General features: G+C 54.8%; 2 protein-coding genes and 1 long non-coding RNA gene across 5 annotated transcripts; 2 read left to right on the top strand and 1 right to left on the bottom strand.

Moving 5' to 3' along the window:
• Positions 1–22,552: 22,552 nt before the first annotated feature.
• On the top strand, positions 22,553–24,814 carry LRRC10B (leucine rich repeat containing 10B). The gene has a single exon (XM_025358132.1). The coding sequence runs from the start codon at positions 22,797–22,799 to the stop codon at positions 23,673–23,675; it is 879 nt and encodes a 292-aa protein (XP_025213917.1). The 5' UTR covers positions 22,553–22,796; the 3' UTR covers positions 23,676–24,814.
• A 2,653-nt stretch (positions 24,815–27,467) lies between these two features.
• Positions 27,468–93,473, bottom strand: SYT7 (synaptotagmin 7). 3 transcript variants are annotated; one of them, XM_025358129.1, is made up of 10 exons: positions 93,218–93,473; positions 68,007–68,110; positions 63,334–63,413; positions 57,969–58,193; positions 45,041–45,176; positions 39,984–40,254; positions 36,443–36,612; positions 35,906–36,020; positions 35,153–35,352; positions 27,468–32,508 (listed from the first exon to the last, which is right to left on the bottom strand). In XM_025358129.1, the coding sequence occupies exons 1-10, from the start codon at positions 93,246–93,248 to the stop codon at positions 32,404–32,406; spliced, it is 1,437 nt and encodes a 478-aa protein (XP_025213914.1). In that variant the 5' UTR covers positions 93,249–93,473; the 3' UTR covers positions 27,468–32,403. The 3 variants fall into 3 exon arrangements, with proteins under 3 accessions (XP_025213914.1, XP_025213915.1, XP_025213916.1); XM_025358130.1 differs by lacking the exon at positions 57,969–58,193 and adding an exon at positions 59,112–59,243 and having other exon boundaries at positions 93,218–93,294; XM_025358131.1 differs by lacking the exon at positions 57,969–58,193 and having other exon boundaries at positions 93,218–93,294.
• Positions 93,474–100,839: 7,366 nt separating this feature from the next.
• LOC112607348 lies at positions 100,840–120,729 on the top strand. Its single transcript, XR_003115764.1, has 4 exons — positions 100,840–100,961; positions 109,761–109,847; positions 115,711–115,794; positions 118,685–120,729. It is a non-coding gene; the product is annotated as an uncharacterized LOC112607348 (long non-coding RNA).
• The last annotated feature ends 19,933 nt before the right edge of the window (positions 120,730–140,662 follow it).

Below are 140,662 nucleotides of genomic sequence, written 5' to 3'. Positions count from 1 at the left end.
AGCTCTCCACAACCCAAGGCAGCTCCCTGCCATCGGTCAGTCACCTAAGCCTTCTGTGACCTCCAGTTGTCACTTAACCATTCTGAGCTTCAGCTAATAGCAGCAGCTGCCTTCTGGATAAAATCCAACATGCACAGAGTGCACACAAATAGAAGCTGCCCTGATGCTGGAGCAGAGGAAACAGAGGCCAAGACAGAGGTGGAGACTTGGTCAAGGCCACACTGCAGGCCGGATGTGGTGGCTCATGACTGTAATCTCAGCACTTTGGGAGGCCAATGCATGTGGATCATGAGGTCAGGAGTTCAAGACCAGCCTGGTCAACATGGTGAAACCCTGTTTCTACTAAAAATACAAAAATTAGCCAGGCGTGGTGGCGGGCGCCTGTAGTCCCAGCTACTCAGGAGGCTGAGGCAGAGAATTGCTTGAACCCAGGAGGCAGAGGTTGCAGTGAGCAGAGATCGTGCCACTGCACTCCAGCCTGGGCGACAGAGTGAAACTTCGCCCACCACCCCCCCATCCCCCAAAAAAAGCCACAATGCAGATTGTCACAGAATCTGGCCTCTGTCTCCTGCGTGGCCCTGGGTGGGCCCCCTCAAAACCCTTGCCTGAGGCCAAGAGAGGTGGCTCATGCCTATAATCCCAGCACTTTGGGAGGCTGAGGCTGGCGGATCACTTAAGCTCAGAAGTTCGAGACTAGCCTGGGAAACAAAGTGAGACCATCTTTACAAAAAATTAAAGAATTAGCTGGGCTTGGTGACACATGCCTGTAGTCCCAGCTACTCGGGAGGCTGAAGTGGAAAGAGAACTTGAGACCAGCAAGTTGAAGCTGTAGTGAGCCATGTTCACACCACTGCACTCTAGCCTGGGTGACCTAGTAAGACCCTGTCTCAACAAAACAAAACCAAACAAGCCCTTCCCTGAGAGCAGGCCTCCTCTCTATCAAGGGTGGGTGATCACCTGCACAGCCTGACCTGGAAGACCTTGGCTGACCTTCCAGGGGGTTGCCCCCACTTAACCGCCCCGTCCCTAAGGCCCACTTCTGCCAGGCCCTCCTGGCAGCTGCCTGCTTCTCCCTTCACCTGGTAACCAGACTTCGGGTGTTCACAGAGTCAGTCCTTCCAGCGGGTGACAACGCTGCTGCTGCCGGAAGCTTCCTGCACACTCCCCAGTGGCTATTTTTAAAAACCTGCTGAGGTGTACGGGATGATGATTAACCTTCATTAAGCCCCCACAGCCTGCGGGTGCTGAGAATATTCGTGGGCCTTCACCTTTCCAGCAAGAACACAGAGGGGCCTCCCGCAGGGGGAAGTTTGGGGACGCAGGTGGGTGCGGCGCTGACGGCTTTGGTGTGGGGGTGTGTTGCCCAGAGGGCTGATGGGACAGCAGGTGGGGCGGGTGCTGGGTGCTGTGAGATCAGGCACGGCTTGTGACGCGTGTGAGGCCGCTGTTTGTTCGTCATGGCCTGGTGGTGGCTGATGTTGACAGGTGCCATCTGGCCTGGGTCACGTGGTGGCAGGCAGCAACACTGGCTCGTGGGCTTGACAGCTGTCCAGCTGGGAACACAGGGCTCCTGGGGGTGGGGGCGGTTAGAGGCATCTGTCTTTGGGAACTGGAGGCCTGGGGGTGGTGGGAGGCCCTGCGTGGGGAGGTTGAGGACGGGGGGTATGGTACACCCAGACAGATGGAGTGCGTGAGGCTCTGAATCGGTTCCCTAGGCTCCTCTCTGACCATCTGGAGGGCCACCCATTCCCGAGGAACTGTTCACTGAACAAGCAAGTATGCAAGGGCAGAGGATGAATCAGACCCAGCCGGCCCCACTGAGGGCCCCTGTTGAAGAGTCAGAGGGGTCTGGCAGGGCCTATGGGACATCCCACCACCCCTCGCTTCCTCCCCACGCTGCTGCAGACGGGCTCTGCCCAGGACCATTGTGATGGGCAGGTCAGCCTGACCAGAGGTGAGGCTGACCTGCCCAAAGCCATGTGGCGCTGGCCCGGTGAGCCCGCTTGCACTCCCTTCGGAATCCAAGCCTCTCCCCATCCCATCGCTTTCCTGGGGTCTCGGATGGGCAGGAATGGGGCCTGGGAACTTCCTGGGAGAGCCAGGCAGTGATAGGTAGGGGCTTTGATTTCTTTTGCTAAAGAGGTGAGTGCACTTGTGTGAGAGTGTGAGTGCGTGCTAGAGTGTGTGAATATGAGTGTGTGAGAGCATGTGTGTGAGAGCATTAGTGTAAGTGCATGAGTGTGAGTTTGGGACTGTATCGCCTGAGTGTGAGTATATGAGTGTGTGTGAATGTGAGTGTGAGAGTTGTATGTATAAGAGTGTATATGTAAGTGTGGTGTGTAAGTGTATATGTGTATGTGTATGTGTGGGTGTGTGTTGGAGTATATGTGAAAGTGTGAAGACTGTATTTGTGTCTGTGTGTGGGAGTCTGTTAGTGTGTTGGTATATGAGTGTGTGTATGCATGTGTCTATGTGTGTAAGTGTACATGTGTGGGTATGTTAGTGTATGGGATATGAGTGAGTGTGTGTGTGTATTTTGTGCGTCTGTGAGTGTGAGTATACGGGTGTTAGAGTGTGAGTATATGTGTGTATGAGTGTGAGAGTGTATGTGAGTGTATAAGTGTGAGTGTGTGTGGGAGTGTGAGTGTATGTGTGTATATATGAGTGTGTGTGGGTGTGAATGTGTTACAGTGTGCATATATGAGTGTATGTATGAGTGTGTTACAGTGTGCATATGAGTGTGTATGAATGTGTGTATGTATGAGTGTGTGTGTATATATGTGAGTGTGTGTATGTGGGAGTGTATGAGTGTGTGTATGTGTGTGAAGATGATTGTGTGTATTTGCATATGTGTGTGTCTGCATGTGTGGGTGTTAGTGTGGGTATATATGAGTGTGAGTGTGTGTGTATGTGAGTGTAAGTGTAGATGTGTGGGTGTGTGTTAGAGTATGTGGGTATGAGTGTATGAGTGCATGAGAGTGTATGAGTGTGTGAGAGTGTATATGTGTGTATGTGTGTGTCTGTGGGCGTGGGTGTGTGTGTTAGAGTGTGAGTATGACAGTGTGTATGAGTGTGAATATAAGTGTATGTGTGAGAGTGTGTGTGTATATGTGAGTGTATGTGTGTATGTATGTGGGTGTGTGAGTGTATGAGTGTATGTGTGTGAGAGAATGCGTTTGTGTGAGTATATGTGAGTGCATGAGTGTAAGAGTGTGAGAGTGGGCGAGCGTGTGAGTGTGTGTGTGTCTTTTTTTTTTTTTTTTTTGCTCTGTCGTCCCGGCTGGAGTGCAGTGGCATGATCTTGGCTCACTGGAAGCTCCGCCTCCGGGGTTCACGCCATTCTCCTGCCTCAGCCTCCCAAGTAGCTGGGACTACAGGCGCCCACCACCACACCTGGCTAATTTTTTGCATTTTTAGTAGGGACAGGGTTTCACCGTGTTAGCCAGGATGGTCTCGATCTCCTGACCTCATGATCTGCCCGCCTCGGGCTCCCAAAGCGCTGGGATTACAGGCGTGAGCCACCACGCTCGGCCAAGTGTGTGTGTGTGTCTTTAGAGTCCCCAGTTAAAAGGCCAGGGCAGGAAGGTATGTGTGTCGCTCACCGGGCCTAAGCTTGGGTGAGAAGCTGAAGGCGCTGTGCTCAGAAAAGGCAATATGAGCCCCTGGGCCAAGGAGCCTCGTATGGGGCCTGATGACAAGGTGTGGTCCCTATGGCCAGACGGCCTTGGCGCAGAGCCATGCTCTCCTGGTGGGCTCTCGCACTGGGGGCGGGTGGCTGGCGTTGAAGAACACGGGCAAAGCTTCTCCTGAGCACAGAACAGCATTTCACAGTGTGGGGTGCCTGGGAGGACAGTGGAAGCGGGGGTAGGGGGAGGGAGAATGATCACGCGACTCCCTGAGTGGTCACAGGCTGATGAGGTCTGACGGTGGAGGCTATCAGTCAGAGTTCATCACAAGCAACAAAAACCACAGCTGGCTAATTTAAGCAGAAAAGGAATTTCTTTTTTTTTTTTTTTTGAGACGGAGTCCCGCTCTGTGGCCCAGGCTGGAATGCGGTGAGGAGATCTCTGCTCACTGCAAGCTCCGCATCCCGGGTTCACACCATTCTCCTGCCTTAGCCTCCCGGGTAGCTGGGACTACAGGCGCCCGCCACCATGCCTGGCTAGTTTTTTGTATTTTTAGTAGAGATGGGGTTTTACTGTGTTAGCCAGGATGGTCTGATCTCCTGACCTCGTGATCCGCCCGTCTCGGCCTCCCAAAGTGCTGGGATTACAGGTGTGAGCCACCGCGCCCGGCCTAGAAAAGGAATTTCTTAAAAGGTCTTGGGCACTCACAGAATCTTCAGGTGGACCTGAGAATAAAACTTAGAACCCGGCCGGTCGTGGTGACTCACACCTGTAATCCCAGCACTTTAGGAGGCTGAGGTGGGTGAATCACTTGAGGTCAGGTGTTTGAGACCAGCCTGACCAACATGGAGAAACCGTCTCTACTAAAAATACAAAAATTACCCAGGTCTGTGGTAGCAGGCGCCTGTAATCCCAGCTACTCGGGAGGCTGAGGCAGGAGAATCACTTGAACCCAGCAGGTGGAGGTTGAGGTGAGCCGAGATGGCACCATTGCACTCCAGCCTGGGCAACAAGAGCAAAACTCCGTCTCAAAAAAAGAAAAAAAAACCTTAGAGCCCACTCAGCCAGGAAGCACAGAGAAAATCGCCCCATAGTCCTGCGACCACAAAGACCCCAGGCCTCCCCACCGCTGCTCCTCAGACACAGCCCCTGCTGCCGCTCCTCACACCGCCCTCAGGAGGGATCTGAGTGGTTTTTTTGCTCAGCAGTTCTCATTTCTCGTTCAGAATCTGACGTGGGTGTATCTGGGGGCGACTTCCGGGTCACAGGCTTCCACCCTGCTTGCAAGGCATGCTGGGAAAGTGAGCTCCCAGCGTTTTCAGCTGCCTTGGGAGGAGAGTGGGTTCTGTTTTGCAAGGCAGGTGGATTCTCCAACATAGCCAGGGACTTGAGATGCTGGGAGGCCCAAAGAATTCAAATGTCCGTCCCACGCAGGTTACCATCACTAATAAGGGCATTTGTGGGGTGTCTTCTGTGAGCGGGGTGCTCTGGGTGCTTCTACACACCTAGGGAGTTTGCTGTTGGCCTGTGAAGACCCTTTATGGGACATGGATCAAAGGTGCTGTTCCTCGAGATACTTACCTCCAGCGTAGGATCCTGCTGTCAAAAGGAACCGTTAGATATGGCTCCATTGTACATGGCATGACTTGTATAGCCAGACAGAGCAAGTATTGTGAGTATGGACTTCATAAGCCATACTCAAGACCTCAAAAGTGTATCTTGGGGCTGGGCACGGTGGCTCACGCCTGTAATCCCAGCACTTCAGATGGCCGAGGCGGGTGGATCACCTGATGTCAGAAGTTTGAGACAAACCTGGCCAACGTGGCAAAACCTGGTATTTACTAAAAACACAAAAATTAACCGGACATGGTGACGCACACCCGTAATCCCAGCTACTTGGGAGGCTGAGGCAGAAGAATCCTTGAAGCCAGGAGGCAGAGGTTGCAGTAAGCCGAGACTGCGCCATTGCACTGTAGCCTGGGTGACCAAAAAAAAAGTGTATCTTGGTCTATCAGTAACTGGATTTGGCAAAGACGTGGACTTCCCAAGTCTAATCTCTCGGGACACCCATGTCTGCCTTGCAGGCATGGAAACTTCTGGATGCCCGCCCTTGTGAGTTCACCTCTATGTCTACTCTACTGAGGCCTCTCCATACAGATAGAGTGACTTGTGGGAGGCCTGTTACATCCTCAGGCCACAGCTGGTAAGGGAAGTGCAGGTGGGTCCCATTTGCCCTGGTGGCCCCCAGTATACCTGGGGGTATATAGTTTTTCTCATGCCACCCCCAGGCTCTGCCCAGATGGGGCTGACGACTGGTTTTCGGGCCGGCATGTGTGTTTCTGGGCGCTGCTTGCCCCTTCTCTCCCACCTGCCGGTGGAACCTTAATCTCCTTTGGGGTGATATCTTCTGGGATGACGCATCCTTGCCCTCTCCAGGGCTTATGGCATCAGCTCTTTGCTGTCAAAGTTCAAAGCCAAGTTTTTTTGGACCTACACAAAAGATTTCTCTTTCAAAACCGGCTCTTGTAAGGGTATAGTCTCAGCTCTGGATTTCAAAGCTTCTTTTGCAACTCAAAGCCAAGGATTTCATTCTTTGTTCTGAGTTTCCCTGGAGAGCAGGCAATATGGGAAACCAACTTAGCATATGAATGCAAGTCAATGGATACAAGGAAATTGTCTACAGTGGAATAAGTAGCTCAAAATGACAGCACTCAGCTCCCATAGGCTCTCACTGCTGCTTTGTGATAATCCTTCGAGGAAGGGCGATTTTGCCCAATCCAGAGCTGAGACTAGGGTGAGGGGAGCAAGGCACTTGCTCTAGGCATCATATTTAAAGAAGTGCCAAAAACCACCACCTCCAATGATGCAATCATTGTAAAGTAAAAATTATTGCCAAAAATCCAGGATGAACAAAATATCAAAATTGTAAACGAAGATGAGATTCATGTTACTGATTTTTCTTTTGCCTGAAGCTTCCCATAATGGCTCCACACAGCATTGGCACTGATCTGGTCTTTTTTTTTTTTTTTTAGGCAGAGTCTCACTCTGTCACCCAGGCTGGAGTGCAATGGCATGATCTCAGCTCACTGCAACCTCCACCTCCCAGGTTCAAGCGATTCTCCTGCCTCAGCCTCCTGAGTAGCTGGGATTACAGGTGCACACTACCATGCCCGACTAATTTTTGTATTTTTAGTAGAGATGGGGTTTCACCATGTTAGCCAGGCTGGTCTTGAACTCCTGACCTTGTGATCCGCCCACCTCGGCCTCCCAAAGTGCTGGGATTACAGGCATGAGCCACCATGCCCGGCCCTCTTATCTGGTCTTTATGGAGCTCACATCCTAGTACATCGGAAACAGACTTCAAATAAATCATTCACAGTTATTATTTATTTAGTATGATTGGAATAATTACTTTGAAGGAGAAATGTGGGAGCTCAAGAATCTATAGCAGGGGCTGGACGTGCTCTGAAAGATCCTGGAAGGGAAGTGTGTTAGCCTGTTCTTGCGTTGCTATAAAGAAATACCTGAGGCTTTCCCTCCCTCCCTCTCTCTTTCCCTCCCTCCTTCCCTCCCTCCCTCCCTCCCTCCCTCTCTCTCTCTCTCTCTTTCTTTCTTTTTCTTTCTTTCTCTCTTTCTCTCGATGGAGTTTTGCTCTTGTTGCCCAGGCTGGATGGAGTGCAATGGGGTGATCTTGGCTCACTGCAACCTCAACCTCCCGGGTTCAAGCAATTCTCCTGCCTCAGTCTCCCAAATAGCTGGGATTACAAGCGTGCACCACCACACCTGGCTAATGTTTGTATTTTTAGTAGAGATGGGTTTTCACCACGTTGGCCGGGCTGGTCTCGAACTCTTGACTTCAGGTGATCCGCCCACCTTGGCCTCCCATAGTGCTGGGATTATAGGTGTGAACCACCGCACCCAGCCGGGGATTACATTTCAATATGAGATTTGAGGGGGACAAACATCCAAATCATATCAGGAGGTTTCAGCTGAGACCTTAAGGATGAGTAGTGTGAACTAAGCAGAGTGGGAAGAAGAGAATTCCAAACAGAGGGACTGGCATGTCCGAAGGTCCTGGGGTGGAAAGAAGCTCGTCAGGTTAGTTCATCTCCAAGTGGTGACTCTGGGATCCAGGATCCTTTCCATCTTGAACATCCCAGTAGATACACAGAGCGTGGATGATTGTGCATTGATGTGGTAAGTTTCACTTCTGCCCACATCTGTTAGCCCAACAGTCATCCCAGGGTCTTACCCTCTTGGCCAGGAAAAGTAGTTATACTGAGGGCTCAGGAAGAAGAGGGGGAAAAGCAGAAGTTGGTCACTCTCAGTAGCCTCTGCCACAGGGGAACCGGGCCAGGCAAGTCTTTGGTAGTCTTGGTTGGGACCTGGATCTGTATTCTTGGAACAGATTATCTGATTTGCATTTGGCCACAGATCCAAGAAGGTATTAACATAAAGAGCGGCTGCCACCCGTGACCCCAGCATTCCGCCCAGGAGGAAGGAGTTGTCATGAGGGAAGAGAGAGACCCTCTCATATTGTTTTATACTGGGTACCTGTTTTAAGAAGAAACGAGGAAGTGAAACCAAAGGCAGGCAGCCCAGTGCCAGGCACCAGACCCAAAACCAGACCTGAAACCAGGCCTGAGCCTGCCTGGCCTAAACCTAGCAGTTAAAAATCAACTCATGACTTAGCAAACAATGTTATTCATAGATTCCAGACATTGTATGAAGAACATTGTGAAACTCCCTGCTCTGTTCTGTTTCACTCTGACCACCGGTGCACGAAGCCCCTGTCACGTACCCCCTAGATTGCTCAATCAATCACGACCCTCTCATATGAAATCTTTAGTGTTGTGAGCCCTTAAAAGGGAGAGAAATTGTGCACTTGGGGATCTCGGATTTTAAGACGGTAGTTAAGAGGACAGGGAGCAGCAGTACTAGTAGCAAAGGGACAGTTAGTTAAGGAAGGTTCTCACTCCACCCGCCGAGGGAAGCCGGCACCTAAAGTTCTGTCTGACTCAGAGCTCGAGGACTCATGGCAGGAGATGGCACCAACAGTGCTCCCCCCGACCCTTATCAAGCGGAGAGCCCCCCTTCTCCTGAGCCCACAGCCCCTAGACTACCCAGAGTAGACCAGAAGGGAAGTGAAGCTGCAGGAGAAACTCCTCCCCTGGCGACCTGCTTACGGCCCAAGACTGGAATCCAAATGCCCCTGAGAGCAGCCATATACTGGGATAGATGAGGACGGACACAGGGTGGAAAGGCGTGCCTTTGTGTATCACCGTTTCACCTTGGCTGACCTCCTCAATTGGAAAAATAACGCTCCATCTTACACTGAAAAGCCTCAAGCTCTAATAGACTTGCTCCAAACAATTATCCAGACTGATAATCCTACTTGGGCTGATTGCCACCTACTCATGTACCTCTTTAACACAGATGAAAGGCGAAGGGTGCTGCGGGCGGCAACTAAATGGCTAGAGGAGCACATCCCAGCCAATTATCAAAATCCGCAGGAATACGTAAGAATTCAGCTGCCAGGAACGGACCCTCAATGGGACCCAAATGAGGGACCAGATATGGAGAGGCTAAGACGGTACCGAGAAGCATTAATTAAAGGTCTGAAAAAAGGGGCTCAAAAGGCCACCAATGTAAATAAAGTTTCTGAAGTCATCCAAGGAAAGGAGGAAAGCCCAGCCCACTTCTATAAAAGACTGTGTGAGGCCTATCGTATGTACATTCCTTTCGATCAGGGTAGTCCTGAAAATCAGCATATGATTAACATGGCCTTAGTTAGTCAAAGTGCGGAAGATACCCGGAGAACATTACAAAAACAGGCTGCGTTTGCAGGAATGAATACCTCGCAGTTGCTGGAGATAGCTAATCAAGTATTTGTAAATAGAGATGCAACAAGCCGCCAAGAAAGCCGTAAGGAGGGCGAACACCAGGCCAGGCGAAATGCTGATTTGCTGGCTGCGGCAGTTAGAGGAATCCCCCCGAAAGGGCAGGGAAAAGGGGGTTCTGGGAGGAACACCTCGTCCAATTGCTCACGTCTGCAGTGTAACCAATGTGCCTACTGTAAAGAAATAGGGCATTGGAAGGATAAATGTCCCCAACTAAAGGAGAAGCAGGGTGATGCAGAGCAAAAGACCTCAGACAAAGATGAAGGGACTTTGTTCAATCTGGCCAAAGGGCTACCAGACTGAAGGGGACCAGGCTCAAACGCCCCCAAGGAGCCCATGGTCAGGATGACAACAGGGGGCAAGGACATTAAGTTTTGGTCCATAACGGAGCCAAACACTCAGTGGTAACTACCCCAGTGGCCCCTTATCTAAAAAGACCATTGATATAATTGGAGCAACAGGAGTCTCCGCCAAGCAGGCTTTCTGCCTACCGCGGACCTGCCTGGTGGGAGGACATAAAGTGACTCATCAATTTCTGTATATGCCTGACTGCACCTTACCTTTGTTGGGAAGAGACTTGCTTAGCAAGCTGAGAGCCACCATTTCCTTTACAAAACAGCTGAAGTTACCAGAAACAGGAGTCATCATGGCCCTTACAGTCCCCCGGGAAGAAAAATGGAGACTTTCTCTAACAGAGCCAGTTCAGGAGATAAAACCATCTCTAGCTAAGCGATGGCCCCAAGTATGGGCGGAGGACAACCCCCCCGGGGCTGGCAATCAATCAAGCCCCCATACTCATAGAAGTTAAGCCTGTGGCCCAGCCAATCAGACAAAAGCAGTACCCAGTTCCCAGGGAAGCCCTTAAAGGAATACAGACTTATCTTAGACTCTTAAAAGCCTTTGGAATTATAGTTCATTGCCAGTCTCCATGGAACAGCCCCTTCCTACCTGTCCCCAAACCAGGTACCAAAGACTATTGACCCGTACAGGACTTACGCCTGGTAAACCAAGCTACAGTGACTCTGCACCCAGCAGTTCCTAACCCTTACACACTGTTAGGATTGCTGCCGGCTGACGACGGCTGGTTTACTTGCCTAGACTTGAAAGATGCCTTCTTTTTTTTTTTTGTTTTTGTTTTTGTTTTTTGTTTTTTGAGACAGTCTCACTGTTGCCCAGCCTGGAGTGCAGTGGCGCGATCTCAGCTCACTGCAAGCTCCACCTCCCGGGCTCATGCCATTCTCCTGCCTCAGCCTCCCGAGTAGCTGGGACTACAGGCACCCGCCACCACACCCGGCTAATTTTTTATATTTTTAGTGGAGACGGGGTTTCACCATGTTCGCCAGGATGGTCTCGATCTCCTGACCTCGTGATCCGCCCGCCTCGGCCTCCCAAAGTGCTGGGATTACAGGCGTGAGCCACCGCGCCCGGCCTGAAAGATGCCTTCTTTAGCATCAGGCCAGCTCCCGAGAATCAAAAACTGTTTGCCTTTCAGTGGGAAGATCCGGGGTCAGGTGTCACCACTCAGTACACTTGGACTCACTCGGCTTACCCAGGGGTTCAAAAATTCCCCCACCATCTTGGGGGAGGTGTTGGCTCGAGACCTCCAGAAGTTCCCTGCTAAAGACCTAGGCTGCATCCCGCTCCAGTACATGGACGACCTTTTGCTAGGACACTCCACGGCAGTCGGGTGTGCAGAAGGGACGGATGCCCTGCTTCGGCACCTGGAGGACTGTGGGTATAAGGTGTCCAAGAAGAAAGCTCAGATCTGCAGACAGCAGGTACGCTACCTGGGATTCACTATTCGAAGCGGGGAGTGCAGCCTAGGGTCAAAAAGAAAGCAGGTCATCTGGAGCCTACCAGAACCTAAAACCAGAAGGCAAGTAAGGGAATTTTTAGGAGCTGTGGGATTTTGCAGAATATGGAGTCCAAACTTTGCGGTGCTAGCCAAACCGTTGTACGGGGTTACAAAGGGGGGCGACCGAGAGCCCTTTGAATGGGGGCCTGTACAACAGCAAGCCTTTCGTAAGTTAAAAGAAAAACTTATGTCAGCCCCAGCTCTAGGACTATCAGATTTGACAAAGCCCTTCACACTCTATGTCTCAGAAAGAGAAAAAATGGCAGTAGGAGTTTTAACTGAAACTGTGGGGCCCCGGCCAAGACCAGTGGCCCACCTCTCAAAACAACTAGATGGGGTTTCTAAAGGCTGGCCTCCGTGTCTAAAAGCCTTGGCGGCAACGGCCCTATTAGCACAAGAAGTGGATAAGCTAACCCTTGGACAAAACCTAAATATAAAAGCCCCCCATGCAGTGGTAACTCTGATGAACCAAAGGACACCATTGGCTAACAAATGCTAGATTAACTAAGTACCAAGGCTTGTTATGTGAAACCCCCCACATAACCATTGAAGTCTAACACTTTAAATCCTGCCACCTTGCTCCCAGTGTCCCACAGCCCTGTTGAACATAACTGTGTAGAGGTGTTGGACTCAGTCTATTCTAGCAGACCCGATCTTTGAGACCAGCCATGGGCATCGATAGACTGGGAATTATACGTGGACGGGAGCGGCTTCATCAACTCGTGAGGAGAAAGGTGCGCCGGATATAAGGTAGTAACCTTGGATGATGTTGTTGAAGCTAAACCATTGCCTCAGGGCGCTTAGGCCCAAAAAGCAGAACCCATTGCTTTAACTCGGGCCCTGGAACTCCGTGAAGGTAAGACTGTAAACATCTATATTGATTCTCGATATGCCTTTCTAACCCTTCAAGTACATGGAGCATTATATAAAGAAAAAGGCCTACTAAATTCTGGGAGAAAGGACATAAAATATCAACAAGAAATTCTACAATTATTAGAAGCAGTGTGGAAACCCCAAAAGGTGGCAGTCACGCATTGCAGGGGACACCAGCGAGTTTCCACCTCGGTGAGCCAAGGAAACTCCCGAGCAGACACAGAGGCACGAAAAACAGCATTTATTCCTTACTGGGCATCAGTCACAGCCCCACTACTCCCTCAAACACTTGATCTGGTGCCTACTTATTCTAAAGAGGAAAAAGACTTTCTTGAGGCAGGGGGAGGACAAAAAATAAAGGAAGGATGGATAAAGTTACCAGATGGAAAAATAGCCATGCCACAGCTGCTAGGAGCTGCAGTCGTGCTGGCTGCACATGAAACTACCCATTTAAGCCAAGAATCACTTGAAAAGCTGTTAGGCTGGTATTTCTACATCTCACACTTGCCAGCGTTTGCTAAAACAGTAGCACAGCGATGCGTTACCTGTCGACAGAACGATGCAAAGCAAGGCCCCTCTGTGCCTCCTGGTATATAAGCCCATGGAGCGGCTCCTTTTGAAGATCTTCAGGTGGACTCCACAGAGATGCCTAAATGCGGAGGTAACAAGTATTTACTGGTTCTAGTGTGTACTTACTCTGGGTGGGTGGTGGCTTATCCAACACGAACTGAAAAAGCTCGTGCAGTAACCTGTGTGCTTCTTCGAGATCTCATCCCTAGGTTTGGACTGCCTCTACAAATCAGCTCAGATAATGGGCTGGCATCTGTGGCTGACTTGGTACAAAAGATGGCAAAGGTATTAGGAATCACATGGAAGTTACATGCTGCCTACTGACCTCAGAGTTTCGGAAAGGTGGAGGGAATGAATCGAACTATCAAACATAGTTTAGGGAAAGTATGTCAGGAGACAGGATTAAAATGAATACAAGCCCTCCCTATGGTATTGTTTAAAATTAGGTGTATCCCCTCTAAGAAAACAGGATTCTCCCCCTGTGAAATTCTGTATCATAGGCCTCCTGCTATACTGTGAGGATTTCCGGGTACTCCCCAAGAGTTAGGTGAAATTGAATTACAACGACAGCTACAGGCCTTGGGGAAAATTACCCAGACAATCTCAACTTGGGTAAATGAGAGGTGCCCAGTCAGCTTATTCTCCCCAGTTCAGCCTTTTTTTCCAGGTGACCATATGTGGATCAAGGACTGGAACGTGGCTCCTTTGCCGCCACGGTGGAGGGGACCCCAGACCGTTATCCTGACCACTCCCATAGCTGTAAAGGTGGAAGGAATCCCAGCCTGGATTCACCACAGCCACATGAAGCCTGCAGCCGCTGCGACCTGGGAGGCCAAACCAAGCCTGGACAATCCCTGCAAAGTGACCCTGAGGAAGACGACAAGCCCTGCTCCAGTCACACCCAGAAGCTGACTGGTCTACGCACAGCTGAAGCATGAGGAAAATCGTCGTGGGACTTATTTTCCTTACAACATGGACCTGTGTGGTAAAAGCTTCCACTGCTTCTTCCCACACAGAGGACTATTTTCAGTGCACACCTCAGGTCACTGAGGTAGGACAAGTTAAGACAATCTTTTTATTTTATAGTTATTATGAATGCCTAGGAACTCCAAAGGGAACCTGTTTGTATAATAACACTCAGTACAAAGTATGTAATCCAGGAAGTGACCAGCCCGATGTGTGCTATGACCCCTCTGAACCTTCCGTGATCACAGTCTTGGAAGTAAGACTAAGGACTGGTCCCTTCCTAAGGGACACAAGTAAAGTAATAGCTGGAACAGAAGAAAGAGGGATCCCCGGCCGGGCGCGGTGGCTCAAGCCTGTAATCCCAGCACTTTGGGAGGCCGAGGCGGGTGGATCACGAGGTCAGGAGATCGAGACTATCCTGGCTAACATGGTGAAACCCCGTCTCTACTAAAAATACAAAAAACTAGCCAGGCGTGGTGGCGGGCGCCTGTAGTCTCAGCTACTTGGGAGGCTGAGGCAGGAGAATGGCGTGAACCCGGGAGGCGGAGCTTGCAGTGAGCCGAGATCACGCCACTGCACTCCAGCCTGGGAGCACAGCGAGACTCCGTCTCAAAAAAAAAAAAAAAAAAAAGAGGGATCCCCCAAACATATAACCTTAAAATTTGACACTTGTGCTGCTATTAATAGTAATCAGCAAGGAATAGGATGCAGTCTCTAGATTGGGAAAAAAGTTACATAGCAGAATATAAGTATATCTGTCAAAAATCATATTTATGTGAGATGTGTCAATACTGGTCTTGTGTTATTTGGACTACTTGGAAAGAAGATAAAAAAGATCCTGTTTGGCTCTGGGAAGGAAAAGATAGCCCCTCCTGCATGAGTGGGAACTGCAACCTTTTAGAATTGGTCATCACAAACTCCTCAGACCCAAAATAAAATAAAGGAGAATACGTATCATTAGGCATTGATAGAAAAGGACTAGATCCTAGAGTAGGCATCCTAATAAAAGGGGAGGTTCGAAGATGCTCTCCAGAACCAGAATTTCAGACTTTCTATGATGAACTAAATGTGCCAGTACCTGAGATTCCTGGAAAAACTAGAAATTTGTTTTTGCAATTAGCTGAACATGTAGCCCAGTCTCTAAAAGTCACTTCATGTTATGTTTGTGGAGGAACTATAACAGGAGATCAATGGCCATGGGAAGCCCGAGAGTTAGTTCCTACAGACCCAGTTCCTGATGAATTCCTGGCCCAAAAGAACCACCCTGACACTTTTTGGGTTCTAAAAGCCTCAATTATTGGACAGTATTGCATAGCTAGAGAAGGAAAGGGATCCACTCATCCTGTAGGGTGGCTTAGTTGTCTTGGGCAAAAGCTGTATAATGGTACCACAAAAACAGTTACATGGTGGAGTTCCAATTACACAGAAAGAAATCCATTCAGTAAATTTCCAAAGTTGCAGACTGTTTGGGCCCACCCAGAATTCCACCAGGACTGGACGGCCCCACCGGGTTATACTGGATATGTGGACATAGAACCTATGCTAAGCTGCCTGATCAGTGGACAGGTAGCTGTGTAATTGGCACCATTAAGCCATCTTTCTTCTTACTGCCCATAAAAACAGGTGAACTTCTGGGCTTCCCTGACTATGCTTCCCGCGAAAAACGAAGCATAGCCATAGGTAATTGGAGAGATAATGAATAGCCACCTGAAAAAATTATACAATACTATGGACCCGCCACTTGGGCAGAAGATGGCTCGTGGGGATATTGGACCCCCATCTACATGCTCAACCGGATCATTAAGCTGTTTTAGAAATTATTACTAATAAAACCGGTCAAGCCTTGACCGTTCTTGCCCAGCAAGAGACTCTGATGAGAAATGCTATCTATCAAAATAGACTAGCTCTTGACTACTTGCTAGCAGCTGAAGGAGGAGTTTGTGGAAAATTCAACCTTACTAACTGTTGTCTACACGTAGATGATCAAGGGCAAGTAGTTGAGGATGTAGTTAAAGATATAACAAAACTGGCACATGTACCCGTGCAAGTGCGGCACAGATTTAATCCGGGAGCCATGTTTGGAAATTGGTTCCCAGCAATAGGAGGATTTAAAACTCTCATAATAGGAGTAATAATAGTAATGGGAACCTGCTTCCTGCTCCCTTGTTTGCCACCTATACTTTTCCAAATGATAAAAAGCTTCATCGCTACCTTAGTTCACCAGAATGCTTCAGCACAAGTATATTATATGAATCACTATCAGTCTATTGCACAGGAAGATATAAGTAGTGAAAATAAAAGTGAGAACTCCCACTGGTAAAATGAGTGAAAGTCTCAAAGGGGGGAAATGAGGGAAGAGAGAGATCCTGTCATATTGTTTTATATTGTTTTATACTCAGTACCTGTTTTAAGAAGAAACAAGGAAGTGAAACCAAAGGCAGGCAGCCCGGTGCCAGGCACCAGACCCAAAACCAGACCTGAAACCAGGCCTGGGCCTACCTGGCCTAAATCTAGTAGTTACAAATCAACTCATGACTTAGCAACCAGTGTTATCCATAGATTCCAGACACTGTATGGAAGAACATTGTGAAACTTCCCTGCTCTGTTCTGTTTCACTCTGACCACCGGTGCATGAAGCCCCTGTCACGTACCCCCTAGATTGCTCAAACAGTCACAACCCTTTCATGTGAAATCTTAAGTGTTGGGAGCCCTTAAAAGGGACAGAAATTGTGCACTTGGGGAGCTCGGATTTTGAGACTGTAGCTTGCCGACGCTCCCAGCTGAATAAAACCCTTCCTTCTACAACTTGGTGTCTGAGGGGTTTTGTCTGCGGCTCGTCCTGCTACAGTCAAGTCCACTTTGTGGCGTGATGGCCTAACAGAACCCACTGGGGTGGTCAGAGTTCCATCCACAACATTCTGGAATGTGGCCTTGGGAACCAGTCAGCTTCTCCCCCTCCTCACACTCCCTTGGCCTCTGTTGCTCCAGCTCTGGCGTCTCTGAGGGGGACCTGGGAGGACTCTCAGCTTTCAACAGATCAGGCAGGTAACTCACAGAGCTAGGGTTCCAGGTAAATATGATCCCCAGGCCATGCCTAGGCTCTGGTTTCTTAGGCAGGGTGGGAGGAGTAACTTGGCGGTGGCTGAGCCAGCCTGGTGAGTTTGGCTATCACTGATGGACTGACTCTAGGCCAATGGTGGGCCAGAGACTGCCTGGAATTTGCTATCAGATAAGCCCTGAGCCCACATCACAGGCCTAGGATGACCCAGGACCTGGGGACCTCTTTGTTCTGTCTTCTGGGGCCTGATTTGGGGTTCCTAGGTTTGCCCTGAGGATTTCAGGATACCCCCAAGTTAAGCAAACGTATGAGCCCTGGGGCCTGGGATGGGAAAGGGGAAGTGGTATGGCTCGTAGCCACTCTTGTCCTCTCTGACAACATCAAAATCTCCAAGTAGGGCACCCCCAGAAATATTTTTGCTGTTTGCAGGATGGGGGTGAGCGTTTGAGCATGCAGCGTGGTTTCTCTAATTTCTCCCAGCCCACAGAATCAATGAGACATAGCAGGCAAAGCCCGGGCTTTGCAATAAGATGGACTGGGTTTGAATCCTGGCTCTGCCCCTTACCAGCTGTGTGACCTTGTAGCTTGGCAGTGGCTGTTTAACCACATTGAAACTCAAACTATTTAACGTCTCGGAATCTAATCTGTTTCTTCATCTGTAGAGCCAGAGGGTGGTGGGGAATATAGTATCTGCCTGGCAGAGCTGTTGTGAAGAATACATTTGACAACCTGTAGGTGTTCAGTAAATGACAGCTATCATTACCCTGTGGGAGAGAACCAAGAGGAGAGAGGTTAAAGTTGCACAAACTCCTTTCCCCCAACACACACACATACACACACATGCACACACACGCACACATGCACACACCCCTATCCTGCAGCTGCAGCCAAAGGGATCATGTTAAAATGTGTATCCTCTGTGCAAAATTCCCCCATGACCTCTCACCCAGAGTCGAAGCCAAAGTCCTTGTGAACGACACGGGCCCTCCTCGGCCTGCCCTGTTCTTACTTTCTCTCTCTGATCTCCTCGACCACCATGCTTCCCCTTGCTTCCTGGGCTGGGCCCCTTGCTGCTCCCAAAGGCCCAGGCATATTCTTGCCCCAAGGGCTTGGCACTGCCATCTCCACTGCCAGGAGTGTACCCTGCCATCTTTGCTCAATGCCATGATCTCAATGAGGCCTCCTCTGGCCACTCAGGTGTTTTTTTTTTTTTCCTCTGTTGCCCAGGCTGGAGTGCAGTGGTGCAATCTCAGCTCACTGCAACCTCCACCTCCCGGGTTCAAGCAATTCTCCTGCCTCAGTCTCCTAAGTAGCTGGGATTACAGGCATCTACCACCACCCTGGCTAATTTTTGTATTTTTAGTAGAGACAGGGTTTCGCCATGTTGGTCAGGATGGCCTCAAACTCCTGACCTCAGGTGATCTGCCCACCTTGGCCTCCCAAAGTGCTAGGATTACAGGCGTGAGCCATCGCACCTGACCTTAGCCACTCAGTTTTAAATGATAGCCCCTCCCCCCCCCCCCCACATTTCTTAGTCCTCCTCTCTCTTTTTTTTAAATTTAAAGTTTAATTTAAATTTTTTATTAATAGAGATGGACTTTCACCATGTTGGCCAGGTTAGTCTTGAACTCCTTGCTTCAAGTTATCTGCCTACCTTGGCCTCCCAAAGTACTGAAATTACAGGCATGAGCCACTGCGCCCAGCCAGTCCTCCTCCTTTCTTATCCCTGCTTTATTTCTTCCATAGCCTGATCATGACCTGACACGTGTTTTGTTGATGATCTCCACTTGCATGAATATAAATTCCACAAAGGCAGGGGGTTTGTCTATTATGTTCACATTCATAGTAATTCCCCCTGCCTAGGCATAGAGGTAGGTGCTTAAGGTTTGTTGAATGAATACCTGAAAGACGGCAGGAACTGAAGTTCTGGCTGGTGCAGGTAAGGGGAGTGGGCCATGAGGTGAGCACATCATCGCTTTCCTTTTTTGCCAAATGAAGGGGTTGGCCTAGACACCCCAGAGACCGTGAACCCCTGGGAATGGCACACATCATTGGGTGAGTCTCTGCCTCCACGCATTTTTCTGGAACAAGGGGCCCTACCTTCTTGCAGACATTGAACAGAGCCTGTGACCTCCCAGAGGAGCTAAGCACCCTCCCAGCTCTGACATCTCGTAGTTGGCTCTAATAGATTTGAATCCTTGTTTTTTAAGAACCTAGGATGCTAAGATCCCATCATGTTATTCAGCAGCCAGGGACGTCCTGGCCTCAAGGCAGGGAGGGGAATCCAGAGGAGACTGTGGCAGGGTCAGTGTGGAGGGGGCGGTAGTGCCTATGGAGACATTGGAGGGGAGACAAAGGAGACTTGTATATTACATGTGCTGTTTTCTTCCTTTTGTTCAAAAGAAAATAGGTTTAAAGCAAGTTTGACGAAATGTGAACAATTGTCAATGCTGGGTACTGGGCACGGGGGTGTTTCTCACAGCACCACACTTTTCCTGTATTTTAAGAAATTCTTTAAAAATACAGAGTTGGGGGTGGGCACTAATAGTTATAGCTCATGATTAGTAACAGAGAGGCAGTTTCTGGGGGCCTGGGGGACCTGCACTTTGGGTGTTTTTGCAGCGTGCGTGTGGGCAGAGGGGCTGGCCAGGGTTCGGGACCCATGCCTGGAGCTGACAGAGCCCTCTCTCCTCCCCTGCTTCCCACTCCCAGGTCTCAGTTTCCTGCCTTCCTGGGAAGTGGGGAAAGGCTGAGAGGCCCCATGCTGGGGGCGAAGCTAATTCATTAGTTACGCCTCAACAAGGACCAGGTGCCTGCAGTGCCAGCGTGATTCATCATGATGATTGCCCCACTGCCAGCCTGCGTGGGCCTGGAACGCCAGCACATTTTACCTTTACCCACTGAGAAGGGCCTGGTGGGAGGTGAAGGTACAGGATCTGCCGAGAGCAAGAAAAAGACTCTGAGAAAGAAGACGGCTGGTCCTCCCTGCTCTCAGCCCCAGGAAGCTCTGCCAAGCTGGTGCCGGGGTGGAGAGGCTCATGTGGGCTCATGTGGTGCTGCTTGTGCGGATGGAGCCCAAGAGGGCAGCCTGGCGCTGGGTGCCAGCCTGAGCATGTGGCGAGGCTGGGCTGCTGAGCCTCCTCCTCCACAGCCAATGTTCCCTCCGTGAAACTGCTTGGGGGCGGGGTGGGGGGGTAGGGACTCATCCTCATCCCATTAGCCTCATTGGGTATTACCTACCTTTCTGGTCTCTGAGAGCCTTACCTCTTCCAAGAAGTCCTCCGGAATGAGTAGAAGGGAGAGAGCTGGATTGGAACTTAAGTGACATCTGGGAGGAGCCTGAAGCCCCTCCGGTTGGGGCTGAGACTTCTATACCCCAAGTCTTGTGTCTGGGTTCCACCTGGGTCCTCTACCTTGGCCTGGATCCCTGCTTTCCTGTTGCCACTCTCCCAGGATGGGGGTGCATGGCTGGTTCCTGGTTCAGAGCAACATCTGCCTCTGTGTCCCCCAACACCTGTCCGCCCCCGACACCTCTTGCCATATTAGAATTGCTATTGCTCTGCCCTTTCATTCGTTTATCCAACAAATACATATTATCTGAAAAAAAGTATGTGCTGAATAATTTCATTTGTGTGAAATTCAAGAACAGGGAAAACTGATCCATGAGGATAGAGGTCAGGATTGTAGTTGCCTCTGCGAGGTGGGGATTGACCGCAAGAGGCTTGAGAGAACTCTTGGGGTGACGGAAATGGGACAGGGGTGTGTATGTTTGGTGCATGGATGTTCAAAATGCATCCAAGAGTACACTTACGACTATGCATTTCACTGTATGCAATGTTTGCCTCCACTTTTTTTAACATTAAAATTTTTTCAGCCAGGTGCAGTGGCTCATGCCTGTAATATCAGCACTTTGGGAGGCCGAGGCAGGTGAATCACCTGAGATCAGGAGTTCGAGACCAGCCTGACCAACATGATGAAACCCTGTCTCTGCTAAAATACAAAAATTAGCCAGGCATGGTGGTGGGCACCTGTAATCTCAGCTACTTGGGAGGCTGAGGCAAGAGAATCGCTTGAACCCAGGAGGTGAGGCGGAGGCTGCAGTGAACCGAGATCGCGCCATTGCACTCCAACCGAGGCAACAAGAGCAAAACTCCATCTCAAAAATAAATAAATAAATAAATAAAAATTTGCACTGAATGTCTACTGTATGCTCTAGAGCCTGTGCCAGTAGGGAAGGAGATTTCCAAACCTCCCTGGCTGGGCAGTTTACATTCCAGTGGGGATGGTTCCCATCCTCACGTTGCATTGGTAACTGCTCTCTGCCCTTGGGCTGTCTTCCATTCCCCTTCCCCTGCAGTGGGGATGGCAATGGGGGTGGGCCAAAGGGCAGCGTGCTGTCCTGAGGTCAGTCCATTCAGCCAGTTACATGGGTCACACCAGCCGGGTTCAAGAGAAGGCAGGAGGCAGGAGGCTTGGAGCCCGAAAATTCGGCTCCCGGGCTGCAATCTCTATGCATTGTGTGACCGTAAGCAGGTTGCCTAATCGCCGTGAGGCCACTTCTCTCATCTTTCATATAGGATTATAATGCTCTCTTTGTAGCTTTGCCCGGAGAATCAGAGGCTCTGTTGTGAGAAAACTCATTGCTGCAGGTGGAGTGACCCTCGTTTCCATCTGTCGGTATGGTTTATGGTTAGGAACACAGGCTCTCGAGTCATACTACCTGGCTTCGAATCCAGCTGCTCATCAACTGGGTGACCTTGGGCACTTCACCCAGGTCAGACTGACCCAGCTCAAGTCATGTCTCTTTGATCCTCAGTTTATCCATCTTTTAAATCGAGGTGATGAAGGTGTCTACCTCAGACTGTGTCAAGGACCCAAAGCAATGCTTTCAGCATAGTGCTGGGCACACGTGTGCTCGAAGCCAGTGGCAGCCAGTGCTTTTCTGCCAGGAGCTCCGGCAGGTGGGCTCCGGATGGGAGGTGGGGGGGAGAAGGCAGTGGGGAACGGCTGCTGGTGGTAGCAGGCAAAGGAAGAGTCATGGAATGCGAGTGGCCATGATTGGTGGCTCAAAGGCGTTCACACGTCCCAGTCCTCTGTCCATTGCAGCCACACACAGACTTTGAACGTCGGTGGAGGGATCCTGGCAGGAGAGAGGGGTGTGAGTTTAGCAATGAGGAAGCTGTAGGGCAATTAGGCAGGGCGGAGCCAAGCCCTGGATCCCGGTAAAGCCAGCAGATGTGAAAAGGGCCAGACAGTAACACAGTTTCGAGTTACTACACTGAAGTGATCACAGCAGGTAGGCCGGCCGCACGCCGCTGGACGTGAATGACCGGCAGTGACCGCGCCCCTCAGCCCCTCCCTGTGAGCTTCTAGTACGGCGTCTTTGATCCACTGCCGGCGTTTCCTTGGCCTTCCTCTTGGACCCACGGCTCTGGGGCGCACACAATCGCACACCAAACGGCGTCGGGCGTCGGGTCTCAGTGCCAGGCTTGGCCGGAGGGGAATCTCTCGGCTTGCGCTTGCTCTGCGGTGGGCTGGATGGGCAGGTAGGGGGCGGGCTCCGGCGCTGGGACCCCGCTCCGGTGGCGCCTTGGCCCCGCCCCGCCCCGCCCTCCCTCCGCCTCATTGGCAGCCGCACGAGCGTCGGGGTTGCCAGGGAGACGGGTCGCTAAGCTGCGAGTCAGTGCGAACCCTAGCCAGTCGGCCTCCGGCGGAGGCAACGGGGGAGGCCAGAGGGCGGGCGGTGGAGCGCAGCGCGCGGCGGCGGTGCCCCAAGTGGGTGCCTCCTCCCGGCCCCGCACGGCCCCCCTCCCGGCGCGGGGGCAGGCCGGGGCGGGGGGCCCGGAGGCCGGCGCGGCTCCGACACCGTCGGGGCGGCCGGGGGGCAGCCGGGGCGGGGCGATGCCGGGCGGTGGCGGTGGTGGCGGCCCCGGCCGGGGCCCGTGACCATGGGCATCGCCGAGTCCACGCCGGATGAGCTGCCGTCGGACGCGGAGGAGCAGCTGCGCAGCGGCGAGCAGCAGCTGGAGCTGAGCGGGCGGCGGTTGCGGCGGCTGCCCAGCGCCGTGTGCGCGCTGAGCCGCCTGCAGAAGCTGTATGTTAGCGGCACGGGGCTGCGCGAGCTGCCCGAGGAGATCGAGGAGCTGCGCGAGCTGCGCATCCTGGCGCTGGACTTCAACAAGCTCGAGCGCCTGCCTGACGGCCTCTGCCGCCTACCGCGCCTCACGCGCCTCTACTTGGGCGGCAACAGGCTGCTGGCGCTGCCCGCCGACTTCGCGCAGTTGCAGAGCCTGCGCTGCCTCTGGATCGAGGGCAACTTCTTGCGGCGCTTCCCGCGGCCGCTGCTGCGCCTGGTGGCGCTGCAGTCGCTCCAGATGGGCGACAACCGGCTGCGCGCGCTGCCGGCGGAGCTGCCGCGCATGACGGGCTTGCGCGGCCTCTGGCTCTACGGCAACCGCTTCGAGGAGTTCCCGCCGGCGCTGCTGCGCATGGGCCGCCTGCACATCCTCGACCTCGACCGCAACCGCCTGGGCGGCTTCCCCGACCTGCACCCGCTGCGCGCCCTGCGCGTCTTCTCCTACGACCACAACCCCGTCACCGGGCCTCCGCGCGTCGCGGACACCGTGTTCCTCGTAGGCGAAGGCGCCGTCGAGCGCATGGCGGAGCGCGACGAGCCCACACACCGGCCTCCGCCCCGGCGCCCAGCGCGGGCCTTTGAGGATGAGGAGGAGGAAGACCTGCTCATAGGCGGCGCTGGTTCCCGGGCTCTGGGCGCCCCCAGGGGCAGCCTCCGCGCCCTGGAAGCCGCTCCAGGACTGGGCACCTGAGCCTATGTTCTGGCTGACGGGCTTCAGCCCCTCTGAGAGGAGGGGCTCTGGGAAGCTTTGGCTGCTTAGGCCTGCGGGACCGGCGGGCCCCTACTTGGGGCAATGGAGCGGCCACTTTTGGCGAGTTGCCGAGCATAGGCAGGGCAGGGGCGCATCTTCAGACACTCCTAGGTAGTGAGAGGACTGACTATCCCCTGGCTGATCTGTGGGCAATTGTCAGACCAAGAAGTCTGGGCTGGGTCCAGTCCCCGATGGAGCCACTGATAACAGAGGCGCCAGCTTCCACCTGGAACCAGGGTCACTGAGGGTTACAGAATCTTCACGTCTCGCTGAGTCTGGATGCAGGGCGCCCACCACCCTCCCTCCTTCTGGGGTTTGGGTCTCCTAGGCCCACCCTTTCTAGGGCAGGAACCGCTACCTCTGGGGTGGACTGCGTGCCTGTGTGGGGTCGGACTGCCCTTGGGAGGAGGGCCTGGCCCAGGAGCAGGGGCTTGGAGTGGGGCTGGTGCCCGGGATAGAAGTGGGAAACAGATAGGGGCCCCAGCACCGAAGCTGCCCTCACCCCTCCACCAGAGCTGAGTACATACCTCCCTCCCCGGCCCCCTGAGATTCGTATGGGGCACAGAAGGCAGGGGGTCACCCCCACCCTATTCTGTTCTCTTCTCCCAGCCTCCCAGCGTGTGCCTGGAATCTTGCTGGGAAGAGGGAGCTCCCCCTCCACTCCCCACCCCATGGCCTGAGCCTTCCAACTGTCAAGTTTGAAAAGAAGCCACCGTGCCTCCAGGGCCTCCTGCACCGCAGAGAGGGGCTCTCTGCTCTGGGAGGCTGCTCAGCGCCTCTCCCACAGCCTGCACTCTCCTTTCCCTTAAATGGGCACAGCCAGGGTGGCTGGCACGGGACTGGCACGCTGTACCTCCACTCCGTCACCAGGGACAGCCCCGAGGGGGTGAGGAAAGGGGCCTTGCTCTGCAATTCCCAGAGCCAGATCTTCCTCATCCAAGCAATAACGGAACGAGGGAGCCAGGGCCAAGGACACTCAGGGACACTGTTGGGGCCGGAGCCCCACATGGTAATGTTTTCTTTAGGGAGAAGAAAAAACAACTGGCTGTAAACATAAATTATATTTCTTGGAGAAAGAATGTGCATTTCCCATGTGCCTGTTTATTTATAATCCCTGGGAGCACCGGAACCCACTGCTGTGGGGACCCTGGACTCCCTCTGGCACTGCCCCCACCCCACGTACCTCCTGTTCCATGTCAGACTGACCCTGCCAGCTGTTGTGTGCTGTCTGGGGAACAAGTACTGTCGTCAGCAGTGGCGTTTGCCCCTCGAGGCTGCTGTCCTGCCTTGCGGAATCTCACTGCTTAATTCTGCAGAAGATTTTGTATGTTTTTGAATCACCCTCAAGCTGGGCTGATCGTTCTCTATTCTTTCACTGGCGCTGCCCCTCCACCCCCTCCATGACTCCATCTCTCTCGCTCTGTTTTCCTCTTTCTGTCTCTCTCCTTCTTAGTCTCTTTTTGCTCTGTTTTGGCATTTCTTTCTCCCCTTGTTGTTCAGGAAAAGAATAACGATTTAAAGAAAGGAAGAAAGTTGTAAAACCCCAAGCCTGGAGGCCCATCTCATGGGAGAAGATCCTGCCAGGCCTTCATCACCATGGCAACAGGGGCATACCAGGCCAAAAGGTCAGGCCCTGCCCAGAAGCTCTGTGGGCACACGGGGCTGGGCCCTGGCTAAGGAGGAGGCTGGGCATGGATCTGGGGCAGTCAGCTTGCAAATGAGAGTGAAGGCCTTGAATGGACAGAAAGAGGAAGTGGGTGGGGAAGATCGGAGGCTGCCTCCTTCCCGAGGAGGAAGCGGGTCTGGGGCCTGGCTGCTGCAGACCTTGTCCCTCCCATAGCTCCCCCTATTGGGGTTCCGTCAGGGCCAGTGGGCCTTCCAGGGTCTGGAAACTTGGAGAAAGTAATTTGATGATCACTCAGGTGGGGTAGGAGCTGCAGCTGACTGGGGACTGTCCTCTTGACCTGCCACTTGTATCGCAGCATAGGGAAAATACCCCTGGGCCTGGAATCAGAAGACGGGTTCCAGGCCTAGTTCTGCTGTTGACCAAGTGATCTTGAGCAAGTCACGAACCCCTGGGCCTTAGCTTCTTCATCTGTACATGAGGAGTTGGGCTTATTTATTTACTTTTATTTTATTTTTTTCCAAGATGGAGTCTCTCTCTGTTGCCCAGGCTGGAGTGCAGCAGCACGATCTTGGCTCACTGCAACCTCTGTCTCCCATGTTCAAGCGGTTCTCCTGCCTCAGTCTCCTGAGTAGCTGGGATTGCAGGTGCACACCACCACGCCCGGCTGATTTTTGTATTTTTAATAGAGACGGGGTTTCACCATGTTGGCCAGGCTAGTCTCGAACTCCTGACCTCAGGTGATCTGCCTGCCTCGGCCTCCCAAAGTGCTGGAATTACAGGCGTGAACCACTGCACCTGGCCCAAGGAATTGGGTTTATTTAGATCTGATGCTGCAGCTCAATACTTGATGCAAGGGGTTTGTCTACCTTCCTTTATGCAAACCTTAGACACAGGAGCAGGAGGGTGCAGAGGCAGCCATGGTCACTTGCAGTAACTATGTGCAAGATTTACTACTTGCAGTAAATTAGTGAGCTCAGGTCTCCTCCCTCTGTCTGGTCTGTTTCCCTGTACTTCATCCCCTGCTGCTCTCACCTGAGGACTCTAGGTTGGGGCAAAGTCCTGGCAACGAGTCCCCCTGGGACATCCTGAGGCACTCAGGGCCCTACCCTTTTGCTTTGTCAAACGTGGCACCCGCAGCCATGACTACTCGCCAGCTGAGCAGGAGCTCCCCCGAGGAATGGGAATGGGCTCTGTCCCGGGCTCTGCTACTCACTTGCTCTACACCCTCAGAAGCCAGTCCCTTCTGAAAAGTTTGAATGTGGTTAAATTGGGTACTGATGCCATAGAGCATGACTGAGGGTTTCTGTCTCCATGTGAGTAGGGAGGGAGCTACTGCCAGGGACAGCTGGGTGTCACAGCTCCCCTTGGTGACAGAGAGAGCACTGTATTAGGAGTCCTAGCATTCCCCCACCCACAACTTCCTGTGATTCCCACTTGGCCTCCGGGGAGCAGGGGGCAGGGGAGACTGGAAGGGACGCTTTAACAATGGGATGGGATGGATGGGCTGCCTCTGCAGTTCCCCACATCGTTCCGGGGCAGTCAGAAGTGGGCAGGCCATGGGGGAATAGGGTAGGGAAATTCCGCAAGAGTCATGTTTGTACCAGGGATTCAGGGGCAGAGGCCAAGGGAGCTGGCGGTCAGAGCAAGAAGCTTCCTTCCTGCTGTGGGAACCAAGTGGAGGGAAAGGCAGAGGAGGCGGCAGGGCAAGAAACAGGGTGGGGAGGGCGAGTGACTCACCCATAAGCCGTGTGAGGACTCCCAACCCAGTGCTCACAGAAGAGCTGCGTGGTCCCTGGCTGGCAGTCAGGTCTGTGAGTGGAATGGCTGAGAACTGCACCTGTTCTTGAGGCCCCCGCCCCCACCAGCCTCCAGGCAAGCACCCCTGCTGGCCGATGTGGCAGCGGAGACCCAGGGCTGAGCTTTTTCCAGCCTCGTGAATGCCATTCCTCACCCCCTTCCCACCCACCCTCATGGGACTCAGGAAAGGGGGAGAACAGGTTCTTGGAACTGGGGGCCGTACCCAGAAGTCCCTCCCTGCCTCCAGTGCCACCACACAGGCTTACTCAGCCATCTGTCCCAAAGCTTCCTCAAGACACCTGGCGCTCTTGTTCTGAAGATGAACATTTATTAGCACACCCGGGCGTGCCACAGGGAACACGTATGCAGACAGGGATCCCTGCCCAGGGGGCTCACAATCTAAACAAGACACGACACACACACACAGGACACAGACACGGGGAGCGGGGCGTCTTCACGGGAAACAGATGGTCAGGGAAGCCACGAGCGGGGGCATCGGCGTGCTCAAGCCTTGTCTTTCTGGTTGTCTTTGCGGGGGAGGGAGAGGAGCGCAGGACGTAACCCAGGATGGCCTTCCAGAAAGTAGCAGTATCTGGGGGGGACTCACAGGAGAAAGAAAACACCAGAGGGCGGTGGTCCCAGGTACAGGGAGAGGTGGGGGAGCATCTCAGATCAGGCGTGGATGAAGACAGACCCAGAGAAGTAAAAACAGAGGAAGGCAAAAAGTCCAGGGAAGGGCCCGAGCCAGCAGCAAGAGACTGCCACCTGTGCTGGGCCTGGGCTGTCTCTGACTTCAGGCTCCGTTTTCTGGGGCTGCTCTCACAGAGAAAGCCTGAACAGAAGGTCTGGCCAAGGGCGCCCCTGAGGCTACTTACCTGACCCCAGGGCTTCCTCCAATCTCTGGAACAGAGATCAGAAGGGATATCTAAACCAGGTTGCGGGAAACGAGAGACAGACAGCTTTGGGTGGGGTACTTAGTGCAGTTCCAGGAGGCAGCTGCTGGCCCCAGGTGCTGGGAGCAGGGGGCGGATGGGATGGCCCGCTTCACTCCTGGCAGGGCCAGGGGCCAGCAGGTGGACACATGACAACAGGGATGTGCTCGTTCCTTTCGTGCCTGTGTCTGAAACAGATGTAGCACCTTCCTTCTGAAGTACCCTGAGAGCTGCGGGGGCTCAGCTTCCCCTGGGCTGGGTGGGGAAGAAAGGGCAGGGGATGGGGATGGTTATTGCTTTGTCGTGGTCAGAAGAAACAGGTGGAAGGAAGAAAAGAGCTTGTTCAGGGCCACAGAGGCTGGAGAAGGGATTACAACCCAGCTTCCCACACCTCGGGCTGGAACCTGTTCTATTGAGTAGAAAAGACTTTTCTAATCCTAAAGAACGAAAGTAGAAGAGGGCTGAGAGAAGCCACAGTTCCAGCCAACAGACACAGAGCTCCTTATCTTTCCCTTTCCCACCTCAGGGACCAGGAAGGAGGCGCTGGCCTGAAACTACAGTGGCCCCGTGGGTGGTGGTGGGAAAACTGGAGCGTCCCCCTTTGGTTTGTCTGAGCTGCCTTGAAGGGTGGTGAGGGTCCTCTGGGAACTGAGGGAGGGGACGTCAGGCTGGGTGACCCTGGAGGGCACCTCTGAGGCCTAGAGGACTCTACTCCCAAAAAGCTTTGCGTCAGGCCTGATCTGGGAGATGTAGCTGCCTCTCTGCTTTCTGGGAAGCCGGTGGGATCATATTCTATAGAGATCTGAGGATGGGCTGGACGCTCAGGAAGGGCCTGGTCACCAGTGAAGTCAAATCCCAAAGGTGACACACTGAGGGGGAGGCTCAGCCCCGGGGCCCCCATCCCCTTCACCCCACTGCCTCTGCCCCTGGGGAGGTGAGGGAGGGCTGGGACCCAAGGAGGAAACAGCCAAGGCCCTACTTTTTCACGATCCTTTATTAATCAGAACAGGCCTTGCCACAAAAAGCAGGACCCATTCCCACAAAAATATGATTTTGCAAAGAGGAAATCTTGCTGGCTTAGAGGGTATGTGTGGTGGAAAAATTTTGTATGGTTCTTTTTTCCTGTGTGTTTTTTTTTTTTCTTCAGTTTTTCTTCATTTTTCTTCGCTGCAAAATTTTTTTTTTTTTTTTTTTTGTTTTGGGGGGGTTTTTTTTTTTTTTTTTTTAAAACATTTGCGCTCAAGGACATACAAACAGTGGCCACCGATCCCCACCCCTGGGGGACTCAGGGGAGGCCCCTGGCTTGTTTGTGGCTGTTTTCCTCTGTCCCTTCCCTGGCATCTGGTGCCGGAGGGCAGGTGTGGGGGTCCTGGGGCAGGTGGAATTTATACAGCAGTTTCGTGGGGAGATGGCCACAAGAAAGGAAACCAGGACAAGATAAGGACTAAGTCTAGGGCACCCACAAAGATGGCAGATGAGGCCCATGAAGGGGCCTGCGACACAGTGAAGAGACAGATGGGCCTGGGTTGGCCTCGGCTAGCTCTGGAGGCTCTGTGGGGGAGGGGCAGGTGGGCCTTGCTGTCAGGATTCGCTAATTACACTTTGCTCACGGGTAGCACCTTCTCTCTTGAGTCCTCCTGCCTTGACCCTCAGGTCAGGTGATGGTGGCCTCACAACCTCCCCTGTGAGGTAGGTGAAGTATTATTACCATCATATTACAGATGGGGAAACTGAGGCCCAGGGAGTGCGGGTGACTTGCCCAAAGTCCTGGGATGGTGACAGGGCTCCAAGTGCCCCCCACCCTCAAGTTCCCCCATTCCCTGCTCTCCTATCACCCTAGACCACCCCTGCCCCATCCCATACCACCCTTGCCTCCCGTGCTAGCCTACTCAGCCCTTGGCCCACCGCTTGCCGCCCCGACATAGCATCCCAGAGCTCCACCTGCACGTGGGGGGGCTGGGGAAGCCCAAGCCTGGTAGCCAATGTGCCTGGATGGGGTCTGGTTGGGAAAAGACCTCTGCCAGGAGATGCTCTCTGCATAGGATTGGCTAAGAGCTCCATGGGCGGGGCTCGGGAAAAGGTGGAGCCATTGCCCCGCCCACTCGATACAAGTTGGTTGGATTCCCAGGGGGCTCCCTAGCAGGCGAAGGGGCCTGGGAGGCGGGGGCTCGCTCACTGGGCAGTCTTCCGCGGGGCAGGCGGGTGGTGGTGGGGGGACAGGAAACCGAGGCGGATCCAAGGGAGGGGTGGAGAAGGGCAGATCCCCTCCTCCACTCAAAACTTCCCACCACGCCCTCTCCCACATCCACGTGGCCTCGGGGTCGCTGCCCTCCCGTCCCTGCTGGGGGCCGCTCCCCAGCCCGCCAAAGAGGAGGGTGCAGTTGGGGCCGACCCCATTTTAAGCAAAGCTACAATATAGAAACATTTGGATTTACAAGGAACGTGGGTGACTATTTGCTTTACATTAGCATTCTTCACTCTACAAAACGATTCACCTACTATGTATGATGTTCTTCCAGATCCCAGGGAGAGGAAATGGTGGGGGTGTGAGATTCAATTTAAGAAAATTTCGCTATGGGCAAAAGGCGACCCGTCTACACTGCAGCAAGCAGAATGCTCAGCTCAAGGGGAAGCCGACCGAAGGAAAATGGTTCTCAAATGCCTATGCTCTCCCCACGCCCTGGATGTGGGGACCCTATCCAGAGTCCCCTTCTTCTCTTTGGGGTGTCACAGGCCCATCCAGGGTGGAACTGTGGGCTGACCAAGCCACAGACTGTGGGGGCTTGGCGCCACCTGGCGGTGGTTCTTGGAATGTCAGGCCCAGGCTCATGGACCCCCAGGTTTGGAGGCTTTGTCACCAGCTGGGTCTTTTATCAATACCAGGACCAGCGTGGGGATGAGAGGGCTTAAGCAGGGATCAGCCTGAAATCTGCCATCTCCAGGGGGAAGCCAGTTCTAGTCTCATCAGTGGCTGAGGCAGAGAAACCACGGCTTCTTTGTGTGTGGCAACCTCAGAACTCTCAGAACCTTCGTCTTCTCCCTGCCTCCTTTCCCTGCACTGTGAGTGAGCCAGGCAGAAGGAGCTGCTCCCGGGGACCAGGGAGTGGGGAGGGTGGGAAGACAGTCCTGGAGAAGATCAGGTGATGGAAGATCAGAGACCACGCACGATGAGAGGGAATGAATGGAAGGCCTACAAGCATCGGGGGATGAAGGGGTGAGGAAAGAAGGGTGGGGGTCTGCACAGGCAGGGAGAGACGAGGAAGGGCAGGGAAGCTGGAAAGCATGGAGAATAGGGCAGATGTGGCTGTGTATGAGGTGTGGGAAGCTGGCGGGGGGTCTTTTGATGAAGGAGTTAGGGCAAAGCTAGTCAGGGCTCAGGACCCCTTGAGAAGGAAGGGAGATGAGTCCTGGTGGAATGCTATGCACACAGTAGGTGCCTAAAAGGTGTGAGTCAGTGTTCAAGAGATGAAATTGCTGAAAAAGGAGCTATTTCAGATTCTGAGCAGAAGGGGGCACCAAGGGGAGAACGGGAGGAGATGGGGGGATGGCAGGAGGCAGCCCGGCTCTCAGCCCAGCTCCAGCATCTGCCGCTCTTCTGTTCCTGACTGCTGCCTCACCCTACCCCACTCAGCCCTACGGGCCTCTCCTCTCACACTCCTGGCCTCCAACCCTGCCTGGCCTTCACGAAACCTGCCTTCTCCGCATAGTCCTCCGCACTTCCAGGCCTCTGTCCCCACGCACACACACAATGGACACAACACAAGTACAAAGGGCCGCGGCTCCAGGACCCAGGAGCGGGCTAGATACTGTCTTAGGCATTCAGGGCCCAGCCGGCACCTGAAACTGCCCTGGGGACGGGCCTCTCCTGGCCAGACTGGGGCCAAACACCTCAGCCTCCCCTCCCCTGGGTCCACCTCGGGGGCTGGACAGGGAGTGGCCTCTCTCCACTCCAGGTGCTGCCTTAAAGAAAACGGGGGACCATGCCCACCTGGCGGGCCTCTGGAGGGGTCTGCCTGTCTGGCTGTCTGGCTCTCGAGGTCCCCCAACTTCTTTAGTATTAGTAAGTCAGGAAGAAAAGGGGCAAAGCAGGAAAATGCCTCCCAGAGCCCCTTCCCCCAAGCTGGACCGTGGGGGACGGGGCTGGTACTTCCTAGACACGGGGCCCAGTTGAGTCCTGGGACCCCTCCCTGGCTGAGCCCTCAGGGTCCTCCCCTCCCTATGGCAGGGGGCTCAGGCCGGGCGTTGTGCATAAAGTGGTGAGGGCATGATGGGGACCCGGGCCCTCGGCCCCCTGGGCCTCCCTTGGCCCCACTCAGGCCTTCAGCTGGTGCCACTGGGCCACGGGCTGCCGGGGACGGGCAATCATGTCCTTCCAGTGCTTCACCTCCCCTGGCCCGCTCTTCCAGGACAGGTAGATCTGGGGAGAAAGGGGAGAGGATGGCATTGGCACAGGCTCCAGGGCACTGGCCCTTTCCCCCACAGGGGTGACACCCCAACTCCACCATGATACCCTAGCCTGTGGCCCCCCAACCTCCACATGCTGTGACAACCTACTCCACAGAGGCGCCCTCCTCCCTCCCCGGCCAGCCTGATCTATTTTCCTGGTTGTCTACCCCCACACCTCCAAGTCTGGGCACGCCTGGCCTCTTGGAATTAGACTGCCAACCTACTTTGCAGTGGGGTCTGGAAGGTGGGGGTGGAGGCAGATCGTCTCCACGGCCTTCCCTGCCCTATCTGTTGGGTGCTGTCCAGCCCCCGTTAATTATAATTGTTCCCAGCTCCTGGGCACTCGCTGCATGTGAGTACTGAGCTAGGGACTTAGACACACAGATCATCCAATCCTACAACTGCGAGGTAGGGTTATACGATCATCTCCATTTTTCAGATGGCGAAACTAAGGTACAAAGAGGTAAGAGACTTACCCACAGTCACAGTGTTTATAAGTGGCGCAGAGGGACTGAAATCCAGGTCTTTGGAGCTCTACGCTACCGGCCTAATCCTGCTTCACAGCCTCACGGGGCTGCATGCGTGAATCCCCCCGGAACCCCCAGGATGGGCCCCGCTGACCTCAGCTTTGGGACTTGGGGGCGATTAAGAGTATGAGCATTGCCCCCATTGCAACCTCAGCCCAGCATGATACCTACAGCCTTGGATGATGCCAGGCAGACAAGGGGCACTCTTGGCTTCCAGGGGCTGAGCAGGAGCCGGGAGTCAGAAGGATTCAGAGATCCTTGGGCTCCATAAGTTACCCAGGCCAAAGTGAGAACAAATCCACGTTTGCTTTGGTTCAGCCAACAGAAGGTAGGACTGTTTCAAAAGGAGCCCTAATCGGTATCTAAGGGACACCCAACTCCAAAAGGCTAAGCTTCAAAAGAACATCAAAGTAGATATGGTCACTTGGCCTTTGGGCTGAGCTGGTCAAAGGGGCATCGGCGGGACCTGAACCCTGGCCAGGCAGGGGCGCATACTCTCTCTGGAGTATAAGTGGCAATGTCCTGGGGAGTTGTCCCACCTGTGACCACAGATTGGCCAGTCATACTCCCCGTGCCATACCCGATGGCAGGCAGGGCTAGCTCTCCTCTTTCAGGCCAGACTGCCTCCTTTACCCCAGCAGGTGAGTTCTCCATTCCCATCTGTCTGAGGGTTGCCTCCAACTCAGCTCCCTTCCCTGTGGGTATCCAGTCCCCCTTTCCCTTTCCCCTACACAGGGTAATGCCCAGGTGTGTGCCCCTCACTCACTCCTGGCATCTCCCCTTCTCCCATGACTGCCCTGAGCACTGGTTCCTCACATGGTCCTGGTCAAACCGCCCTGCCTGAATGGATATACATGCCCCTTTATTATCATACTAGCTAACATGCGTTCCAAGTCCTATGCTGTTTAGTGAGCTGTTTAGTTCACCTGTGCGATCTTACTTAATCCTCCCAGCGCATTGTGAGGGTAGGACCGTCCTACTCTCGTTTTGAGAGGAGAAAATGAGGCTCAGAGAGGTTACAGCCTTAAAAAGTAAGGCTAGGATTTGGACCAAGGCTATCTGACTCTCAAGCCCATTCTCTCAACACTAAACCATAAATAAACACAGAAAGAGACATTTTAAGGTAGAAACATGGAAGGGCTTATGTCACAGAATCCCATCCTGGGAAAACTCAAGGTCAGGTATGAATTTTTTGGTTATGTGATATGAAGAGATCACTTTTGTTTTTTTTTTCCAGGCAGAGTTTTGCTCTGTTGCCCAGGCTAGAGTACAGTCTTGCAATCTTGGCTCACTGTAACCTCTGCAGTTCAAGGGATTCTCCTATCACAGCCTCCTGAGTAGCTGGGATTACAGGCACCCGCCACCACGCCCAGCTAATTTTTGTATTTCTAGTAGAGATGGGGTTTCACCATGTTGGTCAGGCTGGGCTCGAACTCCCGACCTCAGGTGATCCACCCGCCTCGGCCTCCCAAAGTACTGGGATTACAGGCGTGAGCCACTGTGCCCGGCCAACTTTCTATGAGAAGAACATCCACATGCCTCAAGCAATTCTTACACCACCCTGTAAAGTTCTACAGGGACAGTACTAGTTGCTCCATTTTACAGATGAGAACACTAAAGCTTGGAGGGGCCAAGCCACTGGCCCAAGGTTATACGGTTTATCTGAAGATGGGATGGGAACTGAAACGAGGTCTTCGGAGTCTGATCGCAGCTCCCAGCGCTGCCCCACGCAGCTCACCCTGTGTAGACAGGACCCCGGGAAATACTGCCCCAATGTCATCATCCTGTCCAGAAAACCTTTCTTTTGAGATCCAGGCCATTCCTCTCTTGCACTACTTCTTTCCCTGCCCGCTGGTGGTCTGTCCTAAGCTGACCTACCCATAGGAGGACGCTTAGAGAGGAATCCTTGCGAGGGGGTCATCTCACACCCTTATTTTCAGATGAAGAAACAGAGGCCTGAGAGGGGAGGAGGCTGATCCCAGTCTCTCCTGGTGTCCAGCCTGTGCCCACTACCCCCACTGCTTCTTTTAAGGAACGGAGCCTCGCTGGTACCAGCTGCGTGCACCACACCACCTGCCTCGCCCCTACCTTGCCGATGACGTCATTGCGGCTGAGCCTGTCCTTGTCCATGACGGTGATAATGATGGTCGTCTCCCTCAGCTTCTCCGTGGGGATATCGAAGGCGAAGGACTCATTGAAGATGGGGTTCAGGTTCCTCTTCATCGTCACCGTCTTCTTCTTCTCCACCCGCTTGTCCTTGTACATCAGCCACACCTTCACGTAGGGGTCTGGGGGAGGGAGTGGGGAAGGGTTAGAGGGACCGTGGGGGAGGGACTTCCTAGAATCCCTTTCCCCTTCCAGGAATGGAAGCTGAGGCAGGAGGGCCGTGTGCTTTCCCCAGAGGCAAGGAGAGACCCAGGCAAGAACAAGAGGGACCTGGGAGAATCAGCAGATGGACCTTAGCAATCACCTGGGCCCTCCTGTTACTACCAACGAGGAAACTGAGCCCCAGAGAGGCCAGGTCTTGTCCAAAATCTCAGACAAGTAGCATCAGAGCTGGGGATAGAACCCAGGTCTTCCCACAATGTTCCCTTTCTTCCTGATTCTGGGAAGAACAGAGTCCAGGATGATGCTGACATCTTGACTCTTGAACAGAGTCCAAGATGAGGGTGCTCCAAAGGGGGCCCCCAAGGCCTCTAGGGTAAGGAGTGAGGACTGGAGGTGGGGGTGTGGCGGGTTGGGGTGAGCACTGCTGCAGGCCCTGCTCTCCACATCCAGTGTAACCCTTGTGTCACCAGCACATCCCCGGCCCGCCCGTCCTCTGCTGGAGGAGCCCCGCACCTGATGTGCCCCCGATGTCCATGGCTTTGAGGTTCCGGGCTTTGATGATGTTCACGATGATGGAGTTGGCAGAGGGGTTGTAGCAGAGAGACAAGAGCAGCTCCCCTCGGCTCCCCTGGGAGGCACAACAGGAAGGGTGTGGGGAACTAGGCTAGCAGAGCTCTCTGATTGGTCCAGCTGCCCCCAGGCCCCCTCTACCCTGACCTTGGCGCTTACCCATGCCCCTGTCTGTCACCTCTGTCTCACTCTGTCTCCCCTCCTCTGGCAGGTGTGTGTACTGCCCCTCCCAGATCCACCATCTCCTCTCTGTTCCCTGAACACAGCCCTAGGTTCCTTCTTACAGATCGGGTGAGTCCCCCCCAAGTGCCAAGCACCAGTGCTCTGACTACTAGTGAGGACTGAGCTCCATCAGGCCTGCCCATCTGCACCCTCTCCCACAGCCCTCCTGGCCTTTCTAAGGTTGACGAGGGTCTGGGACCAGATCTCCCAGCCCTGCCCTGCTGCCTGTCCAGTTAAGGCCCACCCATGGGGCCTTACACTCCCATCGCTGCATGGCTTCAGATCCTTCCAGAAGGTCTGCATCTGGGTCAGGTCCACCTTGTTAAGGGGGATGGACACCTCCCCGATGGGGTCGTTGCGGCTGAAGCGGTCGTAGTCCAGCACTTGGAGGTAGAGGATCCTCTGCACCACCTTCTCATAGGGAAAACCTGGGGGTATAGATGGGTGCGAGTGAAGAGGGGCACAGAGGGGCCACATGGGGCCCGGGAGGCAAGGAAGGCCCTGGGAAGAGGAGGCAGGCCCTGTGCCCTCCCGCTGCCACCCCACCGGGCCAGCAGGCACACTGGATTGCAATTAGACCTTACTGAAGTGCTAGCAAGAACTGTCACCGTCTCATGGGATTCCCTCAACAATTCTCCAAGGTGAATGGCATCTCGTCCATCTTACAGATGAGGCTCAGATGGCTTAAAGTACTTGCCCAGAGTCCCAGTTAGTAAAGAGTAGAACTGCGATCATCCATTCACCCATGCACCTTGTGTCCATCTCAGTGGCTGAGCAGCCGCTGCCAATCGTCCCGAGGCAGGTCTGGGCAAGTGGCTCTGCCTAGGTGGCCACAGCTGCCAGTACGCAGGCCCCAGGAGGACTCAGGGCAGAGGGACATGGGGAAGCATCAGTGGGAGGGAAAAGGCAAAGGCATAGAAGCAGGAGGTGACAAGTGTCCTGTGACTCGGCACCCCTCCTCCCACCTGTGCTTCCGTCCTTCTTCCCACAGCGTCCCCTTCTCTACTGCCACCTCCCTCGTCCAAGCCGCCGGCACCTCTTGCCTAGGCAGCTGCAAGCCTCTCCAAACCGCCCTCCCCGCATCCACGCTTTCTCCTACCGTCCATTCTCAATGCGGCAGCCAGAGAGATCTTTTAAAAATAGAAATGCCATCATGATGTGCTCCTGCTTAAAGCCTTTCAATGGTTCCCAGTGCACTTAGAATAAAAGCCGGGCACCCTACCTTGGCTTCAAGTCCTTCCACAATTTGGCCCGGCTGTCCTCTCCCTGCTTGGCTTGTGACCGCTCTTCACTCAATGACTGGGCTCCAGCCACATCGGCCTCCTTCCTGGCCCTTCAACACCCTACTCCTCCCGCCTCGGGGCCGGGCGCACACTGGCCCCACCATGCGCCCCCCTTCTGGCTACTCTCATCCTTCAAGTCTCAGTATTCCTTCCTGGCACCCCAGACAGTGTTGGATCCCGTTATACGCTCTAGCACCTTTTCTTCCGCGAAACATATCACACACAGTAATAGATTTCTCTGTCTCTTTCCCTGATTTTTGTCTGGCTTTCCCGGAAGGCAAGGATTCCCAGAAAGGCCTCTCTGTTACCAACCACTGGATCTCGGTGTCTAACACCGTTTCTGGCACATAGTAGGCACTCGATACATATTTGTTAAGTGAATGCATAATTGAACAGATGAATCAATGCCAATGAAATGGCCTGATGGAGCAGCAGGACTGTGCTGAGGTGAAGTGGCAGCTAAGGTCAGAGGGAGAGGAGCAGACGGGGCTTGCATGGGATGGAGAAGGGAAGAGGGGGCCAGGTGAAGGTCTGAAGCCAGGAGTCATGAGCTCTTGGGAGGCTTAGTCAGAGGTGGGGCTGGCCCAGGAGGTGCAGGGGGCACAGGCCAGCCCAGAGGTCTGAGGTGAGGAGATTCTGAACCCGGGTGTGAGCAGGACGGAGGACGCCTGGAACCTAAGCCTGGCTGGTGCAGAAGATGAAGGGAAGGAGGAGCCCCGGAGGATTCCAGCACCTTCCCCCAGAGACTCTGGAAGCACCGAGGAGCTCCGACAGGAGCAGGTGAGTGGGAAAAGGAGACGCTCTGAATTTGTTCAGGGTCCTTTTCCTCATATTGTGGGAAGCTGTGTCCTGCTTATTTCAGAGTTCCCTATGGACCTTGCCCAGGCATCAATTCAGGTAAAATGCACGAGGACAAGTGTTCTGGGAATATTGGAAGCTCCAAGAAGTCGCTGCACCCCAGTCAGCTCTCATCAACACCAGAGGAGGCAGGCTCCTAGCTGGCAAATTCCTACTCATCCATCAGAACCCATTTTGAATAGTCCCTCTTCTGGGAAATTTTCTTCACCACCATCAAAGGGAGCTCATACTGGCTTCCTGCAGCTCCTGTCATGCTGCATGTGGCTGGCTTATCTACACATCTGTGTCTCCATTAGGCCAGAAATGCCTTGAGGGCCATAACGGTGCCTCATTCTTTTCTACACCCCCGAAACCTAGAAGAGTGCCCAGCTCGTGGTTGTTGCTGGGCACGTGCTCGTGGAAGAGACTGGAGGATTGGAGTTCTGCTGAAAACCTTCGCCCTGCCAGCTGGCTACCTATACCTCCAGACAGCTGAACCTCTCGCTGGTTGAGCCATCTCTAACCTGGCCCTCGTGGTGCCTGCAAAGGAGGGCATCCAGAAGCACACGGACACTCACTGCTCACCCTCAGTGCCATTTAGTGGGTGACCTGGCTGTCACCTTGCAGAAGAGGTGGGGTGCTAAGTGGGTGGGACGGCAGGTGGGGAAAGGTCCCTGGGATACACGGTGAAGATTCTGGAAGGCTAGGGCTTGGGGCAGCTGGAGTAGGGATCTACTCCCCCTGGATGAATGGGGAGCCATTGGCAAAGGGTTACAGCTTCTCTAAGCGGGGTCCTAGCACCCAAAGGCCCTGGGATAGAAATCACTGCTTAATCGCATGCCCAGCTTCCTGGTTACCTTGAATCCTCAGAGATAAGAGATAAAGACCGGCCTTCAGAGGGGGCTTGCAGGAGAGAGAAAGGACATTTGTCTCCGCGGCCTCCAGGCATGGTTCAGAGCTGTTGTTCCTGTCCCATGCGAGGGAGGGGGGCAGAGAACGGCAACAGATGGCGTGTGTTTAACAACCTGGTATCAAGCATTTGCTGGGTGTCAGGCACTGTTCTAAGTGCTTTTACAATTCACTTATTTGTTGAACCCTCACTATTATTATCTCTATTTTGTAGATGAGGAAACCAAATCATAGGGAGGCTCAGGAACTTGCCCAAGGTCACGCAGCGAGTAAGTGGCAAGAGCTGAGATTCAAACCCAGACAGCCTAGGCCACAGCCTGTGCACTGAACCACTATGCTCTGGTGGCTCCAGGGTGCTCCAGCTCTGGGTCCTGTGGGTGCCTCCCTCCCTCCCTGCCCTCCTCAGGATGAGCTCTGTGTCTGGACTGAAACACCAGGCGGTGGCCCAGCTTCCCTCCTCGGCCTCTGGCTGTGATGCTGGCTCCACTTGGCTCCTGTGACCTGATCCCAACTAGACACAAAATGCATCAGGTTAACTGGGCCAAGTCATTGCCTGTGTGGGCGTTTGTGAGCGCATGTGTATGGATCTGTGCCTGTGCACGCATGCAGGTGTGCACATAAGTGTATCTGATTGCATGTGTTTGTGCATTTGTGGGCCTGCAGGTGTGTGCCCATATGCATCTGTCCATGTGACCACATGTGTGGTTGGGTAGGGGGATGGTGGACGGCAAGAGGTGATCATGGCGGGGGAAGGGTGGCACTAGCCTCACCTTCAAAGAGGAAGGTCTCGTTCCAGTGGGGGTTCAGGTTCTTCCGCTTCACCTTGGTCTCCAGCTTGTGCTTCTTGTCAGGCAGCAGGTAGATCTTGACGAAGGGGTCACTGGTGCCGCTGAAGTCCTTGGCCGGCAGCTCTTGGGCCTTCATGATCTTCACGGTGAGCGTGGACTCCTGGAAGTTGTAGCCGACGCTGAACTGGATCCGGCCCAGGTTCTCTCGGCTGCAGCCCTCGTGGGCCTCATCCTCCTCGGAGCCTGGGGAGAGCTGGGGGTGGGGGAGAGGCCGGCAGGGTTGGGGAGGATCCTGCTTCCCCCATGTCCCCACCGCTGGCCAGCACGGGTAAGAGGCCAAAGGTGGTGGCCCAGCCACATCCCATGGACACTGCTCAGGCTCAGAGGGCAGGTGCCTTGACCGGGGTCTCCCAGGAGGGGAGGGGAAGGGGGGATGGCAGAGCCTAGACAGCTCTGTCTCCTGAACCTCAAAGCCGTATGCACGACACCCACCTCCCAGGCTCTCCTCGCAGCCCTGGGTCTGCCGCCGGCCCCAAGCTCCAGTTCCGCTGCCTCACCTTCCTGGTTGTAGCTGCCCTGGTGCGTGCTGGCGTTCCCGAGCCCCCCAGACCTCCCTGCCCTCTCGTGGCACGGTAGGGCCAACCGTGGGATGCACTGACACAAACCTGGGCTACACAGCAGATGAGGGAGGCTGCTCACATCAAAAAGAGTGTACCGCAACAATTCTTTGCAAAGTGACTCTCTAGGGTGCGGAGAATGATGTGATTTACAAGATGAGAGAGGTAAGTTTTCAGGAGCGATGTCTGTTTGTGTTAGGTAAAATCACCAGGGACAAGAAAATTGCAGACCCCCCAGGCCCTGTCCCCAAGCACTTTGACTGGATGGGGCTGGTGTGGGCCTGGGCATCAGTGCTGGGTAAAAGGCGCCTCAGATGACTGTACTGTCCATAGGGGCTGAGGAGTGCTGGGAGGGAGGGCGCTTGGGCTGACCCAGGAACGGACAGTCACACAGAGGCAGGGTGGGCATCTCATCCCATCCTGACATCCAACCACAGGAAGCAGCCGGGAGGAGGGTCTCCCAGCCACGTGTCTAAACCTGTGAGCACACTGGTAGTACCTAGGAGGTTTTGGAACCCTGCCCACCCTCCAGCCGCCTGAGTGCAGCCCCAGACCACTGATCACAGCAGACCCAGTTAGGGGGCTGCATGGCTCAGGTACCCCTGGCTCGAAAGTCTCCCACGATGACTGGATGAGAGACAGGAGCAGGACCCTGGGTACCACAGTAAGAAAAACTGCAGGCATCCGTTCTCTCCCCCGCTTCCCCCGTAGAAACCTGCTCTGTGCCCTCTCCTTCATCCTCGAGAGGCAGTCCTAGGCTCTGAAAGACTAAATAATACAGATAATAATAATGTATCCAGTGCGCTCTTGCCATGACCAGCGACTCTCCCATCGCCGTCTCCTTACTGAATCCTGATAATAGCCAGGCGAGGCAGGTGGCACCACCCTCACTGAGGAGACTGGTTCAGAGAGGTTAAGTCACATGGCCAAGACTGCACAGCAGTATGAATCCTCTCTGACTCAAAATCCTGCTCTTTCCACTGAAGCAGGCCCACACCCCAGCACAACACTGAGGTTTCCCCTCAAGCTGGCAAAGACCTGCGGACTCACCGTGCCAGGTGAAAACCGTCGGAATCACACTCGTGAGAGTTTTTTGTTTTTGTTTTTTTGAGACAAGGTCTCGCTCTGTTGCCAAGGCTGGAGTGCAGTGGTGCAATCCCGGCTCACTGCCACCTCCACCTCCCAAGGTCAAGCGATTTTCGTGCCTCAGCCTCCTGAGTAGCTGGGACCACAGGCGCACACCACTACGCCTGGCTAATTTTTGTCCTTTTAGTAGAGGCAGGGTTTCACCATGTTGGTCAGGCTAGTCTCTAACTCCTGGCTACGAGTGATCTGCCCGCCTTGGCTTCCCAAAGTGCTGGGATTACAGGCATGAGCCATGCATCCAGCCTCACACTCACAACAGTAACTACCACGAACTGGCTGGCCGCCTGTAACCTGTGCCTTGTCCTCACTGACCTCTTACAACATCCCAACGAGGCAGGCACTCCCGCTGGAACACTTTCCCGGTGTTCCAACTGTGGCTGCCAGCACAGAGAGGTTGGGTCACTTGCCTCAAGTCGCCTGTGATTGAATGGCCAGTGGGAACGCAACCCAGTTGAGCGGCCAGGAATCCTGAGTCCCTTCCACCTGCGCCTTGCTCTTGCACTCAGATCTAGAGTCTGGGGCTTTACCCCGGTCCTGCCTAGTTGGGGGCACCGCGCTGCCTTACAGCAGAAGATGTTCCCTCCAGCCCCCACCCCTTGGCCGATCCAGATAACCCCTCAAGCCCCACTGCAGGCCCATGGAGAATGTGGTTTCCCTGTCCACAGTCTCCTTTTCCCCCACGCTCTTTTCTCTGCTTATGCCAGCCCCACACGCAAGCTTTGACCCTGTTTTTACATCTGCAGAGTAGGGACCATGAGACCTACTTTGAGGGGTCCTGGGAGAGCTAGAAGGGGTCCCTTCTAGAGTTCTGCCCCATGACCTGACCCACTGGCAGAGGGACCGAGCACCTGGGGCATAGCATGTGTAGACAGTGCCAGCAAAGACCACTCGCCCACCCCCTTGCTTCTAAAGTTGGGGTGGAGTTGCTGATGACCGGAGCCCAGGTGGCCCCCACCCCACCTGAGGTCCCTCTGGTCCCTTGGCTCTTGGCTCCCAAACGGTGTGGTCTTGGGAAGGCCTGGGCTGGCTAGGTGGGTTTCACCTCGGAAAGGGGTGGCAGCTCTGTGCCCACTCCCAGCCTTCTTAAGCCACAGCCCTGAGCCCTAATTACTCAGCTGGGGCAGAGCCATCTCTTTGGCAACCAGGTTGGCCACCCCATCACAGTCAGGGAAGGTGCTTCCCGAGCCCTTGCAGAAGTCAGCCTCGAAAAGCAGCAAGCCACCCCTGTACCAGGGCAGCAGGTGCCCAGAAGCACGTGTGGCCTCGCCTCTTCTCAGACACCTCTGCCCCTCAGCCCCTTCTCTGGCCAGCTCTGGGTGCTTAACTCTTGTCTCTCGACCCCCACATTCCACAGCCCAGGGTCCAGAGACTGGGACAGGCTGAGGTCACAGTGGGCTGATTCTGCCCTGCTTATCATGGCTGTTAACGTCAACGGCCTAGCACTGGCACAGAGCTGTGCCATCAGACTCTGCCCTCCCACCTCTGAGCATCTTCCCAGCACAGGAGAGGGAGATGGGGCCTGCGCTTCCTTCTGCAGGCTGCAGCTGTTGGCCCCTCCCTGGGGGCAGCAAGGGGCAGGCAAGCTGGCTGTGAAGGGGCCGTCCCTTCTGGGAACCTGGCTACCGGGAAGCTGTAACCAATTAAGGGGCTGTGCAGGGAGGCAGGGTGGGCTGTGGTAATGGCCCATCCAGAGGAGAGGACAGCCAGGGTCAGTCTGCCTGGGTGGGGGAAGATGGAAGGAGGGCAGTGGAGGGCCAGACACACAGAGGCCTGGCGGGCGGGGAGAAGGAGAGAGGTGGGGAGGCCCAAGGCGACCAGACCTAGGATGTGGAAAATCTGATGCTCTAATGTGGATTCAAGAAAACCACAGGATAGGCCGGGCGCGGTGGCTCATGTCTGCAATCACAGCACTTTGGGAGGCCAAGGCAGGTGGATCATTTGAGGCTAAGAGTTTGAGATCGGCCTGGCCAACATGGTGAAACCCCATCTCTACTAAAAATAGAAAAATTAGCCGGCGTGGTGGTGCACTACTGTAATCCCAGCTACTCGGGAGGCTGAGGGAGGAGAATCGCTTGAGCTCGGGAGGCAGATGTTGCAGTGAGTTGAGATTGTGCCACTGAACTCCAGCCTAGGGGATAGATGAGATTCTGTCTCAAAAAAATAAAAAATAAGGAAAAAAGCAGACTCTTAGGCCCCACCAAAGGCCCACTGACCAGGAATCTGCATTTTAACAAGGTTCCTGGGTGATTCCTGCACACGTAGCAATTTGAGAAACGCCAGGCTAGAAGGGGCAGTGGGGATGGATGGTTAGAGCTGGCTGGAACTCTACATGGCAGAAGGGTGGGGGCTCTAGTGCCAGGGCAGTGGGGGAGGGGTTGGGAGCTCCCAAGCCTACTTCCTTCTCTCTAGAGAAGTGAGGGGTTCAATCCAAGGAGATGAAGCGTCCCAGGTCAAGTCCAGTAGGAACAGAGCAGGGGCTGGATTCCCAACTTCGTCCCCTCTTCAAGCCTTCCTGGGACTTCCGACCTTTAACTGATCTCTGTCTGTCAATCTCCCTAGTTTTCTCCCTCCAGGACCTCTTTGGAAAAGTACAGGTGGGGCAAGTGGCTGTGACTCACTGCTGCCCCCGTGGGGGCACCGTGGGAACCACAACCTCTGTCTGGGCCAAGCAACCTAGAACTAGGATCCCACAGGGTTGGAGGCCTCTGGTGGGGCACGGGTGTGGACAGCAGCACCCCATCACAGCTGTCCCTCAGAGGAGCCGGGACCAGTGGATTCCTGCTCTCCTGTTCTCAGGGGCCTCTAGCCATGGGAATGGGGGAGGTCGCAGGCTAGGCCTTCCACCCCAGACCTCCACTTAAGGGGACATCACTCTCGGGCGGGGACACCTTCTGTCCTGAGTCCTTTGCCCACCAGCCTTTCCCTCTAGGATCCTGCAAGTATCTTGCATGAGTGGGTTTTCTTTGGTGCCTTCTCAATCCACAAAGGGATCAAAGCAGGATGGGAATTCTTATTTTCACTTGTCAAAGGAAGAAACTGAGACATGGAGAAGATATTTTGATGAAAGAGCTGGGAAGCAAACCCTGGCCTTGCACACTCAGTCACGAAGCGCCGAGTGGCCACCATGCTAGGCCTGGCTCTCCAGGCTGCTTCTGACCCGGTTCCCCTGCCTGGCCACTCCCATGCCGTTGCTGGTTCCCACACACGTCCCTCTTCTTCCTGCCCCTGGCCTCCCAGCCCAGTTCCTCGGAGCAGCACAGGCTCCCTCATTCTCACCATGAGCATCTCGCTGGTGAGGGAGTTGACGAGGTCTGAGACAGAGGAGCGTGGCTCGGTCCGGCGGTCGGACTCATCGTGGGGTGTCTGGCCTGGCACCGGGGCTGTGTTCACCGCCTTCCCTCCTGCAGGCAACCTGGGGGCAGGGGAGTCCAAATGAGATTGGGCTGGGAAGTGAGCTGGGTTGGGCACCCTGGCCTGAGGGGTGGCAGGACCTTCTCTGAAGACCCCAGCAGCTGCCATCCCCAGCGGGCCAGCAGGAGCGGTACTCCTGTCCACATGGACACCTGGTTTTCCCTGGAGACCCATGCCTGGGGCCCATTCTCCTTGCAGCCCCTGCCCCAGGCGACTGTGGCTTAACTACTCCTATAGGGGATATTTGGGGGAAGTGTCCCCATTCTTCCTGTTCCCCAGAAACCCCCCACCCTCCAGTCATTGGCTTGCATAGTTGGTCTGTGAGCTGGCCACCACCCCCACTCCCCAGAGGCTTGTTCTATCCCATCCACCCCCAGCCTGGAAGGGGGAGGCTCCGCCGTGGCGTGGTGTGTCCAGGTGCCTCTCTGCGTCATTACCCTCTGCAAACACACCCAGAAGGTCTGTCTCCCAGATGCCCCACCTGTGTTTGCTTGGGCTCATCAAGAATCCTCTTCCCACCCTCTAGACATGAGACTGACCAGGTGAGGTCAGGACAACTCTCCACAGTGACAGAGTATTCTGTATTTGTGCTGTCCAGTGGAACAGCCGCTTGCCGCATGTGTGCATTTGAGCATTTGCAATGTGGCCAGTGTGGCTGAGAGCTGAAATTTTAATTTTGTTGAATGTAAGCTCATTTAGGTCTAATGGCCCCATATTGGATAGGGTGAGTCTACACCCCCTTGTTCCCCAGTTCCCATCCTTCTCCCACTTGCTGAAGACTGTGCATTTGGTAAGGCTCTCACCCAGGGTCACAGAAAGACAGGCACCACCAAGAAGCCCTGTCTGCACCTGACTCCATGACGTTCCCAGGATGCTGGGCTCTTTGACCCAGTGGCTGGGTGGTGAGCCCAGGCTCCGTTCAGCTGGGGATCAGGAAGGGGCACTAAAAGCCTGCCCAGGGACCAGGCTGGCATGTCCCATGAGGAGGAAGAGAGGTGGAGGAAGGCAGGGAGGAAGAGACAGGGGACCAGTAGCATGAGGCTCAGGACAGGCTAAAATAGAACAGCTTTGAGAACACACAGCCACAAACTGGGAGCCACAGGCTGAGGGTGGACATGAGCCATGGCCCTCGGGTAGAGACCAGCCTCCAGTACATAGGCGACCACGACAGGCACAGACAGACATGCACAGAATATGCCAGGCCCTGGAGGGGAGATATCAGGGTCCCAAAGCAGGGTGCGTGTGTGCACACACACACGCATGCACACACACATGCGCATACACACACACATGCATGCACACACACATGTGCACACACAGGCACACACATGCACACGAGCCTCACAGACATCCAGAGGGGCAGGGAGAGGATGGCAGGGGCCACAGGCAGGCAGGCCAACCACAGCAGCAGTGATGACACACATACAGCGATGGCACACAGGGATCCCGAGAGGAGACGCGTTGGGGAGACCCAGGCATGCCACGAGTGCACGTGAAGGGGGACAAACTGAAACAGAAAGGGCAGGGAGTGGTTTCAGGGCCCAACATCCTGATTATCAGAAGCACGATACACCTGCTGTGAAAACCTGGCCCTGCCTCTACAACACGGAAACGCCCACTCCACCCAGCGACACGCGGGCGCCCCTCCCAGAGGGCCATGGCACGCATGGACATGTGGACACGCACGCACCACACACACACGCACAGGAGAGGACACGTGCTCACACGGGCAGGCAGGGGGAAGGAAAGGAGCCCGAAACAGCTGGAGAGGTAAAGTCAGGTTAGAAACAGAGTGGGAGAGCAGGGAGAGTGCGAGATTGGCTGCTGAAGGTATGAGAACGTTAGAGTTATTTGGCCACGCCGCAGCGTCGGCACAGCTGCCAAGCAGCCTGGGAGAGATGGTCAGCGCCACTGAAGCTGTCGGAGGTTACAGGACAGAGACAGAGGTGAGAGGCACAGAGAGAGGCAGAGGGAGAGGCCGAGGGGCCCATCGCCGGCCGAGGGCAGCCCTGTGAGGAGCAGATGGGAGAAAGGAGACAGAGGGAGAGAGAGGCCAAGAAAGTTAGTCAGAGACGTGTGAAGGCTGCCGGGTGGACGAGGGGACAGGGAGGAGCGTGCGGCCAACAGGAGAGGCAGAGAGGAGGCGGGGGACACACACCGTGACAGAACATGGTGGCTTCAGAGTAGGGAGAGCAATGGGGGTGGCCTGGTCCCCGCCTTGCCCTGTCCCCCACTCGGGGTGGGGGTGGGCCGCGGTGGAAACCATTTGGATCCCAAGGAGCAGTGGTGAAACGATGGCAGACAGCATGAGGGGGTGGACACGAGCAGAGTGGCTGAGGGTGGAATGGGCACAGCAGGGCGTGGAGCCAGGGCCTCCCTCCCTCCCGGGAGTGCAGTCTGAAGTGTGGTGCTGAGGCCCAGGAGCTGAAGGATCCCGGAGGGGGGACTTCAGGGACACCAAGAATCGTGGGGACAGAGGCAGTGACTGGCCCTCCCATCTCCTGCTGCTTGTTGGACACACTCCCACGCTGCTTGGAACCTGGAATGGCCACTCCTCCTCCCGGGGCGCTGTCTCCCATGAGCCTGCTGTTCACAGCCTCACAGGGGGCTGAGTGTCCTCCCCAGTGACAGCCAAGGGCCACTACCCCTTCCTCCAGAGACATCTGGTCAAGGGGTCAGCTGGGGAGGGAAAGGTGGGGCTGGGGTCAGAAGGGCAGACCCTGGGTCTAGAAGGAAAGGCTGAAGAGGGAGGGACAGCCACCCCAAGGCCACCACTCCCAAGTCTGAGGGTCCAGGAGCTCAGAGGGGTGGGGCCCTAAGCTGCCCGGTGCCCAGTGGGTGGTGCTGATGCCAAGCTTTGGGAAGGGGAGAGTCTGCTGGGAAGGAAGCATTGGATTCTGGACCCCTGTGGCAGCCCACCAGCCGAGAAGCACCCCAGTGTCCATGAGGAATGAATTTCCAGGATAGGTGGGCATGACGAGGCTGGAATGGCACGGTCCACTTGGAAAGTCAGGCTGGGTGGTGGCGAGGGCGCACGGCCTCCACCCCCACACCCACCTTTCCCAGGAAGGCAGGGGACAAGCTGATGTGATGATCAGAAGGGATGGGTGTGTTAAATATGGAGTGAGACCTAAGTGGCAAGGAGGTAAAAATAGACTGTGGGTGACAATGGAGCCGGTTCATTAACACATGGGTGATGTGAAATCTTGTTTCCAGCCTGCTTCTGCTCCCTCACGCTTCACACCTTTCCCAGCACCAGTCTCAGCTTCTTAGTGGGCGTTCAGAGGACTCCAGCCACCCCCTATGTCTTCTCGCCCCTGGCTCCTGGCCCTCCCAGTGGCCCTCTGACTGCCCTGCAGCCTAGCTTTGAGACCCTGGCTCAGGAAGTCACAGCTCCTGTAGTAGTGCCTAGGTGGGTCAGGGGTGGCAGGCTCCACTCCTCTGGTACCCCTGAACATGGGCTCAGGGCCTGACACCATTTGTGCCACTCAGTGAAAGACCTGGCCCCACTCTCTGGGGACTTCCAGCCTTGCCCACCACAGACCATGCAACTGTGGACTCAGGATGGGAAGAAACTGGGAGGGATGGTCTCCAGGAACCACCAGAGGGACAGGCAAGCCAGCCATCTTGCCTCTCAGTCTATCCACCCTCCCTAGCCCACAAGCCCAGGGCAGCAGCCTGGGACAGTCCCTTCTGGCCCCTGGGGCCTCTCAAGAGCCTCAGGATGGCCTGTCCAAACAGTCCCTGCCCAGCTCACAGGACACATGCCCCAGCCCAAAGGCCCGTTTCCCTCATGAAAAGCTTAGCATATCTGAGCCTGAGGGGCCATTCCTTAGAGGTTACCCTGTCCAATCCTTCACTGGACAGATAAGTGAGCAGAGAACCCAGAGAGGGGCTGTGACTTGCCCAAGGCTGCAGAATGAGGCTCTGGCAGAACCAGAGCTGGAAGGCAGATGTCTTGGCTGCCAGGCCACACGCTGTCTTGCAGGCCTTTGGTCTGATGGGAAGCAGACCCGATCAAGGTGAGAAGCCCTCCTCCCATGATTCCCAAAGGCTAATTCATCCTGGAAACCACAGGTGTGGTCAACCCAACCTAAGGTCAGGCATCCACTGGCCCAGCTGTGGGATGTTGCCTGAATCCTGGGACCTCCCACCCTACCCCTTGCCTGTGAGCAGCGCCCCGCCCCCTCCTGAGACGGGGACAGGAGGAGATGCTTTCCTGAATTCCTGATAGCTGAGGCTGTGGCAGTTTAAATGCCCAGGCTTCTGCTTGGCCTGTGCTGTGGCCACACAGGCTATGCCCGGTCTCCATAGGGTCCCGAGGCCAGCCGCAGTGACAGGGAGCCCAACAAAGCCAGGCCTCACCCTTGCTCAGGACGGCTGCCTTCACTGCTCCGGGCCTTCCCCAGCTCTCTCCTGGTGCCCCGGCTCAGGGGAGAACCTTCTGGTTATTTCTGGTCACCAGGTCTCTCCCATGCCCCAGACCCTCCCACCATGGGCTCTTCTTCCATCAGCCAAGCAGCCCAACAGGACCTCCAGGCAAGAGGGAGGTTGAGGGGGTGGGGATGAGGGAGAACAGGCTGGCGCCCCTTCCCTAACATCCCCCCCGCCCACCAACCACCAGAGAAACAGGGATTTCCGGTTGGGGTGGGGACAGAGATGAAAGATGGAGGGCAGCAGAGAGGAGCCAAGCAGGAAGATGGGGCAGAAAAGGCTGCGCTTGCTCCGGGCTGGGGCAAGCATGCCGGAGAGCAGGCCTGATCCAGAATGGTCCCAGGATGGCCACAAGTGGCCTCAGACCCCAGGGACACCACCAAGGTGGCTGTGTGTGAGGGCACCGGCTGGGGAGGGGGCTCGTCCTCCCGCTCCAGCATCCGCTGAAGGCACCACCACCTCATCCAGCAGCCGGGGCCGGTCGAGGCAGGCGGCCTCTCCGCGCCTCCTTCTCTGCCGCCGCCGCCGCAGGCCCTCGCCTGTGCTCGTACCTCTTGTCCCCCTGAGCGTTCTGGTTCTGCTGGGTTCCTGGGTTTTGCAGGTCAGGGATATTGGCAAAGTCATCCTGTTCCGAAAGCCCTAAGACCAAGGATAGCACCACCATCCGGCCTTCCCTGCCCGGGGTGGGCAGCCCACCGGCCAGGGTGAAACGAGGAGGCCCCGTGGGCAGGGGCAGGGGGGAAGGAGAGAGAGAGAGAGAGAGAGAGAGAGAGAAAGAGAGAGAGAGAGAGAGACAGAGACAAAGAGAGAGAAGAAAAAAGTGTAAGAAACTGGCCCTGCAGGAAAGAAAGCAAACTTCAGCACTGTCAACAGTTGCAGGATAGAGTGGGGAGAGTGGAGGCAGGGAGGGAGGGGAGGTGACTATGGCCTGAGACTCCACTGGCCAGAGCCAAGAGCAAGATTCTCCAGAGCTAAACTGCAAGGGGCTGGGCAGAGGCCTGCAGAGGTGGCCTATGGCTGGGACAGTCCCAAGGGAACACGGGGGGTAGGGTGGGGGGAATGGAGCATAGGCCCTGGGACCCCACAGATTTTCAAAGGCTAATGCATGCCCAGCTGGACTCGCTCTGACCATCTGGGCCACTGGGAGAAGAGGGAGGGGCTCCGTCAGTATCGGGCTCCGTCAGTATTCTGCACCGGCACCACGCAGGCTTAGAAAGTTTCAAAATCCAATGGGTACTGCACCCTGTCCTTATGGAAGCCCTTCATAGACAATGCTGTGTCACAGTCAACCAGATGTCCTTGAAGCCAGGCAGGGTCTAAGGAGCTACCTCCCCTAGGCTCCTCGATAAACAAGCCCATCAGAGGAGAATGAAAGTCCTTTGTGGTATATGGCAACTCGGCCACAGTGGCTGTCTCCTGTGTCCTCCTTGCTGGAGATCCAGGGAAAGAGCACCACCGCTGAGTCCAGGTCAAGGGCCTTTCATTGGAGAAGAGGTCCAGAAGGCACCACAAGCCAAGGCGGCAAGAAAGTGCAGGAACTTGGCAAGGTCTGGAGAAGTTTTGGCAGGACTGCAGGGAGCCTGTGCCTGCAGTGAGAGATCGCACTTTGAGGGAGCACAGTCAAGGCTGAACAGGCGGGGGGTAGGCAAGAGGGCGAGACTCTCTTGGAGTGGACATGTGGGCAGCTGTATGAGGCCAGGTGTGACACCGTTAGTAGGGGCATTCTCAGAGAACCATTGGGCAACTTGCCAGGGTCTTTGCGAGGTTACCCGCATTTGCCGGGGGGGAAAAGGGAGCATCAGTGGTGACCCTGCTGTCCCCATAGGCCATCAGAGTCCGTGAGCGTTTTCTGGGTGCTTTGTGGAGCTCCTCCAGCGTAGGGCCTCTCATCAGAACAAAAGGAGAGGGAGGGGTTCTCGGACAGGCCAGGCAGGAAAGCACGTCTCAAGAAGGGCCAAAGGGAAGACAGTAGGGCTGATGGAATATTCTGGAAGGGAGAGGATGCTGGGTCAGGATGTCTACCACTTCAACGTGAAGGGAGGCGAGGTTTACAGAGGAAGAGCTTGCTCTAACTTCTCAGAGTGGTTGTCAAAAAGGGAACAAACAGGTGAGAAACAGCCTCTGAGGTGAGGGGCGAGGGCACGAGGGTCTTGGAAAATGGGACATTACCTCTGGGGTCTCAGCGAACGGAGGGAGCTAAGTGGCTGCTGTGCCCCTCCCTGTCTTTGCATCTTTGGTCCTGGGCACAGTTACTCCAGGCTGACCCTTGTGCTGGGATCTAACTTTCGGGAAAAAAAACTCTGCCCCCTCCCTCAGGACAAATCCTCATTTTCTTTGTTTTCTGCCCACCGGTACTGTTTCAGAGTTGGTAAAATTCCATTTGGCTGCTCGGGAGCTAGTTGTGCTGGGGGAAGGCAAACTCAGTGAAAACAACATGTTTTTTCCCCAGTTAATGCATTTTTCAGATACTCCTTTTTCTCTTCTTAAAAACAGAACAGCTCCTCTGCATAAATTCCTGATTCGTCACTCTCTCCAGCTCTGCAGGCCGCGAGGCTTAGGATGAGGGGCAGGGGCTGGAGAGTGGAGGAAGAAGCTGGCAGTGTTAGGGGAGTCACGACCATCAAGCAGAGGGCTGCTGCCCTCCCTGCAAGGCGTAGGTGGGATCATGGGGGGCCAGGACAACCCTTGCCACCTGCTTCTCTACTGGAGCCACCAGCGTTTGGGCAAGAAAAGAGCCTCAGAAGCAGGGCAGCTAAATTGTAAGGCAGGGGGCAAAGTACGGCCCACGAGCTAAGAGTGGTTTTTACATTTTCACATGGTTGTTTTAAAGAAAAAAAGAATGTGTGATGGAGATCACATGCGTCTGGCAAAGCCTAAATTATTATCTGGACCTTTCTAGGAAAAGTTGGCCGACCCTTGATGTGAGCTCTGGAGGTTGCCAGCGACTAGGGGAACGTGAGACTTGTCCTGGGACACAGAGCAAGGACAGAGGATGCTTCTGCATGTGCAATGCTGGACCAATCCTGGTTCGCTGAGAAGGCAGCAGGCAGGGAAGAGATGGTACCCAGTTTCCTGGCAGGTCCCTGGCCCAGTCTGATGGCTGCTGGAACAGGAAGTGGGGTGACAGCTGTGACAAGACAGTCTGAGGTGGGGAGCAGCAGGGGTGTGCAGGCGCCCGGAAGCCTCTCAGTCCTGTTCAAGCCTCTGTCCCAAAACAAACCGCCACCTGGAAGACAGGAGGCTTTTCTGGGCATCTCGTCTTGTGCAGGCGTCCAGTTAGATTCCTGAAGGTCCTTGAGTGGGGTAGAGCCCCAGAGAATAGGGTGTCCTGATTTGCCAAGGAGAGTCGCGGGCAGCATGTCTTGCTGGCCATGGGCCACTCGCACAGGTATGGGAAGCCGGCATGGCAGGGCCTCTTCGGATGGGGTGCCTCGCCCAGGACAGCGCTCCCACCTGCCCAGGAAGCCCTGGCTGAGGTCTCAGAGGAGAGACAGGACGCTCCGAGGAACTTGCTGGCCTTCAGAATCCCTATATCTTGCCAATGCTTCCCTTTCCTCCTCCCTTTCTCCTCTCCCAGGCTTAGTGTGCTGGTCTCCTGCTCCGTGAAAAGTGCTCCCAGGGAAGACCTGGGCGATGGGAAAAATCCCCAGGGCCTGGAAGGAAGCTCATGTTAGGGCAGAGGAGGGAGGTGATGTTGGGGATGGCAGCCCAGACCTGTCTTAGGCTCTGAGAGTGGGGGGCAGATGTCCAGAGGGATGCTGGGGAAGGGGCTTCCTGGGTGGGGCCCCTCCAGGGAGAGCAGGGGGTGGGCGAATGGCTGGAGGGAATGGTTAAGGTTAGACACTGATGGTGTGTTGTTACTTCTTAGACCTGTATGCTTGAAAGAAAGCTCCATTTAGAAACAACCTTTTCTAAAGCTTTGGGGCAACATCTCAGATTTGTCCTCAGGGGATGGGTCATTCCTGGAGGAAGGAGACTTGGGAAGTCAGGGCGGGAGCTAGAGGACAGGTGGCTACAGAAGGTCAGAGAGATGGGGGAGGGCTGGTGGCAGGGACAGGGATAGAGGAAGTGAGAGGGAGGGAGGGAGGGGTGTGGGCCAGGAAGGCTAGCAGAGTCGGGTTACAGGGGAGAAGTAAATTGAAGGGGAGGAGGCAGGGCTGGAGATGAGTAAAAGGGATGGGTTTGGGAGCAGAGCAGGGAGGAGAGAGGTTGCAGGAGTGAAGGAAGACCGGCTGGGAGGCCAAGAGCAGCCTGGGACTAGCTGGGGAGAAGAGATGTATCTCAGGGCATTGTCCAGTGTCTCCACCTAACTTTTAGGGGGGAACTTCCCTAAAGGCAGAGGTCCTCGTAGGGAGGTGGCTCAGAATCCTTCCATGGTGGCCTTCAGGCATGAGCCACAAGAGGCTAAGGAGGGGGCTGCCAAGTCTGCTTGGCACCCTGCCAAGGGGATGGAGGGCCGGGAGGTACACACAACCAGCTGCTTCCAAGGAGATCTAGGGGGCAGGAGGCTGGGTCGGGGAGGTGGGGGCCGGCCCGCTCAAGGGGAGGACTTACAGGAAGGATTTCATGTCCAAGCCTCGGTTTCGAATCTGCCCCACCACGTGGTCCCAGCTGCCCGGGTTGGAGCGGCTGCGGCCCCCCGCCGCCCGGTACTTGGAGCCGGCCGAGGTGCCCTGCCGAGCCTGGCCCCGGCCATAGGCCCGGGGGTTGGGGCCCGGCGCCGAGGCCATGTGGGCCTGCAGCTGGCCCAGGCTCTGGCTGGTGGTGGGCTGGCTGGGCTGCCGGCCCCGCTGGTGCTGGCTCAGCGGCTGCTGCAGGCTCTGCTGCCGCATCAGGGTGCGGGGTCGCTGGCATTTCGGCTCTCCCGTGGAGCTGGGGATAGACTCAAGGGTAGTGGCCGTGGACAGGGTGGAGTCCTCGAAACTTGGGGCAGGTGGAGGAGAGGAGAGAAAGGAGAAGCAGGTGAAGGGATCACAGTGGAGGAGAAAGAAGCCGAGGGCCAGGACTAGGAGGCCCCAGTGCAGGGTGCGCGCTGTCGGACCTCGCCAGGCCTCCATCGGAGCTGTCGCCGCTGCCGTCGCCGCCACTGCCTCTCCCAGGAGGCTGCAAAGCCCTCGCACCCACCCTGAGTCCCCAGGTCGGCTCCGCCCGCCCACCTTCTGGCCCTGGCTCAGCTAGTGCCAGAATACCTCCTGGCTAAGCCGACCTCCCTGCTGGTCTGAGTGGGCTGCCAGTGCTGCCAAGGCTGCGTGGTGAAGGCAGGTCCCCTGGGCCCTGCGGCTGCCTGTCATGTTGGAGTGGGAGGGGTGGAGGGAGCTGCTGTGGCTCCTCCCGCTGTCTCGCTGGGGGACACGAGGAAAGTCTGCCTCTGTGTTCTAAGTACTGCCATCCTTTGGAGACAGGAAGAAATCCAGGCCAGCACAGAGCTGGCCTAGTAATCCTGGGGAGGCCGGGGAAGCCATCAGTTCTTATACTTTGTCCACAGAGGTGGAAGCGGCAGAGCTCTGCCCTGTGGCCAGCACCTCCTTAGGATTCAGGCTCTGGCATGGATCTTTGCCCTCTTTCCAGGGTTCTTTGTTTCAAAGGTCCAGCATCCTCTCCTGGGATCTTGGAAGTATCTCCCAGTCAGAGGACTGGACCAAGGAAAGAGTGCAGACAGGGTGGGAGCCCAGTATCCACTCATCCGACACTTCACCGCAGTTCTAGCAGAGAAGAGGGTGACTGTCTTTGATGCATTTGCAAGGGGGTGCTCTCCCACAGGCCCATCAGCATCTCTGAAGTGCACTGGGAAGTGGGGCAAGGACAGAGAACTAGGACATGGCTGGTCAGATTCTGTATAGCCTCATAGAGACCTGGGTTTGAACCCCACCTCTGCCACTTACTAAATATGGGACTCTGGAAAAGTGATTCCATCTCTCTGGGCCTCAGTTTCTTCATCTACGAAATGGGAGTAATAAAATAATCCCCGAGCTTCCTCTGTCACAGAGTTGCCATGAGGATCTAACGAGGTTGGGCTGTATTGAAAATGCTGTATTGGTAAAAGGTCTCCATGCCAGTGGTTGGAGTCCGAAGTCCCTGGCCTCCCCTGGAGAACCTGTCTGCTTCATGCGCTGGCTGGAGATTTCACCATATCCCACAGGCAGGGCCAGAGCCAGGCTGCCTCCAGGCACCAGAGCGGAGCCGGAGACTGGGCTGAATGAGCAGCTTTTGGGTGAATCATTTCTCATCTTGGAACTTCAGGGTTCCAATCGTCTCCTCCTCTGTCCCTTCCCTCCACCTCTCAATCCAATGGCCCTGGGGAGGGGTTGGGAAGTCATTGCTTGTGGGCCACATCTGGCCTGCTGCTTGTCTCTGTAAATAAAGTTTTACTGGAACCAAGCCATTGGCATTAGTTTACATGCTGTCTCTGGCTGCTTTCATTCCACAATGGCAGGGTTGAGTCATTATGCAAGAGACTATATGCCTTATAAAGCCTAAATATTTTCCAAGTGGCCTTTTACTGGGAGTAAGTTTGCTGACCTCTGGTCTAGGGCCATGGGGCAGTCAAGTATCTCCCGGGCTGCCCAAGGGAGGAGGCCCCAGAGCCCTTGGGAGCCACTTTCACCACTGCAACCAGACCTCAGCTTTGCTCACCCTCTGAGCCTACCCTGGGAACCAAAAGACAACAGTTAGGCTACCCCTGTGGGCTGAGAGAGAGAAAGAAAGAGAGTGAAAGAGAGAAAGAAAGAGTATAGTAAAGAGAGAACGAAAGAGAGAGAGAAGAAAGCAAAACATGGCTTTAGCTGGGGTCTTGGAGGGGTGGCAGCCTTGCCTGACTCAGGCCTGAAATCAGGGCTACCTCCAGGGGCAGGCCCAGGCCTGGCCGGCCAGGTAGGCCCACGGCTCCCTGGGGGCAGGTCGAGGCAGAGGGAGGGTGCCACATTGGCAGCTGCCTCCTCCTCCTCCTTGGTGACCTCATTTTGGTTTCCTATCACATCCAAAATTAGTCCAATTTACAACCTCTCAGTCACAGGAAACTAAAATTGGTTCCTCTAGGCCTGAAGCCAGAGGATGGCATGGAGGCCTAACTGGCCTGGAGACTGGCTGGGGCAGGCTGGGAGGGTGGGGCACTGGGCCAGGCTCTCTGAAGGGGTGTGTGGCTTCCCTGTGGGACCCTCCTGAGGCCAGATGTTGGGAGAAATTGGCTTGTGTGCACTCAAGCCAACTAGTGAACGAGATCTCAGTACGGTGGCCTTCAGTGCTCCCAATAGCAGGAACCACAGGTCTTCTGAAGAGAATCAGGAGCGCCCTCAGTTGAGGCAACAGGATGGCCCAACAGCTAGAAAGGGGCAGGGCTGTTGACCTGTTAAGTGGGAGGCTGCTCCATTAGCTGGGAGTTCCAACTTCTGAAAATGGAATTTATACCCCAAGGGAAACTGGTCACAGCTCAAAGGACTCAGGGTCTAGAAGGGCTCTACTGAGGGGAATCAGAAGTTTCCAAAGGCCAAGATGAGAATAAAGCTGCCCCATGAGAGGGGATATACTATCTGTGGAAAACAGGGGCCAATCCTACATCCATCAGCCAAGAGTGGGCCTCTTTGACTAGCTCAGACAGCTATTACAGAGGGGATGGCTCCTTCTGCCTGATGTCTAGAACACCCCATGACATCTGGCGAGTGAAGCTAGCTGGGGTTTGACAACCCAACCTCCAGGAATACACGGTCCCAACAGCCAATGGTGGGATAGCTCGGTAACCAAGACTGGGACAGCCAACAGGGATGGCTGAGATGAGGATGAACCGATGGGGCAGCCTGTGGCTGCTCGTGAGTGGCTTCCACAGCAGATGATGTATGGTTCGAGCAAGACTGGGACAGCCAGTGGAGTCACCCCATGGTCAAAAATGGAATGGCTCAACTTCTGGGTCTACAGCCGTCTGCTGGCAGTAAGAGGGAAAGCCTGGGAGCTGATGGGTGACTGTCAGGTTGAGAGTGGGCCAGATACCCAGGATGAGATGGAACAACCACAGGCCTGCTGAGGGATGACCTGGTGGCTGAGATGGGGCGGCCAATCAAAGAGGATGGGATGACCCGGAAACTGAAATGAAGCTGCCCTGGGGGCAGAAAATGGAATGACCTGGTCACTGGCAAAGGAAGGGACTGATGGGGCATCAGCCAGAGGCTGAAATGCATCACTGTATGGCTGAGTTCGTTGTGCCAAATGGCAAGGATGATGGGAGAGTCTCATGAAGGGATGGAATGAGCCAGGGGCCGAGGACGGCACCTCTGGGGGCAGCAGCGGGCATGCCAGGGGTCCCGCTGTCCACCCTGACAGGGCAGGCCTGAGCTCACGGCTCCGGCAGCCATGGGGCGCCATCACTCACTTGGACAAGTTGAGCTTCCCTGCGGCCAGGTGGCTCTGCACCGTCCGCCAGCGGCCTCTCCCGGCCTTGCCACTGCTGCCCGGCTCGCTGGGGGCAGCCCCGCCGCTTCTCAAGGCGTCCTCTCCGGGTGGTGGCACCGGCGCCGGCTTCTCCCCCAGCCGGCCTTCCCGCTCCACCGCCAGCCCCGCCGCGGCGGCCACTTTGGCGCCTGACAGGAGGGTGCCACTGGAGGCATGCACAAGGCAGCCAGGCCAGAGGGGCACCGGGGGTGGCGGTGGGGGAGAGAGGGCGGGCCATACGTGGGGGTGGGGGGTGGAAGAGGAAGAAAAACAACAACAGATAAAAGGAAGAAAGAGACAGTGAGAGAGGAAGAGGAGAGAGACAGACGGACAAGAGACAGACAGAGAGAGAGAGAGACACATCAGCACTGCAAATGGGTTAACAGCGGAGCCTGCAGAGAGGAGAGAGGGGGACCGGGCGGGCTGGGGGTCGGAGAACAACGCACCACGACAACGGAGGGGGGGCCCCTCCCCACCGCCTGGGGCAGGGGCGGCGGGGGTTGGGGGAGGGCAGCCACCTCCAACTCTATCCCACAGGACAACGAAGGGTTAACGACGGAGGAAGAGCGGGCTGTCCAGGCCAGGAGGCCCCAAGGCAGGGAGAAAGAGAAAGCCGTGTTAGTCAGAGTTCATCACCACCACCACCACCATCACCGCCACCACCGCCACGAACCACCGACCACCGACCACCGACCACCGAGCAGCCACGGCAGCACACAGCGGGGAGGAAGAAGCGACCACAACCGAGGGGGCGGGACCCAAACGGGCAACCCCATCCTGACTGCACAGAAGGTGGGGTGGGCCCCGGGACCAGCTGGGGGGGCCAAGTATGGCTGCCGAGGGGGCTCTCCTACAAGGCTGGCCCTGGGGGAGGGGACAGGAGCGGGCAGGCAGGTGGGCGGGGGCAGGAGGGGTTGCTCGTCTCCATGGTCGGCCTGCCCATGGGGTGGATGGGTGGGGACGTTGGGGGACAGGAGCGAGAGGAGGGAGTGAGGGGGGCCAGGGGTGGGTGGGGGCGGGAGGAGGGAAGGAGGGCGTGCGCGGATACTCGGTACATATGATCAAACCAGGTAAAGTCACTCACTTGAGGGACAGTCGTGGGTCGCCATAAGGGGCGTAGGGTGAAATGTTTAGAATAAACTCCTTGGGAGGGTAGGAGCTCCATTTCTGCTGCACTGTGCTCTCATTGTTATTCCAAAAGTCTCTGTCTAGATCACTGGAGGGGCAGAGAGAGAGGGGAGAAAACAGGGAGATACAAGAAGAAACAAGAACTGCAAGTCCTGCAGGGGCAGAAGGGACCAGGACCCCGGGGCCGGGCACACAGGGGGCGGGGCTTCGTGGTCAGCTCCTGCGGGAGGAAGAAAGGCAGGCGGGCACCACAGTCTGTGCCTCGCACACACACGCACACGCACACACACACACACGCACACATGTGCAAGCATACCCATGCACACACGCACGCACCCGAGGGCCGGGAAGCCACACAGAAAGGAGGCAAGCGGCAGGCGGCAGACCGGAGCCTCGCACCTGGGAAGCTGGTGGGAGAGAGAAAATGATGAGAGGCGGGGACGTGGGGGAGAAGGGTTGGGGACAAGGCCCGGGGTGAGCAGGGGGAGTGGGAGAAGGAGAGTGCTGGTTTCTGGCTAGATGGAGCTGAAAGGCAGATCAGGCCCAGGTGCCAACTTGCTAGGCCCTACCTCTCCTGGCCTCAGTTTCCTGGCCGGTCAAAGGAGAAGACTGGCTGTAACTGCTATACTATCAACTCTCTCACTGTAGAATAAAAGCTGTAGTACTGGAGAACTCAAGGTTCTCTCCTCTTCCATGTTCTCTCCACTGAGGCCCTCCTGGGGCAGGCCCAGCCCCTTAACCATCTTTCACCTCCTCCTCCTACTGGCCTGAGGGGCTCCCTGGCTTCCTCTGCTCTCTCTTCTACTCTGTGAGGCGGGGCTGCAGCCTTAACCTAAGACTGGGGGATCTCAGCTGAACTGGAGACCATCTCTACTCCTTGCAAATGTGGCAGCTGGGTCACCCCACCCCCCCTGAAAGGGGAGCATTCCCAGGCCTCTGACCTTGCTGAGGATGTCACTAAGGTAACCAGGGCACCCTTCAGTCCTTTGTTCTGGGGCCTGTGTAGCGGGAACCTGTCCTCTGGGTGTGTCCCTGGCCTGCCTGCTGGGGCAGCCCCTCCCTGGGTCCCTATCCCTTTCCAAGGTGGAGCTGCTGGGTCTGGAAGGGACCTTCACCCCGGACTCTCCACCTTCTCCTGAGAACGTGGGGACTTGCAGGTGGGGTGGGTGGCAGAAGCCTTGGCCGGTGGAGGGCACAGCCTGGAACCCCTGGGAGCCAAGGACAAGGGGTGCCACCAGCTAATCAGGCCACTGGGACCCCAAGAAGCAGGGCTGGGAGTACAGGGGAATAGAGACAGTGACTATTATGGAAGGCAGCCATGTTTCAGGCACGGGAATGCCTCTAGAGAAGAGGCCCCGGGAGGAGCACTGGGGTGGGCCTGGGGAGGACTGAGGCTGTGCCGCTCCCCAAAGCCAAGGTGGGGCAGTGTGGGGAAGGGTGCCATCGGGGGCACACACCAGCCCCCAGGATCAAGCAAACATGTTCTTGTGGGACCTGCTTTTTCCTCCATTTAGAATTTGACCTTGACCTTGGTTCTCAACCTCAGACTCAGGCACAAAAGTGAGAAAGATGGAGAGAGGCTGAGCTGCCACCATAGGCCCAGATGAGATGGTGGCGTTGGGCATCCCTGGCGTAGACAGATTTCTCTGTCCAGAGTACACCCTGGAAATGTCTCACAGGGGACTCTGTGTACAGGGTTCAAAGCCAAAGCGTAGAGCCAGCTCACAGCGGCAGTAAGTGGTGGGTATGGAGGAGGTAGGACAGGCCCCAGGGGAACCTAACCCTTGACCAAAAACCCCCTTCCCACCACAGATGTCCCTTCCCAGCAGAGCCTCACACCAGGGCATGGCTGGGGCACCCCGTGTCAGGTATAACAGAGATGGAGCAGGTAGGAGCCTCCCTTTCCCACTCCCTCCAGATCTCCAGAATCTAGGGCCACCCAACCCTAGGTCCCAGAAAAAAAATCCACCCAAAGCCACCACTGCCGGACTCGTCTCCCACCCTGTGTTCTGAAGAGCTCCAGGGTCCCTCAGGTTTTTCCACTGTGGCACTGGAAAAAAGGATCTTTGATTAAAGAAATTTGGGAAACACTGATTCCTTTACCGCAGGACTTCTCAGAGCCTTTAATGTGCCCATGAATATCAGTATCGCCAAGAGGGAGACAGAGTGTACAGTGTTCCCCAAACTTAGTCGACCATGAGACCCTTGATTCGTGGAACAGCTATGACTCATCTATGGGGCACAAGGGCCCTGAGGAACACAGTTTGGAAAGCGCTGCTAAAGAACACAGTTTCCTAGAATCCTTGATAAGACGATCCTTTGTGGGGGGTCCTAAGCCCGTGGAGGGCTGTGCAGGAAGGAGGCTCTCCCTCCTGTGACTCCACTGACTTGGGCCCTTTCTGTTCTCTTCTGGAAAGAAGCAAAGGCTGAGGTGCATGTAGACACACGTGGTGGCTTCCTTCCCTCGGGGCAGAGGGCCTGACCACTCAGCAGCATCAGGGGCAGGCTAGGATTGAGTGCGGGAGCTGCAGGACCACACAGAGGCAGGCTGGATGGCCGTGGCTGCCTCACCTTGTCTTAGAGAGCCCTCATGGGCACTGGTCCCAGCCTGGCACAGCCTGCTGCCCGCCCTCCCTCTGGTTGGGAATCCTGTCTCCTCTCGTGGGCCCTTTCCAGGACTCCAGGCCCTGCCACACGCACCCCTATCCAGGAAGGTTATGATCACCTGGCAGAGACAGGCCCCCAGCCCTGGCCCGCAGCTGTAAACGGCCTGTCCTGGAGGAGGCACAGGTGCTGTGCTGGCCGTGTTCCCCCACGCGCTCTCTTGCCTTCAGAAAGCCCGGGCCTGCACTCTGCAAGAGCCCCTGAGCCCTGCCAGCACTTGGCTTTGAAGACTAGAGCCTGCGCAACCAACCCAGCTTCAAAGGCTCCCGCAGCCTCCTCCTGAGTCTCCTGCCCTCCCCCAGCCTCAGCCTGGCCCACCCCTCCTCTTGCCCCACCTCAGACACATGCACACAGATTCTACCAAGGCCCCAAACAGGATCAGTGCAAGAGATGAACAAAATGGGGCAGAGGAAGGCCTGGAAGGGAGCCCTTGGGAGCGGGGTGCAGGGTCGGGGAGTTGAGAAGAGAAGGTGGAGAAAGAGGAAAGGGAAGGGAAGGGGAAAGATGCACAGGGGAAGGCAAGGGAGACCAGCAGTGGGCAAGGGCCAGAGGGCAGGGGAGGGTGGCTGGGCCTTCAGAGGGATGAAGAGTGGGGGTAGGGAGGGCTGCGGGCATTCGGCTTCTAGGCAGAGCCCTTTGGCTGGCAGGCTTGGTCCAGGCCAGGCTGACATGTAGGGCTACCACCCCTACCTTGACCTCTGGGTTCAGCAGAGAGGAAGGGGCTGGGGCCACTGACCAGTGGACACAGAGGCTTCCCCCCCCCAGCGAAAGCCTCCATTTCCAGAGCCTAGGTGGCCTGAGTCCCCAGCCAGGTGGGTGGGGGGCTTCTCTTGGTGTCTCCCAGTGACCTCAGCAGAGGGCTGGCTAAGATGGTCTGCAGTGGGAGGGCAGACCCCTTGAAGAGGGCTCTACAGCAGAACAAGGAGATCGGGGTAAGGCAGAGACAGCCACACACGCAGCGGCTGGTGGGGGTGACGGGGAGGGAGGGACCGCTCCCCAGCGCTCTGCTCCCTGAGTGGCCCAGCACAGGGGCCAGCTGGGGTCCACAAGGCGTGTCTGCCTCCCCACTTCCAGGTCATCCTTAAACACTGGCAGAATCTGAGAAAAGAACCTGGGGCCTACTAGGGAGGGGCCTCCCTGGCCTAGCAGCAGGGGCCCCATGAGAGGGTCTTAGAGGTCCAGGGAAGCCTGTGGGTGGTGGGCACAGTGTGTGTGACAGGAAGGTTGGATGGGAAAGCGGCAACCAGGGATAAGGTGGGTGCAGACAGTGCTGGGGGTGACAGCAGCAGAAACGGAGGCCAGGGACTCCGGAACACTGCAAGGGGCTTGGGCACAGGCAGAAAAGACAGGGCCCCTGAGTTGTTGGGGCATGTGGAGGGTGTAGAGAGCATGGCATCAGGGTGTGGGGGAACCGAAAGTGTGTGGTCAGGTCTGTGGGGCTGAGGGAGAGAAGGGGCTCCTCCCACCTGGGCTGCTTGTGTGGCCCCATCCCAAACTGGCAGCCTGGCACCTACTTGATAGCCTTCTTCTCACTGCGCCCACGCCCTGAGTCTGGCGTGCCCACCGTCTCCAAGGAATTCTTGTAGCGTTTGCCCTGTGGAGATAGCACTGGGGTCACTCCTGGGGAACAGGACTGTACCCTCCCCACCTCCCCAGAACAGGGACCCAGAGGGGAAGGAGATACACCTGAGTTGGGCTGTGGCAACAAGGCCAGGACCAGTGTGCGAGGATGTCACAGCGGTGGGGGCCAATCCCCTGGATGCCTGCTCCCCGGTTGGCAGCTCCTGGGCCCATTGGGCTCTAGGACCTGCCTCATCCGCCTCGACCTCAACCTCATCCCTGACTCCCAGGGATTAGCCCCTCCTGTCTGCCTATCTCCTGGGGCTCTGGCCTAGCTCCCAGAAACACAGTTCCCTCTGCCATGGACAGACGGCTCTCAGGCGCCTGGCCACGTCACACTGTCCACGTCATCACCCCCAGATGGTGGGGGTGGCATCCTGCAGGGCAAGGTTGGCAGTGGCCAGTGATGTGAGCAGTGGGGGCGGGGAGAAGGCCATGTCCCCAGTCCTGCTCGGGGCTGTGTCCACCACTGTCGGGCTCTCTGGGGGTCCTTGTGCCCTGGGGCTGTAAGGCAGGAACAAGGCTGTTTTAGGAAGGCAGTCTTAGGAAGACAGACTGCCCACTGACTCAGAGGCAGTTGTGGGGAGGCAGCCTAGGCCCCTGCTTCCCAGAGTCCCTCACACTAGCAGGAGGTGGGAGGGGGCAAGGCAGCGGGTGGGCACCCCAGGTCCTCCAGCTAAAGGAAGGGCCGTGGCCACAGTGGCAACTGGGCCTGCTGCCGGGAAGGTGAGCACCATTCACCTTCTCAGTTTGGGTTTCTAAATTTAGCTCATGCAGAGCCCAGCCCCATTAACATTCCTGGCTGCCACCAAGCGTCCTCACACGCACCCATGGGCCACGGACCTGGGCCAGGTCCAGGTCCATGGCTGATGTGGGCAGTGGGGGAACAGGGTCTGTGCGGGGGTTGGGGCTGCCTCTCCCAGCCCATTCTCCCGCTGGGCACTGGCCTACCTCTCCCCGGCTGCACACACACACGCGCGCACACACACACACACACACACACACGTGCGCACGCAAATGCTTCCCAACACCCCGTCATGTGCACCAGCGCCACAGCCACAACAGTCGATTATTCCATCATCTCTAAAGCAAAGTAAGAGCTGTCACTGCCATGATCCCTGTCACGGCCATGCTCCCTGACGCTCCCGCCAGGGGCAGCCCCTTCCCAGGCACGGGAGCCGCCTATCTAGGGAGACTGGCAGCAAAGCTCCCTCATGCCACCAGCAGTGCCCTACACCTCAGGGTTGCCTGAGGCTTGGCTCCAGCAATACCGCATGTTCCCCCATCGTCCTAGCCAAGTCCCTTCCCTTCTCTGGCCTCTTTCCTCCTTTCTGAAATGGTGTTGCCATGTGAACCGCAGGAGGAAGACTCCTCATCCCTCCAGGCTCTCATCACAGACATGGGCATTTCTGTTTACTTACTTGAGCTCCTATCTCCTGGCACGTGCTCCCACAGAAGCAAGGCTGTGGGTTTCTGGTACCTAGTGTGGAACCTGGTACTAGGCAACTCTCAGAATTCATCACCTGGCAGTGTCCCTTCTATGGCCCTGTCCACCCTGGAGTCTGGGCCCCCAGCAGCTGCCTCTAAGTCAGAACTTTAAGACTTGAAATACAGAGATGCCGGACACCCTGGGTTCACAAAAGCTGCCACTCACAGCTCCTTCTCCAATCTCTCCCATCACTACCCAGAGGTCCAAATCTCAATTCCCAGTTCCAACTGGGAAGATCCGACGAGGCTGTGCCACAGTGACCTCAGGCCCCCTTCGGCAGGACCCTCAGGCAGGAGCCCCGCCCCACTATTCTGCAGCACACAGGCAGTGTGGGGCAAGAGCGGGGCTGCTGAGGGCATCCCATGCCGCCCCTCACTCTTCTCTTCCTTCTTTCTGGCTTGGCAAGAGAGCTTGCCCCGGCCAGCACCCTCTCATAGGGCTGGTCCACTGCCCCTTTCCTAAGGCCAGGAAAGGCAGGGTCAGCCCTTTCCGAGCCGCCCCCCCACACACATTCTGGGAGCCTCTGTCTGCTGCTTTTCCTTCCCCAACTACGAGAACCTTCCCCTCTGGCTTCGACTGTTGCTCTGCAGCAGGAGCCAAGGCGCTATGGGGGACAGGAACCAGGCCAGGACTTGATTTGGAGGGCAGGGGGATAACCCAAGTTAACAGGAAATCAGGCAGGGTCCGGGTGACATTAGGCAGCTTCAAAGGAGCCCAACACCACCAGCCCGCTTCTCAGGGAGGGGTGGCCAGGCTGATCCGGAAAAAGCCAGCTGGAGATTAAGGAAGTTATTAATGTTTGGAAATGGGATCTGGGCTGTCAGGGTATCACGTCACTGCTGCTGAGGGGACAAGCAAGCAAGGAGAGCCCAACAACTGTGTGTGTTGGGGGAGGGGACAGCATTTTAAAGTCCCTTCCATGGAGCAAGGAGACAGCCTGATCAAGGAGCTCCCTGGCTTCTGGAACCCCTGAGGCAGAGGGGAGCGGGTGGCAGGGCTTGGATGACTGGGGAGAGTAGCATTCTATCCAGAGCAAGTCAAGAGGGACAGCCTGTGGTCTGGACCCTGGGACGGCTCCTGGCTGGGGATTGAGGGGAGGGGCTGGGACCAGGGAAGAGACTGCATCTGTATCTCTCAGCTCCCAAGGTCCTTCTGGTGCTGACAGCCCCCATCTGCTGCAAAAGCTGTCGCCTTTGAACTCCTGTCCCCAGGTCCTGCACCTGACTGGAGGTGCATGGGGGTGGGGTAGAGACCAGTTTCAATTGTACCCAGGTCCTGGAAGGCACCTCTCACTGCACGCACACACACACACACACACTGCAGCACATATGCAGAGGAGGTCACGAGGGTGGGGCAGACCCCAGCATTGGCTCACACAGGGATCTGATGAGTTGATGCACATCCCACCGCTGAGGGGTGAACAGACACACAGACACAGAGAGACAGACAGACAGACACACACACACACACACTGCACCAATACCCTCAAAGTCAGCACATTCAGCACAGACCCCACACGGAACACACACACAAGGTCGCCAGCAGCGCCTGCTCATGCAGCCAGCCTTCTTCCCTGGCCTTCAAATCCAGACAGACAGCAAGACAGCCTAAGGGGCTCTGCAACAAGATGCTCAGCGCTGCAGCTACGCTCAGCCACTCCCCCAGCCTCCGAGCACACTCACACACAGAGGCACATGGCCCAGCCTCCTCTACCACCTTTCCTGAAATTCTGAGACAGACGCAGACACAGGGGACCCAGGAACAAAGCAGGGCAGCCAGCCCAGTTCCACACACCTGCAGGCAGAGGGGGACAGGGTCACGCACACACTCGCACACATGCACACACACTCACACAGGAAGCAGAGCTGGCCTCCACTAGGGCTCCTCCCCAGGGGTCGGAGCTGCCTGAAGTTCAACACCCAGGATGGAGGCGCATGCTCCCAAGTCCTGAGTTTGCCTTTCTTGAAGGAGGCATGCTGGGTTCTGGGACCTCTCCGGTCTTTCCCACGGGTCTCTCACAAGACCCCAAAACCCTTTCCCAGGGGTATCTGCCCCTTTTCTTCCTCCAGAGGAGTGGGGCATGAAGCCTCTACCCACCCAGTGCCCACAGCCACAGCGCTCCCCACTTGTCCTTAAGGCCCCTCTGTGGCTGCGCAGGAAGAGAATGGGGTTCCCAGAGGTGGCGCCCTGCCCCCACTCCCACCATTGGGGGCGCTTGCCAGTGACCCTCTTTCACCTCACCCCGCCAAAGGCGTCGCACCTCGGACACCCTGGACCCACCGTTGCTCCTCTGCCCCCTGCTGCCCCCAAAGCCCCACCACACTTCTGGGCCGGGCGGCAGGAAGGGGGACGGGAGTCGGGGTCTTGCGAAGCAGAAGCCCGGGGAGCTGCGGGCGGGGCGGGGCGGGGCGGGGTGGCGCGATGCAGGGCGGGCGGCTCAGCCCCGCTCCTCCTACCGGCGCCCTCGGGGGATGAATGTCCCTCCTGACGGTCTCTTTACTTATTGAGGGACTAATCCTGCTCGTTAATTCCCCAGCCCTCGTTAAAAATGAAAAGGAGCCGTTTGTGCTTGTACAAACCCGAGAGCCAGGATGGATGTGCAGGGGGTGGGGCGGGCGGCGCCACCGCATTGGCCTCCGGCTCGGCTACGCCCATGGGGGGAGCGGGTGGAGGGGAGGGGGCGCGGCGCTTAGACTGGGGGCTCGATTCTCAGTCTGCGCGTGTGTGCCTGCGGTGCTTTATGCGGAAGGCAGGGCGTGTGTGTGTGTGTGTGTGTGTGTGTGTGTGTAGCTGCTCGCGTGCGAATGCCTGTGAGTCCTAAGTCTGTCCCTGAACGTGTCCCTAAATACATGGCTTTGGGCATATACACAGAAGTATAGGGCCGAGACCCCGGTAAACGCAGGGTGTGTGTGCATGCATGCGTGTGCATGTGGTCTGAATTTCTATGGAAGTGCCCCTGACTATGTGGACAGGTGAGTCACCTGTGTGCACCCTTAGGAAAATTCCCGAGCCTGTAATTGTGGGGGGGCAGTGTGCAGGGCCAGGCACTGCCCTCCAAGGGGCCCTCAGGAGCCTCACCAGTTTGCGCTGACACCAGTGACAGAGGCCGCAGAGGACGACAGTGACGCTAAGGCTGACGGTGATGATGGCAGAGACCAGCAGGACGTCGCGCGAGGGCGCCCCTGGGGAGGACAGGTACAGGTCAGACCCTCATTGGCCAGGGCCACCCTCCCTCAGCCCAGAGCCCTCCAGAACAACCACCCTACCCTTCCATCTGGCCCCTTCACCGGGAGCTCTGAACCCAGGTTCTACTCCCAGTTCTGCCTTGCTTGATGAACTTGGGTAGTTTCTCTCTGTGTGCCTCAGTTTTCTCATCTGTAAAATGGGGAAACTGTGCCAGTTGGCATCTTTCTCTGTCTCTCCCTGCATGGACCCTGTGTGAGTCCATGGAATCTGTGCCATCCTCCAAACTTGAAACCCTCAAAGGAGGGCCAAATGTGCTCCTCAGCTCAGCCAGACTTCATCTGTCCATCAAATCCCTCCACAGGCCACTGCTCCTGGATGGCCTTTTCACACAGCACTCTTCCAACCGCTACCCTGACAACACACACACTCTGAGTCGAAACTCCAGTCAAATTTGTCCAAAGGGTCCTTATTAGCTCTCACAGCCCCTTTGAGGACATCTGCCTCATGGGCACTAGCCGATCGTCTTGTTTCCCAAGATTCACCAGCCATATGTGTAGTCAAAGGAATCTCTGGAACCCTCTGACCAGCTGTTGCCCCCTTTAGCCCAGCTTTCTTTGGTCTGGAAGCCCACCCACTGGCCTCTGCACATCCCTATCCCCCGAGCTCCCACCCCCCCGCAACACCATGGCTGCAGCCCATCTGTAATTCCTAAATGCTCTCATCCCAAGAGCCAAGGGGCCATAAACCTCAGGAGTGGAAACCTTGACACCCTTGCCAAAGATGAGACCTGTCCTGGGAGGAAAATCTCAGGCCTCTGTCCGAATCCTACCCCTTCCCAGGCTGTGTGGCTTCCACCAGTCACAGAAGCACTTAGTTTCTTCCTCTGTAAATGCAGATCAGACCTCCTCCCCCACCCTCCTCACGGGTGATTGTAAACATTAGCCCAAACCAAATGAAAGGAAGGCAAAAGCCTGGAGGAAAAATTCTCATGTGGGGCAGTGAGTGGAGACCCGCATAGATCACACATGCGCTATAAATCTGTTGTGTGTGCTAGGATGCGTCCTAAAGCCAAGGAGATGCTGTTTATTTACAGAGGAGCCTGCGTGGGCTTTTTGGTGCCAGTGATCGTAGTAATTAAGAGTTGACGATATCTGTCTGGTCCTGGTTCCTGCGGTTTTAGCTTCTGCCTTTCTTCCTCTCCCAGTCTCTCTTACTTGGCCATGCAGCCTGGTGGAGGAGGGCCCAGCAGTCACCCTCAGGGATGACTCTCATCAACTCTCAGGGGCCTCTGGGCTCCCTCCCTCCTCCACTCTAGCACCCTGGGCAGTCCCTTCTCTACCTGCTCTACTAGAACCCTCTTTGGGCCCCACCTCTCCCTTCCTGACTTCCTGAGCCTCCTAGCTGTGGGGAAAGGCCACCCTTGTGAGGCTCCCACCTGTCCACCTGCCAGGCAAATCCAGTCTCCTCCTGTACCAAGTCTGCAGCCTCAACCCCCCGGAAGCCCCTGCACCCAGTTCACTTTCAACCTCAGGGCCCAGGGCACCCATAAGCTCTGACCTGGACAACCTGCAGACACCAAGGTCCTGCCCCTCCCTCTCCTGGGCTGAGGAGCACAGCTCTGCAAGCCTGGAGGGGCCACATTTGTCAAAGTTCTCAGGTCAAATAGGAGAACTAGGACTCTGATCTCCAAGCTTCTGAGGGAGAATAGGAGCAGGGCACTCCATCACAGCCCCACGGCCCATGGCCAGGCCTCCAGGGAAGGGATGGGCAAAGGTGCCTTCTGGACATGAGATCTGTTTCCCAGCTCTCCCCATGGAACCTGCCCAGCCCCACTGGAAGGGCTAGGGGAGCTATGTGGGCTGAAAGCAAGTGAGCCCACACTTTCCTTTGTTTAACTCACTTTGAGATAAAGTAAACTCCATTCTTACGCTGAGCTTTCCTCGGCAACTATCTATTAAGAATATATTATGAGTGGGTGTGGTGGCTTATGCCTGTAATCCCAGCACTTTGGGAACCAGAGGCAGGCAGATCACTCAAGGTCAGGAATTTGAGGCCAACATGGTGAAACCCCATCTCTACTAAAAATACAAAAAATTAGCTGGGCGTGGTGATGTGTGCCTGTAGTTCCAGCTGCTTAGGAGGCTGAGGCATGAGAATCGCTTAGCTTGAACTCTGCCATGGGGATTGGAGGGGGGCGGAGGTTTTAGTGAGCCCAGATTGCACCACAGCACTCCAGCCTGGGCAACAGAACAAGACTCTGTCTCAAAAAAAAAAAAAAAATATATATATATATATATATATACACACACACACACACACACACACACACACACACACACACACACATATACACATAAATTATGAGGGTATGTGTTTGTGGGGGGACAGGCTCTGCCCACAAGGAACTACCACTCCAATGGGGAAGACAAGTTAGAATTGAGTTATCTCGGCTGGGTGTGGTAGCTCACGCCTGTGATCCCAGCACTTTGGGAGGCCGAGGCGGGCGGATCACGAGGTCAGGAGATCAAAACCATCCTGGCTAACACGGTGAAACCCCGTATCTACTAAAAATAAAAATTAAAAAAAAAAAAAATTAGCCAGGCACTGTGGCGGGCGCCTGTAGTCCCAGCTACTCAGGAGGCTGAGGCAGGAGAATGGCGTGAACCCAGGAGGCGGAGTTTGCAGTGAGCTGAGATTGCCCCACTGCACTCCAGTCTGGGCAATAGAGCGAAAGTCTGTCTCAAAAAAAAAAAAAAAAGTTATCTCCTAGCATGCTAGGTGCTCTAGAACCATCAAACACAGGACACCCAGCCGGCGGGCCCCAGACTCCAAAAGACCTGAGAAAAAGACCCAAGTGTGAGTACCACCTCGCCTCTTTTTGTTGAGACGGAGTTCTGCTCTTTTCACCCAGGCTGGAGTGCAATGGCGTGATCTCAGCTCACTGCAACCTCCACCTCCAGGGTTCAAGTGATTCTCCTGCCTCAGCCTCCCGAATAGCTGGGATAACAGGCACCCGCCACCACGTCCGGCTAATTTTTTGTATTTTTAGTAGATAAGGGATTTCACCACGTTGGCCAGGCTGGTCTTGAACTCCTGACCTCAGGTGATCCACCCGCCTCGGCCTCCGAAAGTACTGGGATTACAGGCATGAGCCATTGCGCCCAGCCACACCTCTACCTCTTAACAGCTGTGTGACTTTGGACAAGTATCTTAACCACTCAGTGTCTCCCACAGGGTTGCTGTTAGCACTCAATGGATGGGTACCATTAGTATGGTTGTTGGTGTTTGTTTTATCTCAGGCATAAACAAAGGGCCCTGGGAGCACAAATGAGGACTTTATCAATCTTGCGGGACAAGTGAGCTATCTGGGAAGGACACCCTGAGGAGGTGGTGTTTGGCGTAGTCTGAAGATGGAAGTGAGGCGAAAGTAGGATAGTCCAGGCAGAGGAAAAGGTGTGGAGGTGGGAAAAGTGTTAGGCACATTGTTGAGGAGCCAGACTTAGGGTATGGGGAGTGAATTCAGGGAGACCAGCCTGGAAGGAAAGGAGGGCCTGATGGGGAAGGGGCTTGTCTATCCAGCTGAGGGGCTTGTTTTGTTCTGTAGACCACGGGAGCCATGGTAGGCTTTTGAGCAGGGGAAGGATGGGATCAGAGGGGTGTTTCACAAGCTCATGATCTGGTAGCTATAGTAGGAAGCAGCTGGAGGTCATGGCCACACTCCAGGTAGGCTCCTCTGCTCTGGTGCCCTCTCCACACTTCACCCTCCCCCATATACCTCTTTGCCACAGGGAATTCTCTAAGGGGTCACCTTCCTGGAGCTCCCTTCTTTTTTTGTCAAACAGGATCCTTCTCAAAAACTAATCTTCAATCTTCAACCTGCAGGTCAGAGAGTCCCTAGGGACAGAAGCCTGTCAATCCCAGAGTCCAGTGGGCACACTCTGAAAGGCCCCCAGAAACCCAAAAGAACACCCATCTTAAGCAATTAGCATTCTGTGGGCATGGCAGAATGAGCCCTAGGCTTGGGGTCTAGGAGAACTAGGCTGAGACCCTAGTCCAGCTGCTAACCGGCCGTGTGGCAGGCAAGACACTCGACTCTTGGATATCAGTGCTTTCATCTGGGGAAGAGCTGACCCTGACCCTTCCCCCTCAGAGGACAAGCCAGGTATTCCAGGTGTTCCACATGCAGTCACAACGACAACAGAGATAAGCATTATGAGTCATCCCCATTTTACAGAGGTGAAACTGAGGAACAGAGAGGTCAAATACCATGTCCAAGTTCAAAGCCAGGGTTTGAACTGAGGCAGTCCGACTCGGATTCTATACTCTTTGCTTTGACATCACACCAACTACAGAGGTACATGGTTAGTTTTCAAGGTGCACTCTTTGGAACCCCTAGGGTTGCCTGGAGTCTCTCTGGGGCTCTGGGGAGCGGAGGCTGAGCCGATAAGGCTGTGATCCCTCAAGCCCTCTTCAGTCACAGTAGCACTGTTTCCTTCTGTGCTCTTGAGTTTTTGCAGAAAATTCCATTTGGAGAAGGGGTTGTGTTGCTAAGGAAAGTTGAACTCCTCTGGATGAGTGACCCCAGGGTCCCCTATAGTGTGGGTGGCTGCTGTCATCTTCCAGGCAGCTGGTGCAGCCCCCACAGATTCCCCAGACCCTTCAGCCTCCCTCGGACAGCCCTCAAAGGCAGGGTGAAACAAACACTTGCCACTGCAAATTGCACTGATGTTGTGAATAAAAGTGACTTGATGTCCTCGGCCAGCATGCTGATATCCTAAGGAGATCCTAAGGAGATCCTAAGGGAGATGTCGCCATCAAGGGGTACAAGCGTGTTCTTGCCTACCAGCCAGAGTGAACCATTTCCTGCGTATGGAGTCACTGTGTCTCCAGCTGGAAGGAACCTTGAAAGTCATGAAGTCAGGCCCCAGGGATGCACAAAGCCCATGGGCAGCCCTGTTGGTGACAGGGAGCTTCCGTAGGGAGCAGAAGGCAGGAAGCAGGTCCTTCCTGGATGGGCACTGTTAGGGAGGGCTGCTGTGCCTCTTGCAGAACTGAATCTGTCTCCCTAGAAACTTCCCTGCTGGTCCTGAGCCTGCCCTCCAGAGCTGCCAGGAAGGAGCCGGCTGCCTCTACCACATGACAGGCCTCCAAATCATTGCTGACAGTTCTAATGTCCCCTTCAAGTCTTCTCCAGGCAAAGCCACCCCAGCCCTCTAACCCCTCCTCAGATGATATACATGGTTTCAAGTCCCCTTACTGTCAGCATATTAACACTGGGGGAAAGAAAATATTGCAGCCCTAGTCAGCCTTTTGACAGGGCTGAGTGCCACAACCTATCCTTGGGCAGAGGAGACATCCTGGGTGCCGGGGGGTAAGGCACAGCATAGACAAGGGCAGACAGGCAACATCAGGAAACCTGGGAGGCAGGGTGAACCAGGAGCTAGGCAGAGCCAGACCTCCTGGGTCCAATGCTGGGGCGGGGTGTGTCTTGGGAGTGAGGTATGAGCTGGGGCAGGCTGCTGCCCCTCTGCCCAGGCCTGTGGTGGGCATATCAGCTGACTACAGCTCAGGATGAAGGGTCTGACTGAGTCCTGTGTGCTTTGCTGTGTCCTGTGGGCACAGCCTATGCCCCTGGCCAGGCCACCCCCCAAGGAGATCGCAGGGTAAGGTCTGTGTACCCCAGGAAGTGGCCTGCCTCTGAGGGTGGACAAGATGCCCATGCACAGCCTTCCCTTCTAGCATCTCAGTGCCATGAGAGCAGGGCTTGGTCTCCACCACTGTATTCCCAGCACCAATGGTGGAGCATATAATAGGTGCTCAATAAATGCTTATTGAAAGAATGAAGGAGGAAGAATCCCAGGCCTCCAGGAACAAAGATAATAATAGGTGCTACTATTTATTAAGCACCTACTATATACCACACTACAGGGTCCACAAAGAAAGGGGCTGTATCTGCTTTGCTCACTCCAGTATCCTCTACGACAAGCTCGGTGTCTGACACACAGGAGGTGCTCAGCAAACATTTGTTGAATGTTCAATGCTTGTATGTTATCTCATTTGTCACCCAAATAAGATGGAAGAGAAGAGATGGGAGAGGCTGCAGTGATGAGTTGAGAGCTCTCTTTTACAAGCAGGTGTGTGCATGCGCATACAAACACACACACACACACACACACACACACACACACACACACACACAAAACCAGGACCCCTTCTGTTCTTTCCGCATGTTCAACTTTGCCTGACAAACTCCTGAATTTTTTAGGCCCAGATGAAAAGACCTCCTCCAGGAAGCCTCCCTTAGTCTGCCCAGTGGGAATTAATTTCTCCTGCCTCTGAGTTCTCAGCATACTGGGCCTACATTCTTCCTTTAGGGTATAGTGATTAGTGCCAGGCCTCTGAAGTCAGATTGCTCAGGCTCAAATTCTGGCTCTGATTCTTCCAAGCCATGTAACCTAATTGCTGTGTGCCTTGGTTTCCCCATCTGTAAACGAGGGTTAATAATAGCATAGTCTCATAGGACTATGGTGAGGTTTAAAGGAATTAGCATGTACAATGCACTCAGCACAGTGCCTGACACGGAATAAGTAGGCACTAAATGCTAGCTATTATCATAGCATTATCACATCGTGCCCTGGATTAGAGATATCTGGGGCACGGAGTTGGCACTCAATGGTGTTGAATGAAATACTGGACTGGATACACTCCCGTTTTCTCCACAGGATGGCAGAGGTCAGAGGTCACATCTTACTCAATTTTGTGCACCACTGACCCCTCCCAGGACCTGCAGGGCTTGACCAAAGCAAGCATCAGTGAGCACCTACGGTATGGAAGAGGGAGGGCTAAGGCATGGGGACATGGGGTGACAGGTGGAAGCCAGGCTGGACCTCAGGTGTGAACTGCCGACCCAACCCAGTCCCTCACCAGGGCTCAGCCCTGACTCCCAACTCCTTCTCATCTCCTCAGCAAGACATGATTTATGGATGAACAGAATCAAACAGGGCTGCTGGCTGCTGGGATGCCCTGGGGAGCTGCAGGAGAGGGAATGGCTTTCTGAGGGCAAGCTCACCAGCTGCCCAGAGGGGAACAGGAGGGGGGGCCGCAGGAGCAGTGGGCACATGCACACAGGCCACAGACATGAGCCACAGAAACTCACCCTGGCACAGACACCCATGCACACATGCACACACGCCCATGGCTGTGGCCACAAGCAGATGCCCAGCCAGCTCCGCCATTCACGAGCTCTAGGCATTCACGTACTTCCTCTAGCCTGGAATTCTCTGCCCATGAATTTGCCATCACTTGTCTACTCAGATTCTGTCTGTCCTTCTCAGGTAGAGAGGTGGGATATATTGTAGACTTGGAGGCAGATGACCTGGGTTCACGCCCCAGCTCTGGCCCTGGCCAACTACGTTACCCAGGGCAAGGCCCATGCTGGGCCTGAACACTTTACCTTCCAATGATGATTATAACCCCTGACCTTCCCTGCTGGGGTGCTGTCACTATCAAATAATAGCTAACATTAGTTGAGTGCACACAGTGTGGCAGATACTGCATCATGAAGTTTACATGAACCATCTCCACAACCTCGGACCATTATTATCTCCATTTCACAGGGAAAGAAACTAAGGCATGGGGAATAATAGGTGCTTGAGCCCATCCTTTCCTACCCAGCCACAGTGACCTCCCTTTGAGCTGACGAATGCAATGGCATTCTATAATGTGCTAGACTGTACAACCTAGCCACACTTTCCTCTTTCCCACAAGCAGGCCAACCCTTGTCACACTTATGACGCTTTGCCTAGGCTATTCCTTCTTCCTGGAATGCCTTTCCTTCTCTATCTTCAAAGCGACTAGACAAAGATGGTCTCCCCTCCTACAGTCCTTTCTGCCTCCCTAGTAACTATGACAATTAACTATTTTGGGTTAATAATTAGCTCTTTCTATGTCCTTCCCCAACTGGGCACACCTAGAGGATTGAGACCCCCAAATCACTCATCTTTGAAGACCAAAGTCTGGTACACAGGAGAGGTTGGATAAGTAATTGCTAAACAAATTCATGAAATCATTCAAGGTCTCAGACAAGCCCACCTCCTCCAAGAAGCCCTCCCCAATGACAGGCACTCATAGCAATCTCTTCCTTCTCCAAACTTGAATTAATGGATCCATTTGTCAACCCCCTTTTCTTGGGGATAGACCTGACCCCCACAAGCAGGGGCAACAGGATAATATCCTGTCTCCCAATTGCTCAGGGTCTCCCACAGCATGTAGCCTAGGTCAAGGTGCAGAGAGGCTGCTGGACCTACTGGGAATCTGTGCCTACAGGCTCTTTCCCCCAGAATTCATGTGTGCTCACACTCTCAGATGGTGACATGCACACTCCCCACACCCAGCCCTTCCAGAGTTGTTCCATCACCCCCAAGCCCTCCTGACCTAGACTGCTTCTGCTCCTGGAGGCTCTTACAGGCATTCACAGGTCCCAGGCCACTGCTCTCCTTCCCAAGTGTCTTTCATCAAAGTAACTAACATATGCTTGGCATTGAATCATGTCCGCAGACCTCAGCACCCCTCTGAGGGTAAATACTCTTACACCCATTTTACAAAGAAGGAAACTGAGGCTCAGGAGGGTTAAGTGCTTGCCCAGTAACACACAGCAGAAGAGAGGTAAAGCCAGGATTAGATTGGAGGTCTATAAGACCTCAAACCCTGTGGCTCTTACTCTTGTTCCACCCTAGGGGAGCCATGCCTTGAAATAAGACACTCTGAGAATAGACAGAAAAGAAGAAAGAACTTGAGTGGACACAAACAGCAGTCAGGGAAAGGGCTCCCACTCTCCCAAGAATGTTACCAGTTAGAGCCATGCCCAAATTACCCCAGGTACTTCAGAGACTCCTCTGACACATACACATGTCCTGGGGCTCCTTCCCCACCTCCACTGGCCCAGGCATTGGCCTCAGAGAAGCACCCTCAATAGATAAAGGCTCGGCTGGCCTCAGGGTCCCAGGACAGGTTGGGGGTTGGGTGTCTGGCACTGGACAGTCTAGGAGTGGGAAGAGGAGGAAAATGGGATGTCCCAAGGACTTGCCCAGGGCTCTGTCTCTGGTACTCATCAGGGTGCAACCACTACTCTGGAGATAAAGCAGAATGCTGCTGGGGGTGGTTGGGGCTACATCTGCCAGCACGTCCCCATCCTGAGCTTGCCTCCTCCCACCTGATTCTGCAATACACGTCAAGCCCCAGCACTTCCCCACCCCCATCTTTTGGTGGCTCCCGATGACGTTCAAGGTGGGAAACAGTGAAAGCTGGAGTCACAGGTTTCCATAGGAAGCACCCTCCATGCGCATGCTGAGCAGATGGAAATGGGGGAAGATGGCAGGCATTTACAAGTGGGCAGAGCTTACCAGCTCCAGGGTGATCCAGGCATGGGAAGGGGGACATTTTTGGTGCCTATCCTGCTTCCCTCCCTCCCCTCAACCCAACACACACAAGAAAGCCAGAAAGGCAGAGTTGGGGAGAAAGGAATAGAAAGCCAGTGAGCTAAACCCTGCACCCCAGACAATCAGGCAAAGCTCCAGGTCTTGCCATCTTGCAGAATTTCCTGACCTCTTTCCACTGTAAGGCTCCCCGTTCCAGGCCACCCACCTTGGGAACAGGGCCAGCTCTTCTCTTGCAAGAGGACAAAGAAATTGAGATAGGCGAGAAGGAAAAAAGAAGGAGGGGAGAACGACCAGCACTTATTTCCCAGGAAAGCTGGGCCTTGGACCTACCCCCACCCCATGCCCTCTGGACATTCTCTGAGTGTTCTTTGGAAAGTTGTGGAGGTGCCCACAACCCCTCGGGCTTCACCTAGGGTGGGAACTAGGCTAGCAAAAGAGGAAGCCCAAGGAGAATTGTTTTGGAAAGTTACAAGTAGCTGAAAATAGGGGCTCAGCACGAGCAAGCTTCCTCAACCTTGACTGTAATAAAAACAGATAATGTGTGAGTGAGCTAGGGAGAGTGCACTGGCAGGGGCCGCAGAGGCCGGCTGGATGCAGACGGTTTAGAATTCAGAGGAGGTGCCAAGTGAGTAAACAGCGAATGAAGGATTATCTGGATGGGCCAGCAGCCGTTCCAGCAAGAAATTGGACGGGGACATGTAGGGATCCACAAGCACACCTACTCCTCATCAGAGAGCGAGGCCTGGTAAGCTATGAGGACCTTGTCCACACCTTCCCTACCTCTTCTCTCCCTTCCAGTCGACACATGGCCTTGGTAATAATGGCTCATATCTGTACAGTGCAGAGCAGTTTATAAAGTGTTCCACAGTTTACCGAGGGTTTCACATGCATTATTGAATTTAATGGAGGTGATGGTATCTTCTGCTCAGTGACCTCCTCACCTCACCTCACCTCACCACAGCCACTCCTACCTCCCACAATTCCTGGCCTAGGGAGACCTGGTGCATCTGGCTTCAGTATTCAGCCTCAAAAGAGGGGGAAGGGGAGACTGGCCATCTGTAGACCCCAGAGAGCTGCTAAGCCCAGAAATCTCAGGGCCAAAGCCATTCAGGATGGAAAGGGCCAGGTGCCAGCTCTGAACTGGGAGCCCAGGCTGAAGAGTGGCTAGCCAGGAGTTAGCTGGGAACCTGACACCCTCCCCACCCACCTTGATCCCAAAGCTGATGAGCCACCTGAGCAGCTGTGAAAATGATCACGTCAGTCAGAGCATCCGGAGTCCAAGAAAGGAGGGGTTCAGACTGGGGGCGGGGGGGCCTCTTCGCCGGGAATGTGGAGCAGAGGCAGGACCAGGGACGTGTGATGATTAAGTGTGGGCCTTGACCACTAGTTACTCCTATGAATAATGCATTGTTGTGCCTTGGCCTAAATCAGCATCTTATTGTTATTAATAATACACGCTGCAGAGAAGCTGGGGTTGGAACTGTATGCTATGTTTCATTTGAGAATCTCAGAGCACTTAAAAGCTCCTCATGCTGATGACTCAACTTTATCTCCCCAAGTCATAGGCTTCCTTACGGGCCACCTGCCCGAATGCCCTCCCACCTGAGGCTTGGAGCTGTGAAGGCCACCGGGGCTAGAAATCTTCCATCCTGGGATTCAAATCCATGGCCAGGGCTTATGGTTGGGGAGGGAAGTACACTTAATCTTTGCCAGCTCGAGGGCTCTTGGGGGATGCAACATAATGTGAAGCTCCCAGAGAGGCTTCAGGACAGAGATAACTAGTGGGAATCCAGGGGCAGGAGAGACGGACAGAGAGAGACCACTGCGGATCTGAATCCTGTTCTGTCACTTGCCAGTTGTGTGACCTTAGGCTACTCACTCAACTCTCTGGTCCTAAGCCTCCTGGCTGGAATGCAGGGTCTGAGAGTCCCTCCACGACATGCCGTTCTTTTTTTTTTTTTTGAGACAGAGTCTCGCTCTGCCGCCCAGGCTGGAGTGCAGTGGCGTGATCTTGGCTTACTGCAAGCTCCGCCTCCCGGGTTCATGCCATTCTCCTGCCTCAGCCTCCCGAGTAGCTGGGACTACAGGCGCCCGCCACCTCGCCCGGCTAGTTTTTTTTTTGTATTTTTTAGTAGAGACGGGGTTTCACCGTGTCAGCCAGGATGGTCTCGATCTCCTGACCTCGTGATCCGCCCGTCTCGGCCTCCCAAAGTGCTGGGATTACAGGCTTGAGCCACCGCGCTCGGCCGACATGCCATTCTATCATATTCAGGGGTATCATTTACACGGCAAATATTAGGATGGAGCCATCGAGTGTCCCGCCCCCCGAGAGCTGTCCGCGGTGCTGAAACAGCTGTCGGCCACGCGGCTCCTTGTCCTTGGTGCTGAAACAGAAGTCAGTCCTGGGGCTGCGCCCTCTTCCAGGTCGCCCTTTGCGCAGCTCCCAGCGAGCAGGATCCGAGAGACTGTGCATAGTGATTCCGCCTTCCTCTGCCAGTGCCTCCCTGATCAACCCTCAGCTGAAGCTATGGCAGCAACCAGCGACAAGAGCCCCCTTTCCTCGAGTTAGGTCCTCGGATGCTGAAGACCCCAGTCCTGACTCAGGACAAAAAGGGCCGCCCCACGAACGTGGTAAATATCACGCCCCATTCCCTCCCGGGGCCCGCCGCACTGCCTCCTGGTGGCTGGCGCGGGCACTGCACGCTGGCGGGCGCACAGACGGTCCCCAGCGGCGGCCTGGGCCGGCGGGGAAGGAGCGGCAGACGGTTCTCCGGCCCCCGCCGCCCCCTCACCGCTCCCGGGGCAATCTGGCGCTCAGAGCTTGCAGCGTTGCCCGACACCCGCACACTCCAGTCTGTCTGACTGCGTCCTGGCTGCCTTGGGGCTGCCCGGGTCACAGTGCAGGCTCAACCCAGGTGGGCAGACCTGGGGTAAGCAAAACTTCCTGCTCCCTCCTCCAAGGTGGGTGGGGAAGGCTTGTTTAAACAAACACCAACCTTTCCTCTGTGGCAGGGCCAGTTCCTCCAAGATGAACACAAAGGCCTCCCCCAGCACAGGCTCCACACCTCTCCCCGACCCAAACAAGAACTTTGCCCACAGCCCCCCAGGAAAAAGTGAGGTTGCAGGAGAATGCCGTAATTGCAGTCCACTCCTGATACCCCACCCTACAGGTGGGGGGCTCTTTGAGAGGCAGATCTGCTTGGTGTTTCTAGGGACTGCTTGATATGAACCTTACTGGGTTGTAGAGATTCTCCCCCTTCCAAAAACAAAAAGCAAAACAAATAATACCACCTGAAGATAGCACCCAAAACCACAGCTTCTCTGGAGTCAAGGGAGTCAAGATAATAGCCCTTAATTACAGTAGACATAGCTAAATGAGATATATGTATCATTTATTGAGCACTTACTGTATGCCAAGCACTGTGCTAAGAGCTCTGCAAACATGATCTCATTTAGCCTTCCAGCCACCCTGCCTCCCCAGGAGGGAGCATCATGCTCAGCCTCCTACAGAGGAGGAAAGTAAGGATCAGAAAGGGAGGTGACCACTCAGGCTGCTGCAGCCAGCGAGTGCTGAGACGGGCATGGGAGAGCGCATCGTCTGCCCTTACTCTTGTCATTTAGCTGGATCTACCTCACCATCCTTTCAGTCCTAGAGGCCACACTATCCCTCAGGTTTCTCCAAGACCACTCCAGCCCCCCACCATCCTCACCTCTCGGCTGAGAGCCACGTGGAGGAAGAGAGTAACACCTTGCACTCTGTAGCACTTTACAGCCTGCCAAATGCTTTCAGAGCCACTGTCTGAATTGACCCTCATGATCCTGAGGGGTGAAGTGGGCAGGGATGGCCCTATTCTGATTTTATAGGAGAGAAAAGTATGGCTCAAAGGAATAAATGGCTTGCCCCAAGTCACACAGTGAGCAGTGGAACCAGAACTCAGGCAAAGACGGTGGGACACTCAGTCCAGTGCACTCTTCCCACTTCCCTAAGGCTGGGGTGCTGGGGACAAGCCAGGCAGGGAGTCATAGGGGCTTTCATCTCCTGAGGGGCTTCCTGAGGCCGGGGCCTGGGCTGCTTCCCCTCTCCTCCTCCCTGGAGTCCATTGGTTGGCTCAGCTTTAACTCAGAGTCTCGGAGTCTCATTCTAAATGAATTTTTTTTTTCCAGGCAATTACCTCCTGCTAATTAGGAGGCAGGGCTGCCAGTCCCTGGGCCCTGGACTGACCCTTTTCTCAACTCACAGAAGGCAGGGGGGTTGTGGAGGTACTGGGTAGCAGCTCCAGCCACAGAAACTGCCTGGGTCAGGGTCCTGTCAGGGCAGGGGATGCTGGTGGAGGAGCAAAGAGCTCCACAGAACTGGAAGAAGGGAGGCAGGGATTCTGAGGAGGGAGGGACTCTGAAGTGAGAGAGAGCAAGGGGACAAAAAGCTGGAAGGAGCCTGGACATGCCCATGCAGAGTAAGTGAGAGAGACCTGGGCTCTGGGGCAGCAGAGGGAGCCAGGAGGAGCCAGAAAAATGGGGACACATCAAAGGAAGAAAGGAGGAATCTCAGGAACCAGAGAGACAGGAAGGGGTAGGAATCTCCCCTCTATGGAGGGAGAGGAAGTGAGAAGGTGCACCAGAAAATGGTCAAGATTACAGAAGGGGCAGAGGCAGAGACAGAGAGATACTGGAAGACTCCAGGAAGGGGAAGGGGAGAGGAAGGACAGGGAGGAAGGAGGAATTGCTGAAGGAAAACCCCAGGGAGAAGGAGGAGAGCGGGGGAGGACGGCTTGGAGTGGCAGCTCCCAGAGCCCCAAGAAGGGCTTTCTCTACGTCATTGTCCTTGAGCTTCCCCCAATGTCAGTGCCCAGCCAGCCGGGCCTGCACACCCTCCTACGCAGCCACAGGTGCGGGCGGGCATGATGGCAGGCCACCAGCCGGCTCAGGCCCCAGATGCTCCACTCACCCGGGGCAGCCAGCTGACCTCCCTCCCTGCCAACCTGCCACCCCCTCAAGTAGGCCGAGCCAGGGGCCCCCCTGGGCCACACAGCAACACAACCAGGAGCTTCTGGGGCTGTGTCCAGCCTCTCCACTTTCAGAGGGAAGATCAAGGCACAGAGAGGAAACGGTGCCTGTCCAAGGTCAAGTGAGTGATGAGGCCAGACGCAGAGGGCTCAGGGACTAAGTCCTACTGGTGGGTCCTGTTCCCTTCTGGGCAAAGGGCAACAACAGCAGACAAAGATAAGTCATGGCTGCCAGCAAGTCAGTCCTGATCAAAGCTCTCTGGAGTGTGGGGTGGCAGGCAGAAGGGAGTGAGGGTGGCCAGGGGCTGGAAGGGAACCAAAGGAAATCACATTTATGGAGCACAGGGTGAGAGGGTTATAATTGTAACAAACATTATTGAGCACTTACTAGGTACAGTGTGCCAGCCACTTAAGACATTACATACAGGATCTCATTTGATCCCAACAACGCTATAAAGTATGTATCACTATTATTCCATTATAGGGAAAAAAACTGAGACGCAGCAGGGTTGGGTGACCTGGCCAAGTCCACACAGCTAGCCAGTGGCATGGTTCTGACTCATGCAGCTGGTCATTTTGAGGCCACTGCCCTGAAGACCCCTCAACATTATCTGAAGATGTGCAGGTCCCTGAGTTCCCAAGGTCCCAGAACAGCCCTGGCACAATCTAAGCCCCACACTCCAGTAGGACTGCAATCCCTGAGGTCCACGACTTGAACAAGCGCTGTCTTAAGGCGTTAGAGTCTGGTTTTTAGTCTTGGTTCTGCCACTAACTTACCGTGTGACTTTGGCCAGGTCATTGTCCCTCTGTGGGCCTTCATATTCCCACCTGTACCATCAAAGGGTAGGACAAGATAAGAAGAAGAACTACTACGTACATGGTGCTAAGTCTGTGACAGGCACAGTTCTAGGTGGTTTACAGATATAAACTCACCGAATTTTCCCAACAGCCCCATGAGGGTGCTATTATTCCCTCTGTTTTACAGGTGGGAAATGAAGCACTGAAAGGTTAAGTCAGTTGCCCAGGGCCACAAAGTAAGTCAGCACATGGCACATCTGGGATTTGAGCCTCATTACTTTTGATCCAGAGTCCCTATGCCCTGGCCGCCACTCTGCATTCTTTCCCTAAGGACCCTCTCAGCCCCTGCTTGGCGCCCCACAGACGTGTGCTCATGTGCCTCTGCACAGACACACCTACCATCGTGTTTCCACGTGGGAAGCACACACACAGTCATGCATCTGCACGAAGTGAGGTATGTTAGCTCATGCTCCCACGCCCACTCCTGTGCCTTCACCCAGTTTCTACCTGAGGTAGCCAGGCTGGGTCACACATGTCCACAAGCATCCCAGCACCAGAACAAGCCGACTCTAGCAGGTCCATGCACACACACACATATACACGTGTTCCCGTCTCTGAGCACTGGTTGACTTGTGGGGGCCATGTGCCATGCTGCAGCGCACAGCCATGTGGCAGTGACGTGGGCCACCACACCCCTTCTCCTCTGCTTCCTTCTAGTGCCTGGGTGGCTGGCACGTCACATCCCGCACCTGCCGGCACCCCCATCCACACTGCCTTCCTCACGCCTCTCCCCTAGCAGAAGCAGGCACCTTCTCCAGGAAGGAAGCAGACTCAGGCACAGCCTGGCTCCCACGGCCCAAAGATGCCAGCCAACCTGGGGGTGGAGAGGGAGAGAGAGGCATCAACTGGAGGCTCCAGGGGGCCTCGGGTCCACAATGGCTCCTATCTGAGACTAAGCCCTCCCTTAGGTCTGAGTGCCAGAGCTGAGCTCTCAAGACCCTCGAGACACTGGCCCCCTCTGTCATTGCCAGATATGGGGTCAGATGGGGACCCTGGGGACAGCGGGTCTCCCATCATTCCTGAGCAGGACTGTGGTGCCACCTGGGTTCCTCTGGCCAAGTTACCATTGCACCCTTCACCACCCTATCCCTGGTCCCTGCTCTCTCCTCCCCCTGCCCAAGCATCTTAGAGTTCTGGGTATTTTTAGGCCTCAGCTGACAGGCTGTGAAATCACTCCCTTCGCACCTCCCCAACCAGGCGGGGGCTGGAGAGGGAGGAATGAGGTTGGGGGGGGCACACAGACAATTCATCAGGCTCCTCCAGGGCTGGCAGGTGCTAAGGAGGGAGAGAGGGGTTCCTCCCCTTTTCCTGAGAGCCTCCCCCATGAGTGAGAGGATCCCTCCACCTTGCCAGTGGAGAGAATGGAGACAGGGTGGGAAGGAGACTCCCTGCCATTCCAGGAAGAACAAAGGCTTTAGGGGATACCCTAGCATTAGAAGAGGCACTGGGACACCCTTTGAGTCCAGCTCTGCAGCCAGTACCAACTCGTAGTGCTCCCTTCTGAGAGACAGGCTGAGAGACGGGCTGGCTTGGAGCCTAGTAGGATAAGGAGGCACCAGGCAACGTAGCCCAGTGGTTAAGACCCAGGCTTTGGAGTGAGGCCAACTTGCAATCTTATTCCTGCTCTACTGAGTGACCCAGGCAAGACACTCAACCTCTCTGAGTCTCCATTTCCTCATCTGCACCGCAGTGAATTGGATATCTCCCTTGCAAGACTGCTGTGAAGATGACATGACATGATGAATGGAAAGAACAAAGTGGTCTGTGGACCCACCAGGCACCACCGGGAGCCTCTCCCTTGCGGCTTTCCCTAACCTTCCATTTCTCCTAGTTGCCCCTTCTCTGGGCTGCCTTTCTCATCCCAATCTCCAAGACAGGAGCCCACAGTTCATCCTGGCATCAGGGTCCTTGGCACCTATCTGACCCCCACTCAGGGGGAACAAATCTCTAGCTAAGGTGGGTAGTCAACACAGACAGTCCCCACCTCCCTGCTTCCTGCTGCAGGACACACACACACACACACATACATCATGTGTGCACACGTACCCAAATGCCAACATGCATGTGTGCTGCCAGCGCCTCTGTGTGAGGGCATTTGCCTTGGGATGACCCCTGAGGGAACTGGGAAGACATACCTAGGCCCTGCTGTGAATGGGCCCCTGTGCCAGGGGCCGTGGGCATGGAGAGGGGGGTGGCCCGCCTAGTTGCCATGGAGACAGGTTGGCTTTGGTGGGGCTCTGGAGCTCAGGCCTGGCAGCTGGAGCAGGAGCTGTGTGGCCCCTCCCAGGCCTGGCCCTAATGCCTGGGAGGGTTATGTGGGTACAGAACAAATCCTCAAGAGGACTAACTGTGTCCATAGGGCCCTGGGCCTGCCCATTTTGGCTCTATATCCCTTGCTGGGAGGCTGTCTCTGATACCCCAAGCACCTGGGAAGCCCCCTCAGGGTGTTCATTCATGCCCACCTGCACCTGGTTACCCCCTGACTGCCTATAATCTGCCGCAAGCTTTCCGAGGGCAGAGCCCAGGCTGGCTGGACACTGCAGATCTCCCGGCAGAGGTAGGAGCAGATGTGTTAATTGCTGAAACTCTAGCTCCATCTATCCGCCTGCCTCCCGACTTCCCACCCTCCACACTACCGTGCTTTCAAAGTTCTTTATAGAGACCTGCTCAAAAGCCATCCATGGCTCTCCAAATGCCTTACTTTTTAAAAGAATTTCAGTTTTCCTCTTTCAAAATGCCAACCCCTTCATAATCTGGACCAACCTACCTTCCCAAGCCTCACTTCCTGCTATTGTGCCCCAAAGGTCTCCCTTCTGGCCATGCTCAAGCACTCACTGCTGCCTCAACTGGCCAACATCCCTCAAACCTCTGAGCCATTGCATGTGCTGTCCCCACCTCACCGATTGCCTCACCTCTGCTCGCTCACATGGCAAAGCTCTTATTCTTCCCTCAGGACTCAAGGCCCTGTATCTGAAGCTCGCACCCTTAGGTCTGGCTCGTGGCTGGAATCCCAGACCTACTTCTAACTGCAAGTTCACACTTCCCAAGGTGGTTCTGAGGACAGAGGGGCTAACGCATGTTATGTGCTTAGAACAGCACCTGGCACATAGTTAGCACACATGTCTCTGCTATTCTGATGGTAACTTAATTGACACTGCCTCCATGAAGCCCTCCCCAACTCCTCCACCATGGAGGTAGCAGGCATGTCCTCCTTGGAGGATCCAGAACCCTCATCCCACGTATCAATTGCTTGGTACAGGACAATTTTGAGAACAGCTGCCTCTGGCTGAGTGTTTACTATGGGTTGGCTCTCTGCTAAATACTTTTTCTGCCTTAGCTCACCTCATCCTCCAACCACCTGGGAGGTAAGAACCATCATCATACCCATTTAACAGAAGAGGAAACCCAAGCCCAGAGAGGTGGACTGACCTGCTCCAGAGACAGCAGCAAGTGTCTCTGCCAGGATTCAAATCAATAGCTGTTTGACCCCAGAGCCCTAGCTCAAGCAAGCTGTCCCTGGAGGCACATATGTAAAGTGCTCAGCACATACTGAGCACTCCACAAGGCTTGCTATTATCATGCTATTGTTATTATCAGGGGAGGACACAGAATGTGTTTGGTGACCTGAGGGGGGGATTCCTTAAACTGGTCCTTCTGCAAAGCACAAAACCCCCATTCCTGGAGAAAGTGTTTCCAAGGGTCCCTTGGCTGCCATCCCTAACCCTCATCCTTGGATGGTGTGCGGGGAGCCCCAGTATCTGGACCTGGGGCACTTCCTCTGAGGGGTGCTGGAGCAAGCAAATGCTTGAGGGGGCCAACGCGGGCCCAGGCCCGGCAGAGCGGGACAGGGCCTGCTATGTGCCGGCCATGCTGGCCGCCGCTCTCTGGCCCCGCTGACACCACCCCATGGTAATGAGACGGATCCAATTTGTACCCAGGGCCCCGCCGGGAACAGCTGCCGCGGCAGGGTTTGAAGTAATTTAATTGGACACATTAGCCGCACGCTCTCTCCTCCACTCCCCTCATGCAGAGCCTCACGCAGGCACCCCTTCTGCCTCCGACCCCTCATGCCAGCCTACCCTGGCTGGTGGCAGGGTGCATGCTCCACCAACCAGCTAGGACTAACAGGTAGGCAGCATTCCTCTCTCATTCCTGGGGCTCCTGGGGGTTCTAGAACCAGAGGGCTCTCTAGCCCTCAGGTTCTCCCCAATCTGTGATGCAAGCAGCAACTATGGGAGCCCACTGGGGCTGGAGCTCAGACCTCTCCCTCCTGTCTGCTCTAATGGGCAGAACAGTCACCCCCATTTCTCCTTCGGTCAGCCATGGAAGCCCCCAGCCTTCTGCACTCCAGGAAGGGCACTGAAGGAGCAGGGCCAGCAGCACATGCCTGTTTTACCAGCATCTTTTGTTTTGTCACTATCAGGGTTTGTCACTATCAGGGTCACTACAGAGACGATGGCAGCCCTCCTCTTAGGGCCTGGGGAAGCAGTGCATACACACATGCACAGAAACAGACCTAGTCACAAACACACAGGTGATCTCAGTTTGACCCAGACACATACACACATGCTAACAGCCCCACACCGTCATGGAAACGCTTGTATCTGTACACATGAAAGCTCCCATGATCACTCCCGTTCACACCCATGTATGCCATACAGCCAGGTAAGGCCCTGCTCCCAGCAGACGAGGACTTCGTGGCCATGCCAGCAGGTGGGAGGGTGTGGCAGGGTCCCTGGCACACAGGCCCTGCCTGGCCAGGTACAGGGCCTGGGGAGGGGCCCTACCTTAAAGCTTTCCATCATAGCTCCCCACGCACCTGAACGCACCTTGCTACAAATACACTCTTTAATTGCTGTTTACAGCAGTCCTGGCACTCAGATGAATGCAGATATTATGGCCATCCAGCTGCCACGGGCACACGCACTAGGTACACATACAGACAGCGCCTCTCCCCCCGGCTCCGCCCTCCCCTTCCACGCGTGGGCTCAATCACATGAAGATACCAATTCCCCAAACATGCAGCTTTGCAGGGGTTCCAGCTCACAATACCTCAGCTCCTGGTCCATTCTATCCCAAGGGGGCCTTCCAGGTGGAGGCTGCAGAGACCGCCCAGAGCAGGCCGGATGCACCCGCCCACCTTCCAACCAACTGGACCTGGAATTCCAGGCGCAAGCTCTGGGTACAGTCCAGCCCCTTCCACAGGTCCCATGCTGTCTGCCAACTCTGTTCCAGCCCTTGGGGAATTCTGCTGGGTGAGACCAAAGCTCTGCCCTCTAGACACTAGTTGGATAGGGCCCAGCAGGGCTGCCCCTGCTGCCTGGAAGGTCAGGGACCTCCATGCCCATGGAACTGACAGAATTCGCCTGGCATCGCCAGCTGGGGTTCCCTGGCAAGGCAGGCAGGCACCCGGGCTGGGCCTGGCACCGGCTGGTGCCGGCACCTGGCCAGACCAGTCACTGCCCTGACAAGAGAAAGTTGACCTCTCGGCCACATATGCCACCTGCCGGGCACTGTCTGTGGAGCACTATAGGACCAGCTCTATACAGGGCTGCCCATGCCCACCTGGGATGCCACAGTGCTCTGAGGAGCCATCAAGCCAATTCATTCTCCAGCTGAGGGTCATCAGCTCAGGACTGGGCCTCCCGCCCCCACGTGACCCCTCCCAGCTCCTCTCCCTGCTGTTCTTGGCCTCACTCCCCTGGGGGAATCAGTTATTGAAAACAAAAACAGTCCATCAGATTCAATAAGGATTCAAAGTCCCTGAGAGAATAGGGGGTGGGTGGGAAGTGGGATGGGGGGACTCAGGAGGGGGAGGGAACCATATACGGCTCCTCTGCCTGTCCCACACAACATCCTGCAATGGCCAGGCTAGAGGGTATAACAAGGGGACAGACCCCACGGGCACTCCATGTTGCCCTCAATGCCCCTTAAGCCTGAGCTTGAGGTCAGCCAGGAGCAGAACCCAGCTGCCCAGGACCTGTCTTTGCTCACCCGGCACCCACCTATTGCCCTACCTTCCAGCTGTCCCCTTACCTGTCACCTACTGGCCTGTATGTTCCCACCTCAAACCAGCCTGCTCTAACGCCCTCCCCAGTGTGAGGAGGGGCTCTGGGGCTGTCTCCCTGCCCACTATCCCCCAGCCCTCAAGTGGGCAGCTTGTTGATCAAGCTTCCCTGCAAGGCCACAGAACAGTGTGAACCAGGGCCAAGGAGGGGGCCTGTCTCCATGGTAACACAACAGCTTGGGGGCACTGGCTGCCCTGGCCCATGCCCCATTGAAACCATCCTCGTCCCCTCTGGGTTTTAGACTTGCCCAGCCTCAGGTCCTCCACTGTGTCCTGGCCTGTGGGGAGATCATTTGATCTTCAGTCCGGACTCTGACCCAAGCCCAGGATGCAGGCCAGGGAGGCCCGAGCGTGTGCCGATGGGGCAGGCTTTGGGGAGGTAGGTGGGAGGAGAGAGGTTGTTGGTGAAATAGGTGGACACAGTCAGGCTTCCTTGGATCTTCCCACGCTCCAGCCCTGGCCTCTAACCCAGCCCTGGCCTCTAGCCCTGGTCCTCAGGGCACACCCTTGATCTGCCCTTTCAGCCACACCCCTAACTTCTGCACCTCCTTCACCCGCCATCAGCCTCTTCCCCTAACTTGTGCCCAGTGAGTGGAGGGTTGGCCTGGACAATCTCGTGGATCCTTTGCCTTGAGAGAGGAGGCCCGCTGTGCCAAGGCCCCCTGCCCTGCAGGGAACACAGCCCACTAACAGGTGGGACAAAAGAAGGCTTCAAGCATTACTGCCCCCAGGGGCAAGCTCACAGAGGGCTGGGGGCAGGGCAGGCAGCCTTCAGGACCTAACCTCTGTCCTAGTGGTTCCCTCTCTGGCCTTGCTCACCAGCTCACTGCAAGGTCACCTCTCCCTCCCTCTCTCTTTTCCTGCCGCTGTCCTGCCTGCCCACTGCAACGCTGACCCCTGCAGGCCTGCTGGGGCCCGCCTGGTCTGGGGACAAGCAGTCCGAGAGACACAGGGACTTCAGGATGAACCAGAGGGTGAAAGCCGAGGGCAGAGAGAGGCCCTGAAGTCTAGGAGGGGGCAGAAGGGAGGCTGCAGGGATGGCCTAGGGAAGCTGGGCAAAGCGTGGAGCTGGAGCCTGGGTGTGCATGGGAGGGGGTTGGTCTGGGTTCTTCATTGGACTCTGATTATTGCCCACAGTCCCTTTCTTCATTCACAATAGATCAGGGAGCCAAGGGCCTGGGGGCCTGGGGCCCAAGTAGGGAGAGAACCACACCTGTCAGGTAAGGTCCTAGCAGTAGCTGAGCCCTGCGGGGATGAGGGAGGGAGTACCACAGGGATCCTCTGGAACCAGCATGAGGCAAAGGGGAGCAGGAGAGGACAGTTTTTTTTTTTTTTAAAGGATTGGGCCGCAGGTGTTCCTGAGAGTGGGATGAGAGGATCAGGATATAAAGGCACCGGCCCCTGGGGGACCAGAGGGGAGGGGAGGGGTGGCCTGAGTTACGCAGAAATCAATTTGCATATCTCAGTCCCAACCAGTACCAGCCAAGGGGAGATGGGGGGGGCAGAAATGGGGGACACAGAGCCCTGGCTTGGGGAGCTGAGTCTGGGGAACCTTGGGGGAGCTGGGGGGAAGGGGAATCTGACTTGGAACTATAGGGCCTACGAAGGTGGGCAGGGATGCCAGAGGGCAGAGGCCAGAATGAGATCTCTGACTCCTTAAGGACCCCAGACGACGAGGCTCAAAGGCAGACTCTGCCCTCTCCAGCCTATGTCTGACCCCACCCAGCCTAATGCCCACACCAGAGAGCAGTCAGCCTCAGGCCAACCCCTTTCCCAGTCACAGCTGCCCCACCACAGGCACTGGTGGGTCCTGCAGCTGCAACTAGGGTGGGCAAGACAGGTCCCAATTGCAGCCAGAGAGGCGCATTCAAGGAGGGGGTGAGGGAAGAGTTGGGGGCTGCCAGCACACCAGGGATGGCACTGGACTCCAGACCCTTTGCCTAGAAGATGCCAAGCACATCAAGCTGGCCTCCGTGGCGAGGGCAGAGGTGCTTGAAGGAGTGGTGATGTCATGGTGCCCAGGCATGGGAGGGAAGAGGAGGGAGGGAGAGGGGACAAGGGCATGGCCCCAGGCTAGCGGCCTAACAGGACAGAGGGGAGGCTGCCAGCCTGGTGGGCGAGGGGACAGAGAGTGTCCTTACTGCTTCCCTATCTTCTATCCTCATACCCCAGAGCTGGCTTCTGAACTAAGCTACTGGCTTCTGAGAAGGTGAGCTGAGCAAGAGAACACTCCTGCCATGGGCCATGTGCTGGAAGCTGGCGGCATCTTGGAGGAAGATGCCAGGGTAGGTGACCTGGGTCCAGACAGATGAGGGGAGGGCTCTCCACAGGCAATGCCCCTTCAGCCCTCACCTAGAGGACATTCAGAGAAGGGCGCAAGGTTCCAGAGAAGGAGACTGAATCACCCTCATATCCAAGTGCTGAGTGAGGGCAAGTCTGGCGCCCAGTGGGTCGTCCTCAATATCGACTAGGCTGAAAAGAATTGAGGGCGGGTGGGAGCAGATTCCTCAGGAGGCAGAGACAGGCTGAGGCTGCCCCTAGAGGGGAAAGAACAAATGTGGGGCTGGGGCAAGAGTGGGCAAAGCCAGAACCCACTGGACTGCCTTCAGGAGCCTCACGGCTGCAGGCTCCTTCTGTGCAGGGTCTTAGAGCTGTTCCTTCCCCACAGCACCGCCACCCCCAGGAGGCTGGCAGCAGGGAGCCTGGAGGCTCTGCATTTGGGAGCACGTCCTGGGCTGAGGAGTTACGCTTTTAGCATCAGAGAGAAGCCCAGAAACAGACCCTGATGCCAGAACTGGCAGACTGGGAGTGCTGGGACTGGGTGGAGCACCCCAGGTGGGAACAGGGATAGAGCCTGGGCAGGAGCTGCAGGGGACCTGCCTACAGGTGGGCACTGGGTGAGGAGGCATCGGGAGCCAAGGAGGAAATGGCAGAGCAATTTCCGAGGAAGACGGGAAGATTCTCTGGCTTTGGCTTAGAGGATACGAAGCAGACAGTGGGCTCCCAGGCCACTCCCCTGGCGGGCGAAGCAGAAGGCAAAGCAGTTCGGCCCTCTCCCCCAGAATGTGAGAGAGTTTGGGGTTGTTTGCTTCCCCCTCCCCAAACCTAGGAGAACATTCTCTTGGCACCCCCATTCTCAAGAGCCCATGCTCTCTTTCCCTTCAGGCACCCCGTCTCCCCCATCAACGCCCCTGCGGTTCCCCACCCCCCAGAGCCTCCCTGCCCGGCTGCCGCACCAGATTCCCACTTGCCCCCTGGCACCCTCTCAATTCACAGTTGGCACTGCGATGCCACTCCGCTCCCCTGTGCCCACAATCTTGGCCAAGAGCTGCCGGGATCCTCACCCTGGGGTCCGCCAGAGCTGGCACCCCCGGGGCACCGGTGCTGGGGAGCCGCGGGTGTCTCTGAGGGCACTGCCCGGCTCCCACAGGGGCAGCGGCTCCTCGCTCCGCCACACACGTTGTCCTTGGGCTGCTGGGGGGTGGGGGGGAGGTCCTTGTGGGGACACTGCGAAGCCCGTCCCGGACATCCAGCCTGGCAATGTCCGGACTGCGGGGGACCGGGGTCCAAGCCGCTGCCGCTCAAGCCCGCGCCCCCGGGGCTGGGATGACCCCTGGGGGAGCTCGTGCGGCTCCGAGTGGACAGCAGCCCCAGGCTGGGGCTCCGAGACGGTGTCCGGCGCTGCCGCCGTCCTGCCCGCCGGTGCGGGGCGCCCCAGCCCGCCGGGGCCGCGCTTACCTGGGCTGGCCGCCTCCGGGTCCCGGTACATGGTCCCCTCGTCGCCGGTTCCCTCCGGGCTCCTCAGAGCCGCCCGCGGCCGCGCGCTGCTCCGCCGCCGCAGCTGGGCATGGGGCCGGGCGACCCCCGGGGGCGGGTCCGAGGGCGGGGGCCGCGCGGGCTGCACCGAGCCGCGGAGCCGGGGAGCGGGGGCCGCCCGCCAGCCCTCCCGCCCTCCCGCGGAGCACGTTGCCGCCGCCGCCGAGCCGCGCCGAGCCTCCTCCCTCTGGCCTGCGCGCCGCGTGTGCGCGCCGGAGCGTGTGTGTGTACGAGGCCGTGTGTATGTGTGTGTGTGTGAGCGCGTGTGTGAGCGCGCCCGGGGCACCGCCGGCGCCGCCCGCCCGCCGCCAAACGCCGCGACCACCGTCGCCGCCTGCGCCCGCTGCCGGCCGCGCGCCGCACTGCACCCGCGCCCGCCGCCGCCCGGAGCCGCCCCGAGGGCACGGCCGCCGCCCAGTGCTCCGCCCGCCCGCAGCCCCGGCGGGGAGGGCCGCCGAGCCCCACGGCCCGGCTTGTCCGGTCAGCGGGTCCGGCTCCGCAGCGCGACCCACCCCCGGCCCATGCTTCCCCGATGGCCGCGTCCTGGCACCGGGCAGGGCCGCAGAGCCGGCCACCTCCTCCGAAGTGCCCTTTGGCTCCGATCCAAAAGGCGTAGAGATCCACTCCGGGTTTTCCGCTTGCTGGCGGCTCGAGGGCGTCAGCTCCGAACTCAACACCGCGGCGGTCCGGGGCAGACGGGCTGGTGTGTGCAAAAACCAGGAGTGGAATTTTTGGCAGCGCTGAGCCTGGGTCCACCAGTCCGGTGTTTCTCCAAGCTCGCACACAGGTGGAGCATAAAGGGCTAAGATCCCTGCCCTCGGTGGGAGGTTACGCCTAGTGACCCTCCTCACCTAACCCAGCCCCACGAAAGAAGAAAATAGACTTTTCAGCCTCTGATTATCCCTCTCCAGCAGCAGCTCCTCCTCTGATCCTCCCCTCTTTTCCTTGACCCTAGCAATTCGGAGGGTAGGAAGGAAATCCCTCCTTCCCCTTCCAACCCTGGACCTCTCTTGGTCCTCTCTGCCCCTCTGCCGGCTCAGTACAGTCTAAATCAGGTGAACACTAGTTCTCATTTCTCTACAGAATTGGGATGATTTGATTCTGGGGCAGGGAGGAGAAGAGACCTGTCTCCCAAGGATATGAAAAACCCGGAACTGAACCATTAGGGGTATCAGGCACAGAGACCTCCCTGCACGCACCTACACACCTAATCACCTACACACACACACACACACACACACACAGACATGCTGCCCCCTCCCCCCCACACAGACATGCTGCCCACACAAAGAGACACATACACTGACGCTCCCCGCAATACAGGTGCTGCCCCTACCCTTCACAGATGGGTTAGGTAAGAGGGTAAAATCCCTGAGTCTGTGGCAGCATCCTGCCCTCCCCTGTGCTGAGAATGCAGTTTGCAGGTGAGCTAGGCTTCCCAGAGTCAAGGATTCTTATTTCCACCCTGAGAAATCCACTTCTGCTGGCTTTATACTGCACTACTCACGCCCTGCCACACCTCCACCTGCCCACAGTGCAGAAGGCAGCCAGGAACACCGCTCTATCTCAATTCTCCCCGACACACACACAAACAGACCCCATCCCCTTGAAATCACATAGAGTCTATCCCCAACCACCACCACCACACACACACACACACATACACATTCACCTCCACCTATAGCTCTTCCGGTTGAGAAAAAGATAAGGAAGTTCCCCAGCAAACCTCCATGAAGATTGTTCCAGTAGAGAACAGATTTCCTGGGAATGAATGTTCTAAATAAAAGTGGAAGGAAAAAAAGCATCTGTAGGTTAAGGCCACCATTCCTCAGTGGCCAGAAATCTCAGCCCTCACCCTCTGGGGAAGGGCCATCCTATTTCATACACCTTGCAGCTGTCCTCCCCAGCTCACCCATGTGCAGCCAAGAACCCACGAGTTATCTACACTCTGCTTTGGGGCCTGGCAAACCCCAGAAAGCTAAGCCAACAGGCTGGGACTGCAGGGTCTGCAACCTTGGCTCATTCCCCCACCCGCCCCAACTGCCTCTCTCATTGCCCTAGTAAAGAGTAAACAGGGGCTGGGTATGGTAGCTCACACCTGTAAGCCCAGCACTTTGGGATGCCGAGGAGCCCAGGAGTTGAAACCAGCCTGAGCAACATGGTGAGACCCCATATCCACCAAAAAATAATAATAAATAAATAAAGATTAGCCCAGTGTGGTGGTGCGCCCATGTGGTCCCAGCTACTTGGGAGGGTGAGACAGGAGGATGGCTTAAACCCAGTAGTTTGAGGCTGCAGTGAGCCATGATTGCACCACTGCACTCCAACCTTGGCAACAGAGTGAGCCTGGTCTCGAAAGGAAAAGAGCAAATAGGGCACCCTCACCACCCTCCACCACAGATGGGCACACAGACAGGTTCCCTGCTGAGGAATCTCCCCACTTCAGATCCCTTCACCCATCAATCTGAAAGTCCAGAGAGGGACAGCAGAATTCCTCATCACCACCACTCAACAGGTCTTTACTAAGCATCTAAAGTTTTTCAGAGTTGACAGGACATCTGAGAGATGCCCCAGGCTGCCCCTTGCAAGTGTCAGGTAATGAAGGCAAGGCCTCTAGAGGAGAAGGAACTGACCCAGAGAGCTAAAGGCCCCGGAGCCAGCACCCTGGGGAGCTGGCGAGAAAACCTGGAGTAAGAATCACTCTTGGTTGAGACTCCCAGCCCTTTGCTAACCACTGTGGGATTCATGAGGAGACCCAGTGCTTGCTCCCATCTGAGGGCTTATAGCCTGTTTCTTACAAGAGTACGAAGTCCAGTCTCATCCTCTCCTCACAGGCATTGGACAGTCCTTGTTCCAGATGTCAGAGCTGGACAGCTCCTCAGACACACAAGAGGAACACCATGAAATATAGTTGTGCAAACTGAGGCTCTGGGGCATTGGGAATCTCGGGTGGTTTTTAAATTCCTGCCTGCAGCATTGACACAGAAAATACTTTGAAGACACCCCTTCTCTGGGTCTCAGTCACTTTGTTTAGGGGACACAGAGTCATGGGAAAGAGGAAAGAATACAGATTTACGTGGCTCTGCCATCATTGCTGTGTTTACCCTGGGCAGACACCTCTGAGCCTCAGTTTCCTCATCTCTACAATGGGGTAATAATAACAACTATTACCTTTGGTTATTGTTAAGTTTAAGCATGGTGAAAAAATCAAATCACTTAAAATGATACTTGGGAGACCGGACGCGGTGGCTCACGCTTGTAATCCCAGCACTTTGGGAGGCCAAGGCGGGAGGATCACAAGGCCAGGAGTTCGAGACCAGCCTGAACAACATGGTGAAATCCCGTCTCTATTAAAAAAAAAAGAAAAAAAAAAAATTAGCCGGGCAGAGGTTGCAGTGAGCTGAGATCGCACCACTGCACTCCAGCCTGGGTGACAGAATGAGATTCCTTCTCAAAAAAAAGAAAAAAAAGAAAAAAAGAAAAAAAAAGATACTTGGAACATATAATTTATTCTTTATACTTTTTGAATGCCATTATTATTGTTGTTGTTGCTATTTGTTTATCCTTAACAGAGACACCACATACTCCCCATTCCCATGTGTTGCCTGTCAGAAAAGTTCTTCCAGATGTCTAACTGTGAACCATTCTGCTGCATTAGAAGGCTACTCTCTCCTGCCGGAATATCGATGAGAGCCGAGCCAACTGGGAGTTTCTAGGAGCTGCTGGGCTCCTTGACCCTGCCAGCCCGAGTGCCAGAATTCAATCCCAATTCTGTCTTCTAAGTACTCACAGAGAACTGGGTAGAGGCAGTAAATGGAGCCTGCAAGAGTGAGCAGGTCCTCTGAGGAAAAAGATCAGAGGCTGTAAATCACCCCTGCCCTGCCCTTGGGTCTTGTCTCTCATTGGGGAGGGCCCGAGCCTCTGGACATTCAGCTTTTCCCCTTCCAGTCCCCAGAGAAGGGGGGCCCAAAGAGCCCCTCTCATTCTGTTTGGTTGCTGGTCCCCTGTCCTGGGTTCCATGACATGGCAGGAAATGCGGGCAGTACCTGGTTCCCCAAGGACTGCCGTGCTGTGTGCTGCAGACCCTTCAGGCCTGTTTCCGATCTGGCACCATCCTCAGGGCCAGGAGTCCTGGGTCAGCTTCAAGGAGGGACATTCTGTCCCTCAGGAGCAGATGCTGGGCCTGCACTCTCCCAAACAGGGCCCCTGAGGCTGCCTGGCTCTGTTGCTAGGCCACGGCTAGGAGGCAGGGCTCCTGAGTTCCCCTCTGGCCTCTACCTGGCACGGTCTTCATGTTGCTGTCTCCCCACAGTCCTTTCCCCCATCCCCACCCCCTTGGCTATGGGCTGAATTATTAATAAAAATGCTGAGGAAGCTGTTTGTGCAGCTCACGTGACAGAACAAACACACCTCTCTCCTTGCCATTGTCCACGTGGCAAGAGACCCAGGCTGAACATTCGCCTGATTCAGGAGAGACAGGCTGAGACCAGCTGGAAGGTGGCTGTGCAGGGCAACAGCACAGCCCACTGATGGTGACAGGCCAGGAGAGTGAGGATTTGTTCTGTCATCATGTCCCTGCTCCTACCCCCTAGTCTTTCCCTTCCTCCTCTGCAGACGACGAGTCTGGAGAAGACAAAAGTATAAAGTTAACAGATGTCTCCACCCCAGAAAGGACATGACAGCAAACTCCTAGGAGGCAGCTGCAGCCATCTCTATACCCACCTCATCACCATCAATACAAAATTGCCTCCTCTCGAAAGACCCAGTAACTACCAGATCTCAGAGGCCCACCCAGAGTCTATGCTTGTCACACTTCTGCCGGGTTCTGCTTTGGGGGCCTGGTACTAAAAGGCAGGGTTTGGACCCCAGCATCAAGGGAAGAATCTGATACTCGAACTCAGGTCCTGCCTCTGCCTGTTTCTCTGTTTGGCTTTGGCTTGTTACTTGACATCTCTGGGCCTCAGTTTTCTTATCTGTAAAATAAGGCTAAGAACTGCTCCACACAAAGATGTGAGAATACCCTGGGGAGATGGCAAGGTCTGGATCTTTCCTGGTTCCCTAGGGGTAACCCCAGGCACCAAAGACCCTGCTCCAAGCTGACCTACCATAGCTATAGGCCCCCAAGGGTCTCTCAGGCCACGTTACAGGGCCAGAAACCTTATTCCTACCCCGCCCTCACCCCATCTGTCTTCCCACACCCCTTCACCCTGTAACCTCTTCTTTATCCAGATTCTGGCTCTCAGTCTCTCTCTTCTCCATGGTCATCCTGACACTCCCCAAGTGCTTGGCTCAGCCCCTCAAATCCCTCACCACCCTCAAAAGATTAAAGTTGGTATCCCTTCTTCTGGCTTGGGAGAGCCCCAGCCTTGGTCAGAAGTTTGGCCTTGGGACTCTGCTCTGAGACATTCTTTATCCCTTGGGCAGCTCAGGCACCCCTGAGACTGACTGAGGGCCATGGGGGCTAGCGAGACCCCCTTCCTGGGATGCACTGTGGAAGCACCTCGGTTTGCTGATTACCAGGTGAGTGACCCGGAGTCAGCCCCTCAGTCCTTCTGAGCCTCATTTTACCAGTCTGTACCATAAGGATGTTGTTTGTTAATCTTGACTGGGTCTTAGACCCCTGTGAAAAGCTAATGAAGCCGGTGGACCTCTCCTCCCTAGAAAAGTGCATATACAAACAGAGACACAACATTTTGCCCATCACTGGGTGTGTGTTGGGGTGGGAGTCCTTTGGGTTCCAGATGAAAACCCCTGGCCCAGAAGCCTGCAAGACTGCTTCCAGCTCTGTCAGTCTGAACCCAGTTCTCTGCCCTCCCCATCCTCTCCACAGTGACTTCTGGGTGTGGGGGAAGAGGGGACAGTTAGGGAGGTAGGCTGCTGGTCTAGCCACACCTTTTCTCCCTCCTGCCTCAGTGGGCCCCTCCCCCAGCATTTCCTGTGGCTGGTGCCAGCTTGTCTGCAGCTCAGACCAGCGTTTCAGTCCCTGTTGGAACCCACTGAACTGGCTTCACCTGCCTTTCAAGGTATTTAAAGGTTCTTTGACCAAATGCTTTTTGATCCTTCGCTGATGGGAACCAAGCAGAAGCTCTTTGGCCAACTGCCCCCCCTCCCCCCATATGATTAGTCTCTAAGAGCTCTTTTGATATTGCAGAAACCTTCTGTGGTTTGTTCAAAGCCCTGGGCCTTGCAGCCACCTCCCCCGGGCACCCAGGCCAGTCAGCTCCAGCCTCCACCGCCCATCCCCAGGGGTGGCCTAGTTAATGGGGGCCTCCTAGCGCTGAACAACTCTGGCCTGAGTTTGAACCCCAGACCCGAGCCCAGCTGGTAGAGGGGTCAAGCCCCCCTCTTCTCAGGGAGCCCAGGCCAGGTCTGGTAGTGTGGGATGGGGACCTGTTCCCCAGGCTTCAGCGGGCCATCACTCTTCTTCCCGCCCAGCTGAGGTTGCACAGACAGGCATGCAGGCCCACGATGATAGCAATTGACCTGTTTCCAGGTCTGAGGCTGAGGTTGAGAAGGGGAAACTGAGGCTCTGAGAAGTCCAGGGTTCAGGCCTCGGTGTGTGAGGCGGCAGGAGCCAGAATCCGCCAACCCAAGACCTGCTCCAGCAGCCCCCATCCCAGCCAGCACCACTCGCCGCCCGCGCTCCTGGTCCTCCAGGGCCGCGCAGAAGGCGCGCCTGGGCTGAGTCCCAGCTGCAGAATTCTTGGGGGGCGGGGGACGAGGCGTCTCCGCTCTTAATAGCTGAGCTCCCGCTAACGCCCGGCCTGGGCTCGAGGCCGGCGCCTCCAGCGACTGGCGCCCCCAGCATAGAAATCTTTCTCCGCAACTTGGACTGACCCACCCAGAGCGCCCCGAGTATCCGGCCCGGGGCGGGGATGCGCGTGCGCGGAGGGGGTGCCGCGGAGCCCCGCGTGAGCAGACAAATTACCGCGGACCTGAGAGGACGCGTCCGCGCCAGCCTGGAAGGAGGAGGGGGCCGGTACACAGACGGGGGGCGGGGGAGATGACTCTCTCTGAGGGATCCCCAGCCCCAGGATTGAGGCCCACCCTCTGCCCTAGCTGGAGTTGAAGACCGCAGTGGGGGTGGGGGCCTATCCCTCGCAGGTGGAAGGGTGATCTGCGCCGGGAGAGCTGGGACTGTCCCAGTTCAGCCATCCCTGGCTCTGGGCTGAGGAGGATGACAGGAGAGGCCCCAGCACTCCGAGACTGGGCGAGTTCAGGTGGCCAGGCCCCCTCCCTCACCAAGGCCTCCGGGAGCTGCTGGGCTCCTTGGCCCTGCCGGCCTGAGTGCCAGAATCCAGTCCTGCTCAATAATAATCGTCAGAGCAGCCGGCAGCACTTACTGAGCTCTGAGGGACTGCCAGGCCCGGGTGCCAAGTGCATAACACGCATTATCCCATTTAATAGTCACGGAAGTCCCGTTGTGATCCTCTTAGGAAGGCGAGGGGGCTGAGGAGGCGAGGGGCGTGGCTTGCCTGGGGCGTGGCTTGCCTGAGGTCGGGCAGCAGGCGGGGTGGAGGGACAGGTGGGAGTCACACCAGCTTCAACCAGGTCTAGAGCCCAAACCTTCAATGCCTGGGCTTTCCTGCCTTCGACTCCTCAGAGCTCTCCTGGAGGCTGAGCAGGCAACAGAGCCTGCTCCTCAGCTGGGTGTGGCCCGTGGGAGGTGAGGGGGCGCAGAGGCCGAGCACCCTGGAAAGGAGGAAGAATGGGGGACCCCCATCTTCCTGGCTGCTTCATTTCCCGCTCTCTTCCTGCTCCCACCCCTCCCAACGGTGGGCGTCCCCCAAGGCTCCGTCCTCTCTTCCCTTTTCTTTCTCACCCACTCTCTTCGTGACCTCATCCACTCCCACGGCCTCAGCTTTTGCTTCATCCCCATTCCCAGCACTGTCTCTGGGGCCCTGACCTCCCTCCCAAGCTCCGCAGCTGTGTACTTAGTGAAGCCTCTCCACCAGGTGGAGGAAACTCATTACCTCCCTGGAGTTACCCCACAGCTGCTAAGGCCCCATCACTCTCTCAAGCCCCACATCGGTTCCCCAAATCCTCCAGCTGCTCTTCCCCCACACCTAATTAGTGTCCATATCCTTCAGACCCTTTTCTCTGCCCAGCCTCTCACACCCGCTTCTCAGACTCCTGAGCCACCTCCCTAAGTCAGACACTCAAGCCGCTCACCCTCCACCTCACCTGGCTCCTGCCCAGTCACTTGCCTCCCCCAGTCTTTTCCATCCATGCCCTCCCTCCCCGTGGTTTTCTTTTTCCTTTCCTTTCCTTTTCTTTCTTTCTTTCTTTCCTTCTTTCTTTCCTTCCTTCCTTCCTTCCTTCCTTCCTTCCTTCCTTCCTTCCTTCCTTCCTTCCTTCCTTCCTTCCTTCCTTCCTTCTTTCTTTCTTTCTTTCTTTCTTTCTTTCTTTCTTTCTTTCTTTCTTTCTTTCTTTCTTTCTTTCTTTCTTTCTTTCTTTCTTTTCTTGACAGAGTCTTGCTCTGTAACTCAGGCTGGAGTGCAGTGGCATGATCTTGGCTCACTGCAACCTCCGCCTCCCAGGCTCAAGACATTCTCATGCCTCAGCCTCCTGAGTAGCCGCGATTACAACCACCTGCAATCATGCCTGGCTGATTTTTGTGTTTTTAGTAGAGACAGGGTTTTGCCATCTTGGTCAGGCTGGTGTTGAACTCCTGGCCTCAAATGATTCGCCTGCCTCCCAAAGTGTTGGGATTACAAGCATAAACCACCGCGCCCCGCCTCTCTGTGGTTTTCTGAGACACAAGATCCAATTGCGCTACTGTCTTCTCAGCCCCTGGACCTTCGATGGCTCCCCGCGCCTGTGGAAAGGAGCAGCTTAGCCTGAGACAGAGTCTGCCCCAGTATGACTTTTGACCTCCTCGTCTTGCCCAGTGCCCTGCCTTCAGCTAAAAACTGAGTTCCTCCCTATGGGTTTCCACCTTTCAAAGCCCGTCTTCACTGTCACTTTGTCCAGGGAGCCATCCCTGATTCTCCCAGGTGAGTTTGAACTCCCCTCTTCTGTAGCCCCATGGCACTTCTCAGCATGTCGGTGATGGAATTGTCCAAGTTGATAGCATTTATACAGCTCTTCAATCCCGCTTTCTGCCCACCTGCTCCACCCCTGCAACGGACGGGGAGCTCTTTCAGGGCAAGGATCGCCCATTACTATCCACCCTCATCTTCCTCCTTTCACATTTTTTATTGATCCTTTCAGCAAATATTAATGATGTAGCTGCTATGTGCTAGGCACTGCATATACAGAATCCTGCTCCTTCTCTGAGGAATTGTCATACAGTGCGACAAGTGCATTAACAGGTGGATTCAGGGAAACATGGCCCTGGTCAAGGATTTCTCCAGGCTCCCGAATGCCAGGCCCTGGCCTGAGCACTATGGGGGTGTGCAAGCTTGAACGAGACCAAGCCCTGCCCTCCAAGATGGTAGCTGTATGGAGACAATAGGATGTGTACAAATGCAGGTCTGAACACAGTGCTTTGGGACTACAGAAAGCAGAGCAATGACCTTGGCCCTGGGGAAATCCTGAAGCTTCCCAAATGCCCAGCACCTTGCACCAAGCAGTAGCCTCGTAAATCTTTGTTGAATTAAATTGGTTATGGGAAGAAAGGGGACATAATAGAGACTGAAAAAGAAAATTAAGGTTATTGGGGGCAGGCGGTGGGGGATGACAGAGCATTTTCACATCTGCATGAAGTCGCCTTGTCGCCCATCCCAGAGGGATGTCTTGTGGACAAATGAGATCATGGACGTGCAGTGCTCTGAACGCCTGGGAAGAAAATAACTATACAGGCCGGGCGCGGTGGCTCAAGCCTGTAATCCCAGCACTTTGGGAGGCCGAGACGGGTGGATCACGAGGTCAGGAGATCGAGACCATCCTGGCGAACACCGTGAAACCCCGTCTCTACTAAAAAAAAATACAAAAAACTAGCCGGGCGAGGTGGCGGGTGCCTGTAGTCCCAGCTACTCGGGAGGCTGAGGCAGGAGAATGGCGTAAACCTGGGAGGCGGAGCTTGCAGTGAGCTGAGATCCGGCCACTGCACTCCAGCCCGGGCTACAGAGCGAGACTCCGTCTCAAAAAAAAAAAAAAAAAAAAAAAAAAAAAAAAAAAAAAAAAAAGAAAATAACTATACAAATACCGGGGCCATTATTAGTCTATCCCTATCAGACCAGATAAGTCCTCTCCTTGTGGCCTCAGTTCCCTCCTGGTAATATCAACTGTGCCCTGTGGCAATTTGCTTCTCTCTGTCTCTGGGCCTCAGTTTCCCCATCTGCAACATGAGGACATACCATGAGATGATTCTGAGGGTCTCTGGCTCCTCCAGGGAGATGCTCCAGGGATAGCTGTGTCTGGCTAGGGGATGCCTTTTGTCTTCTCTTGACTGCCACACCCTGGGCTGAGTTGGGGAGTCCTCATAAAATGTCACAAAGGCCACTCCCTGTCCTGTTTGTCTTTCTGGTCAAACAAGGCTATGCAGAACATGAGGCAAGTATGGGCTTCTCGGCCGGAAGTTCCTCTCTAATTTCTGGGGAACAGCCTTAAGGCCTGTTTTCTGAAAATGACCTCTGTGTGAGCCCCTTCCCTCCACTCCAGGTCTGAGGTCTGTGTTCCCCTGGGGAAGGCCCATCCCTCTCCAAATCCCCATTGACCTCCCTCTTTATGGCCAGAAGTGTTGGGGTACAAGATGCTTCAGTGAAAGGGGATGGAAGCTGTAGTGAGAGAGAAGAGAAGCTTCTCGCATAGGAGAGAAGCTCCCCCATGACCTGTCCTTAGCTAAGGCACCACCACAACCCTGACCCTACAAAGCAGAGACCTTGGCCATGTCCCTATTTTCCCTCTTTTCCTTACCTGGAAACATTTTGTTGGTGGTGAGTCCTGGTCTTTTTCCTTCCTGGCTCCAGTCCTTCGCAGCCTCTGCTGCCCCTCATTCATGGCCCTAGCCCCGGTCCTTCCATCTTGCATCGACTTCCTCCCTAGGTCTCCTCCTCTGCCTCCAGCCTGGCTCCCTTCCTGTCCACTATCCTAAGGGCAGCAAAACGCAAGTGTGACCAGGTTGCTTTTCAGCTCAAAGCCCTTCCATGGATCCATAATTGCTCTTAGGAAAAAGCTCAGATTCCCTGTCTGGCAGGCAGGGCCCTTCCTGACCTAACCAGAGAGGCGAAGTCATCTTTGAGAGAGTTCTGAGGCTGAGAAAGAGCTCACTAAGGGATGGGGGCGTGGGGGGCATTTCAGGGACAGGGAAATGTGGTTTCAAAGGTGGGGAGATATGATGGAACCTGGGGTGGGAAAAATCAGAAAGCAGATATGGCAGGAGGCTGCAGTGAGTGTCCAGGGTGTATCAGGCACACCTAGTGTGTGCCAGGCTCTGTCGTCATGCTGAAGATGCAGCAGTGACCAAAACAAAGATCCCTGCCCTCAGGAGCTGGCATTTAGCAGAGGGAGATAGCAATCAGCAACGAGCAAAAGAAGGAAATGTTATAGTGTGTTAGAAGGTGGTGAGTGTTTGGGAAAAGAAAAGGTGGAGAGAAGTGAGGGTTATCTGGGGGTGGATTGCGATGTTGAGACAGGGTAATGAGGGCAGGCTTCATTGAGAAGGTGGCATCTGAGCAAAGACTTGAAGGAGGAGAGGGATTTAGCCCTGCAGTTATCTGGGTAACAGTGTACCAGGGAGAGGGAACAGCCAGTGCAAACGCTGTAGGGTGGGATAATACCTGGTTTGTTGGAGGAAACCAAGGGGGCTTGTGGGGCTGGAGCGGAGGGAGGAAGGAAGTGGTCAGGAGAGTGTGGGGGGAGAGTATGGGGGGAGAGGGGAGGACAGGTCACTATGAGAACTTAGGGAGATGGGAAGCAACTGGAGTGTCTTTTGTAAGAGGAAGGACATGAGCTGGCGTATATTGTAAAAAGATCACTCTGGGTGTGTGTGTAGGGAGCGGGGGCAGCTGCAGGGAGACCAGTCAGGGGACTGCTGCACTAATCCAGGCAAGACATGATGGTGGTTCGAATCAGGGTGGGTGCTGTGGGGGTGGTTGGGAGGGCTTGGATTCTGGATCTATTTTGAAGGCAGAACCAACTGGATTTCTTCATGGATTGGACGTGGGTTGTTTCAAAAAGGGAGGAGCCGAGATCATCGCCTCCAAGGCTTTGGCCTGAGCCATGGAAGGCTTGGATTGCCATTGGCTGAAATGGGGTTTGTGTTGGAGCAGTGCCTTTTCTCAATCAATTTTTCACTATCACCCACCCTCAGGAGCCTTTGAAGACATTTTTCTCTAATCACTTCCCCGCAGAACAGATTTTTTTTTTTTTTTTCCTGATGGAGTCTTGTTCTATAGCCTAGGCTGCAGTGCAGTGGCGTGATATGGGCTATGGGCTCACTGCAATCTCTGTCTACTGATTTCAAGCGATTCTCCTACCTCGGCCTCCCGAATAGCTGGGATTACAGGTGTGCACCACCATGCCTGGGTAATTTTTGTATTTTTAGTAGACACAGGGTTTCATTATGTTACCCAGGCTGGTTTTGAACTCCTGACTTCAGGTAATCCACCTACCTCAGCCTCCCAAAGTGCTGGGTTTATAGGCGTGAGCCGCCGCGCCCGGCCCACAATGGAATTTTAACACCACAGCTATGACGTATACATGTTCATGTACTTTGGCCCTTTGGAAAATTACAAACCATTGTAATATCAATATTTTTCTGTCCCCCCAAGAACCAATTTTTGCCCACTGGGGAAGGTGGCATCCCTGTGAAGAAGGCATGTGTCAGAGCGAGTTGTGTAACGGAGAACAGGTGCTCAGCTTGGCACGCGTTGGACCTGAGCTATCTAGTGCAGGGAGAGGATGCTGAGTGGACAGTGGAACATTTGAGGTCCAGGCTAGAGGTATGGATGTGAAAGTCATTGGTGTATATATGCTGTTGCCATGAGACTGGGTGAGCTCACCAGAGGAATGAGGAATGAGATCAGAACCAAAGTCTGGGCTTGAGGCACCCCATGTTGGGCTGTCTGGAGGAAGAGAAAAAAGCAGCAAAGGAGACGGAGAGGGAAAGGTGAGAGAAGTAACAGAAAACCAAGTGAGTACAGCAGGTGACCTAGGAGCCCAGTGGAAAGAGTGTTTCAGGGAAGAGGGAGGGCTACGCTGCCAAATGCCATGGGGTCAGGGGCAAGTGGCAGAAAGACTGAGAACTGACAGTTGAGTTTAGCCATAGAGAAGCTCCTTCTTGGTAGGAGCATTTTATTTATTTATTTATTTTTGAGATGGGGTCTCACTCTGTCACCCAGGCTGGAGGGTAGTGGTATGGTCCTAGCTCACTGCAGTCTTAACGTCCTGGGTTTGAGCGATCATCCCACCTCCCGCCTCAGCCTCCTGAGTAGCTGGGATTACAGATGTGCGCCACCATGCCTGGCTAATTTTTATTTATTTATTTATTTTTTCTTTGAGACAGAGTCTCACTCTGTCGCCCAGGCTGGAGTGCAATGGCGTGATCTCGGCTCACTGCAACCTCTGCCTTCCAGGTTCAAGCGATTCTCCTGCCTCAGCCTCCCAAGTAGCTGGGACTACAGGCGCCCACCACCATGCCCAGCTAATTTTTTGTATTTTTAGTAGAGATGGGGTTTCATCGTGTTAGCCAGGATGGTCTTGATCTCCTGACCTCATGATCTGCCCTCCTCGGCCTCATGAAGTGCTGGGATTACAGGCGTGAGCCACCACACCCAGCCTTAAAATTTTTTTGTAGAGACAGGGTCTTGCTGTGTTGCCCAGGCTGGTCTCAGACTCCAGGTTTCCAATCCTCCTGCCTCGGCCTCCCAAATCGTTGGGCTTACAGGTATCAGCCAGCATGCAAGGCCCATAGGAGTATTTTTGATAGAGTGGTGGGGATGAAAGCCAGATTGGAGTGGGTTTAAGAAAGAACAGGAGGAGAAGAACCGCTGATAGTGGATAAAGACAACCCTGGGAGGAGTTTTGTTGCAGAGGGGAACAAGGAATTGGGTGGCAGCCACAGGGGAAGCAGGATCAAGAGCAGGTATGTGTAAGATGGGAGGAAAAACAGCCACTGACGGGAATGGTTCGGTAAACTGAGACGGGATGACTTGCTGATCAGAGGGACTGGGCTCTGGTGCCTGCCTGGGTGGTGGGTGAGGGCAGGCGTGGACAGTCATCTCTCCTAGGACTCGGGGAGGCAATGTGTGGGTGCAGAGGCTGGTGGGGGCGGATGTGCCCGTGCAAATCTGGAAGTACTTCTGAGAGACTGGATTGTCTTCAGGGAGTGAGAAAAACAAGGTCAACAGCTGAGAGTGAGGACGGGGGAGGGTGGGGTGGGGTTTGAGGAGAGGAGATCGTGAGAAAGCGTGAGTCGCCCACGAGCAGGGGAGGGTGAACGGACTCAGTGGTAAGTGTGAAGGATCGCCAGCCGTGAGCCTTCTTGCCCCACTCGGGCCGGGGTCAGCTGCCCACCTCCGGGCTCCTGGGGCTCCCTGACCCCACTGAGGTTTAAGCCTTTACTGCTCTAGGAAAGGGTTACCAGCAAGCCCCATGCAGTCCGGCAGGCAGCCAGCATTTGAATTCTCCTCCAGTGCTCACTGGCTGTGTAACCTGGGCAAAGTTTTTGTTTGTTTTCGTTCATTGTCCGCATGCCTCAGTCTTCTCATCTGTAAAGTGGAGGCAGAGGTAGGAGGAAGCAGTTTGTGTTATTGCTATCCTCTACTCTGTTGTTGCTATTTTGTACTGAGGAGGGCTCAGTAAATGAAGAGTGAAGGGTGAATGAGGGGAGGGGAGTTTGCTTGGGGCCCCCACAGGCCAAGGAGTGGAGAGAGGAGGGCAGGTGTCACAGCTCTGCCCCCACCCACGGAGGACTCTGACTCTCTAACCCCAGCGCTCAGCTCCCATCACGTGAACTGGGATCCCTGAGGAAGCTCTCAGGTGGGCAGCCACCAGCTGAGGACAGACCTCCCAGTGCAGCCCAGGACAGTCCCTAGCACAGCCCAAGGCCAGGACCACGCTGGCCGCTCCCTCTGCAGAGCCCACTAGTGTAGGGAGGAAGACAGGGATAGGTTGGCCCTCTTCCCCGTCCCCACCCTCAGGACGTCCTCCCCAGCCTGGCCCTTCCTGTTTTTCCTCCCTGGCCCCTGGAGGCCATTTCCTCCAAGGGCTCAGGGAAGGGTGTTGCTGTGTTTTCTCCTGAGCCCAGAGCTTTCTGGGCTCATGAACCTCCAGATCTGGGCCTTTGAAACCCCCTGGAAAATAGCCTAGCTGTCTAGCTCCTCCCCAGAGGCCCTGATGCCAGGAGTAGGGTGGAGCTCTGCTGAGGGTGTGGTCAGCGTGTGTGTGTGTGTGTGTGTGTGTGTGTGTGTGTGTGTGTGTGTAGGGGACAAGAGGATTCACGGGGACAAATGTGACTTGGCTGGCAACAAACCATGGCAAGACCCCAGGTTGGGAGCTGGCAGCCCTGGGAGGGGGCTCCCAGTCCTGCAGGGAACCGGCTCTGTCATGCCCAGCCAGGGCCTCTTGCTCCTAGAACTTCACCCTCCACCCTACAACCCAGAGGTAGCAATAAAGCCTCCCTCACAATAAAGAGCCGCAAGGAGCAGGAGCTAATGGGCAGAGCGGGCACTGGAGACTGTTATGAGAGCATCAAGGTTCCTCACCATTCCCCAGTGCCTGCTGGGGAGGGAACCGCTAAGTGCCAGGTAGTGTGAGGCTGGCCTGGGAGTGGGGGCAGATGAAGTGCTCAGCAAGTCTCCAGGCTTGCCCTTCATCCCCTTAATGAACCAGCCATCATCCACCAGAAGCTTCATTCTCAGGCCCCAGCGGAGGCTGGTGCCTGCACTGACGCCTGGCTACCCTGATCACTCCTGTGTCCTATAAGCTGACCGCCTAATAGAGCAAAGGCTCCCAGGAGCCTGGCAGAGCCTGGCCACTGCCCCATCCCCACCCCTTTTCTCATCTGGGATGCCCAGCCCTGCCCCTCAGCCCTTTCCTCTGGGCATTCCAGAGGAGAAAATTTAACTATCTCAGGCAGAGCCATGGCACAGGGTCCAGGAGCAGTCCTCAAGCTGGGGGACTTAAGTCATCACTTAGCAATGCCCTCCTTGTGCTGGGGGGAAACCAAACAGAAAGGGGAGGGAACTTGTCTAAGGCTGCACAGCCATTCTTTCTAGCATGGCTGGTGGCCTCCCTCTGCAACAGCCAGACTCTGGCTTCTCTTCAGGGGCCAGTGGAATAAAAGAGGTCATCCCGTTTCTGCCCCTGCTACTGATATCAAGCCAGAAGCAGCATAGTACAGCGTGATAATGACTATGACTGTTCCATTTTGTTGAGGACCTACTATGTGCTGAGCAGTGTTCTAGATGCTAAGAAGACGATAGTAAGGGAGACAGAGTCTGTCCCCATGGAACTAATGTTATTGCATTAAATTCTTACAACACCCTATGTGGTAAGTGCTGCCATCTCCAGTTTACAGGTGGAGAAACTGAGGCTCAGATAAATGACTAAGAAGTAAAGTGAGGTCCCATAGCCAGTGAATGGCAGAGCAGGGATTCGAACCCAGGTGTGTCAGACCCATCCATAGCCTGGCCTCCTAACCACTGTGATACACCAGAAAGAGCCTTGGTCTGGGAACCTGAGACATGCGTGGGTCACTCACTGGGGCTTGGCCTTTGGCACGGCCTTCCTCTCCCTGGCCTGAGTTCTCTCATGAATAGGTGATCCAGGAGGTTCCTTCCAGCATTTCTGCAATTCTGGAACATTGAAAGACCTGGAAATCTGGCTCCCCAGAAGATCCAGGCAAGAATTTCTCTTCTCCTCGTTATTGCATCCAAGTTGGTGGGACAGGAGCTCAGTGTGTAGGGGAGGAATAAAAGCCATGGTCAGGCTTGGACTCTGACCTCCGTGGCATCCTGACCTGGCTTTGTCACCATCCTCTTTAAGTTATCCTGCATTCCGTTCCCACCACTGGGACTGGATACAGAAGGCCCACGTTCTAGTCCTGCTTCTGCCTCCTCTAACTTGCTGTGTGATTGGGGAAGTCTTGGCCCCTCTAGGACCTCAGTTTGCACGTTTGCTGGATAAGACCATTGCTGATGTCCCTGATGTCCCCCTGGCTCTCTGATCTAATCCTATAAGCTTGTTGAGCCCTTCATCGGGGCCCAGCCCTTTCTGGGCCTTGAATTTGTCCTAGAGTTTATGAGGGTCAGGTACTCCACTCCCACCCCTCACTTCTACCTCCCTATGAACCAGGAAGGGAAGAATGACTTGCTTCAAGCTGGTCCTGGGGTTCCCCTCCCACCCTCTGTCCCCCGTTCCCCCATGCCTAGTCTCTGAGTCCTTAGCCCCACCGTGAAGGCTGTTTTCTCTCCCCGCTTCCCTCCAGCCAGTGAGGTGGAGGTGGGAATAGGGGGAGAAAACACAAGGGAGCAGCCAGAGGATCACGACAGGTAGGACTGGGGGTTGGCAAGGGCTCTGCAGAGACCACGCTCCCCTGGAAAGGCATTTCTCATCGTGGGCACGCCTGCCAGGTAGTGGGAGGACCATTTCTTTCTTTTCTTTTTTTATCATCTTCCAACGTGGCTGGGAGTGAGGGGGCTGAGGGAGAAAGACTCCTGAGATGGAAGAGAAGCCAGGGGTCTGTGGCCGGCCTGGGCTCAGATTGGTGGGCACTAGCACTCAGGGTCTCCCCCACCCCACTTCCCCCTGCAGACCCAGACCCAATCCGGGCTGCACCCCTAGTTAGGCAGGGGAAGGGCTAGGGCTTCTCCTGTCTCCTCCAGGTCTCTCGTAAGAATGACATGGGGCGTAAGTGCCCCACCCCATTTGACAGATGAGGCTGAGGCTGAGGCTTAGAGCAGAGAAGTGATAGGCAGGTTAGGTGCATGTGGTAAGTGACCAGCCACCTGGGAGTTATCGGACCTCTTCTGGCAGGGATAGGGGTCTGGGAAGCCCACCCAATGGGAAAGAACTATCTCCCCTTCTTTCTTAGTGGGGTGAGGAAAAGCCAGTCAACAGAAGAAGCAAAGAGGCCAGCCCCACTCCTGAGGTTTCCCAGAGTCCATGTGCTATCTCTAGACTCCAGAACTCTGCCTGGGTGCTCCCTCTTTCTGGAACTGCTTCCTCTATCTGGTTAACTCCTACTCATTCTTTAGGTCTCAGTTTAGATGTTGCCTATTCCAGGAAGCCTTCCCTCATTTCCCCAGGGTGAGGTAGCACTGCTGTGTGCTCCCGCTGCTCCCAGGGCTTCCCCCATTAGGGCACGAATCACCTGCTTTGTCATTGTATTTCTTCTCCTCAGACAGGGAGCTCTTTGAGGGTAAGGCTGTGCCTTATTAGCCTCTAATATCTATCCCCAGGCCCAGTGTGGAGCTGAGTACAAAGCTGGCCCAAAGAGCTGTTTGTTGAATTGTGAGTGACTGAATGGGCATCTATAGAGATCGACTGTGTGCCAGGCCTGTGCAGGGGGTTCCAATGTAAAGGAGGCCAGAACCCCATGGAGTACCCACCTGTGCAGTGGCCCAGGACGCTGTCTGGACAGAACCTGGACAAGGCGAGGTGAGAGCTCAGAGAAGGAAAGGATAGCTTTGGAGTCGGGATACTGGGAAGCTCTGGGAGGAGGTCCAAGAGGCCTGGGATGACAAATTGTTTGGGGCAGGTTTAGGGCTGGGGGCTGGTTTAGTGACCTCAGAAGAGGCTCCTTTGTCCAAAGCCCAGGACTATGCCTAGGAACAGACCAGTGAGGGGGCCGGCTGAACAGGAAAGCTGAGTCACGTTCTGGAGAGCCATTTCCAGGTGAAACCAGAAAGGGCAAGCGTCATGCTCAAGGCAACACAGATGGGCCACAGCTCCCAGCCAGGGCTCTGTGCCACCCATGCCCCACTCCTACCCCCTGGCAGCACCCTGGCTCTGAGTGAACAAGCTGCCCCAGTCCCTGAGGGTGCATGCAAACCAGGGGGAGGTGACAATAAGAACTTATCAAATGGCTTGTAGGAGGCAGCCACAAATTTCAGCGGCTATGTAATGTGGGTCTAATGTTCACTTAGCAGAGTGAGAGTCTGAAAAGTCAGTGCCCGCGCTCTGACCCTGCTGCGGCCGAGGCTGTTGAAGCCATGGAAAGCGAGTCACTCAGCAGACATCAAGCTCTGTGCTGGGGCTGGTGTAGGTGGGGTGTGGGGCTGGAAGAAGTCTGAGTTTCCAGACGCCAGACCATGCTGTCGGCCCCAGCTGGCTGCTCCTGGGGGAGGAAAGGAAGCAACATTTTTGGTCTTGGAAAGGCCAAAAGCCCGGAGTCAGAGCTGCCCATCTACAGACGGGGAGGCGAGGAGGTGTAGCCCTGGGGAACCCACCGCTGAGTGACTCGAGTTTGGCTTTCCTCACAAGCCTCTGCTGTTTCTCTGAGTGCCCTGGGACCCCTAGTTGGGGGGCAGGAGGGGAGGGGTCCTTCCCTCAGCCAGCCCCCAACTACCTACTGTGGAAATGAGGCCCCACCTGGGCCACATGGGGAGGGACTGAGCTCAGGTCTTTCCTGAAGGTCAAAGCCTGTCCTTTCTGAAGGCCAAAGAGGCATCCTCACCTCTGAGCCCACACGCAGGGCCTGGGGTCTGCCTCTGCCCTGTCTTCCTGTGCAACTCCAGGCAACTCCTCAGCCCTCTCTGGGTCTCGGTTTCCTCATCTGTTAAGTGGCTGGAAAAGTCTCCAAGCTCTTGGCCTGCTACAGAATCTTGCAAATGATACATAAGGCAGCTGCCCACACCCTGGCCCTGCTCTGCTTTTCTGTCCTGCGCGGCATAGGGTCTTTGTTTTGTTCATGGCAGTACCTGTAGCCCTGGAGCAGTGCCTGTTGCATAGTAGGTGCTCAGTAAATACTGGTGGTTTCTAAACTCCCAGAAGCCACCCCACCTCCTCGCTGCAGGTCCCTTCCTCTTGGAAGGCTTTCTGATTCATCCCCTTCTTGTCCTCCAGGTTCTGTTTTATCCCCTCCTAGGCTGGGCTGCATTACAGACTCCTGTGCACGTGTTGGTATGCAAATCTGGAAGCCTCCCCCCTGTTTCTATTCCACCTTCTCCTTTCCATCGTGGGTGCGTGGGAGCCATGTCTTCTTTTAGATCCCCCTGGCGCGGCTAGGATCAGTGCCAGGGCCTTGGTGGTACAGCCAGTGCTCCATAGAGCTGTTTACAGCCTGCCAATGATTCACCCACAACAACTGAGAGAAGGCTTTGCCCAGGCGGGGCCCAGGCCCAGGGGAAGCAAGGGAGACCGTGTCTTCAAAGCCCACTGGGATCTGGAAACAGGGGCCTGAAAGACCTCTCAGAATAGCTTTGGCCTAGGAGAACAGGGATTGGGATTTGGGGGTCCAAGCTGGGCCAGGATTGAGAGAATTTGTTGTGGTTCAAGCCCACCGATTCATTCATGTCCAAGCCTTTGTCAGTAGCTCACTCTGGGCACCTTGGGTTGGGAGCTGGGGGATCTGCAATGAACCAACCCAGGTCTCGGGCTTCAGAAGCTTGCAGGGTGATGGAAAGGGGGCCGGGCATCATGAGCCACAATAGAGACAACTGTGTGGGTACAGCCAAAGTTGTCATTCATTCAGTGGGCTGAGGCTTCATCGAGGAAGGGCTGTCCTAGCAGAAGGAACAGCATATGCCAAGACACAGAGGCCACGCCCAGCAGTGAGTGGTTGGAGGTGAGGCCTGCCTTCCTGTTCTACATGGCTCTTGCCACGCCTCCCCTCTGGGGTCTCTGTTTTGTCATTTGTAAAAGTGGAGGTGGTAGCCAGGCGTGGTGGCTTACGCCTGTAATGCCAGCACTTTGGGAGGCTGAGGCGGGTGGATCACCTGAGGTCGGGAGGCCGAGGTGGGCAGATCAGCTGAGGTCAGGTGTTCGAGACCAGCCTGGCCAACGTGGCGAAACCCCATCTCTACTAAAAATATAAACATTAGCCAGGAGTGGTGGCATGCACCTGTAATCCCAGCTACTTGGGAGGCTGAGGCAGGAGAATCGCTTGAACCCAGGAGGTGGAGGTTGCAGTGAGCCAAGATCACTCCACTGGACTCTATCTAACCTGGGCAACAGAGTGAGACTCTGTCTCAAAAAAAAAAAAAAAAAAAAAAAGTGGAGGTGGTGTTGCTTTGGTAGGGGGTTAGAGGTTGTCCTAAAAGTTTCCCATCGGCCTCTCCAGCTCTGACACGGGTATTCTGTGGGAGTGAGAGGAGGTGAGTTGCTTACAGGGCAGGGATCTGGGTGACAATGAAGTTCTGGTGGCTGGGCAGGGAGGACAAACAGAGCTGTCTGTTTAGGCAAGGAGTGGAGCTGGGAGGAGGACACTGCCAGCCAATTGGACTGTCTCTCCAGGCCCAGTGTTTACTGATGGAATAAGGGAGTCGGGTGTGTCAACAGTGGGGAACGAGGTGGCTCTGCACTACACACACATGGGCTGTCCCTGGACTAGGCCATCAAGAGGACCATGTAGGGCACTGGCTGGTGGGAACCCGTGGAGCCCAGTGCACTTGCCCATTGGGTGCTCAGATGGCTCAGCCCAGGCCGCGTCTCCAGGCCTCTTCCCCTGTCTCTCTGGCTCAGCTTGAGGAAAGGGGCAGGGGCGTAACTCAACCCACTCTGGGAGGGGAGAGAGCCCTCCACCTGCTCCTGACCTCTCCCGGCTTGCTCCCCTGGGGACATCCCACCACATGAGTTCTAGTCTTGACTCTGCCACCAACTTGATGAGTGGCCCTGGGAGTCCCTTCCCCCTCTCAACTTCAATTTCATTCTCTGAAAATGAGAGGCTGGGAGGGAGGTTTATGGGACCCCATCTTTTTTTTTTTTTTTTTTTTTTGAGACGGAGTCTCACTCTGTCGCCCAGGCTGGAGTGCAGTGGCATGATCTCCACTCACTGCAAGCTCCGCCTCCCGAGTTCATGCCATTCTCCTGCCTCAGCCTCCTGAGTAGCTGGGACTACAGGCGCCCGCCACCATGCCTGGCTAATTTTTTGTATTTTTAGTAGAGATGGGGTTTCACTGTGTTAGCCAGGATGGTCTCGATCTCTTGACCTCGTGATCTGCCTGCCTCGGCCTCCCAAAGTGCTGGGATTACAGGCGTGAGCCACCGCGCCCGGCGGGACCCCATCTTTGCTTCCACCAGAGCAGTTCCGATTTAAGCAGTTTGTCTGATGAGTCCTTTAGGCCCTGAGCAATTGCTGAGTGTCTACTGCATGCCAGGTGGGCACAAAGTCATGTGGGGCAGCCAGGTTTTCCAGTCTCAGTGTGTTCCTTCTTTAGAAGGGAAGTCTTCCGTCTCCAACTGTACACTGGGGCCACGTGTGGCTCTGTGGTTCTGTGAGGAGACCCAGAGTCACATGCATTGTGGTTCATACCCCAGAGCTGCCATTTGCTAGTGGTGTGACCTTCTGTAACCCCTTTGTGCCTCAGGTCTCTCATCTGGGAACTGGGATGATAGCGCCAACCTAGCTGGATTGCTGTGACCGCCAACACAATGCCTTCTAAGGGTTCAAGGTGGGTGCTGAGTAAGCCTTAGCTTCTATTGTGACTACCAACGATCCTGATGGTCCTCCCAGTTCTAGGAAGGGGCAGCCATGCAGAACAAGTCTCAAAAGCCAGCAGGAGCAGGAGAGGGGGATTGAGAATCCCCAAATTGATAGGCAGCCTGGGGCTGGGTGGAGCAAAAGGTACTAGGAGGCGATGCCTCTGCCTTTTCCCCTTCTACTGTACCCTGTCACACTCCATAGAAGTCAGCAGTTCAGCTGTCCTCTAATGCACCCCACACCCCAACACACAACACACAGGCGCCCCAGCCCTCAGATGGGAAAAACACTGTCTGGCACTAGGTCTGGTTGGCTGGAGAAGTGGAGAGGGAGCCAGACAGCCCTTCCATCATGCAGATGGGGAGACCTAGAGTCTCAGGCGTTAGGGAAACAAGTCATTTAACATCCATCAGGACTCAAGCCTCCTGAGCCCCCAGCCTGGACCCCTGCACCCCCTCTGGGGAGCAGAGTGAGAACAGAGCTCCCTAACACTAGACCAGGTGTCCCTTAGCTCCACTCTTCTAGGAGGCTCCCTGAGCACACCCTCTGCGGAGCCTGACTCCCACAGGAGAAGCAGATGGTGCCAGAGTCTGCTGGGAACTGGCTGTCCTGGAGCCCAGCTGTTGCACAGATGTGAGGGGGGAGGGTGGAATGGGGGTTACGAAGGCAGAAACCCTTGGCAGCTCATGCCTGAGTCACCCGTCAGCTCCGGGAGTGGTAATGAGCAGATTAGGGTTATTATAGTCGAATGGCTCGGAGCGCACTTGCTCACCCGAGCAACCGTCGGCGAAGGCTGATCGCCCACGGCTGCCATGGCCATCACGCCAGGCCCGCCTCTCCCTTGCCCTGTTATTGACCGCACCGCTGCCAAGGCAGCCTCTGTGGCCTTCACACACCTCATTAGAGCTGCCGGGGCGTGCCTACCAGCCCATGGCCCAGACATCACCCCACCCGCTCCTCTTCCCAGGTGTGTCAGGGGGACACAGGAGTCTGACGTGGGGCCTCGATAAGTGGACACAGTGATCCCTGACTAGGGAAACAAGTGTATAGTTCCCCACCCACCTAGAATTGGGGCAAAGACAGGTGTGGCAGGGATTCAGCCTCCAGGGCCAGTCCTTGTCTCTCTGGTCACCTACCAGGGCTCTAAAACCAGTGAGGTTCCTGTAGGTCTGGGCCAGGGACATGTCAATCTCCAAGGGGGGAGGATCCTCCTTCCCCACTGGCCCATGTCATCCCCTCTGCTCCCTCTCAGAGCAGGAAACAGAAACAATCTGTCCCAGCAGCCCAGGGCTGGGAGGCGGGGCTGGGTGTCGGGGTAGTAATGATTCCGAGTACCGAATCGCAGAGACTGATGGACACTTACTATGTCCTAACAGGCACTGAGTGCTGGACGTGTGTCTATCCACTTTGTCTTCCCAACAGCCCCATGCGTGAACAGATTGAGCATCCTGAACCCCCAAAGCTGAAATCCAAAATGCTCCAAAATTCAAAACTTTTCGAGTACCCACATGACTGATGCTAAAAGGACATGCTCATTGGAGCCTTTTGGATTTCAGATTTGGGACGCTCAACAGATAAGAATAATATAAATATTCCAAAATCTGAAACCCAAAACTTGTTTTCGTTTTTTTTGTTTGTTTGTTTTTCTGAGATGGAGTTTTGCCGTTATTGCCCAGGCTAGAGTGCAATGGTGCCGTCTCAGCTCACCGTGACCTCCGCCTCCCAGATTCAAGCTTCAAGCAATTCTGCTGCCTCAGTCTCCCCAGTAGCTGGGATTACAGGCATACACCACCATGCCTGGCTAATTTTGTATTTTTAGTAAAGACAGGGTTTCTCCATGTTGGTCAGGCTGGTTTCGAACTCCTGACCTCAGGTGATCCACCTGCCTTGGCCTCCCAAAGTGCTGGGATTATAGGCATGAGTCGCTGCACCCGGCCCGTTTTTTTGTTTTGTTTTGTTTTGTTTTGTTTTGGGACGGAGTCTCACTCTGTTGCCCAGGCTGGAGTGCAGTGGTGTGATCTTGGCTCACTGCAAGCTCCGCCTCCTGGATTCACGCCATTCTTCTGCCTCAGTCTCCTGAGTAGCTGGTACTACAGGCGCCTGCCACCACGCCAACTAATTTTTTATATTTTTAGTAGACACAGGGTTTCACCGTGTTAGCCAGGATGGTCTAGATCTCCTGACCTCGTGATCCGCCTGCCTCGGCCTCTCAAAGTGCTGGGATTATAGCCATGAGCCACCGCGCCCAGGCTGTTTGTTTTTTGAGACGGAGTCTGGCTTTGTTGCCCAGGCTGGAGTGCAGTGGCGCAATCTTGGCTCACTGCAACTTCTGCCTCCCGGGTTCAAGCGATTCTCCTGCCTCAGCCTCCCAAGGAGCTGGGATGACAAGCGCCTGTCACCACATCTGGCAAATTTTTGTATTTTTAGTAGAGATGGGGTTTCACCATGTTGGCCAAGCTGGTCTTGAATTCCTGACCTCAGGTGATCCACCCACCTTGGCCTCCCAAAATGCTGGGATTACAGGTGTGAGCCTGTTTTCTTTTCTTTTCTTTTTTTATTTTTTTGAGACAGGGTATCACTCTGTCACCCAGGCTGGAGTGCAGAGGTGCAATCATAACTCACTGCAGCCTCCACCTTCTGGATTGAAGTGATCCTCCTGCCTCAGCCTCCTGAGTAGCTGGGACTACAGGTGTGCACCACCACCCCCAGCTAATTTTTAAATTTTTGTAAAAGTGGGCTCCCACCTCAGCCTCTCAAAATGTTGGGATGACAAGTGTGAGCCATGATGCCCGGCTCTAAGTATTTCTGATAAGAGATATTCAACCTGTATTGTTGTCATCATTGTCATATCCATTTTATAGATAAAATGACTTAGTCCCAGATGGGTTAAGTAACTGGCCCAAGGTCACAGCACTGGTAAGCAGCTGGGCTTCAATCCAACCATCCTGACTCCAGAAGCCTATTTGAACTACCACCTTCTGCACCTGCCCCGGGGCTTCTTCGCCTGAGCTGGTGCCTCGCTGCTGCCCTGCTCATCGTCTTCTGGGAAGACGCCTCTCATCTTGCCAGTCCTGCAGCCAGAAGCCTCGGGTGCTGCCCTAGGGCTCCCTGAATAGGCATCCCTCCTGGCGTTCAAACCGCATCCTTCCTGACTAACCTTCCATTCCCCAAGGTGGCCCTCCACACTTTGGAGCCTCAGCTCACCTCTCACTCTCACGCTTCAGTTTCACACTTCCCTGCTGAATGGTCCCACCTCTGTGCTTTTGCTTAAGCTGTGCACACTTCCCGGAGGGCTCTTTCCCCTATGTCTGCCTGGGCTCCAATGCCCTATGCCTGAGCTCCAATGCCCCCTGCCTGAGCTGATCCATGGCATACAAGCACATATGGAGGCCTGGGTATGTGTGTATGTGTGGGGAGGTCAGTGACGAGGTTCGGGGCTTTGGGGTCAGCTATGTGGCTTCAGGGCAAGTCCCCATCTCCCTGAGCCCCAGTTTCTGCAAAATGAAGATATCCATCCCCGCTTCTCCCGAAGTTTATAATGGTAATCTGTGAGGTTCGGCACACAATGAATCTATAACTACATTTTGTGATAAGTTTCCCACTTGTGAAGTCAAGTGAAGGCCCCCGGTGTGGGCAGTGCAGGAAAACCTGTCCCCTGAGCCCCTTATCCCTAGGGAGAACCCTACCTTCAGTGCCTCTCGGAGCAACAGAGCCAGGAAGGGGTTACTGTACACCAGTTGGTCCCTAGTGACCAGGCCTGGCAGAGGGCCTTTATCCCACTTCTAGTAGCCCAGCACCAACCATCCCCAGCTCCAGGAGGGGGTGGGCGGCACCCTCCTTCCTCCACATTGTTGCCACCTCAGAGAGTCAGAATCCAGGGAGATAGTCTCCTGGCAGCGGAGCTCCTGCTCCCTGCCATGGGTGTCTGTGACGCTGCCGGGCCCACTGGGGGCTGCAGGCACTCCAGCATCAGGACTGACTAGGTCCTGGGAGTGGGAAGGGGACTCCAGCCAGGGACACTGGAGACAGGGCCAGTCTGAGTGCCTGCTCTCCCAGGGGCAGGTGCCAGCATGGTGCCCCCCTCAAGGAGTGTGGCATGTGAGATCGAGGTCCTGGCTGCCCTAGGCTCCTGTGCCATCGAGAGGGAAAGCTCCTGGCACAGGTATACAGTAGGTGCTCAGTGATGGGGAGAATCTTCTCTTGGTGGAATTCTGAACACTTTGGGTACCAGCAGAGTCAGAATTCCTAGGGGAGGAGGCAGGCATTTGACAACGGCTGTCGGGAGGATATAGCATGTTCAACCTTCCCCTCTCCATGAGAGGAAGTAGTGACCCCAACACCAGGACCCTTCTCTGCCCATTCACACCCACCCGCTCCCACCTCTCTGCCAGCCTCAGTTGGATGTGGAGCAGAATGTAATGAGGACTTACCTGTCCACAAGGACTTCATAGCTGTTCCAAAGCCATGGATGGGCAGGTGCTAATGCAGCCCCTCGGTCTCCCCCTTCCCTTACTTTTGGGGTAGGCTTGGGACCCCCGGGGGGGTCTTAACTCACTGAAGACATGAGGACCCAGCTTCTGAGTATTCCTAGATGCCATTTCTACCCCTAGAAACTTCACATGGAGCCAAAAGCCCATTTGAAGCTCAGTCTGGACCAGGAGAGGCTAATCATAAAATGGATATTTTTTAAGTGTACAGAAATAAGAATTTATTTTTGAAGGCATGATTTATATTTTGAATGGCTAATGCACTCACATGCTTCAAAATTCAAAATTCCAAAAGGACTGACAGTGCAAAGTCGCTCCTCCTTTGGTCCCCACCACCCAGTTTCCCTCTGCAGAGGGAACCTTGTTGCCAGTTCTTGTGTGTTCTTCCAGAAATTTTCTATGTATAAACCGTCACCCTCATAGGGATTCTCATTTGTTATCCTTTTAAAATGCACACACATCCTGCTCTGTACCTGGCTTTCTTCCCTTAAAAACACATCTTGATTATTGTTCTATGTCACTTGCAAAACAGGTTCCTCATTCTTATTTTGCAGCTGCAGATGACTTCATTGTATGGAAGGACTGCACATTATTTAACTGATCCCTTATTTTTTGTTTTTTGTTTTTTGAAATGGAGTCTCGCTCTGTCACCCAGGCTGGAGTGCAATGGCGCAATCTCAGCTCACTGCAACCTCCGCTTCCCAGGTTCAAGTGATTCTCCGGCCTCAGCCTCCTGAGTAGCTGGGATTACAGGCACACACCACCACGCCCGGCTAATTTTTGTATTTTTCGTAGAGACGGGGTTTCACCATGCTGGCCAGGCTCTTCTTGAACTCCTGACCTCATGATCCACCCACCTTGGCCTCTCAAAGTGCTGGGATTACAGGCATGAGCCACCAGGCCCGGCTGATCCCTTACTGATGCACATTTAGCTTGTTTCCAGTGTTTGGTAATTACATGAAACGTTGTAATAAATAACTTTGTACCCACACCACTTCACATGTGTGCTAGCAGACCTGTAGGGAAATTCCCAGGAGTGGAACCGCCGAGTTAGACGTGGTTATGCACAGTTGTCAAGGAATGGAGAGGTCGGACGGCCCGCCTTAGAGGTTACACCAGGCTACACTTCCACTGGCCCTGTCTGCATCTGTCTGATCCCCATAGCTTTGCCAGAACAGTGTTATCAAACTCTGTGAGCTTTGCCAATCTGATATTTGAATAATGGTATATCAGCGTGGTTAGACATTTTAAAGCAACAATTATATTGGTGGCTGTTTACCGAGCAGGAGTATGCCATGCCAGGCATGTTTACATATGACATGCTGCTCATTTCTCATGGGGAGCCACTGGAGGCAGAGAGCAGTTGCTCCATTTTGTACAGGAGGAAACTGAGGCCCAGAGAGGTTAGGGACTTTCTTACAGTCCTTACAGCCCTGAAAAGCAGCGTGGGGGTTTGAACCCAGTTTGTCTGACTCGGGCCAATACTCCTTCCTTATTCCAGGCTGCCTTTCAGTGACAGGCTGCTGAGGATACCCTAGGCCAAGAGCCACCCCACCTGGCCCACCAAGGCTCTGGACCCTCCCAGGGCTATTGCTTCTCTGGAGTTGAGTGATGAACAGAGAGTTGGACCCCCACGGCCCTGCATGGGGGTAGAGGCCCTCCCTGAGAAGGATCTCCAGAGCCCAGCTCTGCTCTCCCAGGGTGCGGTTCCGTGGGAGGTGGGCTCCACTGGTCCTAAGCTCTGGCAAGTTGGCATCCCCAGAGGGCAAAGCTGACAACACCTCCCTTGGCACCCCCAAGGGTTCGTCTCTCGGCAGCAGCTTCCGAAGGCTGTTCCCCAGGCCTCTGTCCCTTTCCTGAGCCCTTCCCTGGCCTTTTCCAGGCAACCCACAGCCCCAGCAGCCTGGTCACGTTTAGCGCTGGACCCCTGATCCCTTGGGCTTGGCCCCACTCCTCTCCGGATCCATGCCCCCAGATCTCTTTGACACAACCCACAACTGGCTGGCGAGCCCAGAGATGGGGGAAGAAGGGCCCTGAGCCACGAGTGCACCTCACTGCATGGCCCTGGCAGGCTCCTCTGCCTCCCGGGGCCTCACTGTGTCCACAGCCTCCTGCATGCCGCAAAGCACCTCCCCGATGTGCCAGCTCCTCCAGTGCCAGCCTCATCCCAAGGAAGGTGGAGGCGACTCCCACTACTCAAGGGGTTGCTCCCCATGGCACCCCTCAGGCCGCTGTGGGAGACTATGAGCCCCTCACAACCAAGACTATTTTCCCCACTCCCTTCCCCACAGGCCCTAAATGGCCCAGCAACAACTCTGAACTCTGATCCCGGTCAGCCCAGCACGGGTGGGGCAGGAGGTTCTGTCAACAGTGAGAGAAACTCGTTAACTGAATGTCAATAGGATTAAAGGCTCTGATGGTCCAGGAGAAAAGTGTGACGTGACACATTATGACAGATGCATGGAAGGGCTCCCAGGGGTAGGGTCCCGTGTGTGTGTGTGTGTGTGTGTGTGTGTGTGTGTGTGTGTGAGATAGGGGGAAGGGAGGCATAGTAGCAAAGATGAGAGAGACAGAGACAAGTGACAGAGACAGAGAAAGAGAGAAAAGCCAGAGACAGAGGATAGAAGGAGAGAAAGGAAGGCATGAGAGACCAAGAAAGGAGAAAGTTTAGAAAAAAAGAAAGACTGAGAGAGACAGAATCCCAGTTACAACCAGAGAGATAGAGCAAGAGAAACCAGAGAGATTGAGGGAAAGAGAGAGACATAGAGAATGAGAGAGAGCGAGAGAGAGAGAGATTGAGCAAGAGAGTGCCTGTGCACGCATGCCAACGAGTGTGACAGTGCAGAGGGATGGGGGAGGGGACGAGCAAGTTTGTAAATGAGAGAAAAATGAAGATTGAGCCCTGAGAAGGGTTCCGCCCTGGGAAGCCTTTTGAGGAATCCATGGACGGCATCCCCAGGGACTCAGAATGGCAGCTTTGCCAGTCAGGCAAGGACGAGATGAAGCACTCACGGGGTGTCAGGCTCTGCTGTGGTTGCCGGGGGCAGGCAGGAGCTGGAAGAGCAAAGAGAGAGGGAGGTTGACTCTGCCTTGGGGATTCCAGACTTACAGAGGACAGAGGAGCCTGAAGTCCAGAGAGGCTAGGTGAGGCAGATGAGGTGTTGGGCTTGGGACTCCTGGCCTCTCAGTCACCACACAGTCCCACGACACTGCACAACTGCATGGGACACACGCACACAGAGACACACACACACACACACAGCAAAGGCGTGTGACTCTCAGTGCCTGGTGTGAGGTTTGGAGGCCATCGTTTCAGGTCTGCTAGGCTAAGCAGTTTGCAGAACAGTGGCCAGAAACGGGGGATACTGAGTAAAGATTAGAGTCAGCTCCTTGAGCTGTAGGAAATGATAGAGACAGGGATTTAAGTCCCGGCTCTGCCATTCTTTGGGCGTGTGATCTTGTCGGGAGGCTTTCTCTCTGAACCTCAGTTTCCTCTCCTGGAATAGCAGGATGATAAGAGCAGGGCTGTTAGAAGGTTTAAAGGAAAACCCCTGGCACAGAGGAGTGCTCCATGGTCCTGCCTCTCCCTCCCCTCATCCCAAGTCCCTGTGAAGATCAGGAAAGTCATTGAATGGAACTGGTCTTGGAAAGAAGCTGGGTGGAGCAGGATGAATGGGAAAGGGCATGGTTAGTGTCTAGTTGTTCTCCCCACGTCTGGCCCTTTCAGCCGTGGAACCAGGAGAGTTGAGGTTGCAGATCCCAGGCAGACAGCCCGCAACCAGTAGGATGGACTGCGCTCATCCAGCCGGAGCAGACCTGCCCAGTCCCACCGAGGCACTCCCCCATGCACATCAGGGCTCTACTGGGGAGGTGCACAGAGCAGTGGGGAGTCCCAGAGCTGTCCGTTCCAGCCAGGGCCCACAACATCTGCTGTGCCCGTGCTGCCCAGGCTGCTGGCTGGCATAGAAACAGGCGGGAGGCTGGCCAACAGGCACTCCAGGAGTGTAAATTCCACATTTGCATCATGGATGTTCCCAGCCCCAAGGGCTGCTGACCTTTACGGCTGCTGCCTTGGTCCTTCCTCCCCTTCCAGCTCCCTGAGTGCAGCCAGGCTGGCCACCGGATGCTGGAGCCTTGAAGGGGAAGAGGGGGCAGGTGGTGGTGGCCAGGGGCTGTTTGGCATGGGGGACGGGAAGGTAGGCCCTGCAGAACCCAGCTTGCCCTTCCCTCCCCAACCCATGCAGGAGGAGCCCACTCTTCCCTGATTCAGCATCCGCTGCCCCCTCCCAGCCAAGACCCCTTCTATTCCCACCGCAAGTCAGCCTGACGCACACACACAAGGATAGCTTGGGCCCCGGATTAGCAGTGTCACCAAGACATCAGTCGCCCCCGGCTGCCTGCGACATCTCCCTGGGGATTGCCCCGTCTGTGCTGAGTGGCAGCGGTACTGAGCAAACTGTCAGCTTTTCTGGACTCAGCAGTCAGGCCTGCACCTTTGAGGGGTGAAAACCCCTCCCTGGGCCACCCCCAGCCCCTGCCAGAGGACTCTCATCGGGGGTGGCTTGGTCAGCCAGCTGGCTGGGCAGATTCCCTGTGATACATCTAAATGAAAATCCATCTACCTGCCCTCAGGACAGCAGGCTCTGACCTAGGGCCCAGGACACAGAGATGGGGTGCTGAGCCCTGCCCCTGGGGGCTCACAATCAGAAGGATCTATTTATTTGTATCTGTTGTTCATCCCGCAGATATCTCTTGTGCCAGGTGCCTTGCGGATAGTCATGGGTTCAATTATATCCCCCCAAAGGAAATGTTGAAGTCCTTACTCCCAGCACCACAGAATATGACCTTATTTGGAAATGGGGCCATTGCAGATGTAATCAAATTAAGGCGAGGTTCTGCTGAAGTAGGGTGGCCCTTAATCCAATATGACTGGTGTCCTTCTGAGAAGAGGGAAGACAGCCCTGTGAAGGCACAGACACACCAGGAGAATGCCAAGTAGTGACAGAGGCCGAGATGAGAGTGATGCATCCACAATCCGAGGAAAACCGAGCCAACTACCAGAACGTAGGGAGAGGCAAAGGAGGGTTCTCCCCTGCAGGTTTCGGCGGGAGCACGGCCCTGCTGATGTCTGATTTCAGATGTGTGACCTCCAGGACTGGGAAACAATCAAGCTTTGTTGTTTCAAGGCACTCGGTTTGTGGTATGTTGTGATGGCAGCCCTGGGACACTGAGACAGTGAGTGACACCATTCTAGACCTGCAGGGGCTTACAAGAGAGCAAGGGGGAGATGGAGACGTGCAAACAGGTTAACAAATGTGTATGGCCGGGCGCAGTGGCTCACACCTGTAATCCCAGCACTTTGGGAGGCTGAGGGGGGCAGATCACCTGAAGTCAGGAGTTCAAGACCAGCCTGACCAACACGGTGAAACCCTGTCTCTACTAAAAACACAAAAATTAGCCGGGCGTGATGACTTGTGCCTATAGTCCCAGCTACTCAGGAGGCTGAGGTTGCAGTGAGCCAAGATCACGCCACTGCACTCCAGCCTGGGTGACAGAGCAAGACTCCATATCAAAATAATAATAATAATAATAGTAATACCTTCCAGGCACAAGTCCAAACATCCTAAAGTGGCCTAGAGCAATGGAGACACCCCACAGACAGATTCCTTTTTTTTTTTTAAATTTTTGAGACTGAGTCTCACTCTGTTGTCCAGTCTGGAATGCAATGGTGCGATCTTGGCTCACTGCAACCACTGTAACCTCCGCCCCCTGGGTTCAAGCGATTCTCCTCCCTCAGCCTTCAGAGTAACTGGCATTACAGGGGCACATCACCATGCCCGGCTAATTTTTGTACTTTAGTAAAGACCAGGTTTCCCCATGTTGGCCAGGCTGGTAGTCTTGAACTCCTGACCTCAAGTGATCCACCTGCCTCGGCCTCCCAAAGTGCTGGGATTACAGGCGTGAGCCACTGCGCCCAGCACACCCCACAGACAGATTCTAATCTGTGTCTATGAGGAGCACATTTGGTCCTAAGACAAAGGAAACCCAAAAACTGTGACTTAGACACTTCAGGGCTTTCTCTTGTCACGTAACAAGGACCCTGGAGGCAAGCTGCCCAGAGTCAGTGTGCTGGCCTCAAGATGCCAGCTTCCTGCTCCCAGAGCTTTACATATTGACTTTCAACCTTATGGTGCCACAACGGCTGCCGTACCTCCAGACTTCACATTCAGATTCCTGGCAAGAAAAATTGAAGTTAGGACCAAAAGAAACCCTACGAGCCCAGTCTGCCCCTTATTTTTAAAAGTGAAAACTCTCCTGAAATCCCACACTGTCGACTTCTGTTTATACAGATGTGAGGTGGGGGAATGTGGCAACCCTGTACAAAATTGGAATCTGGTCAGCAAGTAGGGAGGGAGGGAAAAGGAATTTGGTGGGCAACCAACAGGGTCTGCACTGTTACACAACGGAGGGGGCTTGGAGCTGGTCATCCCCCAGCCAGGCCCATTTATATATCAGGGCACCAGAGTATAGAGAGAGGAAATAACTTGCCCAGGGTCACACAGCAAAGCAGGAGCAGGACTGGAACCCAGGCCTCCTAAGGCTGCAGCCAGAACTCTTTCTACAGCCCCGCAACGTGATATGGCTGCTTGGTTGACAAGCCCCCTTTAGAGGACTAGGGGGCTGGGCATCTTCAAAGCTCCAGCACCCAGAAGGCTTCAGGAGGCGGGAGGCATTGGCCATATTGGGAGGTGAAGGAAGCCTTCCCCTGTTGTCATAACCTCCCAGGGCAGAGCCTGCTCCTCTGGGTGGCTAGCTGGTGGGTGGGTAATTACCCTTGTCACCCCCTCTTCCGGGAGAGATGGCTACATAATCTGCCTGTCAGCTGGGGAGAGGGGTAGCCCCTCTCTACCCCCTGCTGAGGCTGACGCTTGGCAGACAGGGGTGGCAGGACAGCCAGTGAGGAAGGGGGTGTTGGGGCCAGCTGGTAGGCAGATGGACAAGCGAGAGAAGACAGTAGGGTCAGGGGACCAAAGAGGCAACTCTCGCGAGAATTCATCCATTGGGATGTGTGACCCATGGAAGGGCTGTGCTTTCCTTCCGTCCCACTGGCAGACCAGGGGAAGAGGCATCCTTGGCCTCAGCTCAGGACAGCCCTAAACAGCCACTCCTGTGACTAGAACCATCCATGCCCCAGGGGACCACTTCTCCTCTTCTCTTACTCTAGGTCCTGGATACGAAAGGTGATCTAAGTCTAGAATGTGTGAAGGTTTGGGGGTTGTGCAACTCCTGAGCTGAGAGACAGATTCTGCTTCTGAGGACAGGGTAGACTTGAGAGGCAGCAGTGCTTATGTGAGAGAAAAGCCTAAGATGAATGTGTTAAATCTTAGCTCTCAGAGAGCTCGAATGCAGTAGATTCTTGCAAACCAAAGCCTTTTCTCGGCAGAGTCAACTGTCCATTTTCTTAACTTTTCTTCATGTGCCAATTCTTGGTTCCAGAGTCTTGAGGATTAATATAATATCCACAATGATGCCTATAGCAGCTGAGGAACCTTTTGCAATGTTTAAACCATTCACTTACTCTTATATTTGTGTATATAAATTTAGATATAGCATGCATGAAGTGTGATACTGATTATTTACAGTACCAACTAGATGGGTGTTTGATGTGGTTTGGCTGTGTTCCTACCCAAATTGCATCTTGAACTGTACTCCCATAATTCCCACGTGTTGTGGGAGGGACCCGGTGGGAGATAATTGAATCATGGGGTTGGTTTCTCCCATACTGTTCTCATGGTAATGAATAAGTCTCACGAGATCTGATGGTTTCATAAGCGGAAACCCATCTCACTTGGCTCTCATTCTCTCTCTTCTCTTGTCTGCTGCCATGTGAGACGTGTCTTTCACCTTCTGCCATGATGGTGAGGCCTCCCCAACCACGTGCAACTGTAAGTCCAATAAACCTCTTTCTTTTGTAAATTGCCCAGTCTTGGGTATGTCTTTATTAGCAGTGTGAAAATGAACTAATAAACTAATGTAGTGTTAAACACTGGAATTGCTAATATGTCATTTTTCTAAAAATGGTTAATAAAATGTTATTACAATTTCAAAAGATTAATGAAAATTCAGATTTAATATATTTTTTAAATGATTATTTTTCTAGAGACAAGGTCTCACTCTCTAGCCCAGGCTAGAGTGTAATGGTGTGATCATGGCTCGCTGCAGTCTTGAATCCTTGGGCTTAAGTGATTCTCCCACCTCAGCCTCCTGAGTAGCTGGGGTCACAGGTGTGTGACACCATGTCTGCCTAATTTTAAAATTTTTTGTGGTGATAAGGTCTTGCTATGTGGCCCAAGCAACTCCTGACCTCAAGCGAACCTCCCACTTTGGCCTCCCAAAGCACTGGGATTATAGGTGAGAGCCACCATGCCCAGCCCCAGATTTAATTTAAAATGATGATTTAAAATGCTAGGCCAGGTGCAGTGGCTCACACCTGTAATCCCAGCACTTTGGGAGGCCAAGGCGGGCAAATAACTTGAGGCCAGGAGTTCAAGACCAGCCTGGCTAACATGGTGAAACCCTGTCTTTGCAAAAAATACAAAAATTATCTGGGCATGGTGACATGTGCCTGTAATCCCAGCTACTTGGGAGGCTGAGGCGTGAGAATTGCTTGAGTCTGGGAGGTGGAGGTTGCAGTGAGCCAAGATCACACCATTGCACTCCAGCCTGGGTGACAGAGCAAGACTCTGTCTCCAAAAACAGTTACACTCATTATAATTTGTATTTTACCTTTTAATTTCAATAAATAATTTTGGATATTTTAGAAAAATACCTTTTAAAAATATTTAAAATTTTACCTTTACTATAATTTACCTTTTGGATAAAAACTATATTTTATTTCTTTAGTCTTTTTGGATGGGTATTGTCACTAAAACACAAATTAGCAATTTTGGTGAAATAAAGGCCTGAACATTTTTATGGACTAAAACTATAAGAATTTATGAATTATGTATGTCTTTATTTGATCACTTGTCTAAACACAGCCGGCCCTTCAACAGAATACCCAAACACACCAGCTTTTGAGCATATAAAAACCAGAGCTTTACACATGCTTTGCAATTGTGCCACTATGAAGGTATATTTGTCAAGGTAAGAGAAGAGAACATATTTTATTTAACAGCTTGTTCGCTTGATTTTGAAATATTTAAGCATATGGTATGTGGGTCTTCATTTGTGCTCTTGCAAATATTAGAGACGAGTCTGGGAGGTTTTTTTAATAACAGCTTTATTGATATATATGTATATATAATTCACATGTAATTTATGGGTACCTTAGCTCCCCCTTCGAAGTATACGCTTCAGTGGTTTTTAACATATTCACAAAGTCATGCATTCATCACTAGTATCTATTTCAGAACATTTGCATCACCCCCAAAAGAAACCCTGCACCCAATAGCAGTCACTCCCCATTCCCTCCCACACCCAAGCCCTGAAAATTACTCATTTACTTTCTGTTCCTGTGAATTTGTTGATTCTGGACATTTCATATCAATGGAATTATATCAAATGTGTCTGGCTTCTTTCACTTAGAATAAGGCTTTTGAGGTTCACTCATCTTGTAGCATGTATCAGTACTTCATTCCTTTTTATTGCCGAATAATATTGCACTGTATGGGTATATCCATCAGTTGATGGACATTTAACCTGTTTCCACTTTTGCCGGGGGGCAGTGGCTCATGTCTGTAATCCCAGCACTTTGGGAGGCCAAGGCTGGTAGATCACCTGAGGTCAGGAGTTTGAGACCAGCCTGACCAACCTGGTGAAACCCGAGTCTACTAAAAATACAAACATTAGCCAGGTGTGGTGGTGCACGCCTGTAATCACAGCTACTCACGAGGCTGAAGCAGGAGAATCGCTTGAACCCAGGAGGCAGAGGTTGCAGTCAGCCGAGATCCAGCCTATGAACATTCAGATTCATAGGAGCACTATTTTTTTTTTGTGGGCTTATGTTTTCAGATATCTTAGGTATACACCTAAGAGTGGAATTGCTGGATCATATGGTAATTCATGTTTAACTTTTTGAGGAACTGCCAAATTGTTTTCTACTGCACTGCTGTGCATTCCCAGCACAAGGCACAAGGGTTCCAATTTCTTCACATCCCTTCCAGCACTTGTTACTGTCTTTCTTTTTTACTGTAGCCCATCCTAGTGGTGGGAAGGGGTATCTCATTGTGGTGTTGATTTGTATTTCCGCCATGACTAATGATGCTGAGCATCTCTCGTGTGCTTAGGGGCCATTTGTATATCTGCTTTGGAGAAATGCCTATTTAAATCCTTTGCCCATTTTTAATGGGATGATTCAGGTCTGGGTTTTTTTGTTTTTGTTTTTGTTTTTGTTTTGAGACAGGGTATCTGTCAGCCAGGCTGGAGTACAGTGGCACAGTCTCGGCTCACTGCAACCTCCACCTCCAGGGTTCAAGCGATTCTCCTACCTCAGCCTCCTGAGTAGCTAGTATCACAGATGCCTGCCACCATGACCTGATAATTTTTGTTTTTTGTTTGTTTGTTTGTTTTTGGAGATGGATTCTTGTTCTGTCACCCAGGCTGGAGTGCAGTAGCACCATCTCGACTCACTGCAACCTCCGCCTCCCGAATTCAAATGATTCTCCTGCCTCAGCCTCCCAAGTAGCTGGAAATACAGGTACACACCACCATGCCCAGCTAATTTTTGTGTTTTTAGTAGAGATGGGGTTTCACCATATTGGCCAGGCTGGTCTCGAACTCGTGACCTCGGTGATTCACCCACCTAGGCCTCCCACAGGCATGAGCCATTGTGCCTGGCCTTAATTTTTGTATTTTTAGTAGATATGGGGTTTTACCATGTTGGCTGGTCTCAAACTCCTGACTTCAAGTGATCCGCCCGCCTGAGCCTCCCAAAGTGCTGGGATTACAGGCATAAGCCACGGTGCTCAGGCTTCAGGTCTGATTTTGATACTTACAGGGATAAAGCAACAGTTGTGAAGGCTCCAGCACAGAAGGTTCATGCTTGCTTTGACATCAGCCTGTGCACTTTGGGGTTAGCAGACTTACGTTTTAGTCTTTACAGAGGCAGTGTCTGCCACCTACAATGACTTCTCATCTCTTCAGCAAAGCCTTCTTTAAACCTTCTTCATAATCCTCTGATTGCAGAGTGATAGCTGACCGTGTTGCAGTGGGCCAGAGTTAGCTGTTCCCTGCAGCTAAGCACATGGGCTCTGGAGCTAGCCTGCCTGGTTCAGATCCTGGCTCCCCCAAGCCTCAGCTGTGCAACCTGGGAGGCTAACTCTTCAGTTTCCTCTTCTGTAAAATGGGAGTGATAACACCTTCCTTATAGCGTTGTTGCAAGGGATTGCTGAGAACATACGTGTAAATCCTGTTGCGTCTTGCCCCTGATCAGTGCTTGCTTGATTTCCTTTTGGGCAGGGCATTGCCAATGGCAGGGGTCACTACCTTCAGGGCAGGATTTTCCATTTATGAATGGTGTTAATTGAAGGAATCCCTCGGGGTTATTGGCTGAAAATTGCCTCCCTGTGATTCAGGCAGCCGTCAGGTTTGTGGAGGAGCTGTGGGTTTCTCCCACCTCCGGCTCCAACTGTCCATCATTCCTCCCCTCTCCTCCCCTCTATCACCCACGCCTCCTTGCTCCTTCCCAAATGGCGTGTGACTTCTCAGGGGATGTGAGAGGCGGCTGGAAAGTGACACCACACCCCTTAATTACCCTTGTTCCTTCTATGCCCCAGCACCTAAATTTAGCCGGCAGACCTGGGCACTAGGGACCCAGCTCCTCCCTCCCCAAGGCCCCACCCTCTCAAAAGCAGGAAAAGCGCTCCCAGGCACGACTTCTCACCATCCTGAGGGTGGAGGCGTCAGGGAAGTTGCTAAAAGGCCAGAGTGAGGGCACTTGGCTCCAGCAGGGACCCTTCCTGCTACAGTAGGCAGCTGGGCTGCAAGTTGTGATGGAGCAGAATGTCACCTGCCCACTCCCTGCCCTTTTTAATGATGGGGAAGCCTGAGAGGGAGCGTCAGTCAAAGTGTCCAGAATGTTAGGGGCACGAGCTCGAGAATCTGACAGCCACCCTCTCTGACATATGCCAACTGTGTGACCTTGGGGAAGTCACCAGACTTCTCTGGACATGCTTCCTCATCTGAAAAATGGAGACCTCCCAAGTAAGGTGACTGTGACATTTATTTTTTATTTTTTATTTTTTTTTGAGACGGAGTCTCGCTCTGTCACCCAGGCTGGAGTGCAGTGGCCGGATCTCAGCTCACTGCAAGCTCCGCCTCCCGGGTTCACGCCATTCTCCTGCCTCAGCCTCCCGAGTAGCTGGGACTACAGGCGCCCGCCGCCACGCCCGGCTAAGTTTTTTTGTATTTTTAGTAGAGACGGGGTTTCACCGTGTTAGCCAGGATGGTCTCGATCTCCTGACCTCGTGATCCGCCCGTCTCGGCCTCCCAAAGTGCTGGGATTACAGGCTTGAGCCACCGCGCCCGGCCGACTGTGACATTTAAATGAGATAATATATGTAAAGCATACAGCACCACGCAAGCACCAATCAGCCCAGCCATGACCATTATCCACATTGCTTGACCTGTTAGCAGTGCAGTGGGGACCCAGGCCTCTGGACTCACACTTTAGTGCTCATTCCATGAAGTCACACTCCTTCATCAGTGACTTGATGCCTCTGTTCCAGATGGGGACATTGAGGTAAAGACAGGTTAATTACCAGGACCAAGGTTACCCAGCTAGGTGGCAGCAAGGCTGAGATCTGATCCCAGGTCTGCAGGCACTCGTTGCCTTTCATGAATTGTTTTGGCCAAAAGGCCCCATCTCTTCCAAGCCTGTCTCAAGGTCCACCATCTCCAGGAAGCCCTCCTGGCTGTCTCCAGGGCAGATCTCTCCAACCTCCCTGACTACAGAATGTCTGCTCCAGACCATAACCTCCTCCCCAGCTCCCAGACAAGTTCTAGAAGGGAGGGCTTCCTTTTTACCTCTGTGAGTCTCTGAGGTTCCATGACAGAGTTCATAGGCATGAAAAATCACTGACCTTTTTTTTTTTTGAGATAGAGTCTCGCTCTGTTGCCCAGGCTGGAGTACAGTGGCATGAGCTCGGCTCAATGCAACCTCCACCTCCCAGGTTCAAGCGATCCTCCCACCTCAGCCTCCCAAGAAGCTGGGATTACTGGCGTGCACCACCATGTCCAGCTAATTTTTGTATTTTCAGTAGAGACAGGGTTTCGCCATGTTGGCCAGGCTGGTCTCGAACTCCTGACCTCAAGTGATCTGCCCACCTCGGCCTCCCAAAGAGCTGGGATTACAGGGATGAACTTTCAGATACATAGAGAAAGCGGGGAACCAGCAAGTGGGAACAGAAAAGTGAGCTGGGGTGGAAAGTTAGACCTGGAGGGAGGGGAAGTATGTATGACTGACTATGCACCTGAGATGGAGGACAGTGGCTTCATCCCAGAGTGGGGAGACCAAAGATGTCCTGGTGAGGAATGAGACCACTCCAGGGTCAGTCAGGCCTGGAATTGATACTCCCATGTCTGCGTCTCTGGGCCTCAGTCCCTTGTGTGCAGAATGGGGCAGTAAATGCCAGCCTCCTGGAGGTAGGTATAGGGAAGCTTGAATGAGATAACCGAGTGGGGACCAGTGTGCCCCACCCTGTGCCCTGCACAGTCAGCAGCCTCCAGCTTGGAGGGAGCCGGACAGAGCCTGAACCTGTCTGGCCACCTGAGGCAGCCACTTGGGCCCCTCTGCATTGAGGGCTCTTCGGACAGAGGAGCCTATGAGGGAGTTATGGTGTGACTTTGCCACCCTCCCCCTCTTGGTCACACTGGAGCTCCTGGGCACAACCCCTTAGGGACACCAGCGGGGGTGGCCTGTGGCAGCCCCGACTCTCCTGCACCCAGCCCCTAGTCCACAGTGCCACCAATGCCAGGCCATCACCAGGGCTCACCAGACACACATGATCTCACTTAAACGTCGCAGATAGGTGCTTGCGTCTTCCCATGCCTCAAGTGAGGAAACCAAGAAACAGAGAGTTAAGGAAACTTCCAGCAGTGCAGAGCTCAGATTCAGACTCAGGCAGTCTGGCCCCAAAGTCTGCACTTAAAACCACTACACTCCTCCACCTCCCTAAACAGGATGAGACCCTCTTCCTGATGGGCTGGAGTGACTACATAACTTTACAGTGGTGCGGAGTAACACTTCAAGGTGTGTGCTAGAGAGAGCATGTCTGCGGTGGCATTTCAGAAGTTCATTCCTAACTAGTTCTCTTCCCTTAAGGGGCTCACTGAGTTTGAGTTTATCTCTTGAAATACTGTAACAATCCAGGCGCAGTGGCTCATGCCTGTAATCCCTGCACTTTGGGAGACCGAGGCAGGCAGATCACCTGAGGTTAGGAGTTCAAGACCAGCCTGGCCAACATGGTGAAACCCTGTCTCTACTGAAAATACAAAAAAATTAGCCAGGTGTGGTGGTGGGCACCTGTAATCCCAGCTACCCCGGAGGCACAGGCTGCAGTGAGCTGAGAACGCGCCACTGCACTCCAGCCTGGGCAACAGAGTAGGACTCTGTCTCAAAATAATAATAATAATAATACTTTAACAATAATCCTAACACTGATACTAATACTAACAGCTATTCCTCTTTGAGCAGGTTTTATGTGCCAGCACCATCCTAAACTTTGACACGTGTTAATTCGTTTAATACTCATGACAGCCCTAGGAGGAAGGTATTATGAGTTTTCTTGTTATCCAAATGAGGAAACTGAGGCTCAGTGAGGTCCAATTATTGGGCAGCTCCCAGAGCTGGTGGTGGAGTCAAGATCAAACCTAGGCGGTTCTGGGTCCGATCATTCATTCATCCCACGCTCTCTTAACCTCAAACTTGCCACCTCTTCCTGCCTTGCCCGTGTGAATGTCCCCTCCCCATAGGGTGTTGGAAAGTGTGTCCCACTGGGTATGGGGCAGGACCAGGAGGGACCTTACTAGCAACCACGGTAAGAAGGAATGACCAAGACATTCCAGCCCCAGCATGGGGAGTAGGGTGTGGGTTGGGCCTTTGCAGTGTCAGGGATCTGGGCGGCCCCTCCTAGCTCACCTGCAGATCTCCCTCCACAGGCAGGACCCCCATACCCTGGGAACACCACAAGCCGCTCCTGAAGGCAAACAGAAGACTCAGAGACAGAGCAGCAGAGCCTGAGCCATAAGGTGGAGGGAAACATGCCCCAGCCACCTCCTGTTCTCGACACTGCTGGCCCCAGATCCAGTAAGTGGCATGACCACGCAGAGTGGTGCCTGGGCCCCTAACAGCTGCTCCCTCAGTTCCACATGGAGAAGGCTGTTCCCCAAAAGGGCTCCATTAAATCCTTAGCCAAGAGCCACATCCCCTCTGTTTCCGTCCCATCCAGGGGGAGAGGGCACATGTCCAGGCCGCTCCTACGGTGCTGACCTCATAGGGACACATGGTAGCGTCTTCAGTGAACGGCAGCTTCTTGTTCTTATGTAGTTGTTGTGGCCGGGATAAGACCACACAACCATGTGTTTTGGAAAAGGAGACAAAGGAGCCATCCAGGGATGCCAAAGGGGTCAAATAAAGTTTCTGGGACCTCTGTGAGCCCGTGGCTCTCGGGGCCCTGAGTCACAGGGTCCAGAAAACCAGGCCTGTCTGGATGGGGGGCCTGGCATGGGAATCACGTTGTCATAGGATGTCGCATGTCATCTGCAACAAAGACAGCTCATTTTCGAGCATCCTACTGAAACTTCCTTCCCCGTATTGGGGCTCAGATAATGATATCCCAAAGTATGGGGCTGTGGCATGCTGAGTACTTTGAGCTAAAGGAGACTGGAAGGCCTCAGAAGCAGCCTCAGAAGCAGTATCTCCCTCTCTGACCTGTCCCCCTTTTCTCCCTCAAAGCAGCCATAGAAATGAGAATGCCTCTTCCCTAAGGGAGGTCATAGAAAGTAGAAATATTGGGGGCCGGGTGTGATGGCTCATGCCTGTAATCCCAGCAGTTTGGGAAGCCAAGGAGGGTGGATGACGTGAGGTTAGGAGTTTGAGACCAGCCTGGCCAATATAGTGAAGCTCAGTCTCCATTAAAAATACAAAAATTAGCCAGGCATGGTGGTGCACACCTGCAGTCCCAGCTACTCGGGAGGCTGAGGCAGGAGAATTGCTTGAACCCAGGAGGTGGAGTTTGCAGTGAGCCAGGATCGTGCCATTTCACTCCTAGACGGGGTGACACAGCAAGATTCCGTTTCAAGAAAAGAAGAAGGAAGAAAAGAAGAAGAAGAAGAAGAAGAAGGAGAAGGAGAAGAAAAAGGAGAAGGAGAAGGAGAAGAAAAAGGAGAAGGAGAAGAAAAAGGAGGAAAAGAAAGTAGAACTATTACTCTAACCTTCCCCTGCCTTTCTGTGTAGGAGCTGGTCATAAGGAAATTCTCTGAGCCTACTTGGTCTGATAGTGGGCCGTAAGACCCTCACTCCAGGGGGGTCCTGCCCCATACTAGAAATAAGGAATATGGCAGACAGGCCAAGAAGAATGTGAACACACAGTCATCGTTGAGTTCCCTCCCTTGGCCTATTACCCTTAAGTCATACTCTTTTGTTCCAATCATGTGTTTTTTTTAGATGGAATCTCACTCTGTTGCCCAGGCTGGAGTGCAGTGGTGAGATCTCAGCTGACTGCAACCTCCAACTCCTGGGTTCAAGTGATTTTTGTGCCTCAGCCTCTAAAATAGCTAGGATTACAGGTGCCCGCCACCAAGTACAGACAATTTTTGTATTTTTAGTAGAGACAGGGTTTGACCATGTTGGCCAGGCTGATCTCGAACTCCTGATCTCAAGTAATCCACCCACCTTGGCCTCTCAAAGTGCTGGGATTACAGGTATAGAGCCCGTGCCTGGCTGGTCCAATCACATTCCTATATGACTGTCCATTCTACATTGAACCTTTGCATAAAAAGGTACTGTACAGTTTTCTCTGGGTATTCATTTCTTTTCTTTTTTTTTCTTTTGGTTTGTTTGTTTTGAGACACAGTCTTGCTCTATTGCCCAGGCTGAAGTGCGATAGCATGATCTCAGCTCACTGCAACCTCCACCTCCCGAGTTCAAGCAATTCTAATGTCTCAAGCCTCTCGGGTAGCTGGAACTAGAAGTGTGTACCACCATGCCTGTGTAATTTTTTGTGTTTTGAGTAGAGACACAGTTTCACCATGTTGGCCAGGCTGATCTTGAACTCCCGACCTCAAGTGATCCACCCACCTCGGCCTCCCACAGTGCTGGGATTATAGGCATGAACCACCACGCCCGGCCTAGGTCTTCATTTCCGAAGGCCCCCGTGTCATGTAAAATTTTGATTAAATACATTTGTTATGCTCTTCTCTTGTTAACTTCTCTCTGTCTTTTGGTATAGGAGTGTTGGCCGTGACCCTTATGATGGGTGAGAAGAGGTATCACACCTTTTCCATCCCTACACCTGGAAGGAAGGTTCTGCAGAGAGTTCATGAGAGACGATATCTGGAATGTAATCAGAGCATACCTCTCACTATTTAAGAGGTAAGGCTGGGTGCGGTGGCTCACGCCTGTAATCCTAGCACTTTGGGAGGCTGAGGAGGGCGGATCACAAGGTCAGGAAATTGAGACCAGCCTGGCTTACACAGTGAAATCCCATCTCTACTAAAAATACAAAAAATTAGCCAGGCATGGTGGTGGGTGCCTGTAGTCCCAGCTACTCGGGAGGCTGAGGCCGGAGAATCACTTGAACCCGGGAGGCGGAGGTTGGAGTGAGCCGAGATCATGCCACTGTACTCCAGCCTGGACAACAGAGCGAGACTCCATCTCAAAAAAAAAAAAAAAAAAAAAAAGATGTATAAAATGCCCCTGGGGTTTTTCTTTTTTTGTCTAGTTTGTGAATTTATTTCAGTGGTATAAGAGCTCTCGAGGTTAATTCCTTACCTGTATGTGCTTAGGTTATGTTCATCTGAAGGAAAACTTAAGAAATTATGTGGTAAACTATAATATAGAAGTTTATTTTTCTCTTGAGTAAACAATATTTGGAGGTTCTGGTCCAGGGCTGGTGTGGCAGCTCCACAAACATCAGAAACTCAGATCAATTCCTTCTTGTGGCTTGGTCATCCTTAACATGGGGCTTCTACCTCATGATCCAAGATAGCTGCTTCTCCTCGAGCAATCACATGCATATTCCTTTCCAGCAGAAAAGGAGAAAAGGTAACAGGGTGCAACCTCCTGCCTCTGAATGGCACTTCTTATAACTTACACACATGGCCATACCTGGCTATAAGGGAGGCTGGGAAATATAGCTTATATTTCAGGGGGTTGTTTGCCCAGCAAAAAACCGGGGTTCTGTGGCAAAGAAGACAGAGAACAGATGTTGGGGAATAGTTAGCAGTCTCTGGCACACCTTGGTATTTCTCCATTCCACGTGGGAAAGATGGCCATGTACTTTCTGGTACTCTGCTCCAGGTGGCCTTGTTCTTGTATGTTACATGTTCTTGTGTGTTACTTTTTTTTTTTTTTTTTAGATGGGGTCTTGTTCTGTTGCCCAGGCTAGAGTGCAGTGGTACAATCTCAGCTCACTGCAACCTCTGCCTCCCAGGTTCAAGCAATTCTCTTGCCTCAGCCTCCTGAGTAGCTGGGATTACAGGTGTGCGCCACCATGCCCATCTAATTTTTCTATTTTTAGTAGAGACAGGGTTTCACCATGTTGGCCAGGCTGGTCTCAAACTCCTGACCTCAAGTGACCACCTGCTTCAACCTCCCAAAGTGCTGGGATTATAGCCATGAGTCACTGTGCCCGGCCTTGTGTGTTACTCTTAACTCCTTAACTTAAGTTGAGTTTCTCTTAACTCCTCTTACTCTAAGAGCAAGATTCAGGCCTCCAGAACAAAGCCCTTAGCCTGACATTCAGAGCCCTTGACCACTGGGTCTCAGGAACTGCCACAGCCCTGTGCAGCCTGCGTCCAGCCTCTTGGAGCCACCTGCCTGCTCCATTCCTTGCCTCCCCAGACTGTTCCCTCTGCCTGAATGGCCCTCCCGGACCTCCGATGCCAGGGGCCGTCCTATCGAACCTCGAAGACCCAGTGCTGAGGCATTGCTCTGTCAGTGCAACCTTGCAGGGCCTTGCTGGGGGAGAATCAGAATCCCTTTCTCCTGCCCTCCCTTGGGCTTCCGGAGCCTTCCGTCATCCTCTATTTATAGTTCAAGTCAGGTGCCCCTGGACACGTTGCTGGGAGGGAAGGGCCTCAGCTGGGAGAGCCGGTTCTGTGACCTGCTAGGGAAGGGCTGGGATTTTCCAGGACGGCTCCTCTAGCCCTATAGTCTCCCTGGCTACATCTGTCTACTGGGAGATGGAGTCCCCTAGCTGGACAGCCTTAATCTGGTGTACCTGGTGGCTGCTTGTCTCCTTGGCTTTGCTGTGAGCCCTGGGGCCTGGGGATGGGCTTGTCTCCAACCCTGGGCCTGCTCCTGCCTCTGCTGTGGTGAGGTGACCTGAGTAACGGGTTGGGTTAGGTGGTCTCTATGTTGGTAGGGGTCTGAGTAGGGTCAGGCTTGCTCTAGGGGAGGGTCCCTGTTGCAAGACTTGGGTAGAGAGGGCAGGAGCCAGCTGTAACTTTGCAAAGCTCTGTCCCAGGACACTTGGCTTCCCTCCTGTTGTCCTCCACCCTCCAGAAAGCCCAGCAGGGCAAGAAGAGCCCTGTGTCCCCATACTCAATGTCATTGTCACCTCCCCTCCCTCAGCCCAGCTGGTCCGTCAGCTCCAGACCAACTCGGAACACTCGGGAAGCTGAATCCTTCGACCTCCTCAAGCCATTGCTCGACATCCCCCAATCACAGCCTCCCCAACTCCCATCTCCAAAGGCCTCTCTCCTCCCCACATCCCTGGCTGTCACCGTCCTCATTCTTCTAACAAGCTGACAAACTTGAATTCTGAGTGAGCATGACCTGGGGTCTTGGGCCTGAGCCACAGCCCTCTGTCTCCACCCCATCCCCCACTTACACGCCCACTTTCACATACAGACACCGACCCTGATGCCAAGGACATCCGCTGGCTGAATGCCTCCTCCTGCCCTTTCATGAGCCCCAACACCCAGTCCTGACTACCTGCACCCAGCCGTGGACCCTCAAGCAACTGTAGGAACCCCCTCTACAAGACTCAGCCCTTTTGCCACCAGTGGGACTTGCAGGCCCAGCTGACCACCACCTTCTTGCCTGCTGTGGGCCATGTGACCGGCGGAATTCCATCACATCTGCCCTGAGCCTCACCTAAATCAGGACAAAGTTTAGGTGTTCAGAAT

This window comes from Theropithecus gelada, chromosome 14 (assembly GCF_003255815.1).
Source record: "Theropithecus gelada isolate Dixy chromosome 14, Tgel_1.0, whole genome shotgun sequence".
Lineage (NCBI taxonomy): Eukaryota > Metazoa > Chordata > Mammalia > Primates > Cercopithecidae > Theropithecus > Theropithecus gelada.
The sequence above is the reverse complement of the archived record's forward strand: the minus strand, read 5'-3'. Positions and strand labels throughout refer to the sequence as shown.

Excerpts from the sequence above, each read along its gene's own strand:
- SYT7 (XM_025358129.1), bottom strand. The coding sequence starts at position 93,248 with ATGTACCGGGACCCGGAGGCGGCCAGCCCAG. Across the intron at positions 58,194-63,333 it reads AGTGAGAAGAAGGCTATCAA|TGGCACCCTCCTGTCAGGCG; the intron begins GTAGGTGCCAGG and ends GCATGCCTCCAG. Across the intron at positions 45,177-57,968 it reads GGGAAGCTCAACTTGTCCAA|GTTGCCTGCAGGAGGGAAGG; the intron begins GTGAGTGATGGC and ends CCCTGCCCCCAG.
- LRRC10B (XM_025358132.1), top strand. The coding sequence starts at position 22,797 with ATGGGCATCGCCGAGTCCACGCCGGATGAGCTGCCGTCGGACGCGGAG.